Below are 144,179 nucleotides of genomic sequence, written 5' to 3'. Positions count from 1 at the left end.
GGTTTCAGTAGTTCTAAGTTCTAGGGGACTGATGACGTCAGATGTTATGTCCGATAGTGCTCAGAGCCATTTGAACCATTTGAACTGCTTGTGTAAGGGCCAGAGGGGAACCAACGCGTTATTCATTAGCTCAGTTTGTGACGTTTTTTCTTTTGAATACAGCATCTAATTTTCTTGCAAGTGTAATCATTTGTTTGTCTGTATATGAACATCATCGGTAATTCCTTCGTGGCGTGTCGTTTGTTTTGGCTGAGCGTGTATTTAACAAACATAATTTGGCAAAGCGTAGAAGATGTAGCATGCGAAAATAAGGAATATGAATACAGCATGTACAATGTACCGAGTCAGTTGTTATCTAAAAGGACAGAACATCATGCACATCGTAACAGAGACGAAAGTGAATGCGTTAACTTGAATAAAACTATTCAGAAATATTTTAGAAAGGATGAGAGACCATGTAATGGTTGTAATGCCATATGGCGTACACAAAGACATTCGTCTCGTGAAGAAAAAAAAGACACCTGCAAATGATGAAATTTCAACATAAATCGCTAAGAAATGTATACAGTGTACAAAGCGTATATCGTGTAGAACACTAACCTAATACTGCGACAACAGTGTTTTTGCTCTACATTACGAGAAAGGAGACAAACACATATCAGATTTCTATCCATACTATACAAGTTATTCACTAAGACTATGTCCGCCCCCGGTAGGTGAGTGGTCAGCGCGACAGACTGTGAATACTAAGGGACCAGGTTCGATTCCCCGCTGTGTCCGAGATTTTGTTCCGTTTAAGGACTGGGTGTTGTGTTGTCCTAATCATCATCATTTCATCCCCATCGACAGGCAAGTCGCCGAAGTGGCGTCAAATCGAAAGACTTGCACCAGTCGAGCGGTCTACCCGACGGGAGGCCCTAGTTCAAATGGTTCAAATGGCTCTGAGCACTATGGGACTCAACTGCTGAGGTCATTAGTCCCCTAGAACTTAGAACTAGTTAAACTTAACTAACCTAAGGACATCATACACATCCATGCCCGAGGCAGGACTCGAACCTGCGACCGTACCGGTCTCGCGGTTCCAGACTGCAGCGCCAGAACCGCGCGGAGGCCCTAGTCACACGACATTTGCAGTTACTAAGACTGTGATCACTGCTTGGAAAACGAAAACCACTGGGCTTTAAAAAGGCCAAGGAACAAGCTAACTTTAGAACGGGGTGCTAGCAGTAAAAGGCAGCCTGTGTGGCTGACTAGTGGGATAAGGGTATCATGTAGAACAAAGCGGGTATTATATCAGAATGTTAGAAGCAGGCACAATGAAGCTGCAGTAGCCCATTACAGACACACTGTAAGGTGAATACAGATTAGAATTTAACATCCCGTCGACAACGATGTCACTAGAGACAGAACAAAAGCTCGGACTGCGAAGCGATTGGGAAAAGAAGGGTCCGCTTCGAAGAAGCCATCTTGGTATTTGCCAGAAGGCCAGAAGCGGATTGGGAAAATCACAAAAAAACTAAGTCTGCATGGTCAGACGGGGATTTGAACCGAAGTCTTCCTGAATGCGAGTCTCTTAATGTAATCACTGCGCGACTCCGCTTATTATAGAACTCCAAACCTTGCCACTGATCGCTCCTTATAAAAAATAAAGGTGAAACGCGTATGGCACAAAAGGACACAGTTACTTTAAATTTATCCAGGTCCCACATCCGAAAGTTCATATCTTCCAGCATTGTCTGTAGTTTTAATCTACAATTCGTAACCGATAAAATACGGCTACAGACCGCATCTGACCATAGAAATGTTTTGAGATTTGTAATCCGGTTTCCACTTCTATCTCTTATTATTATGTAATCTGTCTGATACCTTCAGGTGCCTCCAGGTCTCTTCAACGTATGCAATGTTCTTTCATGAATCGCAAATGAACTGTTACCGATGATTAAATTGTTCTCAGGGCCAAATTCGACTATGTAGCTTCTACTTTCATTCGTTTTCCGCAGTCCAAATTCTCCTACTATTTTCCCTTGTCTTTCTTTTCATATATTCCATTAAAGTTTCTCTCCACAATTAAGTTTTCATCTGCTTTCAGCCTCTGAATAGTTGCTTTTGTCTCAACGTACATCCCCTCATTCTCTCCATCAAGTGCGTACTAGCAGGTATTTGAAGTTGAACTGCTGCGGTAGACGTTGCTGAAGTCTGCGTACGTTTCGATTCTCTTCTTCGTTATTAGACCTGTTCCAGCATTTCTCTATTAGATTTTCTGTTGGTAACCCTGTACTGCACTGACCAAAAGTCCTGATATTCTTCACCTGCCACTACCTGTAACTTGTAACTACCCATCAGTACTTTATAATGCTAAGGGATCTAACATTCCACACTCTGAAAATTAGAATGTCAGTTTCGTTCTTACTGATGACATGTCCTCTGAGTAGTCTAAGCCCAGAGATCAGGAATGTGGAATTATTTCACCTCTGTAACATTATGTACAAGAGGCTACCACCATCATTTAACCAAATAACAGAGCAGTGATGTATAGCAGCGAAAAATAACGGCTGTAAATTCCAACTGCTTGGTGTTGTTGGCAGTAGTAATATAACAAGGTAAGTCCAATCAATCACCCAGACTGTGCCTCTGTAATCACTGTAATGGCTGCAGTCCATTTCAGACACTACCGGCTTCTCCACATGTACCGTCTCATGGGATTACACATGTGGTATGGTTATTGTAGGGCCTACAAATCACTCCACCTTCATGGTTTTTGTCACCTACAAATTCATGTTGCATACCGTACTGTATATGGACAACAAGTAGTATTTTCTTAAGTGCTATTCTTCCTGGTATTCTGGTTTAATGTATAGCACGATATTTCCATAGTAGAAGTTGTCTGAGGTGTGACACAGGTTTCTGGGTTTAAATGATAATACCTTATGTATATCGTGCACAATTCACATCTATATCATACTCCGCAAGCCACCTAATGGTGTGCGGCGGAGAATACTTTCGGTACCACTATCTGATCCCTCCAACCCAGTCGCGAATAGTGGGTGAGAAGAATGATTGTCACTGAGCCTCTGTCTTGGCTCTAATTTCTAGAATACTCTCCTCGTAGTCAATACGCGAGATGTATATGGGGGGGGGGGGGCAGTAATGTGTTGTCCGACTCCTCTTCAAAGGTGCTGTCCCGAAATTTCAATAGCAAATGTCTCCCTGATGCACAACGCCTCTCTTGTAACGTCTGCCAGTGGAGTTTATCATCTCCGTAACGCTCTCTCGCCAGCTAAACGCCGCCGCTCTTCGTTGGATCTTCTCTACCCCTTCTATCAGTCCTAACTGATAGGGATCCCAGGTAGATGAACAGTACTCAAGAATCGGGGAAACAAGTTCCTTATAAGCCACTTCTTTCGTGGATGAGCTACATTTCCTTAAGATTCTTCCGATGAATCTGAGTTTGGTATCTGCTTTTCCCACTATCTGGTTTATCTGGTCATTCCACTTGTAATATTAGTATCTGTTTCGATAGCTTAAATAAACTTACATTCGATAATCTAACCATGCAGGTTCATAAAAGCTATACAATTTGTGTAAAAATTTCTTAGATCGTCGCTGAGCAGTGACCGCGTGATATTTCAAACAATATCTTACGCGCCAAGACGCAGAATACGAATCGTTCATAAATTGTATCGATAGCGATATTTTGTGTTTCTTATTTTTTGACAGCTGAAGAATTGTAATCCTCTTCTGTTACCACAGTCGTGATATTTTTTAGAGACGCCGGACGCGTATGTGGTGTGGTCCGCAACCACTAATTAGTTATTATAAAATATTACTATTGTTCAGTCTTATGTAAGAATTTATGTGTGCAGCTAAGATGAAATGTCGAAAATGTTAAAGGACTTTATTTAAAGAAACAGCCAGCAAGATGTAAACTCGAAATGTTACGGAGCCTATTGTTAGCAATACTGACTAAGGTAATTAAGCTGGTTATTTTGCTCTCAAATGCTGTAGTGCCTGCTTAGTACTTAAAGTATATCTGTGTATCCATCTCCTATTAATGGCAACAGAAATAACGGTGTTTTTATAGTTTTCATACAGCTACCAGGGACTGAGTGCATGTCGGCGAACGTCGTAGTTAAGGCAGAAGGCGTATTGCCATTTACCTTGTTTGTGATTTAAATCCAATTCCTTTTAACGTGTGGTGTGGTATAGGAAAGAAAATTTCCAGCTCTGTCTGGTCCCTTAGGTGTCTCTGTTCGTAGTTGCTATGTAAGTGACAATGCGAACTGTCTTCTTGATCTTGAGAACGCTACGCCTTCTGCAAACGATGTTAGGTGACATATAAACTATCTATCACATGCAGTACTTAAGTCTCTTTGAAAAGTCTTTACTCTTCCCGCCAAGAAGTGGTGCAAAACTCACAACAGATTTCTGAATCTTCACAAGAGGATAATAATCTAATCAGGATATAAACATTTAAAAAAAAAAAAAAAAACAGCTTACTTGGCGCCGGAACAGGGACTCGACTGAAATCGCGAAAATCAGTCCTCTTGTGTTTGCTGCTAATATAGATGCTTCCAACAATACATTTATTTTTTATGTGCACGATGCACGCTTAAAAAATTGTGGACGAAAATTTCAAAGAGGAAAGATGAGCAGACGGCGGAAAACGGAGCATTTTATATCCAGTTGCCGACTTTCAAGACATCAAACGTAAGTTACAAAAAAATGTTCATACGCAGTTGTGACGTTTCAGTAGTACAGTTGTCTTTCGAGCTACATTACCATTCTTCCTTTTGTTTCCATCTGCACATTTAAAAAATCAGCTTAAATTATTACTTTTTAGGCAAAATTTAGTAGGATCTGCAACATAGTGTCTAAATCCGATCGGTTTATCTTAATTTCAGTGTGTAAATATGGCGTCGTGCTACATGTAAAATGCTAGCGCTGTGTGTAAATTCAGTTGCTTAGTGTGCCAGTCTTCCATCTTCTCTGCTTCAGTTCACAGTCGTTTGTTAGGCGAGTGCAACTCCAATACTTGACAGACAGTACGTGACCTGCCGTCACAAGCAAAGGACAGACGAACTGCGTTGCAGACCACGTGTAGCTGACGTAATACTGTTGACAAACAGACCTCGCGAGATTGCGGAGGTTAAACAGAAATTAATCCCGACAGCAGGTGACAGTGACGATATGAACAGCACTCAATATTCGTTGCGCTCACGTGCAATTAGAATGCGAGTGCAGGCGAAGGCTAATGCCGGTGATATGATTGACAATGACCGAACAATTCAAAAGATTCCCGCGGGTAAGAACTCAACAGTAGACACGAACGCAATGCTCCTTCAAATTCAAAATTCGATGGCAAATAATGATAGGGAAAAGGAACAATTGCGGTTAGAAAAAGAACGAAAAGCAAGAGAGAGAGCTGAACGAGAGGAGGAAAACAAAAAAGAACTAATGCGAGCTTTTACGGATTTAAATAAACAATTTGATGCGCTAAATGAAAAATTTGAAGTGGTAAACGGAAAATTTGACACAGTAAAAACTGAAATAACTACCGACTTCAAAACTGATCTGAATACCCAATTTGGCTAGGTCAAGTCGGAAATAAGTGCGCAAATTGAAGCAGTAAAATCTGAGATCCGTAAACATGTTGAGGCTGAGATCAAGTAGGTATCCAGTAAATTTGATGCAGCACTAGAAGCTGCCAAGGGTGAAATTAATGCCACGGTAAAAGCATACCATAGTGAAACTATTGCATTAAAGGGTAATTGTGATACCACGTCAAAGGGGGTCAGCGCCGTGAAACTGGTTGCCACTAATATGGGAAAGGAGATAGATGATTTGACGAAACAAGTAGAATCACTTAACATAGAGGAGCAGGTAAAAATTATGGTAAAGGCTCACACCGAAGCGTTATCCACCCACTACAGAGAGTGGATAAAAGCCAAAGACCATCTGATAGAAAAAAAGGTAAAGACAGAACTGAAGGAAGTAGTACGGGAAGTTACTTATGATCTTTTGGCGGAACCAGGAAAATCGGGAGATACCGTGTTATCTAAGCTAGAACAGATAAGCCGAATTTTGGCAGAAGACCTTACTCAGTGGAAGCAGCAGGTCATTGAAGAGGTGCATACACTAAAGAACAAAGTGGAAAGTCCCTCACATCCGATGGTTAGCGAATGGAATCACTCCCCATACCGAAATGACAATAGGCAAATTCATTACAGCGCTCCACTTGATCACACGTCATACCACAGTCCGACAGACACAGTGCATAACCTCACTGAAGTGAACAGCCCATCAACACTCATAACGCAAATGCAGGAAGAAAGTGTATTGAAACACAAAACATTTCCAACCTTTCACCCTCAAAAACGTGACATACATCCGATGGTATTTTTGCGAATCTTCTCTGCAGTATTTCTGAAAAGTTGGACAGACAAGCAAAGAGTACAGTTTGTAACTGGGTATATAACATGAGATGCCACCTTATGGGGAACAGAAATGACAGACAAGTGCAGGACGTATAATGAACTCGAGCGGATCTTTCTGAACAAATTTTGGAGTGATGGTGTTCAGCAGCGCTTAAGAAAAGAATTGTTCAATGCCGAAATGTTCAATTCGAAACACGGCAATCTCAGAAGATATTTCGAAAAATATTTAGCAAAAATTAAATTCTGGAACTCGTCAATTACAAATAAAGACGCGATCATGGTTTTGAAAACTAAATTGCCCATCTCTATAAGTGAGAAATCAGTTAATTTTTCCTAGGACGATACCGAAACATTTCTTTCCATATTGGACTGATGGGATCTGATTAGCGAAGACGCGGTAGCAAATGTTGGTAGCGCTCCGAATGAAGTGAGCAGGCGAAACAGTGGAGGTAACGCGGCAAGCCTCTGTGCGAGCTCGAATCTCTTTAATTGTACATTCGTGATCTCCTCGGGGCGTATAAGTAGGGGGAAGCAATATGAAACACTAAAAGTAGCGGATGCGTTTCCATATTTGAGCATAAAATTAATTTTTCATAAGTTGAAGTGCAGCGGATATAACATGTAGAATAGCAATGTGACGAAACGGGTTCCCAAAGAAATTTTTTTCTGGAGTCATTTTTCGTAAACGTTGCCTTGCTGGAAAGTGAGGCCTGGATGACAAGCAGTTTAAACAAGAATACAATAGAAGGTGTGATATATGGTGCAATAGAAGAATGATGAAGGTTACAGAGGTGGTTCGTGTAAATAATGAGGAGATGCTGAACAGAAATGAGGAGAAGAGAAAGTAGTGGTGTGACGTGATTAAGAAAGGGTTCGGTTGATAGGTCACATTCTGAGACATGAAGGAATCATCGATTTATTACTGGAGAGAAGTGTGATGGTAAATATTGCAGAGGGAGGCCAAGAGACGAGTACTGTAAGCAGGTCCAAAGGGTGTGGCTTGCATCAGTTGTTAAAAGAAACTGGTACACCTTTCTAATACTGTGTAGGGCCGTCACGAGCGCACAGAAGTGACGTCGCATGGACTCGATTAATGTCTGAAGTAGTGCTGGATGGAAATGACACCATGAATCCTTCATGACTGTCCATAAATTCGTAAGAGTACGAGAGGGTGGAGATCTCTTATGAAAAGCACATTGCAAGGTATCCAAGATGTGCTCAATGGTGTTGAGGTCTGGGAAGTTTGGTGGCCTGCAGAAGTTTTTAAAACTCAGAAGACTGTTCCTGGGGCCACTCTGTTGCAATTCTGGACATGTGGGGTGTCGTATTGTTCTGCTGGAATTGCCCAAGTTCGTCGGAATACGCAATGGATGTGAATGGGTGCAGGTGATCAGACAGGATGCTTACGTACGTGTCACCTGTCGGAGTCTTACCTAGACGTATCAGGGGTCCCATATCACTCGAACTGCACACGCCCCGCACCATTACAGAGCCTCCACCAGCTTGAACAGTTGAACAGTCCCTACTGCCATGCAGGTCCATGGATTCATGATGTTGTCTCCATACGCGTACACGTCCATCTGCTCTGTACAATTTGAAACTAGAACATGTTTCCAGCCCAGTGTCGAAGTTAACGGACCAAGGCGAGGCGTAAAGCTTTGTGTCATGCAGTCATCAAGGGAACAATTGTGGACCTTTGGCTTCGAGAGGCTATATCGATGCTGTTTCGTTGAATGGTTCGCACGCTGACAAATGTTGATGGCTCAGTACTGGAGTCTGCAGTAATTTGCGGAAGGGTTGCACTTCTGTCACTCTGAACGGTTCTCTTCAGTCGTCGTTGGTCCAGCTCTTTTAGGATCTTTTTCTGGTCGCAGCGACTTCGGAGATTTGATGTTTTACCGGATTCCTGATATTCACGTTACACTCGTGAAGTGGTGGTACGGAAAAATCCCCACTTCATCACTACCTCGGAGATGGTGTGTCCCATCGGTCACCCGCCGGCTATAACCCTACATTCTGACTCACTTAAATCTTGATAACCTGCCATTGTAGTAGCAGTACTCGATCTAACAACTGAACCATACACTTGTTTTAAATAGTCGTTGCCGACAGCAGCGCAGTATTCTGTCTATTTAAATTGTGTATTTGAATACCTACGCCTATGCCAGTTGCTTTGAATATTCCTCATGGCATATGCTGCGTTAGCAATGGTCACTCCGCCGCTTGTAGTACATGGAGCCACTTGAGTTGTAGATTCTTAGCGCGGAATATCAAACCACAATAATAGAATACTTTATGCTTCTCAATGCGAATGTTGCAACGCGCACTATCGATCACAGCCGCGAGATGCGAAGCGCTGCAGCCGCTGTTAAGGCGCCGGCTGGCTTCAGAGGCCGCTGGATGGCGGCCGATGTCTTCTCGATGGAGAGCAACTCCGGACTAGGAATGGTTCTGGTCATGACAAGCAGCCGCGAGCTCTTACGCTGAAGTATTTTTCGTAGATCTTTTTTATTATAGGTGGGTTAGAAAAGAAAGTTGTTGATCTATGTATTTCCATGAGCCTGATTTTCTTTAAGATGCTAAATTTTGTTAAAAAAAAATAAAGCAAATATTGGACTCGAACTCTCGATTAGTTTCTATACAATTAGATAGGTGACAAGTCTGTGTTTCTTAAGTTTTTGTGAATTTCGGTAATCTGGTGGACTGGTCCTTGCACATTACCGTAAAGACCCCTGGTCGTTTCTCACATGAGCTGCAGATTTTAACGTGCACCAAAAGACATCCTTTATTTCTGACAAACGCAGCTGAAGTATGCTTGGCTGGACAGTTTTCCGGAATCCCATTTAATTTTGATGTTCCCTGCTGCCTACTGGTCTGATGTTAGTTTACATTAGACCACGAAAGAGGTGGATGTTACAGCAAATCAAAACTTGTTCACCCGTACCGTAGTTTCTGTGACGCTGATAAACAGAAGAAGTTTTTCTTCTTTCTTCTTTAGGGCCGCCAGCGTAACATATGTCGGATAACGACATTATTGGTAGAGTAGGTCTTCATTTACGACAGTGTGTTTCGGCTTAATCGCCATTTTCAAGTAGTTGCAATTACAATTTTGGTGAGAACAGGCATGGATGCCAATGTGATTCAGATTTAAGTAGCTGTCTTGTACTCACGTCTAGACTGATGTGACGTCCATACTGCGTCGTTAGTGGACTTTTTGTAACTGTCACTGCTTTATCAAGATCGTAAATGATTTCAAGATGTTGAAATTAAATGTTACGACGTGACAGCATTTTGACAACTCCACTCTTACGATGCTATATATGTTTACAAAGATTGTGCAGACGAACATCAATATTACTTTATTAACTAAAATTTGTTACGCTTATCTTTGGTTGTTGCATATGTTACTTCCGATTTATCCATTCTCGTGTTCTAAAAGATCAATAAAGTTTCAGAGATATTTCGTGTGTCTAAATTTTGTCTGTTTGTTTAATATTTTTGTGGGCGGTTTCTCACGTACACGTAAATTTCTAATTCCTCAAGAATGTTCATTGCAAAACCTTTTGGTAATTTGTGCAGAATCTTTAGTGCATTTGAGATCGTATCAGCAGTGTGATTTTGATTTTTCAAATGAAGAAAGAGCCTCGACTAATTATATTCGCTCTCTGTGGTGTGTTCTTTATAACTCGTGTTAAAATTTCTTCCTGTTTGGCCAATGTAAAAGCCATTACAGCTGCCTCATGTAATGTTGTATATGCCTGGGTTATCATAATTCGATGTTCTAGTGGTGGCGGAATGTAATTTTATTGAAAGGTTGTTATTGGTCCTAAAGGCTAGTCAGTTATTTGTGGCTTTAAACAGTGCAGTAATTCTGTTGGAGATTCCACCAACGTCGACTGGTGGTACGTATCTCAATTTCTGTGTCGGTGATGTTTCTCCAGTTAAGCATATCTCGCTATGTATTGTGTTCTGCTTTGGTGTATTAAACTTGTAATACAATTTTGTGATTATATTCTGGTCAAAATCATTTGTATAGGCTATGCAACAAAGTGTGCTAAGTTCTTTTTGAACTGCTGGCTTTTCTAATGGGAGGTTATTTAATCTATTAATCACTGAATGGAAGCATTGTAGCTTATGAGGCATTGGGTGACAGGAAATGGCACTTATAATGCTATTCTTTCTATAGATATCAAATATGTAGCGATTTTATTTTTACAAATTGTGAGATCTAAATAATTAATGATATTGTCTATCTCAGTTTCCATAATGAATTTAATTTTAGGGTGCAGTTGCTTGGGTCTTTTGTGGATTCCTTCGGTATGTGAGTGGCTGCCATCTACCAACATGAGGATATCATCTACATACATAAATAGTAAACAATTTGGTTAATAGCAGGTCAATCTGAGTCAAAGAATTTCTCTTCGATAGATTTTAGGAAAATATTGGCTAATGTGACTGCTACACTATTACCTATGGCTACTCCAGCAGCTTGGATATAAGTTTTATTGTTAAATTCAAAATAAATTTTTGCTAATACTATTTCGAAAAGATTTATAATTTCAAGTGTCCATTCATGGATATTTTCCTGTTTTATAACGCGTTTTAATTTATTATTTGGATTGTTTCCTGTACAGCCACGTTGGTGTACAGTTTAGTGAAATGAAATGAAACAAATTTACCATACGGAGTTATTTGTATGTCTTTTATATCTCTTACCAGAGTACACGAATTTTTCATTCTGTATTTTTTGTTGAACGTATAAAGTTTTGTAATTAGCGTGTTTAGTTCTTTACTTATCAAATACGATGGGCTATGTATGCAATTAGTAACACGCCGTATTGCAACTGTCGGTTTATGACTCTTTGGTTGGGGTCACAATTTTAGTGTAGTTGGATTCACAAATGATTATCAGAATTTTTACTCATGGACATTAATGTATGGGAATTACAGACAAATAGCGAGCTGTCCTTTGCCGTTATCAAATCGGAAACCGTTAAATTCGTTTCTCAGTTACCAACGCTCTCTATCACTATCCACACTAAGCCCACACGCAGTACGTTCAGGTAAACACAGCACTTTAGACGTTGCTTTCTCTCCCGCGCTTTCTAATACGATAAGACGTACGCTGCACTTTTCTTCTCTGGCGGCAAGCGTACTTTATGTACTTCCCGGCAGAGGTCACTGCGAGTCTGCAGCTTGAGAGTAGACAACACACTCTCCATTTGTGTGAACGTAGGTCACCCAACTTCCGATTTGGATTTAGTCCACTTCGTGATTCACTTAATGTGTTTGTGCTGTGTTAGGCACATGGATATTTTTGATGGTTCTTCCGGATCGGAGGAGGAAACCTCTGATGTCGATTCTGGTTACGAACATTCAGACATAATTGGCGAAAGTTCCAATACTACAGGTAACTAAAAGAGATTTGCATTACTGAAAAATTTCGTTACGATATACAAGCTACTGTTGTTGTTGTGTTCTTCAGTCCAGAGACTGGTTTGATGCTGCTCTCCATGCTACTGTATCCTGTGCAAGCTTCTTCATCTCCCAGTACCTACTGCAACCTACATCGTTCTGAATCTAGTGTATTCATCTCTTGGTCGCCCTCTATGATTTTTACCATCCACGCTTCCCTCCAACACTAAATTGGCGATCCTTTGATGCCTCAGAAAATGCCCTACCAACCGATCCCTTCTTCTAGTCAAGTTGTGCCACAAATTTCTCTTCTCTCGAGTTCTATTCAATACCTCCTCATTAGTTATGTGATCTACCCATCTAATCTTCAGCATTCTTCTGTAGCACCGCATTTCGAAAGCTTGTATTCTCTTCTTGTCTAAACTATTTATCGTCCACGTTTCACGTCCATATATGGCTACACTCCATAAAAATACTTTCAGAAACGACTTCCTGACACTTAGATCTACACTCAATGTTAACAAATTTCTCTTCTTCAGAAACGCTTTCCTTGCCATTGCCAGTCTACATTTTATATCCTCTCTACTTCCACCATCCTCAGTTATTTTGCTCCCCAAATAGGCAAAACTCATTTACTACTTTAAGCGACTCATTTCCTAATCTAATTCCCACAGCATAACCCAATTTAATTCGACTACATTCCATTATCCTAGTTTTGATTTTGTTGATGTTCATCTTATATCCTCCTTTCAAGACACTGTCCATTCCGTTCAGCTAAGCTTCCAGGTCTTTTGCTGTCTCTGACAGAATTACAGTGTCAACAGCGGACCTCAAATTTTTTATTTCTTCTCCATGGATTTCAATTCCTACTCTAAAATTTTCTCTCCTTTACTGCTTGCTCAATATACAGATTGAATAACATCGGGGATAGGCTACACCCCTGTCTCATTCTCTTCCCAACCACTGCTTCCCTTTCCTGTCCCTCGACTCCTATAACTGCCATCTGGTTTCTGTACAAATTGTAAATAGCCTTTCACTCCCTGTATTTTACCCCTGCCATCTTCAGAATTTGATAGAGAGTATTCCAGTCAACATTGTCAAAAGCTTTCTCTAAGTCTACAAATGCTAGAAACATAGGTTTGCCTTTCCTTAATCTATTTTGTAAGATAAGTCGTAGGGCGTGTATTGCCTCACATATTCCAACATTTCTACGGAATCCGAACTGATCTTCCCTGTGGTCGGCTTCTACCAGTTTTTCGTATTAATATTTTGCAGCCATGGCTTATTAGACTGATAGTTCGGTAATTTTCACATCTGTCAACATTTGCTTTCTTTGGGATTGGAATTATTATATTCTTCTTGAAGTCTGAAGGTATATCTCCTATCTCATACATCTTGCTCACTAGATGGTAGAGTTTTGTGAGGCCTGGCTCTCCCAAGGCTGTCAGTAATTCTAATGGAATGTTGTCTACTCCCGGGGCGTTGTCTCAACTTAGGTCTTTCGGTGCTCTGTCAAACTCTTCATGCAGTATCATATCTCCTATTTCATCTTCATCTACATTCTCTTCCTTTTCTATAATATTTTCCTCAAGAAAATTGCCCTTGTATAAGACCCTCCATATACTCCTTCTACCTTTCTACTTTCCCTTCTTTGCTTTGAACTGAGTTTCCATCTGAGCTCTTGATATTCATGCCAGTGGTTCTCTTTTCTCCAAAGTTCTCTTCAGTTTTCCTGTAGGAAGTATCTAACTTACCCCTAGTGATATACGCCTCTACATCCTTACATTTGTCCTCTAGCCATCCCTGCTTAGCCATTTTGCACCTCTAGTCCATCTCATTTTTGAGACCATTGTATTCCTTTTTGCCTGCTTCATTTACTGCACTTTTCTATTTCCTCATTTCATCAATTAAATTCAATATCTGTTCTGTTACCCAAGGATTAGTATTAGCCCTCTTTTTTTACCTAGTTTATCCTCTGCTATGTTCCGTATTTCATTCTCAAAGCTACCCATTCTTCTTCCACTGTATTTCTTTCCCCCATTCTTGTCAATCGTTCCCTAATGCACTCACTGAAGCTCTCTACTACCCCTTGATCTTTCTGTTTATCCAGGTCCATCTCCTCAAATTCCCATCTTTTTGTAGTTTCTTCAGTTTTAATCTACAAGTCATAACCAATAGATTGTGGTCAGAGTCCACATCTGCCCCTGGAAATGTCTTACAATTTAAAACTTGGTTCCTGAATCTTTGTCTTACCATTATATAATCTATCTGAGACCTTACAGTACCTCCAGGCTTCTTCCATGTATACAACCTACTTTTATGATTCTTGAACCAAGTGTCAGCTATGATTAAGTTATCCTCTGTGCAAAATTTTACCAGGCAGCTTCCTCTTTCATTCCTTACTCCCATTCCATATTCACCTACTACATTTCGTTCTCTTCCTTTTCCTATTATCGAGTTCCAGTCACCCATGACTATTAAATTGTCGTCTCCCTTCACTATCTGAATAATTTCTTTTATCAAACGTTTCATCAGTCTCTTCGTAATCTGCAGATGTAGTTGGCATATAAACTTGTGCTACTGCGGTAGGCGTGGGCTTCGTATCTATCTTGGCCACAATAATGCGTTCACTTTGCTGTTTGTAGTTGCTTACCCGCATTTCTATTTTTCTATTCATTATTAAAGCTACTCCTGCGTTACCTCTATTTGATTTTGTATTTATAACCTAGTATCAACCTGACCAGAAGTCTTGTTCCTCCTGCCACCGAACTTCACTAATTCCCACTTTATCTAACTTTAACCTATCCATTTCCCTTTTTAAATTTTCTAACCTACCTGCCCAATTAAGGGATCTGACATTCCACGCTCCAATCCATAGAACGCCAGTTTTCTTTCTCCTGATAACAACGTCCTCCTGAGCAGTCCCCGCCCAGAGATCCGAATGGAGGACTATTTTACCTCCGGAATATTTTACCCAAGAGGACGCCATCATCATTTAACCATACAATAGAGCTGCATGCCCCCGGTAAAAATTACGGATGTAGTTTCCCCTTGCTTTCAGCCGTTCGCAGTACCAGCACAGCAAGGCCATTTTGGTTAATGTTACAAGGCCAGATCTGTCAATCATCCAGACTGTTGCCCCTGCAACTACTGAAGAGGCTGCTGCCCCTCTTCAGGAACAACACGTTTGTCTGGCCTCTCAACAGATACCCCTGCGTTGCGGCTATCTGTATCGCACGGAAGCCTCCCCACCAACGGCAAGGTCCATGGTTCATTGCCTGAAAATATTTTATACTGTTTGACGTATCGATTGCAGTCTGCAGGTCGTATCTCTGGTTCGTTTTCCGTGTGGTCGCCGTGCGACGCTCTTGCACCATATCTTCCGGTTTTAAAGCCTTGCGAGGCGCGCGAGGGTGCAACGGGCAGTCACCGGGGGCGAGGAGGAACGAAGTCGTTTGGAGGAGACGTGTGTCGCCATGCGCCGCTGGTCGCTGTTTTGACCGCTTCTGTTCGAGCGAACGATTGCAACGGGAAGGACTTTGTGGTGAGCTGATTTCGGTGTGCTGAGAGAGCACCTGTTTCCTGTTGAGAAGCCGTTTTGTGTGATCTAGCTAGGAGGTGTTAGTGGGCTCTGTCGTTACTGTTACATTGTTACTGTTGTTACGATATGAGACTGTTCCATGAGTGGTGAATTTGTGTTTTCTGTGAGTTTGTATTCACCCTTATACTGCTCTGTATTGCTTATAGAAACTGCTGGAGCCTGCCCATCTGTGTTCGCTGAGCGCCCTGTGTTGCCTTCCTGAAAACTAACTTAGTTCTGATCCCTGGGTGTGACGACAGGGGAAATAGTTTATTACTGTTTGGTTTTAATAGTGTTTCTCCTTGTCTAATGATGCCTACCATTATTACTGCGCCGTCTGAGCAAAGCGGTGGGAATGTGACGGTTGTTGCAGGTGCTACTAGTGATGTCACAAACATTTATGATTAAATAGCCTAATTTGAAACGATCACATAGGTAGTGTTTTCGGTAGAGCAAACCAAGGATTGCGATTGATTGGCATAACGCTTAGAACGTGCAAAGAGACTTCCTGCACCAAGCTTGTCCACATTTTAACTGGAAGAAAAATTAGAGGAACTCTTGATGGCAAAACCAGCAGATGCACAGCGCTCAAGTGCTGACTCCCACAGGGCTGGGTACTGGCCCCCTTATTGTTTAACTTGTACACTGTGAATATCCCAGAAACAACGTCCCGTAAGTTTATATACGCGGACGACTTGCCAATAGCTTATCAAAGCAAATCTTTTGATAAAATAGAGCAGCAATGGAATGATAACCTAAATCTGTTGCGCCTATACTACACCACATGGCATTACAACCGAAACCAGACAAGACAGTAAGTGGAAGCATGCATCTCAGTAACAGAGAAACCAAGAGAAAACTGAACATCTGCGTAAATAACCAGACCATTTAACATGAAGATAATCCTCAGTACCTTGGGGTAAAGCTTGACTGGTCCCTAACATACAGAGACCTCCAGAGGATACAAAACAAAAAATGAAATCTAGAAATGCCATTCTTGCTAAGCTCATCAGAACCACTTGGGAATGTGATGTAGATGCCTTGAGAATTTCAGCCTTGGGACTGATATACAGCTTGGCCGAGTATTGTGAACCTGTATGAGCCAGAAGTGTGTATATATCAAATACTAATAACCAGCTAGGAGAGTCTGGAGCACTTAGACCTCCACCTATATATTGGCTACTCATACTGTCTAACACAGTACCATTTGAAATCAGAAGAAGCTTCTATCAAGAGAATATAGCAAAATACTGGCAAACCCTAACCCTCACACATACCAGGACTTGACACCAAAAAACTGCCTGAGGCTAAGGTCACCTCTATGGCAAACAGGTGAAGAGGTGTCTCCCTTCAATGCAGAAACTGAAAGGAAAAGTTTATGCAGTAGAAGCACAGTAAAGAGCAGAAAACTGGTTACTGACCCAAGCATGCTAATAGAGGGCTGTAAGCTTTCCAGAACAGTGTGGACTACTCTGAACCATGTGAGGACAGGTGTCGGAAAATGCAGGGAGATGATGACAACATAGATACTTGCGCATTGCGAATGTGGACTCAACTATCAATGAACCACTTGATCGAGTGTACTGTGCATGCATTTAATGGTGAACTGGAGGATATGAATAACGTCATGGACAATGCCATTGAACGGCTTAAAAAATTAAGTCATGTTGCATAAAATTTTGTATTTTGTATTATGTAATTAAATAATGCTGAATTTGTCATTTTAATGCAGTAATGTCCTAGTTTAATATTTCGCCTTGTATGCCGATCGGATTAATAAATAATAAATGGACGATGAAAATAATGTAACTATACAAAGACCTTAGTGAAAAAAGCGGCAAAATTGCTGCCAATGAACACAGATACACATGTGACGAAATTTGAAAAAGAATTAAATTCTTAAGAGCGCATATACAAAAAAGTTCTGGATCATTGCTGCAGATCTACTATGACAGTAGCAGGATGGATTTTTTTTCCCGTGTTGCACTCTTTGCGTCCATCGGCCAGACTGCAGTAGTATCACATTTCTGAAATTCATGGATCTCTCGATTTCCCACTGTTACATTCTTAATGGTAAGAAATCAAACAAGTATTACATACCTAATCTGTCATATATGTAGTTTATGCAGTGTTTTAATACATGCAAGTGAATCTTTTGTAGCCAACTGTATTTTAATGTGTGCCATTTTTGTTCCCAAAAATCACTTTGTTCCCCAAGTACTAGGTGATAAATACGTCAGAATGCTAAGGCGATGATTAGGAAACACTTATTTGAAACAGTTAGAGCTCCATGTCAAATTTATATGCAGAATAACTGACTGTATTTCGGCAACGCAAACACAAACATCTCCTGCCGATAATTTTTATTTATCCTACTTAACAAATCCTGCAGGTCATTTTCTAGTAACATTAATAGGATGCTCTAATTTCAGTGAGGATGAATATGAGACATACTAACGAAGTTCTCTGCTGTCTTTGAGGTCTAAAGCATTGCCACCAATAACCATTTAAACTGATGAGCTCAGTCACCAAACAGCATTTCACTTACATACGGCTGTAAAAGTGATCGACAGAATTTCAGTCACTGGTTTACAGGAGATGGTGGCGCTGTGGGTAAGTGCTAGACTAAATCTAAAGGTCTGTATCTGGACCCACAGATTGTTACTTGACATTCCTCTCCCCCACGCCAATAATTTTTCATTGAGAATAAGTCTCTCGGTAAGATACAGACCACAGTTTAGTAACGATGAAGAACAGACTGAAGATTAAGAGAATCGCCCAGGAGAATCAATGTGGAAAGAAGTGGGACAAGAATATACTGAAGAATGACCCCACTTTTAAGTTCTCTAAGATTGTAGATGTGGAATGAACATCTCCAAAATGGGTTATTGTAGAAGTTGGACACACAAATAAAGGTACAAGGAAGGTTGTTATGAAGGAAACAATGACTAGCAAATAAAGTACTTTGGTTGTTCAACAAAATAAAAAAGTACAGTTACGTTAAGAGAAATTGAAGAATACAGAAATATGAGACACTTAGGATTGAAATAAAAAAGAAAGCAATTGTGAAGTGGTTACAGGAAAAATGTGAAGAAATCGTAAATTAAGTAGTCGTCCAGATAACTGATCTAGCTCACAAAACGTCATATGACCTGCAGTGACGCTGAAAGCACCATGAAGAGTGCAGTGTGAATCACAATGTTAAGAACAGAGTATAGCGTGGAAGGAGCACAATGCAGGCCTCTATGAGGGGCAGAACTGTCTCACGGCGTAATCAGCCTGGAGAAATACTATCAGAAATTCAGAATATCATCCACACAATCCCCAAGATAACAAGGGCAAATAAGTACGAGATTGCACGACATGCTTAGTGGCTCATTCAGCGAGGCCTCGGACAAGAATAGTATAGAGAAAAATGGAAAAGAAAATTGTATATCTGTTAGATGTCGATCAGTTTAGCTTCTGGAAAGGTGAGGGCACCAGAGAGGCACTTCTGATGCTGTGACAGAAAATGAAAGCATGAGCTAACAAAAAGATTTGTGGACCTACAAAAAACACTCCACAGTGTACATTGGTTCAAGATGTCCTAAATTCTCAGAAGAATTAGATTCAACTGTAGGGAAAGATAAGTAATATTCAATATGTCAATGAAAGAAGAGGGAGCAATAAATATGGAACACCAAGAACAAACTGCTTGGGTTGAATGTGGTGCAAAATAAGGATACAGTATTTCACCCTGTCTGTTCAGTTTATACTCTTAATGGTCAATCCATAAATTGAGGAAGCAATAATGGAAATAGAAGAAAACTAGAAGAGGGGGATTAAAATTCATAATGAAAGGGTATTAGCGATAAGACATGCTGATTACAGTGCTGTACTCAGAGAAAATTAGGAATAATTACAGGACCCGTTGAATGGAATGAACATTCTAATGCATACGAAATATGGATTGTGTGTAAACCAAATAAAGCCGAAAGTAAACTTAATATCAAAACACTGGACCTTAAAGTAAAAGACATCAATGAATTCTGCAACCTTGAAAGGAAAATAATACCTGATAAAGAAAGGAAGACACATATAGGGAATGAAGGTATTCCTGGCCAAGAGAAGTCTGCTAGTATAAAATACTAGCTTTAATCAGGGGAAGAAATGTTCGAGGTTTTACGTATGGAGCACAACACTGTATGGTAATGGATCATGGACTGTAGAAAAAAATGAAAAGATGGAAATCGAGATGTATGAGATGTAACGCTATACAAAGATGTTCAGAATCAGATTGCCTGATACGATAATGAATTGGAAGGTTCTCTGCAGAACTGGTGAAGAGAGGAACCTATGGGAAGTACTAACAAGAAGATGGGACCGGATCGTAGGTCTTGTATTATGACATGATGGAATAACTTCCTTTGTGGTAGAGGGAGTTGCAGAGGGGAAAAGCAGCAGCGCATGCCAGAGGTTCAAAGAGAACCAACAAATAAATGAGTATGTATGGTGCAACTACTACTCTGAGATGAAGTGGTTGGCGCAAACCAGTCAGAAGATCATGACCAAGAGATAATTAAAATATTTAAGAAAGTTCATCACAAGTATATACCTGATGTATCAATCAAAGTAGGGAACTGTTCCAAGATAAAATTATTGTTTCAGGGAACTGTATTTCATGTATTTTTATTATTTAATTGATCCAGTCTTCCTAATGGGTGATACTTTTCATTCGCAGCATTGAGAAAAATATACATTGTCTTGTGGTTGTAGTTAATAGTCTTCAACTTGAAATGCTAGCAGAGTTCTTACAGTGACTGTAATTTGATGACGATGATGACAACATTAAGAGGATATTAATTGTGTTATTGCATGTGCTGTTCTGATCATACTACTGCACCTTGTCACTCCTTCAGCATCCAGAAGGTTATTCTACATCTTCAGTATATCACAGCTGTAAGATAGGCTGTAGCTTATACCCAGTAGCCATCAACAACACTATGACAGCTGAGACTGCTAAAAGCACTTTTTTCTTACTTAATTCCACTAACTGAGGTGTTTATTTTATGTACAAATAAATTTTTATTTCATTTTACGTGCACCATTGGAATTTTTACCCTGTAGAGCTGTAACCTATGCATGTTTCCACTGATACGCTGAGTTTTTTGGTCAGATCGTCCACACAAATTTGCAACACTCCATTATGAGTTGTAGAGTTCCTGCAAGCCACAGTTCAGCAGACTGCTGGTGGTGGCGATGAGGGCACGGCCACCATTGGTCCATTCAGCCAGGTTCCTTGCACAGTGGACTGAGTGGAGGCCCCTGAAGAGGACCAACTGACATGACGCCAGACTGCACTGAAGAGGCCACAAGGAAGATGTGGAAAAAGGAAAAATTTGCTGCAGCACCTTTTAATGTGAAAGTGAGCACCCATACTACCTGATACATGATAATACATGAGCTATCTGTAGCTGGATGAGTGAGAAACGTGTGACAGTTAATTAAAACTAAATTGATAATAAAATTTTAGGTGATTAGCAGACAGCAGGGTATCAGTTTTGCCACCAAGAATACACTGCTATTAAATGCAGTAGTAGTTGAGTCGTGGCGCCATTGAATTAGTAGGCTGTTCATTCTGGCATCACTGGCTCATGGGTAGTATCGACTATCCCTCTTGTGGCCCCGTTGTCAATATCTATGAGGAAAAGTTGGTGTCTGAGGGTTGCGTCCTTAGAAGCTCTTTGCTTGCCGATATATACACGGGGTTCGCTGGCCCGAGAGGGAGGCGCGAAGTTTCGGGATTGGCAGTAGCGTCGCGAGAAGAGATGGACACGAGGTCAGAGTGGCCGAAGCCACGAGCTGCGCAAGGAGGGCCTGCACAGAGTGAAGATACCGGAGTACTACACCAGCGTCAGCACCGACTACAAGCAGCAGGCTGACATCCTGTCAGTTGGTTGTCAGCATTCATGTCGGACAACCACTCATGGCATGGCTGCCCTCTTCTACCTGGCTCCCGTCAGCACCATGCTGCGACACACCGTGGATCCATGGAACTGCTTGCTGATAAAGGGGAGTAACATTCTGTAATCCTCGAGGTGATTTGATCCTTTCTGTACCTGCTCTCATTATTTTCTGGTTTGTACCCACCTTCATAATTTTACTCGGTCGGCTCTTTGGTCGTAAATATGGCAGTGGTATTGACTAAGACACTAGTTGTCGTTTCAAAATTTGTCCCTCTATCATATTGCCTTTCCTTTCTGGTTTGTACCCAATTATTAATGTTCTAATTAATCAGCTTTTGGTTGTAAATACAGCCGGAATAGTTGTACACAAGTTGCTGTTAGAGAAAAGAGGGAGCTTGTGGCTAGATTTAGCTGTTAACTGGTTCAGTTCATGGATTGTTATTGTATTTCTCAGTCATTAGTTATAATCTTAAAAACCTGTTGTACTAAGCGGTTCAAGTCTATCTTTGAAAGTCTCTGTCATTATTGGTGTATTTTAGCTAGATCTTGTGGTTCCGCAGAGAGAGTTCTCTTACAATTAGTGTTCACAAGTTAGGTTTTAAGACATTCATTCAGAGCAGCCTTAATAACTGACAGTCAGTTTAACCTCGAAGGTACTGGCAACCAACTGTCTCCAGAGCATTAGTCCATTGTCAGAAGGGTTGAGTTGGGGTCTGGTCGCACCTTGGTTGCTGATTGAGATTAAGAGGCTGGTTGCTTTGAAGGAAGCCTTATCATTGTCATATTGTTTGCTATTCTGTTTAATCTTTAAGCACAGGTGCGCATCTTAACCCTAAAACCTTATAATGTACAGCTTCAAATTAAAAGTTAAGTCATTTGTTTTGAATAATTGAATCACTCTTGTCATCAATGGTGTTTATAGTTTTCATATGTTGCAGAAGGGCATGTAATTAAACAGACTGTGTCCAGCGTGTTAGTAAACACCACTATATGACCTGGTAATGGGCGGGCTGCAGGTCCAGCCGTCTTGTAATCACTGTCATGTTGTTTGCTGTTTTGCAATACAGCACTTCAGATTTCTTTTGCCAAAATCAAAAGCTTATTGAAGTTAGGGTTTAAGGTCAAAAGAATTTCCCAAGTTAGTTCATTTTGTTTAAGGGACTTTATGGTTAAATGCTTCGATTATCTGTAAAACAAAGGTTATATATTGTTAACTAAACAGGTAGTGTAAAAAGAAAGTTATATTGGTGGGTCCTTCCTTCCACGTTTTCCTTGATTCCAGTAAGTACCACATTTCAGTAGTGAACCATCTGTACAGCAGATACATGAGGAAATTCCGTCTGAGGTTAGACCTAGTGTTGTGTGCATATTATTTGTAATGTCAGAATTTAACCACTGACGAAACTTTAGTACACTATGTGCAAATGGTCTTACATGTGAACACAAACTTATATGGCAATAATCTAGGTATTGTGAAATTTACAGCAGTTCAAACAGCATGAACGATGCTTCTACCACATACATTGTACTTTGTTATAATCAAATAATGTAAAAGACTGAAGTTTATTAATGACAATGTATTTTTTGATTCTTTTTAGGATTTCATGAAGGAATGTTTTTAGTTATATGTACTGTGTAAATATGTATACAAAGAATGACTGCAGGTTTGCCTTTTTTTATCCTCTTAATTTTAAAAAGAAATTAAAGTCGCTCTTTTCTTCTTTCCCCAGACTTGTTTGTTGGGCTGACAGCTTCTTGAGGGCCTACAAAGTCACCTCATGTTAGCAAGTCTATTATCTGCTGTCTGTTGTTCTCCCTGGCGATGTCCAGCGGGGTTCTCCCTGTGTCGTCCTTGGCTCGCCTGTCGGCTCCTGCACCCAGCAGCGCTCTCACCACCTCTGCGTTGCCATTCCATGCCACTCTGTGCAGCGGCGTCAGACCTTTGTTATCTCTGGCGTTGACGTCAGCAGGAGCGGCCACAAGCACCCGCACCACAGCCGCACGGCCACTCCACGCAGCCATGTGCAGCGGTGTGCTCCCGTCACTCCTCCTGGCGTGGGGGTCCGCAGAGAACGCCACCAGCAACTGCGCTACAGCGGCGTTGCCACTGCTTGCAGCAACATGCAGAGGCGTCTGCTGTGTGATATCCCTGATGTCCACCAACGCCCCATTCCTGAGCAGGCATTTCACTATCTCTACGTTTCCTCTTAATGCCGCAAAGTGCATGGGAGTCCATGTGTTCACGTCCCGAGACCCCACGTCCGCACCAGCGGCGAGTAGCGTCTCCAGCTCGTCCACTGTTCCCTGGTCAGCCACCTCAATCAGCCTCTTCCCCTTCTCCTCTGCAGATAGTTTCCTGTACAACAAACAGAAATTCTTACATTATATCACAAACTCAACTCATGAGGTATACTATCATAGAAGTAAAATTGTGACCAGCTGTAAAACCCCATCTGTCCTGCAAAAAGTTTACAACTCTACAATACTCTCCATTCTTCACTAATTCACTGAGGAGCCAAAGGAACTGGTCTGATATCGTGTTGGTCTCCCACCAGCATGACGTGGCATCAACTCGACTAATGTCTGAAGTAGTACTGGAGGGAATTGATGCCAAGAACCCTCCAGGACTGTTCATAAATCCATAAGACTACAAGGTCGCGGAGGTCTCTTCTGAACAGTACTTTGTAAGGCATCCCTGATATGTTCATGTCTGGGCAGTTAGGTAGCAGGCAGATGTTGTTAAGCAACGGTGTTCCTGGACCATAATGCGGTGTGCATTGTCCCCCTGGAATTGCCCAAGTCCATCGGAATGCACAATGGACATGAATGGATTCAGATGATCAGACAGGATGCTTACATACGTGTCACCCATCAGAGTCGTATCTAGACAAATCAGGGGTCCCATATCACTCTAACGGCACACACTCCACAGTATTACAGAGCCTCCACCAACTTGCTTAGTTTGGATATAAACGACACATTCTCACATGGAAATGTATGGTTCACTGTAGCCATAGTAAGAGGTGGTAGCGGAGTTCCTAGTGTACCTGGTCTTGAAAGTTTTAATGATAGAGATGTTATTGCCTATCGTACCTATCACATGTTTGAAATTGGTAGTAAAGATTTTGGTAAATCAGCTTATTACTCAACATCTCCTCTTGTACTGTATACTCGTAGCAAAAGAAAAATTAGTCAAAATGAGTCTCTATTTATTTGGGTTAAGGGTAAAGGTGTATGTGAATACGTAAAATTTGTATCTGATTGTACTGTATATTTCCATAAATAAAGATCTGTAGCGTTAGCCACTAACCAGACAACCAGGCAACATGTTTCCAGTCATCAACAGTCCAATGTCAGTGTTGAGAGGTTCAGGCGAGGCATAAAGCTTTGTGTCATGCAATCATCAAGGCTATCAGAGAGAGCTTTGGGCTCCAAAAGCCCATATTTCTGATGTTTCGTTGAATGGTTCCATCGCTGACACTTGTTGATGACCCAGCACTGAAATCTGTAGTAATTTGTGGAAGGGTTGCCCTTCAGTCACGGTGAATGGTTCTCTTCAGTCGTTGTTTGTCCGGCTTTTCTAGGATTTTCTTCCGCCGCAGCGCTGTTGGAGATCTGATGTTTTACTGGATTACTCATGAAATGCTCATATGTGAAAATCCCCACTTCATCGCTACTTCAGAGATGCTATGTCCCTTCTCTCATGAGCCGACTATAGCACCACGTTCAAAGTCACTTAAATCTTGATAACCTGCCTTTGTAGCAGCAGTAACCGACCTAACAACTGCGACAGACACTAGTAGACTTACATGGGTGTCGCTGACCACAGCGCCGTGTTCTGCCAGTTGACATATCTCTGTATCAGGATACGCACAGGTACACCAATTTCTTTGGCACTTCACTGTATAATAATTTTTCATCTGATGATAGCTGGCGACAAAAAGAAGCTGATGTCTAAAAATAATTCAACTGTGGTGAGTAGTTTTGAAAGTTGCTACAATAGAAAGGCAATAGTATAGCTGAAATGAAATAAATGCGCTACAAACAAGTTATCGAGTCAGTCCCGATTAAATCAATGAAGATTCCATTAAATGAAATGATATAAGTGCAAAGTGATCGAATAATATTAATCTAGAATGTGTAGTAATGGACATTAGGTGATAGTTTAAAAATTTTGTCAGGCCTGGACTATAATCGAGATTTTCTATTAATGGGAACAGTCACCCCACAATTTTTTTTTGGTATAATATTGCACTTTAAGAGGTAATTAAAATAGTTCTTTACTCCTGACACATGACTGTACTTAGCATTCCTAGTCCTTAAAATATTGACTTAATGTTACTGTGGGTACTACTCATCTGAACAATGTGCTTCAATTGAATGTGCATGTAATTTGCTCTGTCGATAACAGCTTCATTTTCCATCATCCTGCTTCTGCAGATTTCTGTCTATCACACGGTGAGACAAGTAAAAGTGGCCCAAAGAACAGAGTTCCAGTAGTGGAAAGGAAACACAGTACTATACTGTTGCAAATGTTGAAAGTGACCACCATTCATCTCTTGGCATTTTTGGGCACTGGTCCATGTTGCTTAAGGCCGGATGGAGGCTGGGCTGCTGGAATTGCTGCAGTCTCATCCGAAATGATCTGCTGCAGTTCTTGGAGACTGTGAGAGTTGTTGTGATATGCCTTACACTTTAGGGCTCCCCATACAAAGCATTCGTACACCAACAGATTAGGTGACCTGGGTGGCCAGGTAGGGCTGTGAACAAACAGACCTGTGCTAGCAACTCTGTCAGACACGAAGATTTGGTAAATGTTCTGCAAGGTTGGGCCTGTTGTATAGCAAGTTGCTCCATCCTATTAGATGTAACTGTAGGTCTTTTCCCCCTTCGTTAACGCTGCTACAAATAGTATCCACTCGTCCAGGCCACACTTATTAGCTCCACCCTATACATGGCATTACTGGCACTGCCGATGTCAGCTTAATAGAGCTCTGCACAATTTCTGTCTGATAGGAACCACGACACGTTTCATGTCATGTCAGTCCGATTTCATTTGTATGGTAAGCTTGGGTTTATTTACACTGAAGAGCCAAAGAAAATGGTATACCTGCCTAACATCGTCTAGGATCCCCACGAGCACATTGAATTGCCACTGCACAGCATGGCATGGACTCGACTAATGTCTGAAGTAGGGCTGGATGGATCTGACACCATGATTCCTGCAGTACTGTCCATAAATCCGTAAGAGTAAGAGGGGATTGAAATGTCTTGTGAGCAACATGTTGCAAGGCATCACACGTATGCTCAATAATAGTGTGGGACTGGCGAGTTCGGTGGCTAGCGGAGTTGTTTAAGAGCAGAAGAGTGTTCCTGGAGCCACTGTGCAGCAATTCTGGACGTGTGGTGTGTCGCAGTGTCCTGCTAGAATTGCCCAAGACCGTCGGAATGCACAGTGGACTTGTATGGATGCAGGTGATCTGAAAGGATCCCTATGTACTTGTCACCTGTCAGAACCGTATCTAGACTTATCATGGGAACCATATCAGTCCAAATCCACACGCCCACCACACTACAGAGCCTCCACAAGCTTGAACAGTCCCCTGCCGACACGCACGGTCCATGCATTAGTGAGATTGCCTCCACATCGAACATGTTCATCCACTCGATACAATTTGAAACGAGACTCGTCCGACCAGGCAACATGTTTCCAGTCATCAACAGTCGAACGTCGGTGTTGACGGTCCCCGGCGAGGTGTAAAACTTTGAATTGTACAGTCATCAAGGGTACACAAGTGGGCCTTTGGCTCTGAAAGCCCATATGGATGGTGTTTCGTTGAATGGTTCGCACACTGAGACTTGATGGCCCAGCAGTGTCAAGTCACTCATGCGCCGACTATTATACCATGTTCAATCTCACTTAAATCTTGATAACCTGTCATTGTAGTAGTAGTAGCTGACCTAAAATTAGTGCCAGACACTTGTTCTCTTATACAGTCGTTCCCTACCACAGCGCCATATTCTGCCTGTTTACACATCTCTGTATTTGAATACACACGCCTATACCAGTTTCTTTGGTGCTTCGTGGTACACTCCTGGAAACTGAAATAAGAACACCGTGAATTCATTGTCCCAGGAAGCGGAAACTTTATTGACACATTCCTGGGGTCAGATACATCACATGATCACACTGACAGAACCACAGGCACATAGACACAGGCAACAGAGCATGCACAATGTCGGCACTAGTACAGTGTATATCCACCTTTCGCAGCAATGCAGGCTGCTATTCTCCCATGGAGACGATCGTAGAGATGCTGGATGTAGTACTGTGGAACGGCTTGCCATGCCATTTCCACCTGGCGCCTCAGTTGGACCAGCGTTCGCGCTGGACGTGCAGACCGCGTGAGACGACGCTTCATCCAGTCCCAAACATGCTCAATGGGGGACAGATCCGGAGATCTTGCTGGCCAGGGTAGTTGACTTACGCCTTCTAGAGCACGTTGGGTGGCACGGGATACATGCGGACGTGCATTGTCCTGTTGGAACAGCAAGTTCCCTTGCCGGTCTAGGAATGGTAGAACGATGGGTTCGATGACGGTTTGGATGTACCGTGCACTATTCAGTGTCCCCTCGACGATCACCAGTGGTGTACGGACAGTGTAGGAGATCGCTCCCCACACCATGATGCCGGGTGTTGGCCCTGTGTGCCTCGGTCGTATGCAGTCCTGATTGTGGCGCTCACCTGCACGGCGCCAAACACGCATACGACCATCATTGGCACCAAGGCAGAAGCGACTCTCATCGCTGAAGACGACACGTCTCCATTCGTCCCTCCATTCACGCCTGTCGCGACACCACTGGAGGCGGGCTGCACGATGTTGGGGCGTGAGCGGAAGACGGCCTAACGGTGTGCGGGACCGTAGCCCAGCTTCATGGAGACGGTTGCGAATGGTCCTCGCCGATACCCCAGGAGCAACAGTGTCCCTAATTTGCTGGGAAGTGGCGGTGCGGTCAAATGGTTCAAATGGTTCAAATGGCTCTGAGCACTATGGGACTAAACAGCTATGGTCATCAGTCCCCTAGAACTTAGAACTACTTAAACCTAACTAACCTAAGGACAGCACACAACACCCAGCCATCACGAGGCAGAGAAAATCCCTGACCCCGCCGGGAATCGAACCCGGGAACCCGGGCGTGGGAAGCGAGAACGCTACCGCACGACCACGAGATGCGGGCGGCGGTGCGGTCCCCTACGGCACTGTGTAGGATCCTACGGTCTTGGCGTGCATCCGTGCGTCGCTGCGGTCCGGTCCCAGGTCGACGGGCACGTGCACCTTCCGCCGACAACATCGATGTACTGTGGAGACCTCACGCCCCACGTGTTGAGCAATTCGGCGGTACGTCCACCCGGCCTCCCGCATGCCCACTATACGCCCTCGCTCAAAGTCCGTCAACTGCACATACGGTTCACGTCCACGCTGTCGCGGCATGCTACCAGTGTTAAAGACTGCGATGGAGCTCCGTATGCCACGGCAAACTGGCTGACACTGACGGCGGCGGTGCACAAATGCTGCGCAGCTAGCGCCATTCGACGGCCAACACCGCGGTTCCTGGTGTGTCCGCTGTGCCGTGCGTGTGATCATTGCTTGTACAGCCCTCTCGCAGTGTCCGGAGCAAGTATGGTGGGTCTGACACACCGGTGTCAATGTGTTCTTTTTTCCATTTCCAGGAGTGTATATTATTCCTTGCAAATGTTATAGCTTGTCTACATAATACCATCAAATATTATCTAGCTCATGCCTTAGCTGGCCTATGTTGATCGAGTGTCTTTGCTAGAGGCCTCCAGCAGAATGAAACGTCGCGTGGATACAGCATTGTGGTTGTTTTGCAGCGTTCCCCTGTCTGACGTGACATAACACCATTTCTTGAGCTCAGACGTAAATTCCAGAGAAATCTGTGTGCGCTGTAGGCGTACGGTACTAAAGGCAGTCTTGAACACGTAGCAACCACACATAAGCTGGCATACCAGTGCCAGCTTTCTTTTAGCAAACGTGGTGGGTGATGGAAGAACTGCTGTCAAATAATGTACACTCCTGGAAATGAAAAAAAGAACACATTGACACCGGTGTGTCAGACCCACCATACTTGCTCCGGACACTGCGAGAGAGCTGTACAAGCAATGATCACACGCACGGCACAGCGGACACACCAGGAACCGCGGTGTTGGCCGTCGAATGGCGCTAGCTGCGCAGCATTTGTGCACCGCCGCCGTCAGTGTCAGCCAGTTTGCCGTGGCATACGGAGCTCCATCGTAGTCTTTAACACTGGTAGCATGCCGCGACAGCGTGGACGTGAACCGTATGTGCAGTTGACGGACTTTGAGCTAGGGCGTATAGTGGGCATGCGGGAGGCCGGGTGGACGTACCGCCGAATTGCTCAACACGTGGGGCGTGAGGTCTCCACAGTACATCGATGTTGTCGCCAGTGGTCGGCGGAAGGTGCACGTGCCCGTCGACCTGGGACCGGACCGCAGCGACGCACGGATGCACGCAAAGACCGTAGGATCCTACGCAGTGCCGTAGGGGACCGCACCGCCACTTCCCAGCAAATTAGGGACACAGTTGCTCCTGGGGTATCGGCGAGGACCATTCGCAACCGTCTCCATGAAGCTGGGCTACGATCCCGCACACCGTTAGGCCGTCTTCCGCTCACGCCCCAACATCGTGCAGCCCGCCTCCAGTGGTGTCGCGACAGGCGTGAATGGAGGGACGAATGGAGACGTGTCGTCTTCAGCGATAGGAGTCGCTTCTGCCTTGGTGCCAATGATGATCGTATGCGTGTTTGGCGCCGTGCAGGTGAGCGCCACAATCAGGACTGCATACGACCGAGGCACACAGGGCCAACACCCGGCATCATGGTGTGGGGAGCGATCTCCTACACTGTCCGTACACCACTGGTGATCGTCGAGGGGACACTGAATAGTGCACGGTACATCCAAACCGTCATCGACCCCATCGTTCTACCATTCCTAGACCGGCAAGGGAACTTGCTGTTCCAACAGGAAAATGCACGTCCGCATGTATCCCGTGCCACCCAACGTGCTCTAGAAGGTGTAAGTCAACTACCCTGGCCAGCAAGATCTCCGGATCTGTCCCCCATTGAGCATGTTTGGGACTGGATGAAGCGTCGTCTCACGCGGTCCGTACGTCCAGCACGAACGCTGGTCCAACAGAGGCGCCAGGTGGAAATGGCATGGCAAGCCGTTCCACAGGACTACATCCAGCATCTCTACGATCGACTCCATGGGAGAATAGCAGCCTGCATTGCTGCGAAAGGTGGATATACACTGTACTAGTGCCGACATTGTGCATGCTCTCTTGCCTGTGTCTATGTGCCTGTGGTTCTGTCAGTGTGATCATGTGATGTATCTGACCCCAGGAATGTGTCAATAAAGTTTCCGCTTCCTGGGACAATAATTTCACGGTGTTCTTATTTCAATTTCCAGGAGTGTATTTGCTTATTGTATATGAGTCCATGAAGCCTGTCGTTCGGAGCCTATCGGAAACTACCGTGTCATAGTCCTTTATCACTGCCCGCGTTCGCTTCAAGTTTATGCGTCCGTTTAACTCAATCCATATATCCCAGTTTTTAAAAGTACGCAACCCCCAGCCCGTCCTCGGTTACGATACCTGTTCATATTTTGACTAGTTCCATAAGCGCAGTTCTTTCTATAGTTAACATTCGCTCCTGTCGTTTGGACATAAGTTGTTAAAATTTGATTGATGTTTTGCGAATTCTTTTTCTTGTTGCTCAGCAAACTACTTTCGTCAACATATACCTGTCATTTCGCCTTCACATTGGAAATCTGGAGTCATTTCAATGTTACGAGACGTGGTTCCAAGCCAGTTGCGTGGACTGTTGCTGGCAGTAGCCGTACTTGTTGAGCCAGGCATTTATTTTATAAAAGGTGTATTAAGCTGCCCGTTAACACTGAGTCCGTAACAGATCATAATGTTGTAGGTCATATTTGTCGCTCAGTCGTTAAATCCCGTTTTGCTCGAAGCCCTAGTGAAACGCCGGCCGGTGTGGCCGAGCGGCTCTAGGCGATATAGTCTGGTACCGCCCGACCGCTACGGTCGCAGGTTCGAATCCTGCCTCGGGCATGGATGTGTGTGATGTCTTTACGTTAGTTAGGTTTAAGTAGTTCTAAGTTCTAGGTGACATGGTGACATCAGCAGTTAAGTCCCATAGTGCTCAGAACCATTTGAACCATTGAACCCTAGTGAAACAATTTCCTTAACTCAGTTATAAACATTATCAAAAGCCACGATAATTGAGGCTAGTTGTGATTTTGTGATCGAAGATGGATGATAAATATACTTGTATACTCTGCTAGCAGATCTCACATGCACCTAACTACGACTGTATTGGGTTGATATGCAGCGACATTCTTTTTCAGTTGCCTTTCTACTATGTACCAAGCATGTTTAAATTTATAATTAGCAAATATTAGTACTATGAACTACATTCTGTTTTAGTTCTTAATGATGAACACTGCCAGCCTCACAATAAAATCTCGAGAAAATATAATTTTGGCTAAACGTTCATTATCTATACGCACAAACTTTCTCTCAGTTATCTCGAATACCTGCTCAAATCTATTCAAAGGTATTCCATCAATGCTTACTGCTTTGTTGCCGTATATAATCTGTACGCCTCACATTTTGCTTGTTTGGCGAAAATTGTAATCCGCTGTTGTTACCTTCTGTAGGAATTAGCCTGTAACAATAGCTTCCCCATGCTCTGCTTGTATCTGTTCACTCATTGGTTGCTAGGACGCCTAGAGGAGTGTTGTGTAACTGCTTCCTGTATCTGGCATTGTGTTCCGTCCTCGCCCATTCATTGTTCTGTTGGCGCCTGCTTTACCCGTTTGTTCTACCATGAAATGTATAAAGCCGATGTCTCATGTTCCCAGACGTACCCTCCTCGATCGTAAATATTGTGTTAGTTGGCTATAAGAAGCTTTCGATGGTGCTGAGGAGCAATCACGCAATATTCTTTGAAAGAATAAACCGCCTTTTGACTGCACGTTATTTTATTGTTATCTAGATTTAGTCTTTTATGCCCTTTTCGAGTACATTTCTACAAGGTCTCAGACTGTTTCCATGTACTAGATGTAGCGTTTTAAAGTGTCTAAGAATGTTTAGAATTGTACTCGATAACTACATAAAAGGTGAAATATAGATAGTAAAACTAAACTTCGTCCGAACAGGCAATGAAAGCCCAACGGTACCGACCGGTCGCCGTGCCGTCCTCACCTACAGACGTCACTGGAAGCGGATAGGGAGGGGCATCTTGACAGCTTTCAGCTCACCCATTAGTTTTGTCAGTTCACGAGACCAGAGCCGCTACAATCAAATAGCTCTTCGGTTCGCCTCACAAGGGCTGAGTGCACCCTGCTTGCCAATAACGCTCGGCAGACCGGATGGTCACCCATCGAAGTTCTAGCTCAGCCCGACAGCGCCTAATTTCCATAATTTGACGGGAACAGGTGTTACCACTGCGGCGACGCCGTTGGCGAAATATAGATACAACGGAAGATAAATACATTAATATGCAGTGAAATGACGGTTTATTATTTCAAAAAGTATATTATCGTATTTTTTTACGCAACTCTAAAAAAACTGCATTTTGCGTTACTTCGTTGTTGATACGTGCCGTTGAGGTGCGCTGAATAACCTTATGTGGTTTTCCAATGCCATTGTTTTGCCAAAATGTGGTGACTTTGTCCACATTTTCTGACCAATCGTGCAATGCTTCTTTAAAAACGCGCTCGTGTCGGAGCTGTCACATGCTTCTACCATGGCATCATATTCTATTTTTCCTTTCTTTTGAGTCATCATTCTTCTGATTGGTGTGATGCGGCCCACTAAGAATTCCTCTCCTGTGCCAACCTCTTCATCACATAGTGGCACTTGCAACCTACAGCCTCAATTATTTCCTGGATGTACTCCAGTTTCTGTCTTCGTTTACAGTTCCTGCCATCTGCAGCTCGCTCTGGTACCATGGAAGTCATCCCGTGGTGTCTTAATGGATGTCCTGTCATTCTGTCCCTTTTTTGTGTTAGTAGGTAGATTTGAGTCCGACAAGCGCAGTTATATGTATGCACGGATTCACGTAAATTGCGGGCTGGTGGTTTGTGCACCTTGAGGTGTCGTCTGATTACATCGCAGATGTGTTTTATCTGATCTAATTAAGGGAATTTGGTAGCCATCAGTGGCAGTTCGCTGTGATGCTCTTCACAACACTATACAACGATTCTTGCCTTCTCACACAGGCTGTTACCCTGCCGGAAGAAGCCATCGAGCCAACGCGATGCACGTCAAGAAAGAAGAGGTGCAGCTGGTCCACTATAAGGTTCACTTAGTCCACAGGCGTCACGGTGCCACAGACTACTACCACCACACAAAGCGGCAGTTGTCAATCCTGTGTCCGTCGCACAGTGCATGTTTCGAGCAGCCATTTAACTGGATAATGGCAGACCTGGAAACGACCATCGGCTGGTGAGACAAGAAAACTGATTCATCTGACCAGCGACAGGTTTCCATCGATCACGGGTCGAGTGTCAATGATCTGATCAGCACTACAATCATACACTCCTGGAAATTGAAATAAGAACACCGTGAAATCATTGTCCCAGGAAGGGGAAACTTTATTGACACATTCCTGGGGTCAGATAAATCACATGATCACACTGACAGAACCACAGGCACATAGACACAGGCAACAGAGCATGCACAATGTCGGCACTAGTACAGTGTATATCCACCTTTCGCAGCAATGCAGGCTGCTATTCTCCCATGGATCGTAGAGATGCTGGATGTAGTACTGTGGAACGGCTTGCCATGCCATTTCCACCTGGCGCCTCAGTTGGACCAGCGTTCGTGCTGGACGTGCAGACCGCGTGAGACGACGCTTCATCCAGTCCCAAACATGCTCAATGGGGGACAGATCCGGAGATCTTGCTGGCCAGGGTAGTTGACTTACACCTTCTAGAGCACGTTGGGTGGCACGGGATACATGCGGACGTGCATTGTCCTGTTGGAACAGCAAGTTCCCTTGCCGGTCTAGGAATGGTAGAACGATGGGTTCGATGACGGTTTGGATGTACCGTGCACTATTCAGTGTCCCCTCGACGATCACCAGTGGTGTACGGACAGTGTAGGAGATCGCTCCCCACACCATGATGCCGGGTGTTGGCCCTGTGTGCCTCGGTCGTATGCAGTCCTGATTGTGGCGCTCACCTGCACGGCGCCAAACACGCATACGACCATCATTGGCACCAAGGCAGAAGCGACTCTCATCGCTGAAGACGACACGTCTCCATTCGTCCCTCCATTCACGCCTGTCGCGACACCACTGGAGGCGGGCTGCACGATGTTGGGGCGTGAGCGGAAGACGGCCTAACGGTGTGCGGGACCGTAGCCCAGCTTCATGGAGACGGTTGCGAATGGTCCTCGCCGATACCCCAGGAGCAACTGTGTCCCTAATTTGCTGGGAAGTGGCGGTGCGGTCCCCTACGGCACTGCGTAGGATCCTACGGTCTTGGCGTGCATCCGTGAGTCGCTGCGGTCCGGTCCCAGGTCGACGGGCACGTGCACCTTCCGCCGACCACTGGCGACAACATCGATGTACTGTGGAGACCTCACGCCCCACGTGCTGAGCAATTCGGCGGTACGTCCACCCGGCCTTCCGCATGCCCACTATACGCCCTCGCTCAAAGTCCATCAACTGCACATACGGTTCACGTCCACGCTGTCGCGGCATGCTACCAGTGTTAAAGACTGCGATGGAGCTCCGTATGCCACGGCAAACTGGCTGACACTGACGGCGGCGGTGCACAAATGCTGCGCAGCTAGCGCCATTCGACGGCCAACACCGCGGTTCCTGGTGTGTCCGCTGTGCCGTGCGTGTGATCATTGCTTGTACAGCTCTCTCGCAGTGTCCGGAGCAAGTATGGTGGGTCTGACACACCGGTGTCAATGTGTTCTTTTTTTCCATTTCCAGGAGTGTAGTTAATGATAGGAGTGCGTCAGCATGGTACCTCACAAGGGTGACCAACTCTGATCTCCCATGTTCGGTAACGTGTGCTAAACAATGGCCTGCAAACAACTTCTGCCTGCAACAGAGCTATACTCTGTTGTCAGACTTGCCACAGACCGCAGCCTAACCCTCTTTAGAGACTGGGCAAGCCACCAACCTCCACGTTCTTCGACAAGGTGCAGACCTCCAACACTGTATCACCTACTCGTGTTTTCACCATCCTTCAACTAGTTTCTACAGATGCTGACCACAGTAGCATGTCAACTGCTGACCACCTTCGATGTTACCGGAATAATCTTTTTCAGGCGTTGGGTAATCACAAACTGCCCTTTGTCAAAGTCGCTTAATTCAATCGATTTCCCCTTTTGCAGCATGCAGTGTTGCTTGAATAATTCCCCATTCGCCTCAGCTCCACAAACAATTTTTTTATTATATACAGATGAAAGCCACACTTCAATACTACTTTTCTACATAGTTGCCATTTAAATTAAGGCGCTTATCGTAGCGATGGACGAGCTTGGAAATTCCTTCGTCGTAAAATTCGACCGCCTGCGCCATCAACCACGTGGTTACCTCTTCTTGAAGCTGTGCGTCGTCTTCAAAACGCTGCATAGCCAACCACTTCTTCATTGCTGGGAATAAGGGGAAGTCGCTCGGTGCCAGGATGGGACTGCACGGCGGATGAGGAAACAACTCCCACTTAAAAGATTCGAGAACTTCACGAGTGGCATTTGCCGTGTGGGCCCGGGCGTTGTCGTGAATCAGCAAGATCTTTGAGCCCAACTTTCCCCTGCGCTTGTTTTATATTGCTCTTCTGAGGTTGTGCAGAGTTTGGCAATACCTTTGAGAGTGTATTGTAGTGCCTCTTTCCAGGAAATCCACAAAAGTCGTTTTTCTACCGGGTTACTGATTAACAACATGGTTGAAGGCGCAGGCGGCCGAATTTTACGACGAAGGAATTTCCAAGCTCGTCCATCGCTACGATAAGTGCCTTAATTTAAATGGCAACTATGTAGAAAAGTAATATTTAAGTGTGGCTTTCATCTGTATATAATAAAAAAATTCTAATACTTTATTTATTTTTAATTACAGAACGTAATGTACTTTGTGGATAGCCCTCGTACTACAATGGGTTGCTGCATATATACACTGAAGCGCCAAAGAAAATAATGGCGACATGCGTATTCAAATACAGAAATGCCTACTTAAGACAATAAATGTCTGGCGCAGTTGTCATATCGGTTACTGCTGCTACAATAGCAGGTTATCGAGATTTAAGTGACTTTGAACGCGGTGTTATGGTTGGGGCACGAGCGAAGGGACACAGCATCTCCGAGGTAGCGATGAAGTGGGAATTTTCCCTTACGACCATTTCGCGACTGTACCGTGAATATCAGGAATCCGGTAAAACATCTAATGTCCGACATCGGTGCGGCCGGAATAAGATCGTGCAAGAACGTGCCTAACGACGACTGGAGAGAATCGTTCAACGTGACAGAAGTGCAACCATTCCGCAAATATCCGCAGGTTTCAGTGCTGGGCCATCAACAAGGGTCACTGTGCAAACCATTCAATGAAACTTCATCGATACGGGCTTTCTGTGCTGAAGGCCCACTCGTGTACACTTGTACGACACACAACTTTACCATTCCTGTCTGCTCACCTGCACCCATTCATGTCCAATGTTCGCTCCCACGGACCTGGGCAGTTCCAGAGAGACAATTCGACAAGCCACAATTCCTGAATTGCTACAAACTGGCTCCAGGAACACTCTTCTGAGTTTAAACACCTCCGCAGGCCACCAAACTACCAAGACATGAACATTATTGAGCATATTTGGGATGCCTTGCAGCTGATGTTTAGAAGAAATCCAAACCCCCTCGTACTCTTACGGATTTATGGACAGCCCTGCCGGATTCATGGTGTCAATTATCTGCAGCACAATTTCAGAAATCAGTCAAGTCGAGTCCAAGCTGTGCTGTGGTACTTTTGGGTGCTCGGAGGGGCTACACGAGATTAGGCAGGTGTACAAATTTCTTTGGCTCTTCAGTGTATAATGAACTGTAAGAACTATGCATGTGCATCGTTATTCTTACTGGTTCCACAACCACATACTCTCTCCACACACATTCTGCCGTCGTAACTGGTTTTCTTGTTCTCTTTACCAAAACGTTTTTCGTTCCCTTTTCCAAGTTCAATCCATTTTTGGCTATGAGTTTTCTTTTTTTCCCTCACTTTTCCTGCAAGTTTTCTTCACTCTTTACGTTGGTGTTTTTGTGGTGTAACGATCTCCGCTTTCGATGTCTTGTTTCCAGTTTCAGTCTAATTTGTTTCCAAATCGCCTTTCTGTCCTATTATCTAATTACAACCTACAAATTTCGATATTAGTAGCTCCAACAAAATTTAAGTCCTTTCCTGGACACCATGTACACTCTTTCACATTATTGACCGTATTTTGGGGTATTCATGTTGCTATGTCATCTTACATTGAGAGGCTTCTGGCTCTTTTACAAATTATTCCTCCCTGCCTTCTATCTGTTTAACCTCTTCCCCAATACTTCCTTCATGTTGGTTCTTATGTGAAATGATTCACGTTATTTATATGCGCCATATTTAGAAAATATATCTCTGACAATAATCTGTACACATTATAGAAATATATGTGTATACATATGTTTGTATTTATTTTTGTATGTGTGTATGTGCCTTCAATAGCTCCTAATCCATTGTACCGATTTCAACCAAACGTGTTACACCCTTCATCCACTCCCCAGAAAAAAGTCACTATTGAATTAAGAAACACCAGTCTGTCAGCCGGCCGAAGTGGCCGAGCGGTTCTAGGCGCTACAGTCTGGAACCGCGCGACTGCTACGGTCGCAGGTTCGAATTCTGCCTCGGGCATGGATGTGTGTGATGTCCTTAGGTTAGTTAGGTTTAAGTAGTTCTAAGTTCTAGGAGACTGATGACCTCAGAAGTTAAGTCCCATAGTGCTCAGAGCCATTTGAACCATTTTTTAAACTAGTCTGTCAGTGTTGGGAGTTGGGCTGAAAAAAGTGTAACCAACGATGTGCTAATACCCAGACTATACTCACCCTGTATTTGAGAAAGAGAGCACCTAGTGATTTGCTGCGAACTTTACATATAATTTCAAATATTGGTGAAACTTTTCCTCGCTGGTAGCCTTCACAAATTGATGAAATAAAGTTTTTCTCTGTTCATGATGTAAAATTGCTGCATCAGGCATGACGAATTTATTAATTATTTCTCTCCTACAACATGTATTGGGGCCACATTTTGCTGGCAGTATTACACACACCACTGAGTGCACCTGTAAAATTATATTATTCTACAATACATTGTCCAGGACATACGATTCCGTAAATATGGAGCTGCATGAAAACAAAAATTCAGGGCGAAGTTTGGTCCAGGTATTAATGCAATATGTGGACAAATATTGGGAAATATACTAAATGTATATGAAATGTACGTGACATGTGCATACTCTGGCCAAAGCCGTGAGAAGAAACCTCCTCCTAAACCACTGGATCGATTATCAGCCAAATTTGGTACAATCATTAGCTACTGTCTAGACAGAAAAACTGATATGGTTAGAAGCACTAGTCAGTTACGAGGTGGATGTGGGAACTTGGTGCAGGAGAGAGAGGGTGGAGAAGGAGATGGACAGAGAGAGGGGAAGGGTGAAATAGATACACATAGCAGAGAAGAGGAGATGAACAGGAGAATGGGAGGCAGAAAAGGACTGAGAATGTGAAGAGGATGTGATCAGCAGAGACAGGAGAGAGGAGGAGAAGTGGGGAGGTAGAGATGGACAGAGTGAAGGGTGGGGAGCAGTGGGACTGGGAGAAGGGTCTGAGGAGATGGACAGAGAGTGGGTCGAGGAGGATACATACAGTGTGGGTGGAGCAGCTGATGGACGTCCGCGGCTCGTGGTCTTGCGGTAGCATTCTCGCTTCCCGCGGATGGGGTCCCGGGTTCAATTCCCGGCGGGGTCAGAGATTTTCTCTGCCTCGAAATGACTGGGTGTTGTGTGTCTTTCATCATCATTTCATCATCATTCACTCGCAAGTGGCTGTAGTGGCGCTAAAAAACTTGTGGAGTGGCGGCCGAACCGCCCCACGAGGCTGATGGACAGGACGAAGTCAGTAGGTGATAGATCGAGAGTGGGGGAGAATGATGCAGAGAGTGGGTCAAGGAGGATCCATACAGAGTGTGGGTGGAGCAGCTGATGGACGTCCGCGGCTCGTGGTCTTGCGGTAGCATTCTCGCTTCCCGCGGATGGGGTCCCGGGTTCAATTCCCGGCGGGGTCAGAGATTTTCTCTGCCTCGAAATGACTGGGTGTTGTGTGTCTTTCATCATCATTTCATCATCATTCACTCGCAAGTGGCTGTAGTGGCGTTAAAAAACTTGTGGAGTGGCGGCCGAACCGCCCCGCGAGGCTGATGGACAGGACGAAGTCAGTAGGTGATAGATCGAGAGTGGGGGAGAATGATGCAGAGAGTGGGTCAAGGAGGATCCATACAGAGTGTGGGTGGAGCAGCTGATGGACGTCCGCGGCTCGTGGTCTTGCAGTAGCATTCTCGCTTCCCGCGGATGGGGTCCCGGGTTCAATTCCCGGCGGGGTCAGAGATTTTCTCTGCCTCGAAATGACTGCGTGTTGTGTGTCTTTCATCATCATTTCATCGTCATTCACTCGCAAGTGGCTGTAGTGGCGTTAAAAAACTTGTGGAGTGGCGGCCGAACCGCCCCGCGAGGCTGATGGACAGGACGATCGAGAGTGGGGGAAAATGATGCAGAGAGAGTGTGAAGGAGGAGAAAGACTTACGGAACACTGAAACAGATACATATCTGAGCAATGCCGGGTACACAGCTAGTATTTTGGGAAAAAATATTATAAAGTATCACAACATACACGTAGTATATTATTAATATAATTTCAATATGAGTGGTCTGTGTCTTCCATGATTATCACTCATGGTGTATGAGGTTCTGTTGTCTGTCTACACTGCATAAGGCTTTTAAATGTACCTAAGATCAAAAGGCCATGCACATCTGAGCTTTAACATCCTAGGTGATCACATCCCGTAATTCTTGAACCAGTGTCATGAAATATGTTTTCTTGTCTTAAGATTGCTTATACAATTATAAACGTTAAAATACTTGTTCAATTCCAATGTTTCCCCTTGAACAGTTGCAGAGAGTCCTGTATTACGAAACAGCTTCTCTTATTCTGCTCTCTTCAATTTCAGAAGATCTGTTGAACGCTCTCACTGTTGCCAAGTTGTAGCGACTGCGTACTATTCAGGTGACAATTGTATTGCTTTTGACTTTGAAATGAACTGTTTGACTCAGGCATCCTGGCCGGAAGAGTTCGCAAGCCCGCCAGAACGCAAGGACATAGACGACAGGCACTAGATGGCGCACCTAATATTTGCGGGCGCTGCTGTCGCCGCCTCAGCGCTGGGTGTGGCCACGCCACACTCGCCAGCCAATCGGCGCTTCTGGCCGCGTCATAAAGCTTACACGGCAGGGGCCTGCACCTCATTCATTTTCCGGCAGCGCTGTCGTTCGTTCATTATACTGAGCGTTGATTGGTTCTGGACATTGCTACGTCTAAGCCTCCTGATATGGTTCACACTCCATATTTGTCGTTCTGTTGTACAGTCTTGTTGGTCGTCCATCGCTGTTTTTGGTTTTCGTGGTTTACGGCGGGTCATCGTCTGCGGCCTTGGCCAGTCAGCCAGCGTCCCTTGGCCATGGAACTATTCCAGTTAAAATAACTGGAGTCGAGCAAACAGGTTAACAGTGTCTTATGGATGCGAAACTCGTGCAACTGCAAATGCCGTTCCAACAGCAGTTGCAGCAACAAGCCGACTTGCTACCTCAGGAAATTCACCTTTTGTCAACATACTTGAAGGTGTAGGGCTTGAAACCCATTCAAGCTGTGTTCGCCTCCCAGGAAGAGTCTTGACCCCGCCTCCCCCCGCCCCCCCCCCCCTACCCCCCTGTTTCCGCTCTTTAACGACATTAAGAAAGATTGGGACTCGTATTTGCAGTACGTGAAACAGCATTTCGGCGCTTTTCTGATGACGCTCTCCAACGGTCGTTCTTCCTTTCTTGAACATTTTACTTACTAAAGAAATTAGTTCCCCTCCGAAATCCGGTTGACCTCACATTCGAGGAGATGAGTTCATAGCCATCGAACTATTGTTTGCAACGATTTCAGTAGTCCCTTCACACCTTGAGTTTCAGCAGTACAACAAGCAAGCAGGCCAGTCATATTGCTCATGGATGCTGGATTTGCAAGAGCTGAGTGGACATTGTGATTTCACGTGCCCAAACCCGCATTGCAAAACCTCACATGTGTATATTTTGATTCGAGACATGGTGACCCAATTAGTCCCCAACACAGATGTATGCACTGCAGCCCTCAAGCTGAACAATCCTTCCTTGGACGACATTCTCAAAACTGCACACTCTTGAACACTGCCCCTGGTCACAATACGTCGGCATTATGGGATCTCCCATATTTTCCTGGTTATTTCACGATGCACCTATGTTCTGACTGTCCGGATCGCTGGTACCGCTGCACTCATGGTGGAAAGGATGGGCATCTCCTAACTGCCTCCCATCAACCATCAGGACAGTTGAACTCCACTCCACACTTGTGTAAATGCATCGAGCAAATACTCTAGGCCATCATTAACCAGGGCAGTCCTTCTGCCACCGACTTGTTAACTGACCCCATGCTTATACATCACGACATTTGTTTCTGAGTATATATAGGAGCGACAGTTTCTGTAGCGAACTGCTCAACCTACGATCAACTGGGTTATTCGGTATTGGTCCCACACTCCCATGAGTTGGCTGCATATCGTGATGGCTCCATTCCCCATAGAGATCAATTCACAACTATGACATTATAAAAGAAGGATACACAGCTAATAACACTGTTTGCTGTCAATAGTCATTCGTCTGACAACATTTTCATGGTAGATACCTTATTGCTGTTTGGGTTTTCCATCACATATGAAGTTCAGGTCGTCTTGGACATTGTTCTCCTTGAGGAACTTGATGGCCTTTGTGCCTCTCTCACATTCCTCTCCGTACCTCGCCTGGGGTGTGCCACCAATTTCAAGGCACATTGTTCTCTAAGTCCAAACGCAATGCCTCGTTTCTACTGGGCACATCTGCTTTTAATATCGCTACAGATGGCGGTTACGCACGAACTCGATCGCCTTCACGAAGTTGGAGTAATTCTAGTGCTTCTGCCATACCTCTGTTAGCGGTTCAGAAATCAAATGGCTCTCTCTGGGTCTGAGGAGGTACCTGTGGAAACCTATCCAGTACCACGTCCAGAGGACCTCCCCAAGGAGCTTTCCACTGGTGAATAGTTTTCTAGAATGCTTTGCTGATGCTTATTCACAGATCCCACTGGATGAGGAACTCTAATGCATAATGGTCAGTGCGCCCATTGACTTGTAAAAACACATTTGGCCTTTGGGACCTTTTCTAGTCTGGAAACCTTCCACTCATACCTGTAATGATTCACTATGTCCATTCCCTCTTTTACTAATTACCTAGATGACTTAATATTTACAGGTGCTACATGCCAAGACCATCTGTGCAACCTCTGGACCATCTTTTCTATGTTGTGAGTTGCAGGGCTGAAGTCCTGCCTACAAAAGAAGGATACACAGCTAATAACACTGTTTGCTGTCAATAGTCATTCGTCTGACAACATTTTCATGGTAGATACCTTATTGCTGTTTGGGTTTTCCATCACATATGAAGTTCAGGTCGTCTTGGACATTGTTCTCCTTGAGGAACTTGATGACCTTTGTGCCTCTCTCACATTCCTCTCCGTACCTCGCCTGGGGTGTGCCACCAATTTCAAGGCACATGTGGAATACCCTGGACACTTGATCAGTAAAGATGAGACTCTGACCAAGGACCACAATATTTTGGCTGTAGACTCTCTCCCACATCCCCAAAATCTACAGGAGCTGTGTAAGATCTTTGTATAAGATGAATCACTATTCTTAGTTTCTCAGTGATGTAGCTCAAATTATGCACTTACTCACCCGCTTATGAGCACGCTTTCACCCAGCTGAAGCACATGCTGCACTTGGCTCCCTGACTTATGATGTTTTCCTTTTAAGTCCCCTAGTTTTGGTTGCTGACACTTCCCTGTATGGTACTGGTGCACTGCTAGTGCACTGTAACGATGGTTGTACTGAGCAGCCCATCGTATATGCATTGAAGATACTGGTGCCTGCTCAAAGAAACTACTTACAGACCTATAAAGTGACTTCAGCCATTAAAAAATTCGATGTGTACATCCTTAGGACTAAGATTATCCAATAGGGACCTCAAACCGTTGAAAGCACTCTTTAGGCCACACTTTCGGATTCCAGAGTGGACAGCTCAAACACTCCAGTGTTGTGTTGTTTTTAGTCTTATAATTACACCATTACGTACTAGTCTATCATGCAACACGCAAATGCGACTGTACTCTCTCTTTGACCCTCAGGACCACACCCAGCATTTGACGAACAGGACACTTCCTGTTTCCACACTGACATAGAACATGAATGCAACTTGGATAGGTTTCCCATTACTGCTACTCACATTGCCACATGTAAACACTGTGACACTATCGAACAGGGTATCACACACCATGTGCTACATGTGGCCCACTTATTTTGCCAAATTTGCTGATCCAGAACTCTGGGCTTGGGGTCGCCTTTTCCAAAAAAATGTTCAAATGGCTCTGAGAACTATTGGACTTAACTTCTAAGGTCATCAGTCCCCTAGAACTTAGAACTACGTAAACCTAACTAACCTAAGGACATCACACACATCCATGCCCGAGGCAGGATTCGAACCTGCGACCGTAGCGGTCGTGTGGTTCCAGACTGTAGCGCCTAGAACCGCTCAGCCACTCCGGCCGGCGCCTTTTCCAAGTTTTTCTGTTGTCTCTGATGTTCTCCTGCTGGATACAGAAGCAGATATCCATTGTGTTGTCACTGCAGCAACACTCACAATCTTCCTCAGCCCCTATAGGACCTCCACCATCCATGACTGCAGCCCAGCAGAGCTCCTCCATGGGCAACAGCCATATGCTCTAATCCATCTCCTGGCACCACAGGTCTGAGTCTGGACAATTCCCCCGAAGTTCAATGATCTACTTATGTTCCTACGGATCAAAATGGCCTATAGTCTTTGGTAGTGGTTGACAGTCTTCATGGTTTGCAGTGTCAACACTCGAACCAGCTTTGCTCCACCTACTGATTGTGTGGAGTGCCTGCCCTTGGAAACCCCTCAGCCACACAGGTACAATTTTTACTCCAGCACAATGTCGGCATTTCCTGTGGATGGAGGTTTGGAGGCTGGACCTCACTGCAGCATCCATTTGTATACCAGACCGCCATTCCCCAGCGCATTGCCCAACTTCCTTCTCCCTGTAGGCAGGCTCTTCTGGTGGGAAACTGAGACACCAGTTCACCTTCATGGGAGGGGGAGGGGGGGTGGGGATGTTGTACCTGGTATCCTGGTGTGACAGTCTGCAAAATGGATGAACCCAGACGACAGCCGCTAGGGGGCGCTCCTTTTAGCGAGCACAGCTGTCGCTGCCTGTTCACTAGACACAGGACACACCACTTGGTCTGTAAAGCTCGCTGCGTAGGATCTTGGATATAAGTGTTCTGATTGCGCTCTCGTTTATCCATTATACTTCGAGTTATTTGGTTCTTGATATTGCTACATCTCAAGCAGCCGATCTGGTTTATGCCCTGAACTTGTCGTTCTGTTGTGTAGCCTTGTTGTTCGTCCATCGCTGTTGTTGTCTTTTATTGTTTTTGGCGTCTCACCGTTGACGTCCTCTGCTAGTCGACCAATGTCTTTGGCCATGCCACAATTCCGGTTACAATATGGACAATGAATTCAGGCTGTGGCTGTCAATTCATTGCTTCTAGTCACCGATTACAAAAAGAGAATTTAACTTTAGTATTGCTTCATGGTAAATAAAAAAAATCGCTACTCAACGAATTCTTTCACACTAATTTAAGCTGCTGTTCTCCACAATTCCATTCCTCCAGTGCTGTTCTTCCCATACTCCCTGTGGAAGAAGCTCCAAGTATCAAGTTCGGAATAAATGTAGAAATGTAAGTCATGATGGGAACTTCAGTTAGGCCTGGTCGTGTGCTGAGATTGCCTATGTGTTAAGGCGACTGTTTGTGACCAGCATGAAATTCGCGTTCGAGTCCCAGTTGGCACAAGGTTTCAAAAGTCACAACATGTGGAAGACCCCAGAAATGTCTTTGAAGAGAATATACAAAATTTTCATGAAATTTAAACAGACACACACACATAACACACAACATACCATATCCTTATAGTACTATTACATATCATGTCGTTTTTATTTTCCTGCTTACTGTTCCCTTATTTCATTTTTAAGACCACCACAAACTTAAATTGCACTTATTTATTCAATTGAAATGTACACTAAGTGATCAAAAGTATCCGGACATCTGGCTGAAAATGACTTACAAGTTCGTTAGGTTCGTTAGGCCCTCCATTGGTAATGATGGAATTCAATATCGTATTGGCCCACCCTTAAATGACAGCTTCCACTCTCGCAGCCATACATTCAATCAGGTGGTAGAAGATTTCTTGAGGGATGCCAGCCCATTCTTCATGAAGTGCTGCACTGAGGAGAGGTATAGATGTCGCTCGGTGAGGCCTGGCACGAAGTCAGCCCTCCAAACCATCCCAAAGGTGTCCTATACGATTCAGGTCAGGACTCTGCGCAGGCCAGTCCATTACAGGGATTTTACGGTCGTACAACCACTCCGCCATAGGCTGTCCATTATGAACAGATGCCAGATCGTTTTGAAAGATGCAATCGCCATCCCCTAATTGCTCTTCACAGGAGGAAGCAAGAGGGTGGTTACAACATCAATGTAGGCCTGTGTTATGATAGTGCCACACAAAACAACAAGGTGTGCAAGCCCCCTTCATAAAAAGCATGACCACACCATAACACTACCGCCTCCGAATTTTACTGTTGGCACTACACACGAGGCACACGACGTTCACCGGGCATTTGCCATACCCACACCCTGCCACTGGATCATCACATTGTGTACTGTGATTCGTCACTCCACCCAAAGTATTCTCCAGTTGAATCGTCCAATGTTTATGCTTATGAGCACCCTCTCGACCATGAAATCCAAGTTTTCTCACCTCCCACCTGTCATTGAACTTGCAGTGGATCCTGATACAGTTTGGAATTTCTTTGTGATGGCCTATTACATATTACGAATCTCTTCAACTGTTGGCAGTCTTTGTCAGTCAACAGACGGGGTTGGCCTGTATGCTTTTGTGCTGTACGTGTCCCTTAATGTTTCCAATTCACTATCACATCAGAAACAGTGGACATAGGGATGTTTAGGAGTGGGGAAATCTCGCATACATATGTAGGACACAAGTGACGCCCAATCACCCGACCACATTCAAAGTCTGTGAATTCCACAGAGCACGCCATTCTGCTCTCTCACGATGTGTAATGACCACTGAAGTACTTGATATGGAGTACCTAGCAGTAGGTGGCAGCACAAGGCCCCTAATATGAAAAACGTGGACGCTGAGTTGCAGATAGGCACAACAAACAGATTTTCACACTTAAAGCTTTCGGCCAATGGCCTTTGTCAACAACAAACACACATACGCACACACACACTCACGCAAATGCAACTCTCACACACGACTGCAGTCTCAGCATCTCCGCTATATGGTGAGTAGCTAGTTTCCTTCTCATAATATTGTTACATTCTATCCTGGACTTTCCATTGTTTGATTTAATATGACTGTATATACTGTGGACATCACATGCATCAATACTCCTATTTACACACATTTCCCATAGGATTAATTAGCAGGATAGCAAACCATCCCCCTTGAAGCTTCGGGGGTTAGAATTGGCCTGCAGTATTCCTGCCTGTCATAAGAGGCGACTAAAAGGAGTCTCCAACGTTTCAGCCTTTATGTGTTGGCCCCTCTCGGGCTTAACCTCCATTTTTTCCAAATTTCTGTTGCTAGTGCATGCGATTTGGGGAAGGACGCCTTACATGTTGTTTTTAGTTTGTCCATCATGCATGCTACCTATTGTCGTGCAGCGGGCTTTGCACCCAACGTCTTCTGGGTTGCCTCCTCCTTTCCTCCTGTGCAGTCCCATCTTTAGCACCCACGACAATTCTGCACCATTTTGACACCAAAAACCCAGTACGGTAGCCAGTCTATTGTGGTGGGGTCATCATGTACCCTCTTGGTGGTAGCCCCCTGACAACGCAGGGATCGCAAGCTGAGACCTCTGCATGTATGCAAATGAGTAGGTGCCCTTCCTTCTGGGGCACCAGGACTCCCGGCAATGGACATCCCGCCAGGTGGCCCTTGCTGAGGCTGGATCACACCTGCGGGGAGAGCCCCTTGTCGAAGTGGGTAGCATCAGGGCGGATGACCCGCAATAAAATGGGTTAAATCGAATAACGCTGGTGGTCGCTCGGCCCCAGCAGTCTCAAAGTGTGTCAATAATGATTTCGATGCTGCGACCTATGATTCTCGCTTGTTCTCCTCCCTGGCTACACCCTGGGAGGACTGTAGGGCGACCAGGTCTCGAGAGCCATATTCACCTCGGTACTTGGTTTGCAGCAGGACTGATGGAGAGACCTTCCAGGCAACGAAGGCCCAGTTTTTTGTAGACAACCTTGAAGACAGGTTTGGGCAAGTGGTGGCTTTGTCAGCTTCTCATTGCCATCTTTTTTGACATGCAGAAGGCGTACGATACGACTTGGCGACATCACATCAATCTTCATGGGTGGGGTCTTAGGGGCCCACTCCCAATTTTTATTCAAAATTTTCTGTCGCTTCGATCTTTCTGCGTGCAAGTTACGGCCTCCCATAGTTCCTCCTCAGGCCAGAAGAATGGGGTGCAGCAGGGATCTGTCTTCAGTGTCTCCCTCTTTTTAATTGAAATCAATGGGCTCGCTGCAGAGGTGGGCACGTCTGTATCAGTTTCCTTGTATGCTGACGACTTCTGCCTATACTATAGCTCCACTGGCATTGCATTTGCTGAACGGCAGCTGCAGGGTGCTATCTGCAAGGTGCAGTCATGGGCTGTAGCACACGGCTTCCAGTTTTCGGCTGCCAAAACCTGCGTTACGCATTTCTGATGACGTCACAGTGTTGACCCTGACCTGATAGCTTTATCTTTACGGCGAACCTCTTGCTGTGGCGGAGACGCATGGTTTTTGGGATTGCTTTTTGGTACCCAGTTGACTCAGCTCCCTCATGTTCAGCAGCTTCAACAAACCTGCTGAAGGCATCTTAAAGCTCTTCGTTGCTTGAGTCACACAAGGTGGGATGCCGATCAGTCTACCCTTCTATGACTGTATCAGGCGTTGATTCAGTCCCGTCTAGATTATGGGAGCCTGGCTTATGGTTCGGCATCGCCTTCGGCATTGCAGTTGCTTGACCCCAGCCTTCACTGCGGGATCCGATTCTCAACTGGAGCTTATTGCACAAGTCCTGTGAACAGTATACTTGTAGAGATTGGTGTCCCTCCATTTCGGGTCTGGCATCTATGACTTCTCTTATGCTGCACATGTTTGTAGCTTGCCTGGGCATCGCAATTACCATCTCCTGTTCCCCAACTCAGTCGTTCATCTTCCAGAACGGTGACCCCGATCAGGGTGTACGATCGCAGTTCTCATCTGGGCTCTTCTCTCTGGGCATGAGTTTTTCCCACCTGTTTTCTGGGCTGATATACGTCTACTCCCGTGGGATGTGCCCCACCCATGCCTTTCGCTCAATTTGGCACAGGTCCCGAAGGACTCAGTCCCTCCTGAGGCTCTCCGCCGCCGCTTTCATTCCATCCTTGCCTCGTTTCAAGGCTCTGACGTAGTCTATATCGACGGTTCGGTGGTTGCTGGTCGTGTTGGCTTTACTCTAGGAGATCATTCTGAACAACGCTCATTCCCAGCTGTATATCCACTCCTGCTCAGGTGAGTTCTTCATTATCTGTAGTGACTCCCTGAGTGTTTTCCTCGATCTCGTTTGGTGATGGCTATCCAGAAGCAACTCCATACTCTTGCCCATTGCAGCTGCTCCATGATCTTTCTGTGGACCCCGGGTCATGTTGGCATCCCGGGAAATGAATGTGTGGACACACTGACCAAACAGGCTGTCAGAGCACCGCCCCTGGAGATCAGCCTTTTGGAATGTGATCTCCAGTCAGTTTTGTGGAAGAAGGTACTTGGTACCTGAGGTGATACATGGCACACACTGCCTTCACCCAACAAACTTCGGGTCGTCAAGGAGACTACCAGTGTGTGGCGCTCCTCCTTGCGGGCCTCGAAAGGACTCCATTGTTCTCTGCCGGGTACGCATTGGCGACACCTGGCTGATGCACGGATATTTATTGCGCCATGAGGACCCACCTCTCCCATATTGTTGGACTGTTCGCTTTTAACTCCGCTCATGCAGACGTTTGCGCTGCCTGATACGCTCCCTGCACTTTTATCGATGCTGCAATGGCAGGCTTAGTTTTGAATTTTATTCGTGCAGAGGGCTTTTATCGCTCGATCTAAGGGTTTGTCTCTTTTTTGTGTTGGGTGTGGTCTTTGGATTGGGGTTTTTAGTGTGTTTCTTGGTAGTTGGCTTTTCCTTTTTTGTTTTCATGGTTGGCCAACAACTGTCCCACTCTGTGTGCTTTTAATTCCTTTTGACTGGTCTTTGTCTTTCTTGTTCTGTGTCGTACCTTGTCATCTCTGTTGCTTGCTTTTTATTCTTTGTCGGTTTTTTATGGTTGTGGAACAAGGGACCAATGGCCTTTGTAGTCCGCTCCCTTCAACCTCCACAAACCAGCCAACCAACAAAGCATCATTGACACCAGGAATAGTATTCAAAACACCAGGAAGTTTACAATCTTTGTAAAAGAATTTTATTTTATATCGCCTTTCCCATATAACTGCAATACTTCAGTTCCGAACCGAATACAGTTCTCACTGCGAACCTAAAGAAGGTTGTAGAGAATCGCTTTGTTTCATTCCCAGTCAAATGTCATAATACGAGGGTGAGTGAAACGAAAACCTTAAATTTGTAATAACAAATCGAAATTTCGTGCCGTTATCCTGTAAGTTGGTAAGCATGCTACAAACAGCGTGTAGAATGGTCTGTAGGTGGCAGTATAGTGTAGATGCACGCATAGTCGCAGTATCAGAATAAAGATGGGCGCTGCACTTGCGACTTACACCAGGAAAGAACTGGGTTCTGTTATTCGGTTTTTGTGTAGTGAAGGTGTGAAACCTATTGAGATTCATCGATGAATGAAGGCTCAGTACGGTGATGTATGTTTGTCACAGCAGCAAGTCTACGAATGGAGTAGGACGTTCGCAAATGGTGTGACTTCAGTGGAAGATGCTCCTCGTCCAGATCAGGCAAAACGAGTTGTGACTAGACAGAATATTGCAGCAGTTGAAGCCATGGTGAAGGAAAACCGCCGAAAGACACTGAATGACATTGCAGCATGTTTACAGATTAGTCATGGGTCAGCACACCACATTGTGCATGACGTGCTCCAGTTTCTGAAAGTGTCTGCAAGATGGGTGCCACGGCAGCTGACTCCTGAAATGAGAGAACGACGTGTTGATGTTTGTGAAGAACTTCTTCGGCGCTTTCAACGATAAGGTGATGGCTTCCTTGCAAGAATCGTTACTGGGGACGAAACCTCGGTTCACTTCCACCAACCGGAAACGAAGAGAGCGAGCAAGGAATGGTGCCATTTCTCATCAGCAAGTGATTTCCATATGTTTGGACCACTCAAAGACGCATTGGGAGGAAAGAAGTTCCGTTCTGATGAAGAGGTACGCCACGTGGTGCATGAGTGGTTGCGCGGACTAACAAAAGACTTATTTTCCAAGGGAATTTATGCACTCTGTAAGCGCTGGATGACTTGCATTGAGCGTGGGGGAGATTATGTTGAAGAGTGAAACAGCTTTATACCACTTCTGCACAATATATAATATTTTAAAAAATATTTGAGGTTTTCGTTTGACTCACCCTCGCATATAAATGGTATAGCTTTTCGTAACAAACTTACTCTCTGATGCATGGGAAAATACAACAAAGCAATGACACTCGGTGAAGAGCCCTATAAATTCATAAAAATGTGCTGATCGTGCGACAGGACTCACCGAAGGAGAGAGACGGCGGTCACGTTAAGTGGACGACCGCTGCAGGTAGCCGAGGACGTTGCAGTCGAGACAGGGGAGCGGCTGCGGCGGCTGTGCGGTTGTGCGGAAGGGCTGGCCCCGCTGTCTGTAGCGGCTGGCGACCTGCACAGAGAGGCGCTGCGTGGACAGGTGTATGTGTGCATACAGGCGAGGGCACAGCTCACTACATCTACATCTACATCTACATCTACATCTATACTCCGCGAGCCACCTTACGGTGTGTGGCGGAGGGTACTTATTGTACCGCTATCTGATCCCCCCTTCCCTGTTCAATTCACGAATTGTGCGTGGGAAGAACGACTGCTTGTAAGTCTCCGTATTTGCTCTAATTTATCGGATCTTTTCGTTGTGATCATTACGCGAGATATATGTGGGCGGTAGTAATATGTTGCCCATCTCTTCCCGGAATGTGCTCTCTCGTAATTTCGATAATAAACCTCTCCGTATTACGTAACGCCTTTCTTGAAGTGTCCGCCACTGGAGCTTGTTCAGCATCTCCGTAACGCTCTCGCGCTGACTAAATGTCCCCATGACGAATCGCGCTGCTTTTCGCTGGATCATGTCTATCTCTTCTATTAATCCAACCTGGTAAGGGTCCCATACTGATGAGCAATACTCAAGAATCGGACGAACAAGCGTTTTGTAAGCTACTTCTTTCGTCGATGAGTCACATTTTCTTAGAATTCTTCCTATGAATCTCAACCTGGCGCCTGCTCTTCCCACTATTTGTTTTATTTGATCATTCCACTTCAGATCGCTCCGGATAGTAACTCCTAAGTATTTTACGGTCGTTACCGCTTCCAATGATTTACCACCTATGGCATAATCGTACTGGAATGGATTTCTGCCCCTATGTATGCGCATTATATTACATTTATCTACGTTTAGGGAAAGCTGCCAGCTGTCGCACCATGCATTAATCCTCTGCAGGTCTTCCTGGAGTACGTACGAGTCTTCTGATGTTGCTACTTTCTTGTAGACAACCGTGTCATCTGCAAATAGCCTCACGGAGCTACCGATGTTGTCAACTAAGTCATTTATGTATATTGTAAACAATAAAGGTCCTATCACGCTTCCTTGCGGTACTCCCGAAATTACCTCTACATCTGCAGATTTTGAACCGTTAAGAATGACATGTTGTGTTCTTTCTTCTAGGAAATCCTGAATCCAATCACAAACCTGGTCCGATATTCCGTAAGCTCGTATTTTTTTCACTAAACGTAAGTGCGGAACCGTATCAAATGCCTTCCTGAAGTCGAGGAATACGGCATCAATCTGCTCGCCAGTGTCTACGGCACTGTGAATTTCTTGGGCAAATAGGGCGAGCTGAGTTTCACATGATCTCTGTTTGCGGAATCCATGTGGTTATGATGAAGGAGATTTGTATTATCTAAGAACGTCATAATACGAGAACACAAAACATGTTCCATTATTCTACAACAGATTGACGTAAGCGAAATAGGCCTATAATTATTCGCATCTGATTTATGACCCTTCTTGAAAATGGGAACGACCTGCGCTTTCTTCCAGTCGCTAGGTACTTTACGTTCTTCCAGCGATCTACGATAAATTGCTGATAGAAAGGGGGCAAGTTCTTTAGCATAATCACTGTAGAATCTTAAGGGTATCTCGTCTGGTCCGGATGCTTTTCCGCTACTAAGTGATAGCAGTTGTTTTTTAATTCCGATATCGTTTATTTCAATATTTTCCATTTTGGCGTCCGTGCGACGGCTGAAGTCAGGGACCGTGTTTACGATTTTCCGCAGTGAAACAGTTTCGGAACACTGAATTCAGTATTTCTGCCTTTCTTCGGTCGTCCTCTGTTTCGGTGCCATCGTGGTCAACGAGTGACTGAATAGGGGATTTAGATCCGCTTACCGATTTTACATATGACCAAAACTTTTAGGGTTCTTGTTTAGACTGTTTGCCAATGTTTTATGTTCGAATTCGTTTGAATGCTTCTCTCATTGCTCTCTTTACGCTCTTTTTCGCTTCGTTCAGCTTTTCCTTATCAGCTATGATTCGACTACTCTTAAACCTACTGATGAAGCTTTCTTTGTTTCCGTAGTACCTTTCGTACATGATTGTTATACCACGGTGGATCTTTCCCCTCGCTTTGGACCTTAGTCGGTACGAACTTATCTAAGGCGTACTGGACGATGTTTCTGAATTTTTTCCATTTTTGTTCCACATCCTCTTCCTCAGAAATGAACGTTTGATGGTGGTCACTCAGATATTCTGCGATTTGTGCCTATCACTCTTGTAAGCAAATATATTTTCCTTCCTTTCTTGGCATTTCTTATTACACTTGTAGTCATTGATGCAACCACTGACTTATGATCACTGATACCCTCTTCTACATTCACGGAGTCGAAAAGTTCCGGTCTATTTGTTGCTATGAGGTCTTAAAACGTTAGCTTCACGAGTTGGTTCTCTAACTATCTGCTCGAAGTAATTCTCGGACAAGGCAGTCAGGATAATGTCACAAGAGTCTCTGTCCCCTGGCTCCAGTTCTGATTGTGTGACTATCCCATTCTATACCTGGTAGATTGAAGTCTCCCCCTATTATAATAGTATGATCACGAAACTTCTTCACGACGTTCTGCAGGTTCTCTCTGAGGCGCTCAACTACTACGGTTGCTGATGCAGGTGGTCTATAGATGCATCGACTATCATATCTGACCCACCTTTGATACTTAACTTAACCAGATTATTTCACATTCGCATTCGCTAATAACTTCACTGGATATTATTGAATTCTTTACTGCTATAAATACTCCTCCACCATTGGCGTTTATCCTATCCTTGCGGTATATATTCCATTCTGTGTCTAGGATTTCGTTACTGTTCACTTCCCGGTTTTAACCAACTTTCCGTTCCTAATACTAGTATGCGCACTAATTTCCTTCAATAAGAGATACTAATTCAGGAACCTTGCCCTGGATACTCCTGCAGTTTACCAATATTACGTTGACTTTTCCTGTTTTTGGTCTCTGAGGACGGACGTTCTTTGTCAACGATGATAATGTCCTCTCTGGTAAGCCGGTCAGGTATTTTATCGTTTCGCCCAAGGGGGGGTCCCTCTAACCTAAAAAAACCCCGTGTGCACGCCACACGTACTCTGCTACCCTAGTAGGCTGCTTCCGGTGTATAGTGCACGCCTGACCTGTCTAGGGGGGCCCTACAGTTCTCCACCCAATAACGGAGGTCGATGAATTTGCAACCATTATAGTCCGCAGAGTCGTCTGAGCCTCTGGTTTAGACCCTCCACACGGCTCCAAACCAGAGGACCGCGATCGACTCTGGGCACTATGCGGCAGATATTAAGCTCAGCTTGCACTCCGCGTGCGATGCTGGTTGTCTTCACCAAATCAGCCAGCCGCCGGAAGGAACCAAGGATGGCCTCAGAACCCAAGCGGCAGGCGTCATTCGTTCCGACATGTGCTACTATCTGCAGCCGGTCACACCCAGTGCGTTCAATAGCTGCCGGAAGGGCCTCCTCCACATTACGGACGAGACCCCCCGGCAAGCACACCGAGTGCACACTGGCATTCTTCCCCGACCTACCCGCTATTTTCCTAAGGGCCTCCACAACCCGCCTAACGTTGGAGCTCCCTATAACTAATAGGCCCGCCCTCTGTGACTGTCGGGACCTTGCCGGAGAATCGGCCACTAGCCCAACAGGCGAGGCATCCTGTGGTGGCTCGGAAACGATGTCATCACCACTAGGAAGCACCCCGTACCTGTTGGAAAGGGGTAAGGCAGCTGCCACGCGGCCAGATCCCACCTTCGCCTTTCGGCCAGGCACGCGCGAGCCCACCACTGTCCGCCATTCACCCTGGAGTGATGGCTGACCGGTAAGATGCTCACTGCCGGAAGACGCAGCGACATCAGGGGTTCCATGTGATTCCAAGGCCACCGAAGTAGGCATAGGTCTCACCACAGTTGCCCCAACGCCACTACGAGCCGACGCCTGCGCCTCGAGCTCGATGAGCCTAACAGACAAAGCCTCCACCTGCCCCCGAAGAGTGGCCAATTCTCCTTGCGTCCGCTCACAACAACCACAGTCCCTACACATGACTATGTTTACCCTACAAGCGAACGGTGTACTCGCCTTATTAGCAGCAGGAAATCGAAGTGCTCTCTCACTGACGGTCTAACCGACACTGAGCTGTTCTAACCAAACAAACAAAAGCCTGTACGATACGAGGGTCGATAGCAACGGCGATACTGTACACTACACTGTTATTAAAAATAAACGGTTGTGTCTAGTAGGCACTCAAACACGCAAGAAATTACAAAAATAAAATAGTAACTACCCAGATAACTGAAAATAAGTTGTACCTGTTTGAAGCTCGTAAAATGTGTAACAAGCGAACGGTGTACTCGCCTTATTAGCAGCAGGAAATCGAAGTGCTCTCTCACTGACGGTCTAACCGACACTGAGCTGTTCTAACCAAACAAACAAAAGCCTGTACGATACGAGGGTCAGTAGCAACGGCGATACTGTACACTACACTGTTATTAAAATAAAAGGTTGTGTCTAGTAGGCACTCAAACACGCAAGAAATTACAAAAATAAAATAGTAACTACCCAGATAACTGAAAATAAGTTGTACCTGTTTGAAGCTCGTAAAAATGTGTAACAAGCGAACGGTGTACTCGCCTTATTAGCAGCAGGAAATCGAAGTGCTCTCTCACTGACGGTCTACAGACAGTGCTGCCAACACGTTGTCCACACAGAAGTAGCAGAGGCACAATTGCAAAGACTGTTGTTAAGAAAGATGAATTACCACTGAGCTAATCAATGTACCCAGTGCTTCTGTCAAGTTTCCTGCATAGCGTAGCATAGCATAGCATAGCAGTTTGTACAAAATGAGGCACAAACTAAAGGTACGAGGGTGGTTTGAAAAGTTCTCGCAATCACCACGAGAGGTCAGCGCTAGAACTACGATCTGTTCACGTGATATCCATTGCACTGTTGCCTCTAACCACGTGACACGTGAGTGCTCTTGGAAGAGAGGTGTGCCGGTGATGTGACTCTTTTATTGTTCCTGCGTAGCGATTTTCGAAGGTGGAAAAAATCTAGATTATAGAAGTGATTAAGTGCTTCTTAAAGAAAGGTATGAAAGCAATTTCCAGAATAAACTATGGGATTCTGCCCCTTCATATTCAACTGTTGCCAAGTCGACGAACGATTTTAAATTTTGTCGGGAGAGCTTAGATGAAGATCCGCGCTGTGGTCGGCCAAGATGTGTCACTACTCCAGAAATCATTACAAAAGCGCACAAAATCGTCATGGAGGATCGCTGACTGATAATGCGTGAAACTGTTCACTCTTGCCAGATTTCGTCTGGAAAGGTATTTCACATTTTAACTGAAGAATTAGAAATGAAAAAAATATCTGTAAGATGGATGCCGCGACTCTTGACGCTGGATCCAAAACGCATGGACATATCAGAACAATGTTTGGCCTGTTTTAGGAGAAACGCGAACTAGATATTTTGCGACGGTTTGTGGCCACAGATGAAACTTGGGTGCACTACTACAGTTAAAGGAGTGGAAACATATTGATTTCCTGCCACCAAAAAAAGCAAAGACAATTCCTTCGGCGGGTAAGGTCATGGCATAAGTGTTCTGAGATGCGGAGGGGATTCTATTTCTAGATTATCTCCACACTGGGCAAACAGTTACTGGAGAATACTATGCTAAACCCATGGACAAACTGCAACAGAAGATATTCGATAAAAGGGCACGGTTAGCAAGGAAGAAAGTCATCTTCCATCAAGACAATGCGCGCCGGCAAACATGTGCCGTCGCCATGGGAAAATTACACGAACTAAGGTACGAATAGTCGCCACACACGTCTTCTACATCTACATCTACGTCCATACTCCGCAAGCCACCTGACGGTGTGTGGCGGAGGGTACCTTCAGTACCTCTATCGGTTCTCCCTTCTATTCCAGTCTCGTATTGTTCGTGGAAAGAAGGACTGTCGGTATGCCTCTGTGTGGGCTCTAATCTCTCTGGTTTTATCCTCATGGTCTCTTCGCGAGATATACGTAGGAGGGAGCAATATACTGCTTGACTCTTCGGTGAAGGTATGTTCTCGAAACTTCAATAAAAGCCCGTACCGAGCTTATTCACCTGATGTGGCTCCGTCAGACTTCCATCTCTTCTCAAACCTGAAAACGTTTCTTGGTGACCGAAGATTCGATTCACATGGAGAATTGATAGTCGGAAGTGACAACTATTTTGCAGGCCTGGAGGAAACTCATTTTCGAGATAGTATCAATGCACTGGTACACCGCTGGACCAAGTGCATTAATCTACAGGGACACAACATTGAAAAACAAAAAAGTTTCAGTGATGAAACTACTTTTTTTCCATTCCATTTCGAGAACTTTTCGAACCACCATGGTACATGCAAAGGCTAACAGTTACGCTGATCCAGCAGAAGAACTATTGCATAGGACTGTTGGACTACACAACAACCACACATATTACAACGGTAACAACTTTTAAATATATGTAATGTGGTACTGTGATCGTGAGACGATTTTTATAGCTCGTCTGTTAGCCAACATCTGTTCGAGGCAACGATGGTAAACATGGGGAGAGCAGAATGAAATCATTCTGCAGTGGAATATGCTGCGATATTTCTTGGCTGAGTTAAACCGTGCGAGTTGTAGTCTGAGTCTGGCGAACTGCTTTACCCCGCCATTAAGTTTCACAGGGAGAGCAACTTTGAAACTGAGCAGGTAGGAAATTCAAACAAGGACAGACCACGCAATATGTGTAAAATATATATATATATATATATATATATATATATATATATATATATATATATATATATATGGTGGTCAATTGATAGTGACCGGGCCAAATATCTCACGAAATGAACATCAAACGAAAAAACCACAAAGCACGAAACTCGTCTAGCTTGAAGGGGCACACCAGATCGCGCTATGGTTAGCCTGTAAGATGGCGCTGCCAAACGTCAAACGAATATCAACGGCGGTTTTTTTTTTTTTAAATGGGAACCCCCATTTTTTATTACGTATTCGTGAAGTACGTAAAGAAATATGAATATTTTAGTTGGACCTCGTTTTTCGCTTTGTGATAGATGTAATAGTCACAAACCTATAAGTGCGTGGTGTCACCTAACATTCCGCCAGTGCGGACGGTATTTGCTTCTTGATATATTACCCGTCTTAAAATGCACCGTTTACCAATTGCGGAAACGGTCGATATCGTGTTGATGTATGGCTATTGTGATCAAAATGCCCAACGGGCGTGTGATATGTATGCTGCTCGGTATGCTGGACGACATCATCCAAGTGTCCGGACCGTTCGCCGGATAGTTACGTTACTTAAGGAAACAGGAAGTGTTCGGCCACATGTGAAACGTCAACCACGACCTTCAACAAATCATGATGCCCAAGTATGTGTTTTAGCTGCTGTCGCGACTAATCCGCACGTCAGTAGCAGACAAATTGCGCGAGAATCGGGTATCTCAAAAACGTCGGTGTTGAGAATGCTACATCAATATCAGTTGCACCCATACCATATTTCTACGCACCAGGAATTGCATGACGACGACTTTGAATATCGTGTACAGTTCAGCCACTGGGCATGAGAAACTACGGGACGATGACACATTTTTTGCGCGCGTTCTATTTAGCCACGAAGCGTCATTCACCAACAGCGGTAACGTAAACCGGCATAATACGCACTACTGGGCAACGGAAAATCCACGATGGCTGCAACAAGTTGAACATCAGCGACCTTGGCTGATGCCCCATTTTATCTATGGCAATCTAAATGGTGGAATGTATGCTGATTTCCTACTGATGTTACTACAAGATGGATGTCCGGCACATAGGTCGCGTGTAGTTGAAGCGGTATTCAAATCAAATGGTTCAAAATGGCTCTGAGCACTATGCGACTTAACTTCTGAGGTCATCAGTCGCCTAGAACTTAGAACTAATTAAACCTACCTAACCTAAGGACATCACACACATCCATGTCCGAGGCAGGATTCGAACTGAAGCGGTATTGAATAGCATATTTCATGACAGTTGGATTGGTCGTCAAACCACCGTACCATGGCCCACAGGTTCACCGGATCTGACTTCCCCGGATTTCTTTCTGTGGGGAATGTTGAAAGATATTTGCTATCGTGATCAACCAAGAACGCCTGACAACATGCGTCAGCGCATTGTCAATGCATGTGCGAACATTAGGGAAGGCGAACCATTCGCTGTTGAGAGGAATTTCGTAACACGTATTGCCAAATGCATTGAGGTTTACGGACTTCGTTTTGAGCATTTATTGCATTAATGTGGTATTTACAGGTAATCACGCTGTAACGGCATGCGTTCTCAGAAATGATAAGTTCAAATAGGTACATGTATCACATTGGAACAACCGAAATAAAACGTTCAAACGTACATGCGTTCTGTATTTTAATTTACAAAACCTACCTGTTACCACTGTTCGTCTAAAATTGTGAGCCATATGTTTGTGACTATTACAGCGCCATCTATCACAAAGCGAAAGAAGTGGTCCAACTTAAACATTCATATTTGTTTACATACTACACGAATATGTAATAAAAATGGGGGTTCCTACTTAAAAAGACGCAGTTGATATCCGTTTGACCAATGGCAGCGCCTTCTAGCGGGCCAACCATAGCGCCATCGGGTTTCCCCCTTCAAGATAGACAAGTTTCGTTATTTGTACTTTTCTCGTTAGACGCTTATTTCGTGAGATATTTGACCCAGTGACGATCAATGGACCACCCTGTATTACTTGCGAAGTATATATATATAAACTTTCAGGAAACATTCCTCACACACAAATAAAGAAAAGATGTTATGTGGAGCCGGCCGGAGTGGCCGAGCAGTTAAAGGCGCTACAGTCTGGAACCGCACGACCGCTACGGTCGCAGGTTCGAATCCTGCCTCGGGCATGGATGCGTGTGATGTCCTTAGGTTAGTTAGGTTTAAGTAGTTCTAAGTTCTAGGGGACTTATGACCACAGCAGTTGAGTCCCATAGTGCTCAGAGCCATTTTGTTATGTTGACATGTGTCCGGAAACGCTTAATTTCTATGTTGGAGCTCATTTTAGTTTCGTCAGTATGTACTGTACTCATCATGATTTCATACGGAATACTCTACCTGTGCTGCTAGAACATGTGCCTTTACAAGTACGACACAACATGTGGTTCATGCACGATGGAGCTCCTGCACATTTCAGTCGAAGTGTTCGTTCGCTTCTCAACAACAGATTCGGTGATCGATGGATTGGTAGAGGCGGACCAATTCCATGGCCTCCACGCTCTCCTGACCTCAACCCTCTTGACTTTCATTTATGGGGGCATTTGAAAGCTCTTGTCTACGCAACCCCGGTACCAAATGTAAAGACTCTTCGTGCTCATATTGTGGACGGCTGTGATACAATACGCCATTCTCCAGGGCTGCATCAGCTCATCAGGGATTCCATGCGAAGGAGGGTGGATGCATGTATCCTCGCTAACGGAGGACATTTTCAACATTTCCTGTAACAAAGTGTTTGACGTCACGCTGGTACGTTCTGTAACTGTGTGTTTCCATTCCATGATTAAGGTGATTTGAAGAGAAGTAATAAAATGAGTTCTAACATGGAAAGTAAGCGTTTCCGGACACATGCCCACATAACAAATTTTCTTTCTCTGTGTGTGAGGAAAGTTTCCTGAAAGTTTGGCCGTACCTTTTTGTAACACCCTGTATATATATATATATATATATATATATATATATATATATATATATATATATATATGTATATATATATATATATATATAGGGTGAGTCACCTAACATTACCGCTGGATATATTTCGTAAACCACATCAAATACTGACGAATCGATTCCACAGACCGAACGTGAGGAGAGGGGCTAGTGTAATTGGTTAATACAAACCATACAAAAATGCACGGAAGTATGTTTTTTAACACAAACCTATGTTTCTTTAAATGGAACCCCGTTAGTTTTGTTAGCACATCTGAACATACAAACAAATACGTAATCAGTGCCGTTTGTTGCATTGTACAATGTTAATTACATCCGGAGATATTGTAACCAAACGTTGATGCTTGAGTACCACTCCTCCGCTGTTCGATCGTGTGTATCGGAGAGCACCGAATTACGTAGGGATCCAAAGGGAACGGTGCTGGACCTTAGGTACGGAAGAGACTCGAACAGCACATTACGTCCACATGCTAAGACCTTTTTATTGGTCTTTTTCACAGACGCACATGTACATTACCATGAGGGGTGAGGTATACGTACACACGTGGTTTCCGTTTTCAATTACGGAGTGGAATAGAGTGTGTCCCGACATGTCAGGCCATTAGATGTTCAATGTGGTGGCCATCATTTGCTGCACACAATTGCAATCTCTGGCGTAATGAATGTCGTACACGCCGCAGTACATCTGGTGTAATGTCGCCGCAGGCTGCCACAATACGTTGTTTCATATCCTCTGGGGTTGTAGGCACATCACGGTACACATTCTCCTTTAACGCACCCCACAGAAAGAAGTCCAGAGGTGTAAGATCAGGAGAACGGGCTGGCTAATTTATGCGTCCTCCACGTCCTATGAAACGCCCGTCGAACATCCCGTCAAGGGTCAACCTAGTGTTAATTGCGAAATGTGCAAGTGCACCATCATGCTGATACCACATACGTCGAAGCGTTTCCAGTGGGACATTTTCGAGCAACGTTGGCAGATCATTCTGTAGAAACGCGATGTATGTTGCAGCTGTTTGGGCCCCTGCAATGAAGTGAGGACCAATGATTCCGCACCATACATTTACAGTCCACGGTCGCTGTCGCTCTACCTGTCTGAGCCAGCGAGGATTGTCCACGGACCAGTAATGCATGTTCCGTAGATTCACTGCCCCGTGGTTTGTGAAACCCGCTTCATCGGTAAACAGGTAGAACTGCCACGCATTCTCTGTTAATGCCCATTGACAGAATTGTACTCGATGATTAAAGTCATCACCACGTAATTGCTGATGTAGCGACACATGAAACGGGTGAAAGCGGTGACGATGCAGTATGCGCATGACACTACTTTGACTCAGTCCACCGGCTCTCGCAATGTCCCGTGTACTCATGTGTGGGTTCATGGCAACAGCAGCTAACACACCAACTGCACCCGCTTCTCCTGTAATGGGCCTGTTAGGGACCCGTTTGCGTGCTACGACCATACCTGTTGCATACAGTTGGCGGTAGATGTTTTGCAATGTGCGGCACGTTGGATGCTCTCTGTCCTGGTACCGTTCTGCATACACCCTGCAGCCTTCTGCTGCATTTCGTCGACACTCGCCATAGATGAGTATCATCTCCGCCTTTTCAGAGTTCGAATACACCATGGTCACAGTTCCTACAACACTACACTATCACAGACGTCTGGTAACACGGTGTACTACAGTTGGTCTGCGTGCGGAGACGAATGCAGAATAACAATAGCAGCAAGCGCTACATGCGGACACTGCGACAGCTAGACCAAACCACAACAGTGCATTACAGCCACACTCGTAAACACGGTCGTCATCGTAAACATGTCCCTGCAGATGCTGCTCGCCGACCGTGGCCCGTGTTTGTTACAACATGCAACTGAACGTCGGAGGTTTCAAGCGTCAGCTTTAGGTTACAATATCTCCGAACGTAATTAACATTTTACAATGCAACAAACGGTACTGATTACGTATTTGTTTATATGTTCAGATGTGTAAACAGAACTAACGTGGTTCCATTTAAAAAAATGTAGGTTTGTGTCAAAAAACATACTTCCGTGCATTTTTGTATGGTTTGTATTAAACAATTACACTAGCCCCTCTCCTCACGGTCGGTCTGTGGAATCGGTTCGTCAGTATTTGATGTGGTTTACGAAATATATCCAGCGGTAACGTTAGGTGAATCACCCTATACATATATATATAATTTCATTAAAATTCATAGGATATTACTTTAATGAAATCAGAAATTTTGTTTCATTATTTTATTCAATGTAAGCATATCGTCTGTGTACCTCTTTAGCTGAGTGGTCAGCACAGGATACTGCCATAAAAAGGAACCATGTTCGATTCCCGCTAGTAAGAGGGATTTTTGCCTGGTGGGGGGGAGACTGTAACAGGGTGCACTTAGCCTCAGGATACTAACTGAGAAACTACTCGATCGAGTAGTAGCGGACAACCGCCAGGAGAGCAGTGAGTAACCCGACGTCCTCCCCTGCGTCCGGTACTGTATGCAACGAGGCCCTTCCCATACTGTATGCAATGACGCCATTGACAGAGGATGGCACAGCTGTTTGCCACTACTGATAGGCCTACCAGCGCCTGTCGACACAGTTCGTATACCCATATTTTTCAGACTGTGATTACAAGATTTTCTGGAGAATGAGTGAGTCTGAAAATAATCAGAAAGACTTTACAAGAGGCAATGCTCAAAGTACATTTCTGTAAAAATTCATGAAATCATGTTTGCTCATTGAAAGTGGTCAGAGTCAGCTGTGACTTTTAAGAGTGTAATGAAGACACAAGATAATGTAGGGAAAGTCAAAGAAAATGACTGAAGGGTGCATCTGTTTTGTGTGTGTGTGTGTGTGTGTGTGTGTGTGTGTGTGTGTGTGTGTGTGTGTGTGTGTGAGTGAGAGAGAGAGAGAAAGAGTGAGAGAGAGAGAGATATAGAGAGAGAGAGAGAGAGAGAGAGAGAGAGAGAGAGAGAGAGAGAGAGAGAGAGAGAGGTAAACGATAACATTGGTTACTGGTTTAAAACTGCTTGTATGTTATTTCATAACAAATTACGAATTATAGGGCCGTCATATATTTTCTCAGTGGAGTACACAAGTACAGCAGGAGTATTTAGACATGGCAGCTATAATAAGTAAGCCACTTGACAGAAGTTGGTATGTAACATGTTGGCAAGTGGAAACAACTGTGGTGGGAGTCTGCATTAGACATGGAATTCACAGTGGAGATAATAATCAAGGAAATGTGGGCATGGAGAAAAAAAACTAACATTTTAACATTTAAAAATACAATGTTACGTCAGTAACCATTTGAGATGCTCATGTATCAAATGATTCATACCTCTGATATTCCAGATGCTTTGTTGTTAAGAAGAACAGTGCAACGCTCCTTCTGACATACATGCATGTCTGAAGGAGCAGGCACTGCGGCGACTAAAGTAGTTATGAAGTACATTAAATGTAATCACAGTTGCGAATGCAAGCAACCATCAGCTGGGTAAGGGAGTGATGACTGTGAAATCTGGGCCGGACCAGGACTCGAACCTGGATTTTCCACTTGATGTGAGAGTCACCTTAATCCCGTTGGCTATCCGTACATGGTTCACAGCCGGACCCAAACATCCACATGTCATTGTGCCTGCGTCACAATCTGTACTGGCACACACACGTCATGTAATTCTCGTACAGTGGGGGACACTTTAACTGAAATTCACTGCCTCACATCGGTAGATAAATATGATATTGCAGCGCCTGTGTTTTAACAAGAACAATGCAGTGTTCCTTGCGCACATGTGTGAAGGACCATTGTATTGTTATTCTTATCAACTGTTGAGTGGTACTTAAGTAAATAAATTAGTGAAATCAAAGTTAACTAGAAATTAGAGTATAAATGGAAAACTTGGTTTAGTTTAGAGAGTTACATACTCGCATTCAGTGGGCAGAACACCAGAACAGAAGCGACAATGACCGTGAAGTCAGCAAGTTCCACATAAGCCGTCAGGGCATCGCCCGACCGGCTCACGTGTTTCTCAGTAGTCACATGCGATCAGAGGCCCCCGCCTACATTCCAAGAGCCAATGACCGACGCTAAGAAGATTCTTCGAGAAGCTTTTCAACGTGACAGAAGAGGCAATGGCCGTGAAGTCGTTCACCTCCAGTGAACTGAAGTGAATAAATACGCGAGACGCGGTGGGCCCGACAGATGAAGACAGATGAAGACGGGGACGAAGACGAAGACGGAGACGGGGACGGAGACGAAGACGAGAGACGAAGGAAGAAAAGAAGAGTAGCAGTAGTTTTCAGTCAGTTTCGGTGCTGAAGACCGTCATGCAAGAAGAGACTGCATCATGCACAGACGCACCAAGTCCGCCGCTGTAATGGAATAGCAAGCAGCAGCCGCGGCGCCAGAAGACAGAAGTTAAAAGGTATTGGAAGTCTGGTTTTTACATACCCGGGAGACTCGTGAGGACGGGAAGGAGACGGCCTCACATCAGTAGTCACCTGTGTGCTGGGATGAAGAGCTGACAGCCGAAGACTGGCACGCGGGAGTCCGTTGTTCGAGTCCGCCACACTGGCCTTCTCCCGCCGCACCGCTCCGCTGGCCGACGCAGAACACACGCGGCCGCTTAGAGAAGAGAAACACTGGGACGCCGCACCCAAGGTATCATCCGATGCACGATTTCGCTCGCAATAATTAAACGGGCCACCTCGCGCTGCGCGTCTCCGGTCAGCTGGGCGAGACGGCGACACGAGATACACACCGCTACGCGTAATCAGACGCCGCCGCCGCCGCTGCCACAGCAGAAGACTTCACAAACGACACAGCTGCCGCTCTCCGAACCAGAACATCCCGTAAGATACAGTTGTACAAATCTTCAATAAAAGTTATCTTGTGTAAAAATGATGTTTCATTCGACCTCATACCCGAGCCAAGGAAGAACCCACCCTGCCCACATGTTGTTAAGAGAGAAAAGTTAATTTATTTAATATTTTCACCCTGACAGAATGCTTTAGAATGCTCATCCTGACAATTGACAGCATCCAAAGAGAAAACCCAGTTACATTGAGTGACAGAAGTGTCACATTTAGTAACACAACTGTTACATTTGTGTCAGAAGCCGTTTTAGTTGTTACACAACACAGGCACTGCAATATCTTATTTATCTGCCGATTCTAGGCAGTGACTTTCAATTAAAATGTCCTCCTCTCTATTGGAATTACATGATGTGTGTATGGGTACTGGTTAAGATGTGTGAATGATGACATATGGAAGTTTGGGTGTGGCCACGAGCCATGCATGGATAGCTAGACTGATTAAGGCGACTGCTCATGTAAAGTGAGAAATTCGGGTTCGAGTCTCGGCGAAACACAAATTTTCATTGTCGTCATTTCTTTATGCGAGTGACAGCTGTGTGGATTTCCAGTTGTGAATAAATTTCATGATTGGTAGCTTATTGACTCTTGGACGCACAGGGGATGGTAATGGGAACTAGTATGGAAAATTGATGCTTTGAGGAGCAGATGGAAAATACCATGCAATAGTGTGTGAAATCTGAAGCAATAAAGAGGATGGTAAGGAGTTACATCATTTAAGATATTTAAGATATCAAAAGACTTCCTGAAATATGCATCTGAACGCCACAAATAGAGTTATAATACATTTAAAGGTAATGTATTAGTAACACGGTTTCTGCAAAAGACAGCTGTGGCCTTGTGTTTTATTTCTAACATTAGTTTTCGTGTTGCATTACAACGAGCAGCAGAGACTTGGGTTGACTAGTTTACAAGATAATGTACAACTAAAGGAGAACCAAGTCAAGCAGAGTGGGCTATCTACTCTCGAAGATAATAATTTCAATTTGTCAAGCTGCTCTTTAAGTGTTGCATGAATATTTAAACATGCAGGAAAATACAGGAAATTATGAGAACTACTAACCACAAGACTGGTAGGGAGTACTTGTACTGAGAGGTGAAGTAGAAACAAAGAATAATTAGATATTAAGGTCTCATCAAAATTGAATTTGCTTGCGATGGATCAGTAACGGCAACAGACGCAGTGGGAAAGGTCCTATCGGAAGGAAATAGTACAGAGTTCGATGGACAGTCTCTATTATCACCCCACAGAACTTCGAGCAAGACTGGGAGGCAGAGACTGAGCTGTACAATCCCCTCCCTGTGTTTGTTACAGAGGGTAGAGCACCAAAGTTCGTCATATACCTCGAGGAACATCTTAACAGAAAGTTCCAGGGACTGTGAAGGAAAGGTATAGTATTGTTAGGAACTGCCTGTAGCTGCCATGTGGCAGTGAAGACTGGTTTGTTGTGTTGTGAGGTAACTACATGGCGTATGGGGAATAAGCAAGAAGACTCTCCAGAAACATGTGCTTACATCTTCCCATGTAATACATGTATTCCATACAGGTACGGATGTTTGGGATACGTAGCAGTTAAGACTGAAGGAAGGCATCAAAGAAGTTCAGAGTCGGGCTGCTGGATTTGTTACCAGTGAGTTCTAACAACACGTAAGGGTTACAGAGATTCTTCAGGAACTCACACGGGAATCCCTGGAGAGAACGCGACGTTCTTTCCGAGAAGTATTGAGAAAACTCAGAGAATCAGGATTTAAAGCTTACTCCCGAACGATTCTATTGCTGCCAACGTACATTGCGCGTAACGACCACGAAGACAAGATACGATAAATTCAGCCTCGTATGAGGCATATAGATAGTCGTTTTCCGTCGCTCTATTTGCGAGTGGAACAGGAAAGGAAATGATTGGTAGTTGTACAGTGTACCCTCCACCACGCACAGTACGGTGGGTTGTGGAGTATCTATGTAGATATACATGTAGATGTAGATACTCTGAGTGGGAACCAAATGCTGTTACTTAGAATCTGGTGTACTTCGCACAAGTTGTATATAATTCCGCTGGTAAGGGTAAATGATCTTTTTCTATGGAAATTGTAGCTTTATTGCAGAAATGTACATGGAAAGTGAAAGAGAAATAAGAGAGTCGCCAAATTGTAATACCGATGTAGGGAATAGTGATTACTCTGATGGTTTGCTACACTACACGTAAGTTATCTGCAGGTGAGGCTTTACTGCACAACAACAAAACAAATAGGATATTTCAGGTCTAGTACTGTCCTGCTTGACCACGCTGCAGCATACTGAAGAGTTCCTTGTGCTGGTATTGGGCGATGCACTTCCTCCTCATCTTCATCTTCCCTCTGCGCAGCATGACGCCATTTGCAAGTAACTATCAGCAGTATCAGACACAACAACCAACAATAATGCCTACATTGCATCAACAGGTTTACAATGACAACTACAACACAGAGAACAAGGCCTGCACACTTGAGTGCCCTGGCTGCAAACTGTACAAGTCATTTTCTCTGGCTTGTTTCTGTTCTGAACAGCATTCATCGCTAGAATGGCTCCTGGTGTGCCCACAGCTAATGTACCTTTCCCTAAGAGGCTTGATGTCAAAACCAAAAAACTAGTTTCATGCTCATATGCAACTGAACGTAACTAATGACAGCAAATGGGGTCAAAACAACTGATCAAGCTACGAAAAACTTGGCTATTTCATAATCTTTTTTGCTAACTAACTAGCTATAAACACAGTTCAATTTAGAGATTCGATAAACCTGATCTGACAAGTCAATGAGAACGTTCTGAGTTCTCAGAAAATGGCCATTAGTCTTGGAGTATTTTATGCCACAAACAGATCGACAGAAACTCAGTTGTACACATTGTAGGTTTAGAAGTACATACATGCTTAAAACTGGGCAATACAGATCAGTGGCTTGTCTTATGCTTACCTGATTTTTGATGGTGGCTCCAAGTCAACAGCTGCTGTGTCCTTATTCTCCTGAGCTGGTACTATTGGGGATGATCCTGAAAGATGGCGTCATTGAGTCCTTTTTCCGTACATAGTACCCTCTACACTTGTATGAACAACAACCTGTAGCATAAATTTATTGCTACTGGTTCAATTTCTTAAGAAAATGTAGTCTGACCTACAAATTTATCCTGCTATCGCAAATTTTACTTCTTGCTCACTTATTTTCACATAAAAAATATTTATTTACAAAAGTTGCTGAAACTAGTAGCTGGAGGTATTGTGAATATAAAAAATTTAATTAAAAAAATAGCCAAAACTTAGTTGAGAGTATAGCAAAGTTGTTCAACTTTTTTCCATAGAATAATATAAATATTAACAACAAAAGTAAAGAATTACACTAGAAATTCTAGATCATTAAATTCTTTCTTCTTTATTATTTATTTAAAAGTTCTTAATTAATATTCTGTGTTGTGCATCAAATGTTAGATTTTTCTTGCTATACATGACTATAATGCTAAAGTGTCTACAGGAATTTTCAATTAAAGTTGTACATAATTTCATCATAGTCTTTTGAGTGGTAAAAATATTCCTTCTGCAAGTTAAGTTAATTGCATAGATAAGTAGTTTGTTACGAGATTTAATGTACTAATATTAACATCGCCCTTCAAGTGTGCAAATCATTTAAAATCAAGAAATGTGTCACAAGCTTTGGGAAATTATTTGGCGGGCCTAAATTCCACAGATCCTCAGGCAAATCTTAATTCCTTCCATTTTTCAAGTATAATGCATGTAGCTTAACTTGGTCAAACAATGATGAATCAGTCACTTTGTGATTTTTACAATTGGGGTGAAACATGACAAATACGCAGTTTGGGATATCAAACTCTGTTAAATCCCTGAAAATTTTTGTTGTTAATTAATCCAGCTACTTCTAAGATTTGTAAGTCATTAACAGATATCAGAATTTTTAGATTTTTCACTCTATTTTGTTGTTGCTCTGGCTCATAATTTGGTTCATATTTAGTAACAGGCAAATACTCACGAAAATATTTGGACCCAAGATTCAAGATGGTACCTGGATGCGCAAACACTCTGAAGATCTGTACTCAATGACTGAACGTTTCACATGAGTTGCATGGCAAAGGCGATTCAAATTCTATGGACATATAGCAAGAATGGACGCCTCTAGAACAGCCAAGAAAATATTCCTTATCGTCAAAGGAATTCGCCAAACCAGGACACGCTGGCTAACAGAAACCCAACATGACCTCACAGAACTCAGTATAAGCCCATTAGAAACCACACCATTGTGTACAGACAAAAAATCAACTGTCATACGTTCACAACTACAAACCTGATGGAAAAGAATCTGGAATTGAAAAACAGATGGACAAGAAAAGAAGACAAGTACATAGCGAAAGGATGAAGCAGTTTTGGGAAGAAAAGAAGAACAATAAATCTAAGAATACCAGTGCTAACTAATGGTTCTATTTGCTCCTTAAATGGGGAAACGAATAAATAATAATAATAGGTACACAAATATCCAAGTGTTCTTCTTATGGAAGAGTTTCTTATTTCACTTACAGCCATCTAAGAATAATAGCTCCAAGCCACCTTCCCATGTAATTTCTTTATAATATTTAAATAATCAACCAGGCATATAGTGGATAAAGCACCTCATTTTTCTTACTCTTTAGTTTGCCATTATTAAGTATATTTCCATCCATAATTATGGACAACAAAACTGATGATGTAATAAGAGAATGCTCTTATCTAGACATTACTTATTTCCATTCTTAATGGTTATGAAATCAATTACTATCAATTAACTTATTATTAAATTTTCATCATATGTTTAGTAATCTGATCCATCAGTTGTAACAATTCTAAAGCTCATGTAAATTGAATGTGCATAGGATGAAGTCATTAATCTCATATTTATTTTCAGTGTCCTTATTAGAAACAACTTGGTTATATTTTCTTTCTGTATTCACAGAAAATGAGTAAAACTGGAAGCTCTCGATCTTGTTCATTTTAGAAGGATAAAATTTTATAAGCCATTTCTAAATTAATTGTTAGAGCACCATGTTTGAAGTCAATCAAATTATCTTTTCCATCACTTATAGTTTTTTCTAAATTCCATATGGTGTCAAAAAATGGAATATGTGTGGGATAATGTGCTTCTGAATTAGTGGTCCACCAATATCAGCATTAAGCTTGAATAAAGCAACAATATTAGTTTTTTGATGAAAAGAATGAGTATGCTTAATAAACATCCCACCACCTATATTAACATCTATATCTATTAATTCGAATGGAATAATTTTTGGGGCATCGTTAGCAACATTCTTTATTAGCTTCAGTAATTTGGTTACAAAATCCTAGCACATATCCAATACTATATTTTATGTCCATATGTAATATAACATCACTCTCAGTAGTAACTGTACTTAAAATTTCGTCTATTTTAATGTTTATATTATGCTTGTTTGAATGACTAAATTTTTCCAAGCCAACTGTATTTACCAATAGGAATTTCTATTGTTCCTCCAACACAGTAAAGTTTATTATCTTTTCATGTAATATTTGGACTTATAAATGTTGTATGAAAATCAACTAGTGCAACATCTCTCTAGAGTGAATCTTTTATGAGAACAGATGACTCACCACTCAAATACAATAAGCAATACAGTTAATATTGACAAAAACGTTATCAAATAAATGAAAACTGATGGGGACCACAGATAAGATTTCCAGAAAAAAAATCGGAAATTAATAAGGTGAGCTTCTACACAATTCTATTTGATTTGCAATAATAGGACCAAGTGGTTGTGGCAAATCTACATTAATGATTGACAATTATATTCTACCTCCAGAATGGTTAAACTGGACGAAAACAAATCACTTGTATGTGTAGATCAACCGAAATATCAAGAATTTCTAAAAATAGGTAAAAAATTTGAAGAAAAAATTAATGATAAGAATACTACTTTTAATGAGGACTATGATGAAATTACACCACTGGATCAATGTCAAAACAATTCACTTGAAGTATATGATGATTTCGGTCTTCAGGGTCAATATGTTGTTAGAGAATATTTTACTAGGGGTAAACACAGAGAAATAGATTGTTTTTATTTAGCTCACACATATTCTAAAATAATTAAACCATTAGTCAGAGATAATCTAAAGCTTTTAAATATTTTTAGACAGGCTGACATAAATGTAAATTATATTTACCAAGAGTCTGTTGGCAATGATTTAAGTTCTGGTGATTTTAAAGAGTATTAAAGTAAATGTTGGAATGAGGGTCAGTTTTGGTTTCTTACATTATATATGACTAGCAAGAGAAATATCATATATTTTTGGTAACACATTAAACATGTTAAACAAGAATGTAAGACATTAAAAATATTTAATTCGTATTTTTATCTTTAGTAAATGTTTCCAAAATATGACCCACAACTTGTTAGAAAAACTAAAAGAAACAGAAAGAAGTTGAAGAATTGAAGGAAGAGCTCCAGCTTCGAAAAAAAACTACCTAGAATAGAATATAAGATGTATAAAAATAGAAGATAAACACTTTATTGATGCAACTGAGGAGATAAAACAAGGAATTGAAAGATTAGCTGATGATAGCCTGAAAGTATTTGAAGAAAATAGAGATGATGAAAAACAAATGGGTTCATATCATAGAAAATTACCTTTATACCAAAATACGCATTATGAATGGTCTGTTGATAACCCTGCTTTGCATTGCTGTAAATTAACTGAAATAAAAACTACAAGCTGAATTGAATAAATATGAAGCAGAGATTAAAACTAGAGAGAAGTTAATAGAGCAAGCTCAGGGTGATGTTGAAAAATAAATATAAGACAAAGAATGTTAAAGTATATTAATCATACTGATAAAGTTTTTGCATTAAAAGCTGTAGGTACATTTGAATTTGTTCTTTCTTTGTCCCTTGAAATCAATGGAGATAAAGTAACTACTGGTGAAAAGAATATCAAGGTACAGATGGATTAACGAATATGTCAACTAAAATAGGTAGTTATATAGATGACATGAATGATAAACTTGATATTTTTGATTTATCAAATTATGCTGGTATGTTGTACCATTTAGAAGCATTATATTTATATGTTGTACCATTCAGGAGCATTATATTCTGATAACAATCCAAATGAAATAAAATCAAGTAAAGGTTAAAAGTACAAAGGTGTGAAAAGAGTAACAGCTGGTGTCGATTTCCCAAAATTAAAAGCAGATTTAGAGTCAATTTTTGGTGGAGTCTTAATGAGGAAATATACACATAAAAAACATCTGAATGTGTTTAGATGAATGATGTGCAAGAATTAATCGATGGACTGGCAGTATTTCATAGACAAAACATAGTTGGAAATAAGAATTATCGTAATGAAAAAGTTGGCAAAACACAGATGTTAACAAAGAAATTTAGTGACCTCATCAAGAAACTAAAAGGAAGTCTATATCTGATTAGATTTATCAGTACTCTTCCTCACACTTTTTGGAAGAGCAAAAGTCAACATTCATTAATGAATCTCCAAAGCAGATGAACCATTAGCTAGATGAGATCAGAAGTAAATCCATTAGATGAAGTATGGACAACAGGAAACAGTGTAATAAGTGTATGGAAATCAAAAATGTTGAAGAACATCATACACTTTCAACTACTTAGTTTCAGCTACTGTTTTTAAAAAAAAAAAAAAATTTTTATGATAACTTCGCTATACTTTCAGCTAAATAATATACAGCTACTTTTTTAAACAATTATTAGAAAATAAGTGAGCCAAATATAAAATTTGGGACAGTAGGATAAATTTGTAGGTTCAGACTAAACTGAATTTCTTCCCTTAAAATATTGAGCCTGAACCTAAAAATTTATCCTACAACAGGCAGATCTCTATCAAACTACTCCTGGTAAATGTTAGCCATCACAGGTTAATTACAACAATATGATGTTTTTCCTATGTAAAGCTCATACCACACATGATCAGCTGCAAATCATTAATAATACCAACTATGGAATTTCCAATTTGTTTCAGTACTTTTCCTTTGTACAACAAGCACCAAACAGAATGAACAAATATTTTCTTCAGTAACTTTCTACAGTTATAAAGTTCAAAAACTTAATTGTAATTGCAATTAAGATCTAGCAGATTGGGCTATAACCAGTAATTCACACAACAAATACAATAACTACTGCAAGTGCTGCTAATATCTCACTTCTCTGAGTAAGCAATTACCAATCTTCAAGTATGGAAACATATTCAAATCAGTGAATAGTCCTTTTAAATACTCGTAGATCGATAGGCCATGAATATTCTGTAAGAATTTCCTGGATCCCAACAGTGGTCGTTACACCTTGTTTCCTTGCAGCAGTGGTTGAAAAATGTTTATTCTCCGTTTTACCTGCAGGATTATTGACTTCAATCAGTCCTACAAAGCAGACACCGCATTTAGGATATTAAAAGGTACCTTTGGAGACAGAAACATCTGTATGAAAATAAAGAGCTTAGACAGGACGTCAGTACCAAGCATAGGAACCATGGGTTGAAAACGTGGAAGATATATATATGTATATTACAGGGTGCCCATTTATCTTGAGCACCCTAAATAACTGTTTGTCCAGATGCAAATTACAAAATGTTTCAAGTAAATGTTCTTTAGCCGTGAGGGGGACATCAATCATCATGATTGCCTTCGTTGAAGCTTTGTCTTTTAGAAAGATATGAGCAGTGGTATGACCTTTTTAAATGGCATCCTGTGTTTTTTATTCGGTAATTCATTTCCTCTCCTAAAGACCTACTCAAAAATATGTCACAGTGTATCATTCCCTGATACACAATGTTATTAATTACATAACACAATATTGACGTTGACGCTCCCAGCGCTTAGTGGAGGTACTCGTGCTGACGTTGACAGAGGACAAATGTTACCATAAGTAGAATGCAGACCCGTCATTCCGTCAATCATTGTCAGTTGAAGAGTTGTGTGAGTAGAGTGTACACCAACGATGAGAAGGTAGAAATACTACTCATCCACAGGGAATGTAAGTTACCAGAATACTGTACTGCAGTACTGTATTCTTATGTACGGGTACATTTAGTACAGTAGTTTCCTCTTTCTAAATACTGTTATGTAGAATAGGGATACAGGAAAGGCTGTCCTTCCTACAAACTGCATCGACATAATGTTTCTTTTATTGTTGTTGTTGAAGGTAGGCGAAATGCTGCACAGGCAGCGGAACTGTACAGAGAGTGATATTCTGACAAGAATTCACCTTACTGACGGATGTTTTGCCCTCTTGTTGCGACGCTTCAGGAAACGGGAAGTTTCAACCCACGACAACGCAGTCGTCGTAGCACTCGCAAAGACGAAGCTGCCGAAGTTACTGTTCTCGCTTCTGTTGCTATGAATCCACATGTAAGCATACGACAGCTTGAACACGATATTGGCAATTCTAAAAGCAGTGTACACCGTGTTCTTATACATCACCGGTTCTATCCTTACCATCAAGAATTGCATGGGAATGATTTGCAGAATCGTGCACAGTTCTGTCAGTTGCAACAGCAATGCGAACTTCTTCTCCAATGTTCTATTTACCGATGAATGTTCCTTCTCAAACAAAGGACAGGTAAATACATGGAACATGCATTATTGTTCCAGGGACAATCCACAATAGCTTAGACAGGTGGAACATCAGCACCGATGGAGAGTTAACGTCTGGCGTGGGATACTTTGTACTACAGTTATTGGCCCTTATTTCATCAATGGTGGTCTAAACGGCACAGCCAACTTCCTCTGATGAATTCTTCCTCCTCTTCTGGATGAAGTGCCGCTAAGAAAGAGAATGGTTATGTGGTATCAACAAGATGGGTGTCCAGCACATAATGCCTTCCATGCATGTCATGTTCTGAACCGAAGGTATCCTGCCAGATGGATTGGTCGAGGAGGAACAGTTACTTGGCCTGATAGGTATCCTGATTTAATCCTCTGCACTTTTTTCCTCTGGGATGCATTAAAGACGTTGTCCATCGTGATACTCCAACAACTGAAGAGGACATGGAGGAATGTGTTGTGCTTGCTTGTAATTCTGGAAGCAGCACATAATTCTTTCGTTCAACGAGTGCACCAGTGTATCGGTGTCACCACTTTGAGCACCATTGAATGTTTTACTCCTGGTCAAAGTCAAGTTTGTGTTATGTTTTTACTTGGTTTTCGTTTGTTTTCTGACAACTCCAGCAAGCGGACGAGTTTGTGAGCCCGGGCTCAAAGTCAGTGTTCTGTTATGTAATTAATAACGTTGTGTTTCAGTGAATGGTACTCCGTGATACATTTTTGAATAGGTCTTTTGGAGAGGAAATGAATTACCGTTAAAAAATACAGGGCGCCATTTAAAAGTCATACCACTGTTCATATCTGTGTAAAAAAACAAAGCTACAACGAAGGCAATCGTGCTGATTGATTTCCCCCTGATGGCTAAAGATCATTTGCTTGAAACATTTTGTAATTTGCATCTGGACAAACAGTTATTTAGGTGAGCAAGATAAATGGGACACCATATTTATATATGAGCTTTTTAAAGGAAACAGCTGGAACACCGAGTCATGGAAACAGAAAAAAAGTAACTGATGCTCAAAAGCATTTGACTGAACACTGAAAGAGCCAACATGGTTGAAGAATTGTAAAAATATCTGGGAGAACCAATCAGGACAGCACTGTTGCATCTGTTTTCCTTTGATGTATTACGTACTCCAAGAACAATATAATAGATGCAAAATGCCAGTGTCTAAAGGTGCAATGTCTACCGAAACACCAGTTTAATAAGTCATGGTTACAAAGTACTAACTCGAGTGTGGGTTCTAGAGAGACATAGGACCCTATCAGGATATACTGATTTATGATTTGTATGAATTAAAGAATGACATGATTAATGTTACAGCATTTGTGGATTTTCAAAAAGCTTTCGAGACTGTGGAATAAAATACATTACTAAAATTCTGAAGGCAATAGGGGCAAAACAAAGTAGCTAGAAGATCAGCTACAGATCTTACCAAAACCAAAGAGCTGTTGTATACGTCTAAACTCACGAAATGGAGACAGTGGGGAGAGTTCTAATCCATCGCCCACATTATTCAGCCTCTACACAAAGCAGGCAGTAAAGGAAACGAAGGGGAGACTGGGAAAAGTAAACTGTAATTCTAGCAGAGATGGTAAAGAAATAGATAGACTAAGAGGAAAGAGTGCTACAGATATCATACGCGAACTGAGGCAGCAGGCATTACAACAAAGGCATTTTTCGTTATAGCAGGATCAACACACGAAATTTCAGTAACCAGCTTTGTCCTTCCAAATCTCTTCTGCGAACCTTGCAGAACTAGTACTCTTGGAAGAATGTATACTGCAGAGATATGGCTTAGCCACAGCCGGGAGGATGTTTCCAGAGTGAGATTTTCACTCTGTAGCAGAGTGAGCGCTGATATGAAACTTCCCGGCCGATTAAAACTGTGAAGTATGGAAGGTAGGAGATGAGGTACTCTCAGAATTGAAGTTGTGAGGACGGGCCGTGAGTCGTGCTTGGGTAGCTCAGCTGGTAGGGCACTTGCCCGTGGAACTCAACTCTCGGTCTGGCATACACTTTTAATCTGCCAGGAAGTGTCACGTCAACGCACACTCCGCTGCAGTGGAAAATCTCATTCTGGAAGTGTATTAATATCAAACATGAAGAAGAAATTTCTTATAAGCACCGTCAGGAGCATTAAATTGAATTAAAAGTCATCATAGACTTTGGGAAAAGATAAGATGAGAAAATATATAAATATAGTACTGTAAAAGGATATCGAAAATTAGATGGACTGATACAATGAGAAGTGTGATGGTTCTCCACAGAAATAACGAGGAAAGTAATGTGTGGAAAATTACACCAAGAAGGGACTAAATAATAGGGGATGTGTTAAGACATCAGGGAATAACTTTTGTGGTACTATAGGAAGTATATAATATAAAAGCTTTAGGGAATGACAATATCGAAAAGTATCTAAGAAATAATTGAGTATGTGTTACTCCAAGTTAAAGATGTTGGCATAGCTGTGGAAGTCGTGCTGAGTGCTATTAAATCAGACAAAAGGCAAATGGCCCACAAAAATAAGGCATGTGAGACTTTCCGACTGCCACTGGTATCAGATCTTGCAGTATGTATTCTCCATCTCCTCATTCTCAACCTTTATCATGATCTCAATCGCCTCTAACAGTGAGCCAACTCAGTAAGACAGTCATGCCTTTGTGATGTAACCATCGCATGGAACAGGAATAAATGAAGTAATGAACTGAAAATCTACTCTAGAGAAATAAACTGTGTCACATCTCTAATAGAGCAATTCACTGCGGTGTTTCTCCATTATAACTGAATACACCTCTTCTAAAAAATGTACCCCGCACAAAATCCCTGAGAAAGTAACTGGATGACGCAAAGTTGGACACCTACCTACTCTTTTAACGTCTTCCCAGATTTTGAAAAGATTTTGAATAATTAATTCATAGAATGATAATCAAATATGTTGAATGTTTTACAATTAATAACAAAAACTAACTCGGCATTAAGAAAAATGTTCCCAATTTTATATATGTGAATTATACCTTAGAGTGTGCAAATATAAAGTACTTTACAGCAGGTAGAATCTGATCTGACTCAAGGCGAAAGGTTGTTCACAGTCTCTTATTAGCAAACGCTCAGCACTACAGCTTCGTGGCTCATTAACTAACCACCATAATCCTGTACCACTTAATAGAAGTGAATCTGGCATCATATTAAGGAGCTGCAAATTTTCTATTCCGTCCTGTAGCGCTTTTTGTGGTAACAACAAGCTCACAGCGGCATTAGCTATGTGTAGATCAAACTATTGCTTTCAGATTACACCTACAGGATGACTAAAAATTTACCAGCTACAGAAACCAGCAACTTCCTTCCCCCTTCGCCATCTTTTTTTACCATAAACTCCCTTGCAAGCAATCTAACTGAAATCCACTATACCCAGTTTCATTGTAGCGATAGAAATGGAGGAGAACTTACACAGTATTATGAACTGTAAGAAACAGGTAGAGATCGTAAATAGCACAGAATACCTGGGTATTCACTCAAATCATAAAATAAACAGGAATTAAGACCGTGTTGACAATTAAAGGAGCCAACACTATGGGTTTTTGTTTTTATTTATTTCCTATCGTTATCGACCAGCTAGGCCTTAAGCTGCATGTTATGGCTGTGTAACTCCAGTTAGAGTATATTTTAGTTAAAATTTAGTTTCCTACCACATTAGCTTTTCTCTGTCTCGAATAATTTTTAATGTCGAGATCAGAGTGAATAGAATATTAGCAAAATTATTTTGGCATTGGGAATACTTACCAATGCGACATAATTCATAGCTATTTACATGAGGATTGTTCCAAGACACCTTACGGTATGTGAAATCAAATGTACGCTACAGGTACAATAATGGCATCGACCACAGACTGAAAAAGCCTGTCATTGACGAAAGGAGATCTTAAACATAAATGTGCTGTTTATCTGAAACAATTCCCCACTGAACCTAAATGTTTGTCAAAAAACTACTGAGCATTTAAGTAACCTATTATGTTTGTCACGAAGCTACTGAGCATGTAAGGAACCTATTATGTAGTCACTGTATAGATTACGAACGTACTACTGTCATGCTGACAGAGTTTTCAAATTAATGTACAGCAGCGCTGTGTTCGTAATACAGCGGCCTGTTCAACTGTACAAGTCTATCTTTTAGAAAATGGTGCCGATACATTCTACAGCCATGCTACGATGTCACTGCCGTGATCTGTGGTACATCTCCGCAACAGACGAATTAAGAGTATTCCACCCGGTATACTCTCTGATATCAAAGGCACCGATGTACTGATACGCAACTTTGTTGCAGAGTTCGTTCATAATAATTATACGATTAAACTGCGAACCAGAGCAGTTATTAAATCTCGAAATAAGCCTACGACGGCGAGACACGACAGCACCTATATATCTAGGAGTAATGGAAAGAAATAGTTATCTGAATTGTCACTTCTTAAATGAGGGACCGCGACTTCAGTATCGGAACCCTAAAAGAAAATTCGTATAAAACTCAAAAATAAAATTAAACATGTATTTCGTTAATAACAATAAAATTGTTACTTATTATCATATTCAGACCTACGTCAAGTGAAAAAAATATTTGTATATTTACCTTTAATAGAATGTGGATCACTGTATGCAGCAGCCATGACCATAGTCACAAAAATGCAGATGAACCAAGTAATCCTTCTGCAGAACATCATTCAAGTATAAAGGTGTCAGGCCAGATTTATAACTTTTCCCTTAAAGTACCTTCTGCAAACTTGCAGACCGATGAGCAACCTGTAATTTTGTCAATAAATTTAGTTAAAAAAATTCATTTTCTTTCAAGAAGATGTACAGAAAATTAATGTTTGAGTCCGACTTGTGTTGCATTAGTTTACAAATTAAAATCACTTTCTTTTTCCAGTATGCTATTTACTGACTGATTAATTTAAAATATGTACGTCAAATACTTCTGAAACCTTTTAAGACACATTCATTGCTTTGAAATTTGATTCTTTGACAGTACTATATAAACGACTTGCAATCTTTCGTCATGTCTATGTATTTATTGCAGAGATAACAGTGTAAACTTCGCGTTTTTCAAATTAACTGCATATATGGCACTAAGAGCTTTCATTTTGCGGAATGAGAGAGTAGGATGAGGTTTGTCTTGACCGCAGCACTGGTATTAGAATGTTAAACGGGTCTAAGTCATCTAAGGACAGGCTAGCAAGTACTTCCCAGAGCGAGAGAGGAGGTGGGGAGGGAAAGGATTACGGTCCAAAAAGGTGATGACAGCTACTGGGTGCTGACTATTATAATCTCCTAAATATGCTACAAGGAAACCAACAGCACTACAGACATCGTGCCGGTGAGACAAGCAGAAATTACACTCCTGGAAATGGAAAAAAGAACACATTGACACCGGTGTGTCAGACCCACCATACTTGCTCCGGACACTGCGAGAGGGCTGTACAAGCAATGATCACACGCACGGCACAGCGGACACACCAGGAACCGCGGTGTTCACCGTCGAATGGCGCTAGCTGCGCAGCATTTGTGCACCGCCGCCGTCAGTGTCATACAGTTTGCCGTGGCATACGGAGCTCCATCGCAGTCTTTAACACTGGTAGCATGCCGCGACAGCGTGGACGTGAACCGTATGTGCAGTTGACGGACTTTGAGCGAGGGCATATAGTGGGCATGCGGGAGGCCGGGTGGACGTACCGCCGAATTGCTCAACACGTGGGGCGTGAGGTCTCCACAGTACATCGATGTTGTCGCCAGTGGTCGGCGGAAGGTGCACGTGCCCGTCGACCTGGGACCGGACCGCAGCGACGCACGGATGCACGCCAAAACCGTAGGATCCTACGCAGTGCCGTAGGGGACCGCACCGCCACTTCCCAGCAAATTAGGGTCACTGTTGCTCCTGGGGTATCGGCGAGGACCATTCGCAACCGTCTCCATGAAGCTGGGCTACGGTCCCGCACACCGTTAGGCCGTCTTCCGCTCACGCCCCAACATCGTGCAGCCCGCCTCCAGTGGTGTCGCGACAGGCGTGAATGGAGGGACGAATGGAGACGTGTCGTCTTCAGCGACGAGAGTCGCTTCTACCTTGGTGCCAATGATGGTCGTATGCGTGTTTGGCGCCGTGCAGGTGAGCGCCACAATCAGGACTGCATACGACCGAGGCACACAGGGCCAACACCCGGCATCATGGTGGTGGGAGCGATCTCCTACACTGGCCGTACACCACTGGTGATCGACGAGGGGACACTGAATAGTGCACGGTACATCCAAACCGTCATCGAACCCATCGTTCTACCATTCCTAGACCGGCAAGGGAACTTGCTGTTCCAACAGGACAATGCACGTCCGCATGTATCCCGTGCCACCCAACGTGCTCTAGAAGGTGTAAGTCAACTACCCTGGCCAGCAAGATCTCCGGATCTGTCCCCCATTGAGCATGTTTGGGACTGGATGAAGCGTCGTCTCACGCGGTCTGCACGTCCAGCACGAACGCTGGTCCAACTGAGGCGCCAGGTGGAAATGGCATGGCAAGCCGTTCCACAGGACTACATCCAGCATCTCTACGATCGTCTCCATGGGAGAGTAGCAGCCTGCATTGCTGCGAAAGGTGGATATACACTGTACTAGTGCCGACATTGTGCATGCTCTGTTGCCTGTGTCTATGTGGCTGTGGTTCTGTCAGTGTGATCATGTGATGTATCTGACCCCAGGAATGTGTCAATAAAGTTTCCCCTTCCTGGGACAATGAATTCACGGTGTTCTTATTTCAATTTCCAGGAGTGTATTAGCATTTGAACCATACTGGGCCAGGGGTACCAGGTGATCATCGATACCGCGGGGCAACTTCACCTAGTGATAAAATGTGCCTTTCGTTGTCGCTACAAATCGAAGGTAATGGACCAGTCTGAGTTGAACAGACATGCGGGACGCCTCGCAGACGTATGCGTGGTCAGTGAATTTGAAAGAGGGCACAATATTGGCATGAGAGAAGATGATGCATCCATCCTGGAAACTGCTGCTCGTGTGGGAGGAAGTATTTCTGCGGTGCAGCGGTTGTGTGCAGGAAGACCATAAAACACCACGAGATGGGTCATGTCGCACCAGCCAGACCACCGCCCGAGAACATCGACATCCGAATGGCACTGCAGGACAGATCGGCGTCCTTCTCGGCCCTCGCGCAACAGTGGAACAGTGTAACACATCGTACATCTACGTGGATACTCTGCAAATCACATTTAAGTGCCTGGCAGAGGGTTCATAGAACCACCTTCACAATTCCCTATTATTCCAATCTCCTATAGCGCGCGGAATGAATGAACACCTCCTTCCGTACGAGCTCTGATTTCCGTTATTTTATCGTGGTAATCGTTCCGCCCTATGTAGGTCGGTGTCAACAAAATATTTTCGGATTCGGAGGAGAAAGTCGGTGATTGCAATTTCGTGAGAAGATTCCGTCGCAACGAAAAACGCCTTTCTTTTAACGATTTCCAGCCCAAATCCTGTATCATTTCTGTGACACTTTCTCCCACATTTCGCGGTAATACAAAACGTGCTGCCTTTCTTTGAACTTTTTCGATGTACTCCGCAGCCCTACCTGGTAAGAATCCCACACCGAGCAGCAGTATTCTAATAGAGGACGGACAAGCATAGTGTAGTCTCCTTAGTAGGTCTGTTACATTTTCTAAGTGTCCTGCCAATAAAACGCAGTCTTTGGTTAGCTTTCCCCACAACAATTTCTACATGTTCTTTCCAATTTAAGTTGATCGTAATTGTAATACCTTGGTATTAAGTTGAATTTACGGCTTTTAGATTAGACTGATTTATCGTGTAACTGAACTTTCAGGAGTTCCTTTTAGTACTCATGTGGATGACCTCACACTTTTCGCTATTTAGGGTCAACTGCCACCTTTCGCACCATTCAGATATTTTTTCTAAATCGTTTTGCAGTTTGTTTTGATCTTCTGATGACTTTATTAGTCGATAAATGACAGCATCATCCGCAAACAACCGAAGACGGCTGCTCAGATTGTCTCCCAAATCGTTTATATAGATAAGGAACAGCAAAGGGCCTGTAACACTACCTACATCTACTACATCTACATCTACATTTATACTCCGCAAACCACCCAACGGTGTGTGGCGGAGGGCACTTTACGTGCCACTGTCATTACCTCCCTTTCCTGTTCCAGTCGCGTATGGTTCGCGGGAAGAACGACTGTCTGAAAGCCTCCGTGCGCGCTCTAATCTCTCTAATTTTACATTCGTGATCTCCTCGGGAGGTATAAGTAGGGGGAAGCAATATATTCGATACCTCATCCAGAAACGCACCCTCTCGAAACCTGGCGAGCAAGTTACACCGCGATGCAGAGCGCCTCTCTTGCAGAGTCTGCCACTTGAGTTTATTAAACATCTCCGTAACGCTATCACGGTTACCAAATAACCCTGTGACGAAACGCGCCGCTCTTCTTTGGATTTTGTCTATCTCCTCCGTCAAACCGATCTGGTACGGATCCCACACTGATGAGCAATACTCAAGTATAGGTCGAACGAGTGTTTTGTAAGCCACCTCCTTTGTTGATGGACTACATTTTCTAAGCACTCTCCCAATGAATCTCAACCTGGTACCCGCCTTACCAACAATTAATTTTATATGATCATTCCACTTCAAATCGTTCCGCATGCATACTCCCAGATATTTTACAGAAGTAACTGCTACCAGTGTTTGTTCCGCTATCATATAATCATACAATAAAGGATCCTTCTTTCTATGTATTCGCAATACATTACATTTGTCTATGTTAGGGGTCAGTTGCCACTCCCTGCACCAAGTGCCTAGCCGCTGCAGATCTTCCTGCATTTCGCTACAATTTTCTAATGCTGCAACTTCTCTGTATACTACAGCATCATCCGCGAAAAGCCGCATGGAACTTCCGACACTATCTACTACACTTGGGGAACGCCTGAAATCACTTCTGTTTTACTCGATGACTTTCCGTCAATTACTACGAACTGTGACCGCTCTGAGCGGAAATCGCAAATCCAGTCACATAACTGACACGATGTTCCATACGCACGCAATTTTACTACGAGCCGCTTGTGTGGTACAGTGTCAAAAGCCTTCCGGAAATCCAGGAATACGGAATCGACCTGAAATCCCTTGTCAATAGCACTGAGCACGTCATGTGAAAAAAGAGCTAGTTGTGTTTCACAGGAATGATGTTTTCTAAACCCATGTTTACTGTGTGTCAATAGACCGTTTCCTTGGAGGTAATTCATAATGTTCGAACACAATATGTGTTCTAAAATCCTGCTGCACATCGATGTTAACGATATGGGCCTGTAATTTAGTGGGTTACTCCTACTACCTTTCTTGAATATTGGTGTGACCTGTGCAACTTTGCAGTCTTTGGGTACGGATCTTTCTTCGAGTGAACGGCTGAATATGATAGTTAAGTATGGAGCTAATGCGTCAGCATTCTCCGAAAGGAACCTAATTGGTATACAGTCTGGACCAGAAGATTTGCTTTTATTAAGTGATTTGAGTTGCTTCTCTACTCCAATAATATTTACTTCTACGATACTCATGTTGGCAGCTGTTCTCGATTCGAATTCTGGAATATTTACTTCCTCTTCTTTTGTGAAGGCATTTCGGAAGGCTGTATTTAATAAATCTGCTTTGGCAGCACTGTCATTGATGGTATCTCCATTGTTATCGCGCAGAGAAGGCATTGACTGTTTCTTGCCGCTAACATACTTCACATACGACCAGAATCTCTTTGAATTTTCTGCCAGGTTTCAAGACAAAGTTTTGTCGTGGAAACATAGGCGTATCGCTTTGAACTCCACGCTAAGTTTCGAGCTTCTGTAAAGGATAGCCAATCTTGGGGATTTTGCGTCTGTTTAGATTTGGCATGTTTGTTTCGTTGTTTCTGCAACAGTGTTCTAACCCGTTTTGTGTACCATACACAACAGGGGTGACAGTCCGTCGACATTTACTATGGCGTGGGGTACGTGCGCGTCGTCCATTTCTCTCTCTGGCCAATGTACAGACACATGCTAGACGGCATTGGTGTATGGAACGACGTCACTGGGATAAGGAGTGGCATCAGACAGTGTTTTCGGCCGAATCCAGGTTATTTTTGAAAATTATGATCGCATTTTGGTTCGCCGCAGACAGGGGTAGCTGTATCACAGCGCTTGCATTCGCACAAGTCATACAGCGTCAACTCAAGGCTCTATGGTGTGGTGTGCTACTGGGTACAACAGCAAATAGGAGCTGGTGTGTGTCTGGGACACTGATCGTTGTGACCTACATGAATGGCATCCTGCGACCCATAGCCATACCCTTTCTACACAACACCCCAGAGGCCAGTTTTCAGCAAGACCATGCACGGCCACATATGGCTACATGACCACGTGCATTCTGGGTGTCGCAGAATAGCCTTTTACCCTGGCTCACCAGATCACCATACTTCTCGCTGATTCAAAATGTGTGAAATATGGTGAAACAGTGGGTGCAACACTGTGATCCAATGCCAGTCACCACAGATGAATTTTGGAACCATATGAACGCAGCGTGGATGGCGATACCACAGGACGCCATTCGCGCCTTATTCGCGTCGATCCCGTCACGTATGGAACAAATTATCACTGTCCATGACTGGTCCTGTGCCGACTAGACAACAGGACGTATGCTGAACGCAGGTGACTGAAATACTAAACATTTCTGCAAAACATTTTCCGCCATCTGTAGTCGTTCAAGGAGTTCTGTTTATTATAAGCAACACTCTAACTTTGTCTTCCAGTGCTCTTTAGTTACAGTAGGGGAATGGTGGCAACTGTGGCAAACTGTCGCTGTCTGCATGCTGAATAAAATGATAAGCGTTACAGGAACGATGAAATTAGGGTCAGTGTGTGTATAACAATATTGAACACATAAGTAGCAAGCGTAAGAGTGTTTGTCGAGACTGGAATGGGGAAAAGGTAATGTTATTGTTAGAAGATTATGAAAATAGTCTGTGTGCAGTTGATCAGCAGCAGTATGTGTCTGTGTTTACTTGTGTGTTTCTGAACAAGATTCAGCATAATAAATAGTATTGCTTGATCTAAACCCTTGGGGTTTGAAGAGTAATTTATCTTTCGGACAATCGACATCGAGTGAATCTGTACTTGACCATTCGGTACTGGCTTCTCCCTCGTTCTGATGTAACCTTACAAGTGAAGAATGAGACCGTAAACTCTTTGTTGAGGAAGTAGGTGGGGGTAGACAAACTGAGATGACTGTATTAAGACTGGAGTGATGACCACGAAGGAAACTGCAGCACAAGCTGACAATAGGCGGGTAGTGTAGAGGACTACGGCGCGCTTAAAATTAGTTGCGGCTTTTGAAAGTTCAGTGCTGAACGAGTGGAGGGAAGTGCAGTTGCCAGCGTGAGCTGGGAGCGTCAGCAGCTGACTGCGTGAACAGTAAGTTGCGCAAGGTAGCGGATCTGAAATTTTTCTCAAACAAGTGTGAGCAAACTATCAGCTATAAACATCTGATTCTCGCACATCTCATAGGTTAATTCTTCGGCTTCATGACAAACTGCTTAGCATTTCGTTAATGCTCGCAGTTATTATGATATTTTGATATTAGCTAACTACTGTATGAAATTGTTGAAGTTTGCCGTGAAAAATAAGGGCCTCTATGAATTTGCGTTTCGTGCGTGTCTCGTCATGTGTTGCTTCGTATGGAATGTAGAAAACATACCTGAATTATTCTTTAAACAAGAACGGATCTGTCTGCAGTCTCGCGAATGCTGTGGATTTGCTGACAATATAAATGAAGACGTTACGCATTTGTTTTATTCAGAGAATGGGCTGTTTCATAAACTGTTGACCTGACTTGCCCTCAGATACTAGTTTCATAACACACTATTTCATGATTCTGTTGCAATTTCAACTGCATTAGAATGTTAGTGAGGTGCATATTTGTACGGAGAGGCTTCGTGCCGCCGTAGCCCTCAGTGGTTCACAACCCCGCAACAGGTCACAGCAGTCCACCCACCCCACCTCCGCCCCACACCGAACCCTGGGTTGTTGTGCGGTTCGGCCCCAGTGGACCCTCTCCTCCCACCCCCTCAGCAACGTCTCATACCGGACGATTTCAGCCCCCAATGTTTGCATAGCAGAGTACTTATAGTGTATGCGTATATGCAGAGAGTGTTTGCACAGCAATCGCCGACATAGTGAAACTGAGGTGGAATAAGGAAAACCTGCCCGCATTTGCCGAGGCAGATGGACAGACGCCTTAAAAACCATCCACAGGCTGGCCGGCTCACCGGACCTCGACACTAATCCGACGGGCGGATTTGTGCCGGGGGCCGGCACGCCTTCCTGCTCAGGAAGCAGCGCCTTAGACCGTGCAGCCAGCTCGGTGGGTATAAACTCGTCATAGTCCTTTGTGACTCCGTCTCTCCCCAACTATATTCTTGGCATGGCTGACTACTCGAGTCCTGTCCCGTGCTGTAACATTTCCAAACGCTTCTTCTTTCAGCATTTCATCTTCACTGAGCGTATTCTCAGTCGGATTTAAATTAGCAGGATACTGAAATAGGCTGATTAAACTATGTCCTTTAGCCCTCTCCCAAGGTGGCTTCCGACAGCTCCCCCTCCCTAATGATGCCCTCCTCCCCTCCCTCTACCCCTCCTACCAACTTTGATCCTCCCTCCCTCTTCCTGTGTTTGTTCCTTTGGGCACCCTCTCTCCCTCCTCTCCCCCTTCCCTCCCTCCTCCCTTTCTCCCCACTCCTCCCCAGGCTTCCCCTATCCCCATCCCTCTACTCCTCCTCCCATCTCCTCCGCCATTGGCATCCTTGCTCTCCCTTCTCCCCCCCCCTCCCCCTCTTCCCCTTCTTGGTAGGTCCCCAGACTCGCACACGTTACTTGGACACTCGCGCGCCGGAGATCTTCGCCATCCGTTTCTCGTGTGTGCCGTCGTGTTTTGTGTTCAGTGTTCACCGTCACGCTCCATCGTTCATGTGTACCATCGAAATCATCAGTGCTTGTGCATCGTGTCAACAGTTTGTAGTGTGGATTTGTCATCGAGTGTGAACGGCTTCACGTTTTTTAGGTTACTGTGTCTACTGTTTTTTACCCGCCGATTGTTCGAACTCATGTGTCTTCTATGTTTTATCATTGTTCACTCTTGGGCTCAAGAGCGGCGTAATGTACTGCTGCCGGCCTACCTGTTGTTGTACAGGTATTAAAATCCCAATAAAGAAAAAAAAATGTCCATTAGCGTCAGCTAGTTTGTTGATGTGGTACCGTGGGGTTTTTGGCTTGGACAGCACTTCAGTTTCCATTAACTTCCCCTTATACATCCTACCCTCAACTGTTTCCAGTGGAACATTTCTTTGTACCGCCTTCATCCACTGCACAGTTGCAGCCTTATCCATCACAGCAGAGTGGTATGGCGCAATGTCTAGTACTGTCGAATTCGGAGTAATATTTTGCCACAGAACATCATTTTCACAGCCAGTGAATGTGTTCCTGGACGTCCACTTTTATTGTGAATCTTGTGTTTTCAGACATACTGCACTGTCTTAATGTAGCGCCAACACGAAACACTTGTTCACAATTCCTGACGACTGTAGAACACTTCAACGCCAGAAAATATCACATTACGACGAGAGCTAATGAACATAGGTACCCCCGATGCGCGGCACCACATCGTAGTGTTTGCCCATGGCGTGGCAACAGGGGGCTCTTTACCAAACGAACTGCTGGTGGCGTGGTAGGGAAAGCCGGCTCGCCATTGGTGTTACCTGTGCAATGGCGTCAAGTCCCCGCCGCTGAGCCAAACGTCAAAAGTCGCAACTAATTTTAAATGCGCTATACGTGACCACAGCTGAGTGGGTTTCTCGAATGGTGAATTGGATAAATCGAATATATTCGCTGAAGGGAGGCTATGGGCGAAACTGCAAGAACGCCGGTGATCATCCTTCAACGTTGTAGAGCAGTCAACAACAGCAGTTCAAGACAACAAAACACGATCGCCCATCCTTATTGGGGCCTTAGGCCCAACTTCATTACTATGAATGACAGTGTTCGACAGCATCGAGCAGCGCAGGTGGAGGAGATGGAGGCGCTCTGGGAGCGAGAGGATGTTTGGTGAAAGGGTCGTCCTGCCCCTTCTCCCTCAAATCCCATCGAACACTGAGGGATGTGTTAGGGAGACGCATTTCAGCACGCCCACATGCACCAGCGACAATCCACAAGCTGTCAACAGCAATATGGGAGGAATGGAACGCTCCCCCACAGGAACTCCTTAGCAAATTTTGAGCTGCATGGAAGCACTTTGCAGTCAGTGCACTGCTATTCACGCTTAACAAGCGGGTACGAGGGTCATTCAATAAATAAAGAGACAAATAGGTCTGGGGAAAAAACTGTTAGTAGGGCAAGTTTCGAACTTTTATGGCTTTCAGTTAGCATCACTAAGTTGGGCCCTGATCAGCTGATGCATCGGCATTGTTTTGTTTATAGCCTCAAAAATACATTTCAAGATGGCGAGTCCGTTTGAAACGCCCACATTAGTCGAACAATGTTCTGTTATTCGGTTTTCACTTGCTGAAGGCGAGAAACCAATAAATATATACTGTAGAACATCTAAAGTCTGTGGTGAAGGTTGTATGAATCGACCAAATTCTTACAAGTGGGTAGAGCAGTTGAAAAATGATCACGACTCAGTGACTGAAGAACGCCGTTCTGGACGACATGTTAGTTTCAGATCCCTCACTTGAAAGCCGAATTGATGACATTATTCGCACCAACCGCCGTGTAAATGTGGAAATGATAGTTGATAAGGGTCACGTTAGTACTGGTACAGTACATAACATTATTTCTTACAAGCTGAAGTACCACAAAACAAGTGCAAGATGAGTCCCAAAAGAGTTGACGCAGCTACAGAAGGAAACAAGGTTGAGAGTGTGCTCAGAGCTAATGGAAGATTGTAAAAGAGAAGGTGAGCACTTATTCAACAAAATTTGATTAAACTTGGGTTCACTGTTACAAGTCAGAGTAAAAAAAAAAAAAAAAAAGCTGAAGGTCCAGTTTTTTTGTGATTATCTAGAAGAGAAGAATACATTGAACGGAAAATACTATTCGGATTTGCTTTTAAAGAAGATGAAACCAGACATGAGAGAGAGACATCGTGGATCTCAGAGGAGAGGTGTGATTTTCCAGCAAGACAATGCACGTCCTCATATTGCTCAATTAACACCTGAAACCATCGACAAAATGGGCTGGGAAGAACTGCCTAATCCCCTTACAGTCGTGATTTAGCACCTAGTGATTTCCATTTGTTTGGTGCACTGAAGGAAAAACTACGTGAGAAAAGGTTCCAGGGCAACGAAGACATGAAAAAGTTTATGGGAAAATGGTTCAAACATCAAGATAAAGAGTTCTTTGCAGCCAGAATAACCAATTTTGGAGCAAGGTCATAAATGTTCAAGGGAATTACGTTGAAAATGGAAAAAGTTTTGCTTTGTGAAAATAAACGCATTTTTACTCTAGACCAATTTGTCTCTTTAATTATTGAATCTCCCTCTTAGTAATTTTGCCACTCCATCGATCGCCAACGTCATTTCACTTTGTTATAGCTTATTAGTAACGCCCAGAGTTTCGTGGTATGTCATCTTTTTTCTTGCATGAGCCAAGCATTGTTCACAACAACACTGATCTGCAAAACTGAGGACAAAACTATCTCTTGCATGATATCTCATTGCCAAGTAACACAGCGCGATGAAACTCGGACCATAAATAGAAATACCTGTTACAACAACCTGTATTCGTGAGTTGTCTTACCTAATGGAGGAATGAAAGCCGGAAATGAAAGTGAGGGAATCAAAAAATATACTACCTGCTATGAAATATGACAAGAAAAGGGCAAGTAAAACTCAGTTAACTCTATTACAAATCCCAATAACTGTAGTGATGGAGAAAGTAAACATTGCGCGTATGTAGGGAAAAGAAATCCAGCTGGAGACAACGTCTGCCGTAAAATATCTAGGTGAAACTATCCAGAGCGATCTTAAGTGGAATGACCATGTAAAACAGATAGTGGGAAAGCAGACACCAGACTCAGATTCATCGGAAGAAAAGGAAATCTAACTCATCCACGAAAAAATCGCTTATACCGCGCTTGTTCGCCCGATTGTTGAGTATTGTTTATCTATCTGGGATCCCTATCAGATAGGACTGACAGAAGAGATAGAGAAGATCCAACGAAGAGCGATGCCTTTTAGTGCGGGATCATTTAGCTGGCGAGAGAGCGTTATGGAGATGCTAAACAAACTCCACTGGCAGACATTACAAGAGAGGCATGTGCATCACAGAGAGATTTACTATTGAAATTTCGGGACAGCACTTTTCAGGAGGAGTCAGACAACATATTACTTCCCCTCCATATATATCTCGCATATTGACGATGAGGAGAAAATTCGAGAAATTAGAGCCAGTACAGAGGCTTACCGACAATCAATCTTGCCACGCACTATTCGCTAGTGGAACAGGATGGAGGAATCAAATAGTGGTACTGAATGTACGCCCCACCACAAACCATTGGGTAGCTTGCGGAGTATGATGAAGATGTAGACTACTGTGACGAAGAGCATAGTAGTCTCTTAGTCACTATTTCCCATTGTCGGATATTATGTTGGAAAAGAAAGGAGACTGACGATTCCTCAAATTACCACACTTTACTGAATCTGTGGCAACCTGACAAGAAATTTAATTTCAAGAATGACAGGTGAAATATAAAACTTTTAGATTTGATTGTTTCTCATTAGATGAGATGTTGGTTTATTCTAAAAATGTTACATGTGTGACTTGTGAGTCGTCTGTGTTTAGGACGAGTAAGAGGGCCAAAGGTCCAAGCTACACAAGCAGCCACTTGGGCGCCAAGCTGGGATGGGTGTCACAGGTGCCCAAGTGCAGAGTGACATGCATACTGGATGTCACATCTTTAGTAGCAAAAACTGACAAAGACGAAAGTATACGATGGTATCTCTACTTTCATGACAACATTTTTTTTTAACATTTAACAACTGACTTGCTATTTTTCTTCATATATAACACAGTTAGTACTTTATGTTTATACATACATATCAAATTAAGTGATTTTTTGGTATATCTGTCCTGTATCTTTTGATGGGTATTAAAATAATTTGTGAATGTAGACTTTAAAATTTCCTTTAATAAAGTAAAATAATAACAAAATTTTTTTGTCTTTATTCATCACATTCAGCGCATTTTATTGAACCTAGAACAATACAACAAAACTACTTCATTCTGATTCCACTATGAGCCTTTAGAGATTTCGGGAACCACATTTAATGAAAATGAATTCTTTCTTATATCAGTATTTAGGACACAAAACAAAAAAGAAAAATTTATATCTGTTAAAATGGTTACTTTTTGCTTCCACGAAATAGATCTCAGGAATTACCCTTAATGGCAATGAAATATATCTTCTGTGAATATTTAACACAGGAATAAAACTGAAAATACATATCTCTCTTTCACAGGTATGCTCATATACTACTTATTCGGAAAGAAAAAGAACACACACTAGCAATAGCTAGCCATAAATTTTTAATGATCTTACCAAGAGCCTACTGAAAGGCGCCTAATATCTGGCGGAGAGACCGAAAGCACGCAACGATGGTGGATGGCAGAGTGAAGGAGAGAGGGGGCGAGGAGGGAAAGCAAAATGATGCGTTATTCACTAAGAGTAATGTTATCTAAACGAGTCTGTGTCGTTTTCCAACCCACGTACGGCGCGTGGGATTCATCATGGCGCCCTCGTAAGTCGTCCATTCTCCAACTTCAAAACGTTTTACAAATAAAATTGTATGAATTCTCAATTCCATAAAGATGCAGATGAATAAGTCAGGTAATTTTGTTAGTGTTATGAGAAACAAATACAGGGTGTTTCCGTAAAAGGCAGGATATAGAGGATGCTCCACTGAACAGTTCGAGGCAGGAAACCTCGGGGCAGAGACGCAAGCTTAAGGAGATGATACGAATGAAATCAGTTTACTGGGTACTTTTTTATTTACATTTGAACCGAGAATTTAGTTTCAAAACCTTTTTTTTTAGAATTTGCTTTTTTTTACTAGCGATTCATCAAGAACATTAACACATTTAATCACACTATGTGGAAGTAGTTGCCAGTGGGTAACTGATGAAAACAAATCAAATTTCTTTCAACAAACGGAAATTTTATTCCTAAAAGCCCTTTTTCTTTTTTGAAGCTGAGGTTGTCAGTTAGTCATCATTTATTCCAGGGAAAAGCTGCACGGTCATCAGCAGTAACTGTTCTTTCGAGAACAAGTTACTGTCTTCAAATATATAGTTAAAGGCTACCCAGCCATTGACCTTCGTCTGTGCGAATGCACACAGGTTGGCCAAACTCTTACGGGAATCGCCAAAGCGTGCGCGAGTAATGAGTGGGTGGGCAAATGTCTATAAGGTACAATACATATGTAGAATTGTGGACAGTTGTGAATGTGAGTCTCACGGGAAGCGTGCAAGGGATAATTCCCTGCAGTCGCGCTATTCATCTGTGTCCTCGGTGGCTCAGATGGATAGAGCGTCTGCCATGTAAGCAGGAGATCCCGGGTTCGAGTCCCGGTCGGGGCACACATTTTCCGCTGTCCACATCGAGGTATAACAACAACACCTGTCGGCAGCTGAGGTTGTCAGTTAGTCATCACATAATCAGAAAGGACCCTCTAAATATCTAGTTACAATTTATTCAGAGGCAGAAAGAACAAATTTTTGACTGTATGAGCTTCCGGGCTGAGAACCTTGCCGCTCCCTTTTGACACGGCCGTAGTCACGACCGGTAACAGCAACCTCTGAAAGACTACACTGGTGCAAATCTGCAACACACTAGATTACTTTAAAATAAAAATTTTAACAACTCACACAAGCACATAAACTATGCACCCCATAGAAGCGATGGATATGATACGAAACACTAACATTAAAAGATTAACTTGCCACCGAAGGTGTAACTCGATTTTTTAAAAAAAACTCTTACGGTGGAAGGGTGGCAACTTTATATACTAAAATGACCCTTTAAATAAAAACCCATGAAATGGAGTGTTACATAAAATACGCAAGGTTGGCCAAAGATGCTCTACATTACACATATACCGCCTCTCAAGATGATAGGCAAGATAAAAACATATTTCAGGAATTCGGCCGTTACACTTCAAGCAATAAATTCGTTAACACCGAATCGGACAAACATGACAGGGGCAGCTTTTAACGTACGGCAAACCAACAGACAGACAGACAAACACTAACTGGATAACAAATGCGGACGGGAGACAGACGACCATGCTGGGGACGAGAGACTGACCAAGAAAACAAGTAGAATTTAACAAGTAAATGAAACAACATATCACGAATCACTTAACTTCCAATAAACTGCGATGTCTGGCGAAGACCTGTCGCAGCACCCCAAAAACGCTCTCCCGAACCGTCCGCTGCCAGCCGCTTCAACGGACGGAGGAAGGCGCGCCGATCTCCCGTCTCACGGCGTCGCAGCTCGCGCCGGCCAGACCGACGTCGTGGGTTGACTCCTGTTGCTCTCGTGTCGGCCGCGAAGCCACTACCCCTCGCTATACGGCCCGGCCCACTGGACTCATGTGGCGACCTCACATGCTCCGACGCTCAAGACGACAAGGCATCTTGTGTCTCAGAGCGCGACCGACCAACCGATCGATCCAACCGGCCGTAAGGGTCGATCCGAACGACAGACATACTGGCACTCCAGACGACAGACAGACACTGACTGCCCCACAAATTCGGACAAGAGACAGACCAGCAACTGGTGATGAGTGACTGACCCAGACTCACTCCGACTGTCCAACTGCTCGACTCGCGAGCTCACAGCGCCCCTTAACTGCACGTGAACAGCCAACCTTTCCCATTTCCCACCAGAGGGAGACACCAAAGCTGCGATTTCCACAGCGGCGTCACCGCCAGAAACGGAGGGCGACTGCTTTACGCTACACGCTGCGGCGCGCTCTTCAAACAGCAAATTTTACCACGGCTCAACATTAGTTAACACAAATACCATCAATGCAAGCAAGTCTACGGTGAACGAGATTCTGACGCAACGTGACAAATATCCCTGTTGTGTTTCGAGTCACATCACAGGCAGCTACAATTCTCGCAACTAATCTCATCTCCCTATCCACTGGGGACCCAAACACAAGCGACTTTAGGAATTCCCACACAAAATAATCAAGGGGATTCAGGTCACGTGATCTCGCAGGCCACGGAATGGGATTTCGAATCCAGGTACCAGGAAATACAGCACTGAGGTGGTTGTGGACATCCATACTGAAGCGGGGCGGCGGACCGTCATGTTGTATGCACGTCCTCTCACCAACAGCCAAGGGCACGTTCTCCAACAACTCAGGTAGAACTCTTTGCACGAACCTCCAGTACAGGTAGCCATTCAGATGGCCAGGTAGAAGATGGCTCAAATAAGACAGCCGCCTATAATCCCAGCCCAGATGCCAACAACGAAACGTAATTGACAGTGTGACTGTACTACAGAACGAGGGTTTTCCTCTTCCTGCTCGAGACAGCATCACGATCAAATGAGGCCTCGCCTGTAGACGGCACGTTTTGGAGGAAATCTGGTCGATCAGTCCACTGTCAGAGCAACCACTGACACAATGCGACCCTTGCTGCAAAGTCAGCCAAATGTTCAAATGTGCATGAAATCTTATGGGACTTAACTGCTAAGGTCATCAGTCCCTAAGCTTGCACACTACTTAACCTAAATTATACTAAGGACAAACACACACACCCAAGCCCGAGGGAGGACTCGAACCTCTGCCAGGACCAGCCGCACAGTCCATGACTGCAGCGTCTTAGACCGCTCAGGGTCAGCCAATAGTATTGCATGGACTCAATATGAGTGATACTGATGCACTTGTTGTTCGTGTAGTACTCGCCACACGCCGGTATGTGCAGTGGCCATCTCATGAGTACTCGTGGTGGGAGTCCGCTGCAACGTGCTCCAGCACCTCCTCTTCAGAGTAGGGTTTGTTCAAATGGTTCAGGTGGCTCTGAGCACTATGGGACTTAACAGCTCGGGTCATCAGTCCCCTAGAACGTAGAACTACTAAAAAACCTAAGGACATCACACACATCCATGTCCGAGGCAGGATTCGAACCTGCGGCCGTAGCAGGCGCGCAGTTCCGCACTGAAGCGCCTAGATGGTTGGTTGGTTGGTTGGTTGGGGAAGGAGACCAGACAACGTGGTCATCGGTCTCATCGGACTAGGGAAGGATGGGAAAGGAAGTCGGCCGTGCCCTTTCAGAGGAACCATCCCGGCATTTGCCTGGAGTGATTAAGGGAAATCAGGGAAAACCTAAATCAGGATGGCCAGACGCGGGATTGAACCGTCGTCCTTCCGAATGCGAGTCCAGTGTCTGGCCACTGCGCCACCTCGCTCGGTGAAGCGCCTAGAACCGCTGAGCCACCGCGGCCGGCCAGTGGGGCGTGTGAGCGACCCTCACGTTGCCAGGTCCGTCGTTCCTTCAATCCAGTGAGCCAGTCTCCTGCATTCGTAGATCGTCAGAAATAAACACTCGTCGTGACGGATGATGCCTGCTAGGAAATCGTTCCCTGTACAGCCTTTGAACAACGACAGCATTGCGACGTACTTCGCCATACACAAGGCGCATGTCATTCAGTTCTGCGAAACTGTACCAGTACTGCTCCACCGTGTTGTACTGTACAGCTCTGGATAGCACTGAGTAACGAATGGGTCTGTGGTTGATTCACAGCATGTTCTGTCGTGGAACAATGTAAATACGAGGGCTGTCCAGCAAGTAAGTTACGATCGGTCGCGAAATGGAAACCACAGTGAAAACCAGAAACTTTTTATTTGCAACAGTTAGGCACACCTTCCTCCTAATTCTCTTCATATTCGCCGCTCCAACTTCGAAGTTTGTCTTATAGTGTTGTATCAACTTTCCAATATCCTCGTCATAGAAAGCAGCCGCCTGTGCTGTCGGCCAGTTATCTGCACCGGTCTGCAGTTCGTTGTCTGTGGAAATATTGTGTCTTCATAGCCAGCGGTTCTTGTGAGCAGAGATGAGATTCAGAGGTAGCCAATTAGGTACTGTATTGTGGGTGATCAAACACTTCTCATTGGAAACGGCGCAGGAGCGTCTTCATTGCCCCTGCAGTGTGCGGCCGAGAATCGACATGAAGAAGGACCTGCTCGACAGTTGTGTTAAGTGGGCTGCATGACACAGGCGAAATCTCTGCCCAGGCCCTCGTACTTGGCGGGAGACGCTATTCCCTACACATCTTCACGTGCTCACTGTTCACTCAAAACAGAAAAGAGCGACGCGACACGATCGACGGGCATACTAGAGACACTGCCCAACACATCTGTGCAAAGCTTTACCGGATTTTCCCAGTGGTTTACATTTCGCAACCGATCGTAACTTACCTTCTGGACAGCCCTCGTACAATGCAACAGAGCACTTTAGGGGAAATTAAAGTAACGAAAGTCTACACTAGTAAACAGGTTCGTCCTCCTTGTTTCCTTGCAGGAAATAAAGAATGTCCATGTAAATAAACAACACAGTATGTATAAACTTGTATGTATGTAAGTTGTAAATAAGCTGGAAAACAGTAAAGCTAGACAAGGTGACAGACAAGTTTATTTCCATATCTCTTTAAGCTGGCTTCTCCAAGTTCCCTACCTCAAATTATTCAGTGGAGCATTCTCTATGCCCTGTTATATTTTTGCACGCCCTTACGGAAACACCCTACATAACGGCTTAGAAAAGCTTGTCAGTGTGGATCTCCCGAAACTAGTACAAACTAATAATGCGAAACCGAAATTAATCGTTTTTACGTATTGTTTTGTGCATTACACGATTTGCTTTAAAGAGAGAAAACAAATGTAGATGCTGTTTTTGACGATTTGTTGGTGTTTAAAGTACAGTCAGTTGATGATATATTGCAGAATCATTTTCAAGTGTCCCAGAGAAAGTCACCCGTACATGTCATAGAGCTCAAAACAATTTAAATTCAAAGTTAGCTTACCGTGGTGTAGTGGCAAGCGTTGATGCCTCTGCATCACAGTCTGCATCTCTGTCTGCAAACTGGGTATTTGTGTTGTCATCATGTCATCATCGTCATTGTGATTCGTAACATTGCCTAGATTGGACCGTGTAAAAATTGGTACTTTTTATGGGAGCACAGTTGAACGCTCCCAGCCGGTCGTTGTGGCCGAGCGGTTCTAGGCGCTTCAGTCCGGAACCGCGCTGCTGCTGCGGTCGCAGGTTCGAAGAATCCTGCCTCGGGCACGGATGTGTGTGATGTCGTTAGGTTAGTTAGATTTGAGTAGTTCTAGGCGACTGATGACCTCAGAAGTTAAGTCCCATAGTGCTCAGAGCCATTTGAACCATTTTTCACTGCGCCGGAAGACGTGTATTATAAACATGTACTCGACCGTGTTGAAAGATGCAAACGGCATCCCCGAATTGCTCTTCCACAGTGGGAAGTTAGAAGGTGCTTAAAACATCAATGTAGGCCCGTGCTGTGATAGTCCCACGGAAAACAACAAGGAGTTCAAGCCCCCTCCATCAAAAACACGACCACACCGTAACACCACCGCCTCTGAATTTTATTTTTGGCACTACACACGCTGGCAGATGACGGTCTGGGCATTCGTCTTACCCACAGCCTGCCGTCAGATCGCCACATTGTGTACCGTGATTCGTCACTCCACACAACGCTTTTCCACTGTTCAATCATCCAACACGTTCCTTACACCAAACTGAAGTCGTCTAGCATATCGTCGTCTGGCATTTACTGGCATGATGTGTGGCTTATGAGTATCCGCCCGACCATGAAACCAGAGTTTTCTGCCGCCCCGCCTAACTCTCAAAGAACTTACAGGATCCTGATGCAGTTTCGAATTTCTGTGTGACGGTCTGAATAGATGTCTGCCCATTACACATTACGACCCTCTTCAACTGACGGCAGCGTCCGTCAGTCAACAGACGACGTCGTCCTGTAGGCTTTTGTGCTGTACGTGTCCCTTCACGTTTCCACTTCACTATCACATCGGAAACAGCGGACCTAGGGATGTTGGAGGAGTACAGACGTATGACAGAAGTGACACCCAGTCACCGGACCACGTTCGAAGTCCGTGAGTTCCACGGAGCGCCCCATTCTGCTCTCTGACGATGTCAAATGACCACTGAGGTCGCTGATATGGAGTACCTGGCAGTACGTAGCAGCACAACTCACCTAATATGGAGAACGTATATGTTTGGGGTGTCCAGATACTTTTGATCACATAGAGTGTTACGTATAAGAGAATCTCCGGTAGAATATTCGTTAAAGGTCAGGCAGCGAAACGTCGCGGATTCTGTTATGTCGTCCCACAATAGGAGTTGTAATTAATGAAATAGTCCCACAAAACGCCTAGTGCCTTCCGCATTCTTATAAGTGTTGAATTCCCAGTCTACGTGCACTAATCCTTTCTATTTGCGGATATCGTAGGAGGTATGGATCAACTTCACAATGAAGCGTGTATGTGCTTGCGTGTGTTCAATAGTTTGCGTCGACTTGTGCAAGTAAGTGTGAAGGAAACAGAGTATAGCACTCTTATTCATTATGAAAAAGTGTCGGCAGTGGCAAATCTTGAAGTTTCAAATTACTGCGTGTGTTAACTTTTACTTCTTAGTTTTGCTAGATCATTTCTTGTGCAGCTTAGCTATGTCACCGACTGCGAAGAAGAAAGGTTCTAAAATTCATGGAAGAGATGAAAAAGTAATTCCCTACCAAAAAGGAAACTCGTCTAGCTTGAAGGGGGAAACCAGATGGCGCCATGGTTGGCCCGCTAGATGGCGCTGCCTTAGGTCAAACGGATATCAACTGCGTTTTTTTTTGTTTTTGTTTTAAATAGTTACACCCATTTTTTATTACATATTCGTGTAGTACGTAAAGAAATATGAATGTTTCAGTTACACTACTTTTTTCGCTTTGTGATAGATGGCATTGTCACAAACAAATGGTTCAAATGGCTCTGAGCACTCTGGGACTTAACTTCTGAGGTCATCAGTCCCCTACAACTGAGAACTACTTAAACCTAACTAACCTAAGGACATCACACAACACCCAGTCATCACGCGGCAGAGAAAATCCCTGACCCCGCCGGGAATCGAACCCGGGAACCCGGGCGCGGGAAGCGAGAACGCTACCGCACGACCACGAGCTGCGGACAGGTCACAAACACATCCCTGACAATTTTAGACGAACAGTTGGTAACAGGTAGGATTTTTGAATTAAAATATAGAACGTAGGTACGTTTGAACATTTTATTTCGGTTGTTCCAATGTGATACATGTACCTTTGTGAACTTATCATTTCTGAGAACGCATGCGGTTACAGCGTGATTACATGTAAATACCACATTAATGCAATAAACACTCAAAATAATGTCCGTCAACCTCATAGCACTTGGCAATGCGTGTAACGACATTCCTCTCAACAGCGAGTAGTTCGCCTTCCGTAATGTTCGCACATGCATTGACAATGAGCTGAGACACGTTGTCAGGTGTTGTCGGTGGATCACGATAGCAAACATCCTTCAACTTTCCTCACAGAAAGAAATCCGGGGACGTCAGATCCGGTGAACGTGCGGGCCACGGTATGGTGCTTCGACGACCAATCCACCGGTCATGAAATATGTTATTCAATACCGCTTCAACCACACGCGAGCTATGTGCCGGACATACATCATGTTGTAAGTACATCGCCATCCTGTCATGCAGTGAAACATCTTGTAGTAACATCGGTAGAACATTACGCAGGAAATCAGCATTCTGTCATGCAGTGAAACATCTTGTAGTAACATCGGTAGAACATTACGTAGGAAATCAGCATACATTGCACCATTTAGATTGCCATCGGTAGAATGGGGGCCAATTATCCCTCCTCCCAGAATGCCGTACCATACATTAACCCGTCAAGGTCGATGATGTTCCACTTGTCGCAGCCATCGTGGATTTTCCGTTGCCCAATAGTGCATATTATGCCGGTTTACGTTAACGCTGTTCGGGAATGACGCTTCGTCGCTAAATAGAACTCGTGCAAAAAAATCTGCCATCGTCCCGTAATTTCTCTTGTGCCCAGTGGCAGAACTGTACACGACGTTCAGAGTCGTCGCCATGCAATTCCTGGTGCATAGAATTATGGTACAGGTGCAATCGATGTTGATGTATCATTCTTTACACCAACATTTTTGAGATTCACGATTTTTTCCCAATTTGTCTGCTACCGATGTGCGGATTAACCGCGACAGCAGCTAAAACACCTACTTGGGCATCATCATTTGTTGCAGGTCGTGGTTGACGTTACACATGTGGCTGAACACTTCCTGTTTCCTTAAATAACGTAACTATCCGGCGAACGGTCCGGACACTTGGATGATGTCGTCCAGGATACCGAGCACCATACATAGCACACGCCCGTTGAGCATTTTGATCACAATAGCCATACATCAACACGAAATCGACCTTTTCGCAATTGGTAAACGGTCCATTTTAACACGGGTAATGTATCACGAAGCAAATACCGTCCGCACTGGCGGAATGTTACGTGATGCCACGTACTTACACGTTTAGGCTATTATAGCGCCATCTATCACGAAGCGAAAAAAGTGGTCCAACTAAAACATTCATATTTCTCTACGTACTACACGAATATGTAATAAAAATGGGGGTACCTATTATTAAAAAAACGCAGTTGATATCCGTTTGACCTATGGCAGCGCCATCTAGCGGGCCAACCATAGCGCCATCTGGTTGCCCCCTTCATGCTACACGAGTTTCGTTCTTTGTAGTTTTTTCGTTTGATGCTTATTTCGTGAGATATTAGGCCCAGTCAGTATCAATGGATGACCCTGTAATTGCTGGGATGAATTGCTCAGCACTTAACTGCTCACAAAGCTATTCAAACATCGGTAGGCACGTTAACCAGTGGACGTCTAACATAGTTACGAATGTTTATACGTAGTTTCATATACTTACAAAGTGCGCCTGTAATCTCTTAAATACACTGTTGGGAAAAAAATATCGGAACACCAGGAAAGAATTGTGCGACACAGACGAAAGTTGGTAGGCCTGTTCCTACATCTGAAAGATGACGTCTGCTCACATTTCACGCCAGTCGCCTGCGACTGTCGCTAGTGGCGTCACTATGAGGACGCAAATCAGGTTTGCTTCAAATACACGTTGAAACGATCGCGAGCGATTACCTTGAGATAGGACGTGGTGAGGTGATGTTAATCAAGAATGCGTTTAACACCGCACTGAGTTTGAACGAGAACATGTAATAGGGTTACGAGAAGTTGGTTACTGCAGAGAGACTTGGTTCAACTGCGTCTAAGCACTATGGAACATCTGAGGTCATCAGTCACCTTGACTTAAAACTACTTAAACCTAACTAACCTATGGACATCACACACATCCATACCCGAGGCACGATTCGAACCTGCGACCGTAGCAGCAGCGCGGTTCCGGACTGAAGCGCCTAGAACCGCTCGGCCACAGCGGCCGGCGAGAGCCTTGGTAGAATGTGGCCACTATGCATGATTGCCGGCTGTGTTCACGATAATGTACGTTCGCAAGAAGACCGGCACTGCCGAGAGGGAAGGCCATCGTGTTCGGCGTACGTCTCTGGCACTTCTAACTGCACCTGCAGCAGCAATCTGAACAGCAGTTGACACCACAGTGACAGAAAGAACTATCACAAATCAGTTAGTTCAAGGACAGCTCCGAGACAGACGGGTGTAGAATGCGTTCCGGTGACCCCAAACTACCGCCATTTGTGACTTTAATGGTGTCAAGCGAGAGCTCATTGGTGGGCAGGGTTGGGGGGGATCTGTTGTGTTTTATGATGAAAGCTGGTTCTGCCTCGGTGCCAGTGATGGCCGTGTGTCGGTCACTTCAGAGCCTGCAGCAAACTGTCTGTGTGCTGGACAGACTGGAGCTACAAATGGAGTTATGGTCTGAGGTAGGATTTCGTACGACAGCAGGATCACTCTCTTGGCTGTCCCACGCTCCCTGACTGCTGTCTGGTACGTCAGTCTGGTGATTCGACTTGCTGGGCTGCCATTCGTGAACGGCATTCCGAGGGCTGTTTTCCAACAGGGTAACGCTCACTCATGCACCGCTGTTGTAACTCAACGTGAACGTAAGTGTCGACATGTTCCACTGGCCAGCTCGACCACTGGACCTGTCTCCAATCAAACAGATACGGGACATCATCGGCCGACAACTGCAGCGTCATCCACAAACAGCATTAGCCGTCCCTGTACTGACCGACCAAGGGCAACACGCACGGAACTCCATCCCTCAAATTGACATCCGGCACCTGTGCAGCACAATGCGTGCACTGTTGCACTCTTGCATTGAACGTTCTGGCAGTTACACGTATTGTTAATACACCAGCATTTGATTTCTGAAATGACTTATTTAGCGTGTAGATTAACCTGTGATCTCACAATTTCAATAACTTAAACATGTTGCCTAGATAAGTGTGGTGTGCGTACTGTAAGACCTTCGGTACACACACCATCAGATTATTTGACTTGTCGCTCTAACGAAGTAGGCGAGTGTCAGCAATATGTCTCGTGGTCTTATCGTGGCGTGTTTATCTTCTGCCGTTAGGTCAGACGATAGAAATGCCACTTGCACGCTTAGAGTAGCAGATTGACGGTGACCAACTTTAAACAGAACTTGATTAATTTTCACACACATTTATTAAAATAATAAAAAGCATAAAAATAAATTAACTTGGTTCTGGATGCTATTTACAATTCACATTCTGAAGTTCCTTTGGTCTTGGTACGTTAATCTTATTCTCACATATCTCTGATACTTGACAAAGTGTCTATTCATTTATCTTCATGGCTATGTACAGGAATATGATAATCTTATTAGGCGCAGACTGAAACTTGACTACAGACTAATGCAGACTAACGCAGACTAATGCAGACTGACTGATCGGAGGTCTGTACACTCGTTATAATACCTCGCGCGTTCAGGTATCACTGCGCGAGTGTGATCCGCAAGGAGAAAAGGTTCTACATTTGCAGCAATCTCATTGGCTGCGTTACATATTAATACGCGGATCGGCGGAAGCAGAATTTGGTCCGTCTCTAAGGCAGCGCCATCTCGTAGTGCGGAGACGGACGAGCGCTGCGCCTGCGCTGTTGTGCTTAGCGGGGCGCCCTCTAGTGGGAAAGTTGTGTACGCGCTGACTACGCGGAACTATGTACACAACAATAAGAATGTCCCGTGCTGACTTTTGATCATCGCCAAAGATACTTTGTGGCAGAGAATGTAAGTAAACCAAAGACTTCTTTTGCCCAACAAAAAGTATGAAACGAAACTGTGCCGGATGTAGCAACAATATAAAGACAACTGAAGTGTAAGAAATCTCAAGTAGTGCTACTACGAAACAAACTGACAAAAGGCAATGTGGTGATCAGTCTACAGCGGAAGCAGATAGAAGCATTATAACAGGCCAATCAGATCTCTTTGATTACTGCAAACGCAACAGGAAAAGAAAAATCTTAGTTGATCCAATGTTAAAGACATTCGTACTGCTAAATAACACAGAAGTGCGGTTTGATACGGAGTCACTTTCGGACAGTTTGATCTGAAAACTGATGTCGCCGAAAGGATGTAGACATGTTTAAAGTATAAATTGTTGGTGCATGTCACCGAAAACACATTTTCGAAATGCAGTATACTGTCTCAAAATCCTATACAAATTAATACAGATACTGCAGAAACAATTGAGAACTGTAATTGGCATGAAAATCAAAGCTACGCCTCGGTACACCAAGTTGACAAGAAGCCGTAATTTCAAAAAAAAATCAACAAAACATGACCGAGTGAGGCGGCGCAGTGCTTAGCACACTGGACTCGGATTCTGGAGGATGACGATTCAAACCCGCGTCCAGCCATCCTGATCTGGGTCTTCCGTGATGTCACGAAATCGCTTCAGGAAAATGCCGGGTGGTTCCTTTGAAAGGGCACGGCCGACTTCCTCCCCATCCTTCCCTAATTTGATCGGACCGATGACTACTCTTTGGTTCCGTCCCCCAAATCAATCAACAACGCAATAAAACTTGTGTAAAAGATAATGGATTCGCTGATGTATGGGAATAGACTCCAAACGATCATCAGAATAAAGAGGCGAATCGTGCTTTATGTTTGTTGGTCTGTTGCATTACTGAAGTCACTCTATCGCAATGAATGCGGGTCTCGACGCAACTATTGGTTACGTCGTGACGTAGGAGATTATCCAGTTACTGCAAGCCCGAACAATATCACCTGAATTCCCTTCGGATGGCAGTCAACTGAATAAAAAGATGTGGTAATGCATAGGAATTTGACGGACAGAAAATACACTACTGGCCATTGAAATTGCTACACCAAGAAGGAATGCAGATGATAAACGCGTGTTCATTGGACAAACATATTATACTAGAACTGACATGTGATTACATTTTCACGCAATTTGGGTGCATAGATACCGAGAAATCAGTACCCAGAACAACCACCTCTGGCCATAATAACGGCCTTGATACGCCTGGGCATTGAGTCAAACAGAGCTTGGATGGCGTGTACAGGTACAGCTGCCCATGCAGCTTCAACACGATACCACAGTTCATCAAGAGTAGTGACTGGTGTATTGTGACGAGCCAGTTACTTGGACACCATTGACCATCCGTTTACGGTTTTTGAGAGATCTGGAGAATGTGCTGGCGAGGGCAGCAGTCGAACATTTTCTGTATCCAGAAAGGCCCGTACAGCACCTGCTACATGCGGACGAGCATTATCCTGCTGAAATGTAGGGTTTCGCAGGGATCGAATGAAGGGTAGGGCCACGGGTCGTAACACATCTGAAATGTAACGTCCACTGTTCAAAGTGCCGTCAATGCGAACTAGAGGTCACCGAGACGTGTAACCAGCGGCACCCCATACCATCACGCCAGTGATGACAAATACGCGCTTCCAATGTGCGTTCACCGCGATAATGCCAAACACGGATGGACCATCATGATGCTGTAAACAGAACCTGGATACATCCGAAAAAATAACGTTTTGCCATTCGTGCACCCAGGTTCGTCGTTGAGTACACCATCGCAGGCGCTCCTGTCTGTGATGCAGCGTCAAGGGTAACCGCAGGCACGGTCTCCGAGCTGATAGTCCGTGCTGCTGCAAACGTCGAGGAACTGTTCGTGCAGATGGTTGTTGTCTTGCAAACGTCCCCATCTGTTGACTCAGGGATCGAGACGTGGTTGCAGGATCCGTTACAGCCGTGCGGATAAGATGCCTGTCATCTCGACTGCTAGTGATACGAGGCCGTTGGGATCCTGCACGGCGTTCCCTATTACCCTCCTGAACCCACCGATTCCATATTCTGCTAACAGTCATTGGATCTCGACCAACGCGAGCAGCAGTGTCGCGATACGATAAACCGCAATCGCGATAGGCTACAATCCGACCTTTATCAAAGTCGGAAACGTGATGGTACGCATTTCTCCTCCTTACACGTGGCATCACAACAACGTTTCACCAGGCAACGCCGGTCACCTGCTGTTTGTGTATGAGAAATCGGTTGGAAACTTTCCTCGTGTCAGCACGTTGTAGGTGTCGCCACCGGCGTCAACCTTGTGTGAATGCTCTGAAAAGCTAATCATTTGCATATCACAGCATCTTCTTCCTGTCGGTTAAATTTCGCGTCTATAGCACGTCATCTTCGTGGTGTAGCAATTTTAATGGCCAGTAGTGTAAAATTACTTGCTCCACAGTAGATCTAACTGGCAAAGGCCAGAGGAATATGGGTTTTTTCGAACCCCATTCATCCAACAAACTGAATTAGAAAGGATTATTACTAAAAAAATGGTGTTCTTCTCGATGATAAGGTGATCAACCATAATTTTTATTCATTAACTTAGCAACAGGATGACTACCCAGAATCCGCTAGACAGAAAGATTTGCCGGAAGTTAATTCACTCTCGACCCGATCCAGCGTCATTTTAGCCAATGAACCATAGGTTTATTCTGCATTTCTTCACCAACGCAGCAGAGAATGGCCCGAAATCCTTCGGGAAAATGAAAACTGTTCAATTCGGAAATTGCGACTTGACAGAATCATTCACAAGGGGTGTGGACAGCTGAGTGGACCCACTGAATTGTTCATTTCCTAGCGCAGCTTTGTATGAAAACACAAACTCACAAAATGTTAATGAAATTTAGAGAGATTCTCGCCGATAAACATCACTCCATTGCTACATGCGAGCTCTCCTTGAGAGTAAATATTCAATGGTCGTGAAGAATATCTCAATACTTGTGTAAAAGAAGACTCAGCTTTCCCGATAGTGAAATTTAATCAACGTCTATTTGCTCTTCATTTCTGCGTCGAAAGATCTCTGAGTTGCAGTGATTGTACACCAAGAACAGGCTTCCTCTGTTTGCACACGTACCTGTTATCAGTCATTAGCTTCCAGTCGAAATGATAATATAAATGTGAATGTTCGCTGATATCATGTGTAAGTTACAGGCTGACAATTATTAAACTACATGAAAAAAAAACGTAAATTAGTTACAAAAATGGTTCAAATGACTCTGAGCGCTATGCGACTTAACTTCTGAGTTCATCAGTCGCCTAGAACTTAGAACTAATTAAACCTAACTAACCTAAGGACATCACACACATCCATGCCCGAGACAGGATTCGAACCAGCGACCGTAACGGTAGCTCGGCTCCAGACTCTAGCGCCCAGAACCGCACGGCCACCCCGGCCGGCGTAAATTAGTTACAAACTACGGGGTGCACACACTTTATTCAGCACGTAAAAGTCACTAAAGATTTTCGAATTAGGGTTATGGCATGTTCGATATGCCTGCCATCATAGGCGATGATGTGGCGCAGACGAATAGCGAAATTCTGCATGACTCGCTGAAGTGTCGGAACATCGATGCTGTCGATGGCGCCCTGAATGGCTGTTTTCAGCTCAGCAACGCTTTCGGGGCTATTGCTGTACATCTTGTTTTTTATATAGCCCCACAAAAAGTTGCACGTTTTTGGATCCGGAGAATATGGCGGCCAGTCGAGGCCCATGCCAGTGGCGCCTGGGTACCCCGGAGCCAGAATGCGGTCCCCAAAGTGCTCATCCTGGACATCAAACACTCTCCTACTTCGATGGGGTCGAGCTCCGTCTTGTATGAACCACATCTTGCCGAAATCAGGAACAGGGACACTTTGCATAATGGGGATGACATCGTCTTCCAAAACCTTGACATACCTTTCGCTAGTCACCGTGCCGTCAAAGAACATCGCACCGATTATTCCGTGACTGGACACTGCACACCACACAGTCACCCGTGGTCGGTGAACAAACTTCTCGATCGCGAAATGTGGATCCCCGTTCCCCAAATGCGCCAGTTTTGCTTACTGACGAACCCATCCAAATGAAAGTGGGCTTCGTCGCTAAACCAAACCATACATGCGCATACTAATTCCGATCATGCCCCGTGGCCAACTGGGCAATTTGGTCGGCCTAATGGAAACCGTTCAGAAGTTAAGACGATTTTAGTTCATATAGTTCAACAATTCTCTCCGTGTATGTGATTACTCTGGCGAGGTATTTGGAACAAAATAACATTAAAAGAGTTTTGGAACTGAAGAAAGTTAATTAATAAAATGCTATAAGATTCACATATGTTCATCGAAGCACAATACAATTCACAACAAACACGTAGTGGCACTCCAGTTAGGCTGGATTCGATAAAACTTCCAGGAATCAGAAATCAGAAATAAAGCAGTGCAACTGCACCAGAGAAAGTGACACCTTAACTTGGAATGGAAAAAAGTGCAAATAGGAATTTATGTGAATCACTTAGCAGACAAGATCGTCAGCTCCTGAAAGCGCAACAGAAAGATACGATTCCGGCGCCTGTGGTGTAATTGCACTTTAAGATGCTCCGCAGCAGAAAATGTGAAGGAGAATGGTCCGAACGATAAAAAGAATGATCACAGTACAATTTTTTTCTGTCTGTTCAAAATCTTCATTCGGTAAAGTTGCCATTGCCGTGTAATCTAAGAACTACGTTAACCGGCCGCCACTGCTAATCACACACGTTACAGAAGGTGAGCTGACAGCAGGTGGCCGTTTATGGATGTCACAGCCAGTAACGTGAGAGACGCGCTAAGGAAGTGAATAACAGGAGAAGAATGCAGCTCAGTAGTCAATAGTAGACAATGACTTTAAATTGAACTATACCAGAGCGAAAAATTACGCGCTGTGTTATGTCAAAGTTAGACCAACATATAAACAAAAAGCCGGCCGGTGTGGCCGAGCGGTTCTAGGCACTTCAGTCTGGAACCGAACGACCACTACGGTCGCAGGTTCGAATCCTGCCTCGGGCATGGATGTGTGTGATATCCTTAGGTTAGTTAGGTTTAAGTAGTTCTAAGTTCTAGGGGACTGATGATCTCAGATAAGTCCTATACTGCTCAGAGCCATTTTGAACCATTTTTTATAAACAAAAACAACTATATTAGCGCCCATTGCTTCGCTCACGTAGACTGTTTGTTCTGCACTTATTTTTTAGTTATTTTTTTTCTTTAATCGAATTTTCATGTTTTCACAACCTCCAACACATTCTAAACTTTTGAAGCCAATTAAGGCCATAGAAGGATGGTCTCTTCCCAATGTACCTCTAACCAAAACTGGTAACTGGAGTCCAATGTTTTCGTTCATCATGTCTTTTCTCTTCTTGTGTGATATTGCCACAGAAACTTTCATCCCTTAACACTACATCTTTACATCCAAAGAAGTAAACTACCATTTTCGATAGATTTAGATTCAATAATTTTTTTATATAAGGAAATATTTTCTTACAACTGTTCGTCCCCTGTTTCACTCGCTTATGACGTTTAATTTCCACAAACAATGAAACGGGTACATTTTCTGTTTGCAACCGGGAAGCCAAATATCAATTTATATGATGTAGCATCAAAAATACTTTAGTGTTTCCTTAATCATATATTTAAAAAAATATTCACGCACAATTTCACGACATATACGTTAAATTTCAAAAAATTCTGAACACGTATTTCATCATTTCCGACCGAGAGAAAAAAAAAGAAACAATTTTCGTAGGTCTATCTTCAAAATTGACATAATAGCGACATATTTACGAAAAGCCTTTTTTCATTGTCATGTCAGTCACGACATTGGCTTTTACATATACTGATTATATACATTCAAGTACAAAGAAACTGGTATAAGTATGTGTATTTAGACACAAAGATACGTAAACAGACAGAATACGACGCTGCGGTCTCCCCGGCCTATTTGAGATTAGTGCCTGGCGCATTTGTTAGGTCGGTTACTGCTGCTGCAATGGCTGGTTATCAAGATTTAAACGAGTTTGAACGTAGTGTTATAGTCGGCGCACGAGCGATGGGACACAGCATATCCGAGGTAGCGACGAAGCGCGGATGTTCCCGTGAAATCAAGAATCTGCTAAAACATCAAATCTCCGACATTACTGCGGCCGGAAAAAGATCCTGCAAAAACGGGACCGACGACGATTGGAGAGAACCATTCAATGTGACAGAAGTGCAACTATTCCGCAAATTGCTGCAGATTTCAATGCTGGACCATCAACAAGTGTCGGCGTGCGAACCATTCAACGAAATGTCATCCATACGGGCTTTCGGAGCCCAAGGACACCACTTGTACACCCTCGATGTCTACACGACACAGAGGTTTACGCCTGGCCGGGGCCCGTCAACACCAATGTTGGACTGCTGTTAACCGGAAACATGTTGCCTAGTCGGACGAGTCTCGTTTCAAATTCTGTCGAGCAGATGACGCGTACAGGTATAGCGACAACCACATAAACCCATGGACAGTGCATGTCGGCAGGGGCTGCTCAGGTGGGTGGAGGCTCTGTAATGGTATGGTGCGTGCGTAGTGGAACTGATATGGGACCCCTGATACGTCTACATACGGCTCTAACAAGTGACATGTAAGCATCCTGTCTGATTAGCTGCATCCATTCATGTCCATTGTGCATTCAGACGGACATGGCCAGTTCCAGCAGGACAATGCGACAGCCCGTCCACAATTGCTACAGAGTCGCTCCAAAACTCTTCCGCTGGCCACCAAACTCCCCAGACATGAAGATTATGCAACATATGCGGGATGCCTTGCAACGTGTTGTTTAGAAGAGATCTCCACTCCCTCGCACTCTTAGTGATTTACTGGCAACCCTGCAGGATTCGTGGTGCCAGCACTACCTCAGACGTTAGTCGGGTCCACGCCACGTCGTGTTGCGGCACTTCTGCGTGCTCGCAGGGGCTTTCACTCTATTAGGCAGGTGTACCAGTTCCATTAGCTCTTGAGTGTATAGAGTACTACAAAAAATTAATACTGTGATGAAGGGAGTTCCAAAAATAAATAAATAAAATTAATGTCACAAGCAGACCGCAGTGCGGTGTGTGACGCAGAGTACTTGGGGCACCTTGCCCAACCGGGTGTCTTTACCGTTGCGTCAAACTCGCGACCTCGGACAGCCGGTTTCGGCCGGTGTGGCCGCATTTCGCCAGCTCCATCGGGAAGTGCCGGCGGCTGCAGACCGCGACCTGGCGAAACGCTGCTGCTTCCACTGGTGGTTGACCGCTTCCTGCAGACAAACCGCGGTGTTTCGCAGTGCGAACATCTTTCCTCACAGCTGCCAGACTTGCGGCGAGAGTATTTACTGCAGTGTCTATCACAAGAACCTAACCGACATGTATGTCTACACTACTGGCCATTAAAATTGCTACACCAAGAAGAAATGCAGATGATAAACGGGTATTCATTGGACAAATATATTACACTAGAACTGACATGTGATTACATTTTCATGCACTTTGGGTGCATAGATCCTGAGAAATCAGAACCCAGAACAACCACCTCCGGCCGTAATAACGGCCTTGATACGCCTGGGCATTGAGTCAAACAGAGCTCGGATGGCGTGTACAGGTACAGCTGCCCGTGCAGCTTCAACACGATACCACAGTTCATCAAGAGTAGTGACTGGCGTATTGTGACGAGCCAGTTGCTCGGCCACCATTGACCAGACGTTTTCAATTCGTGAGAGATCTGGAGAATGTGCTGGCCAGGACAGCAGTCGAACATTCTCTGTATGCAGAAAGGCCCGTACAGGACCTGCAACACGCGGCCGTGCATTATCCTGCTGAAATGTAGGGTTTCACAGGGATCAAAAGAAGGTTAGAGCCACGGGTCGTAACACATCTGAAATGTCCACTGCTCAAAGTGCCGTCAATACGAACAAGAGGTGATCGAGACGTGTAACCAATGGCAACCCATGCCATGACGCCGGGTGAAACGCCAGTATGGCGATGACGAATACACGCTTCCAATTTGCGTTCACCACGATGTCGCCAAACACGGATGCGACCAGCATGAATTCATCCGAAAAAATGACCTTTTGCCATTCGTGCACCCAGGTTCGTCGTTGATTACACCATCAAAGGCACACCTTTCTGTGATGCAGCGTCAAGGGTAACCGCAGGCACGGTCTCCGAACTGATAGTCCATGCTGCTGCAAACGTCGTCGAACTGTTCGGGCAGATGGTTGTTTTCTTGTAAACGTCCCCATCTGTTGACTCATGGGTCGAGACGTGGCTGCACGATCCGTTACAGTCATGGGGATAAGATGCCTGTCATCTCGACTCCTGCTGATACGAGGCCGTTGGCATCCAGTACGGCGTTCCATATTACACTCCTGAACCCACCGATTCCATATTCTGCTAACAGTCATTGTATCTCGACCAACGGGAGCAGCAATGTCGCTATACGATAAATCGCAACCGCGATAGGCTACAATCCGACCTTTATCAAAGTCGGAAACGTGATGGTACTCATTTCTCCTTCATACACGAGGAATCACAACAACGTTTCACCAGGCAGCGCCGGTCAACTGCTGTTTGTGCATGAGAAATCGGTTGGAAACTTTCCTCACGTCAGCACGTTGTAGGTGTTGCCACCGGCGGCAACTTTGTGTGAATGCTCTGAAAAGCTAATCATTTGCATATCACAGCATCTTCTTCCTGTCGGTTAAATTGCACGTCTATAGCACGTCATCTTCGTGGCGTAGCAATTTTAATGGCCAGTAGTGTACATCTGTACTCCGCAATTATGCTGGCGGAGGGTACTTAGTGTAACCTCCTCATTTTTCTTTTCCAGTCGTAGTTCGCGGGAAGATCAGTTACTGGTAGTCCTCCGTGTGGGCTCGTATTTGTTATTTTATCTTCAGGGCCTTTTCATGAAATATACGTAAGAGGAAGCTATGCAGTCGTCGACCCCTCGAGATACGTACGCTCTCGGCACTTCTAACAGTAATCCACCCCGTGTGGCAAAACGCCTCTCCCCGACGCCTTCGCGCTCATAAGTCCGTCTGGATCTCCTCTCTTTCCTACGTTAGTCCATTCTGGTACAGATCCCAGACTGCCGAGCGGTACTGAAGTATTGGATGACCGAGTGTTTTGTAATCTATCTGCTTTCGTGATGGTGTTCACTCCTCAGAATTCTTGCACCGAATCTCAGTCTGGAGTGTATCTTTTCCACAATTAACGTTTTATGCTAGTCGCACATCAATCAATCCACATCAAATTAATCCATACGCGAACTCCTTAACAGAAGACCAAAACTTCCTAGGTTTTTCTGTCAAGTCGGTAATGGAATCTTAATTTTATAAGTTCGCTGAACACGTATAGCTCTCCTTGCGCTAATTTTGGGTTTGTTTCGTTTTTGTTTGCCCGTGAGGATTCGTCTACGTCCAAATATGGAGTGAAGCTCTGTTTGCTTTCGTACCAACTTCGCAACACGGTTAAAACTTCCCTCGGCTTACACCTGTCGTAAGCGTATTGCAAAACGTTCTCGGACTCTGTACATTGATGCTGAACATTGTCATTGGCGCAGGTGAAATACCTGTATCTGATATCTGTATCTGATATCTGTATCTGATATCTGTATCTTGTCTCTCTCCAAACACTTACTGGCACATCAGATGACGCCGTACCGAACGACGTTTCAGCGTGGCTCCTTGGTTCTTACCTGATTAGTTATTCGCCCACACCCTACGACGCAGCTTAACCCATAAAATACTTAGAGATCTAGTGTTGATGTAACGTATGCTAAACATATTAAAAGCGTCACAGAATTTTACTGCGGCATGGGAGGAATTCAGTACTCAAATCAGCCACAGTAATGGCATACCTAAAAAGTTTATGAAACTTCTTGGCAGATTAAAACTGTGTATCGGACCGAGACTCTAACTCGGGACATTTGCCTTTCGCGGGATAATACTCTACTGACTGAGCTACTCAAGCACGACTCACGACCCGTCCTCACGGCTCTATATCCGCCTGTACCTCGCCTCCTACCTTCCTAGATTCACACAATTTCTGCTGCGAAAAAGCTTACGTTGGAACTTTCTCCGATATATAAATTTATACGTACATGAGAAATTTAGAAGCATACCCAAAGTAAAAACGTTATGTTCATGTTTCAGGTTCACCCACATGTGAAAAGATTTTATATTTATTTCGGAATTCTAAAGTCAATCTAGAATCTAGTTACACGATCGGGGAGTTGAATTACTGATTTGAATTACTGATCCTGAATTATCGCGACTAAGAAGAGAGGTTCCTAACGGTGCTATCGACTTTTTGAAACTATCTATACGGTAATGTGGGTATGCATCGCAGCACATTACCCTAATGAGGTCCTCGTTCACGAGTAATTGACGAAAAAAAATTTCGAAATTTTGTACGATACTTAATAGCGTTAAAAAATCGCATAATGCAGTCTGCTTGCGTGGTATAATGGATAGGTTAACAGATTCACGCAGAGGAGGTTGTGGGTTCGAATCATGTCAGGTGTGGTAAGCTTTTTTTACTTTTTAGATCTTTCTCGAAACGGCTGATCATCATTTTTACTCAATTAATTGATTCAAATATAATTTTTTAATTGCATTCCTCTATCATTTTAATAACCGTATGAACTTACTCATTTGTTTCATTTTTTCTTTTTCCAGTCGGAGGTTTTGTGAATATGAATACGATTATATCTGCCTATTGTGATATTGAGTTATCTGAAGATCTCCTACCTATCAGGCATAAAACAAAAGACCAAATAATCTTTATATTTGGCAGTGGAGTGAAAAATGTATTTTTACTATCAGATGTAGCCTTGTTTTGAACGGTAGTCGGCATCCAAATATTTGAAACATAACCTAAATACCTACTGCACTATGCATGAAAAGATGCAGATCGAAATTTAAATGAAAGATGAGTTTTAAGTAGAACGATATTCAAGCAAAATCGAAAATAAATATAGAGAATGCAATAATGTGGACGAAAACAATGAGGTGATAAAACAAAAGAAATTAAGTCGAAGTTAACATATAAAATTAATTAAAACACATGAATAAAGATTTCAGGTGGAGAAAGAATGATAGGAAAAATGGGAGCAAACGTAGAAATTGATATTATGATTAAAATTATGTAACAAAGAAATGGAACTTAAAAAATTACGCTTAAATCAAATGATGGAATAACAATGAGGGCCAAAGTCATTTCGTTAAAGATTTAAAATAGATTGTGCGCTTGACAAGATGCGAACCTACCATATCCTCTATTTAAGCTGTTATCCTGTTCACGACACCAGCAAACCGGACTGTATAACGTCGCTTTTTAATGCCATTGAGAGTCACACAAAATTCCGAAAATTACTAGCAAATGAAGGCGACGCAGGGTCAATGTCTGCAGCGTGTGACACCTGTGATCTTAACACCGATCACCATATACACTATGTGATCAAAAGTATCCGGACACCCCCAAATACGTGTCAGGTGCATTGAGCTGCCACCTACAGCCAGGTACTCCATATCAGCGACCTCAGTAGTCATTAGACATCGTGACAGAACAGAATGGGGCACTCTGTGGAACTCACGGACTTCGAAGCTGGTCAGGTGATTGGGTGTCACTTGTGTCATACGTCTGTACGCAAGATTTCCACACTCCTAAACATCCCTAGGTCCACTGTTTCCGATATGATAGTGAAGTGGAAACGTCAAGGGACACCTAGAGCACAGGAGCGTACACCTTGTGTGAATGCTCTGAAAAGCTAATCATTTACATATCACAGCATCTTCTTCCTGTCGGTTAAATTTCGCGTCCGTAGCACGTCATCTTCGTGGTGTAGCAATTTTAATGGTCAGTAGTATAATTACGAAATTTCAGCGATACTTCTCCTATGTGTGAGGTGTACCAGGAGTAATGCAGTCAGCGATTCATTCTTGAAACCTGTGGCAACATGTTAGGTACGGAGGATTACTTGAACTACCAGCAGCATCCAAAATTACGACCAATAACGGCAAAGATAACTCAGTAATTAAAACTTCCGGGCTAAGAGGCCGTGGTCCAATAGTAGAAATACTTCTCCCTGACGTTTCGTTGCCAGCTGCGGGCAACATCATCTGAGGTGAGTCTACGACTGGCTGCTAGGCCGTGGAGGTCCTGTTTATATAGAGCGCGTAGTTCCTCTTGCAAATAAGCTGGCTCACAGATTTTATTAGCCCTGTCCACCAATGTCTTGATAATACTAAACCACTTGCGAACTGCTTTCCAGAAAAATGGGTACGCTGGCAAGGAGATAGATAGAGCACTCCATCCCAGAAGAAAAATGTCCGAAAACGTGCAACAACAACAACCATCGGTGGGGAAAGTTTTTCTTCCATTCATCCACAATATTACGGACCGTATCGGGAAAGTGCTGGCCAAGTTCAGAGTTGAAACAATCTTCAGACCCACCAAGAAGATTAGTGAATGCTTAAGATCGGCGAAAGATGCACGACACCCTCTAGCTACTCCTGGTGTCTATAAGATTCCGTGTAGTTGTGGGAAGGTTTACATTGGAACCACAAAAAGAAGTATCAATACTCGCCTAACTGAACATAAAAGGAATTGTCGACTGGGACACACGGACAAATCGGCTGTAGCAGAACATGTTTTTGAAACGGGTGACCATGAAATAAAATTTAGTGAGACGAGCGTGCTAGCTAAGACATCGCATTATTATGCACGTATGTATAGAGAGGCTGTAGAGATTTTTAAACACCACAATAATTTTAACAGGAAAGAAGAAGGCTTGAAGCTAGATAAGATATGGCGATCGACTCTGTACCAAAGATGTGACAATCGATTACCTTCGATCGAGAGTAATGACGCCAGCCAGAGATAGTTTTACTGTTGACAACACGTGACGAGTGGTGGCGCCCTCTATATAAACAGGACCTCCACGGCCTAGCAGCCAGTCGTAGACTCACCTCAGATGATGTTGCCCGCAGCTGGCAACGAAACGTCAGGGGGAAGTATTTCTATTATTGGACCACGGCCTCTTAGCCCGGAAGTTTTAATTACTGAAGACGCCGGCCGTGAAAGCCTACACGGCAAAGATAACTGTTTCGTTGTCAACTAGCCAGACAATAAGACAGGAAATTATCTTTTTTTTTTTTTTTACAGAATGTCGAAGTAAAAAACGCTCGAGCGTTTGTTAGTGCCATTGCGAACGTTGTGGACGCGCAAAGTGTCGAAGGCGGCCAGTGGCGACCGCCTGACGAAGCTCGGTTTCTCCAGTGCAGGCTTGTCTTCACCTCTGTGTGCTACAGCTCTTCTGCGACGCGGGAAAGTAGTTTACACGTTGGCTGGAGTAATGGCGTGACAGTAGCTAAGTAAACGGCACCGATAAACACACTTGTTTCGGCGCGAGGCTTCGACGACTTTCTTGTTCGCCATCGTCTGCCTACACGGACACATTTCTCGGCCTATTTCTCTCGAAAAATTCGGAAAAGGCTGCGTTCACATAACGAAGTGGCAGTTGTTTAGCAGCGCAAAAGTTCTCTGCCTCTCCGTCGCTATGCGGAATCGTCACCTCAGTACCTACAGGTCGACCTACTTCGCGGCCGCGTCTGCGAGTACGTCCGCAGCAGTTCTCGGTTTCAAAGGACGCCAACAACAGACACGCCCTGTTGTTTAACTTCTGCGAGTGTGACTCACTTCGTGACAACGCAGCCACGACGTAACAACGCGAGATCGGAGGGTGACAAAGCGGGGAGCGAGCATCTAGACAGCCTCCCACACCAGGAGACACTGGACAGGGGCGCACAGTACTCGCTACCTGTTGCCGCTTTCATATCTTTAACTTAATAATTTCGCGTCTTACAAAACTGGAAGCTGCTGTCGGGTTTCGCAGACCCAGGGCTATGCCGGTGAGTAGTTGCCGCTACATTTGAAGCACTATACCGATGCCGTATTTCGTGTAGCTTCTTATCTTTCACTGCTGTTAAATGTGATTGGTGAATGCGGGTTCAAGTCCAATGTCTGGGAGTAAATTTTACGTGTCTGGGGGTCTGCCAGAAGCACCGCACAGTGCGGTCAAATTCCAAAAAGCTGGCAAAAGTCGAAAAAATTAAGTTCACCTTACGGTAATTTCTAGTCGCGGGTTGGTTGGGTAAGGGTCCGAAGGTCGAATTCCGATCGCCACAGCCCCATAGCCTCTCCCTATACCTGCTGCTGTAGAACAGTTGGAGGGGAGCAAATATTTCAACGTTGCATTCAAATAGGCGCCAAATCTCTAAAAATCAATAGATTTCCATTCAGGATGAAATCAATTGCGAAAGTAAATAGAAAATCATTGCAATACAATATTAGTAATAATAGTCAACGCGATAGCAATAAATGAATCATTTATGTCCAAATGAACGGAAAATTACAACGTAAAATTTTAAACACGTGGAGAAAAGTTTATAAGCTCTGCAAAGTTCAACGATCTGACCGATCGTATGCTGTAGATAGAACTATTCTTGAATGGAAAAAGTTAAAACTTACTGCATCTAGCTGCAACTGCGTCATTGGCACTAACTCTTGCAACGTACAACATAGTTTGCTGAATTTCGTACATCAACGAAGCGGAATGTTGCTCTTTTCCTTGAATTTATCTGCAGTATTCATTGTATTTCGAGTTCTGTAATACGTAATTCACTTTTATGAATATACTCTTCCCCTTTTCAAATAATATTTTGGAATGAATAATAGTAACGAGGTTAAATATCGAACTAACCACCTATATAGATATATATTTTCCAAAACAATGGAATACTTCTTTTACGCCGCGCGGGATTAGCCGAGCGGTCTATGGCGCGGCAGTCATGGACTGTGCGGCTGGTCCCGGCGGAGGTTCGAGTCCTCCCTCGGGCATGGGTGTGTGTGTTTGTCCTTAGGATAATTTAGGTTGAGCAGTGTGTAAGCTTAGGGACTGATGACCTTAGCAGTTAAGTCCCGTAAGATTTCACACACATTTGAACATTTTTTGAACTTCTTTTACGCTCATTATTAATATCCGATCCATTTATTTGAAGTTTGCAAGAATTTCCTCGAGAAAACTGGATCTCGTTGCCAGAAGCAGTTTCATTGTTAGTTGCGCCACGTATACCAGCAAGTACAGTACGTTCCAGCGATTTAAAATTCAATCAACTGATTGTGAATCAATTTATCCTTCGGATGAAGACCTATGAACTTTGAATCAATCGGTTGTATGTTTTATTGTGTTACACAACATATGGATATATGTTGTATTTTCTCTATAAAATTGATTAATTCTAAATCCGCCATTCTGATTTTATTTCAAAATTTGACTTCGGACCCCGAAAACCCCCGAGTACTGACATTCACCCGAATTTATAACGTTTTCGACTTTTGGCCATCTTTTTGCGATTTGACCCCACTGTGCGCCGGTAGCAAGGAGGCAATTTTTGGTAAGTTTTGTTTGGGTCTGCAGGACCCACAGTAACGCGATACCTCTTTTTCTAACACAAATATAATTTTATCTCATATTCATTGCGCTCAACCACACCGTTTCTTTCAGACGACAGCTAAAATGGATGAGAGGGAAGATCCACATGTGTAACTATACATTGGTAAATGAAATGGCTAGAGGAGAACGAGGTGAAGACGGCTTAGACAGAGACACTAAATTGTGCAGTGAACACAGTCAAGAAAGTGGGAATGACAGTGATACAAATCAGAATAATAGTAAAAATATTTTTTGGTGCACAGAATGGATGAAGAATATTCCTAATCCTCGTATAAGGGCTTCATATAATATTTTTATCTCATCTCTTAGGTGTGAGGGGAACTGCGAAGGATAAAACGACAGAAATGGAGTTGTGGCGGTTGTTTTTCACTGACGAAATACTGGGTGAAGTAGTGACATGTATTGACCTATGCATCATGTCTGATAATTTTAGAGACGGACAGAGTTGAAATTGAAGCCTTTATTGGTGTGATGTATTTTGGTGGGCCGGCTGGTGACCGAGAGGTTCAAGGCGCTTCAGTCTGGAACCGCCCGACCGCTACGGTCGCAGGTTCGAATCTTGCCTTGGGCATGGATGTGTGTGATGTCCTTAGTTTAGTTAGGTTTAAGTAGTTCTTAGGGAACTAATGACCTCACATGTTAAGTCCCATAGTGCTCAGAGCCATTTCAACCATTTTTTTATTTTGGTGTAAGGTACAAGGCTGCTTAGGGTAAATTTACAGGAATACTTGGACAGAGGAGGCACAGGTTTATAAATATTCTGTTCTGCAACAACTCTACAGGAGGTTCAGGTTGCTGTCAAAGACTTGATAATAAGTCAACTATGTCCGACAGAGGAATATCGGATAAATTGACTCCTGTACGAAATATCTTTGACCTGTTCACAAAAAACTGCATGGTGCTGTACTCTCTTGATGAATATGTGACTGTATATGAAACGCTTGTAAAATGTGGGAGGGCTATGAGTCCTTCGAAACATGGAATATATGTAATGAATGTTTCCAGTCCTGCTGGCGGAAGAACAGCTTACACCTGAAATTCAGAAGTTTATTGAAGACAGCAACCAAATGGAGACGCCAAAAGCTGAGTACCCGTGCAGCTGACACCATGAAAAGTTTGTGTAATCATATTTTCAAACATAAAGAAATGTAACTAATGATAATTGGTTTACAAGGAATGAATGAACTTGCCGTGTGAATTCTGAAAGACCATCAACCAAGTAGTAGAACAAACAATACATATATGTGAATGGGATGTGTTTTATTAGATTCACCAGACCAATAATAACAAAATAAATGGAAATCGTGCTTTACTTTAACCTTGTATAGTATTACGATGGCTTGATATTAGTGAAGTTGCTAAATTTCAGGCAAAACCTTTTATTAGCCGCAAATCCGTAAATAAACATTTGTGGACCAATGTTTATATGAACTTTTTTCTTTAGTTTTACTTGTAGAATAACATATTAAAATATTTGCATGTCACCCTAAACCAAAGTCAAGCCTTTTTTTACAGCGAATCATTGAAAAAAAAAAATAGAGAAATGTAGCATACTGGGTGTAAGAGACCGATGATAGTAGACGTGATACGCCCCTACCTGCTGTACGCACACGCACACACTCACACGGCTGGGCCGGGGTCGAGATGAGAAACGTCCCGCAGCTGCCACGGCTCGTCAGCAACTGTTCCAGCAGCAGGTGGCTGGCGGCAGGCAACTCTGCCGTCACGTGACCCGTTCTGCGAATACTGCCGGAAAAGATGGAACGCGCCAAGCGTTACCTTCGCTTCGTAGAGCTCTCTTCCGGGAAGGGAAATGAACCCCGACTCGACAAGTCCTACGGCAGAACGTTGCATTGCGAGCGAGTCGTTCTTTCCTCGGCCTTCCTCAGAAAAGACACGTCTGACTTACGGTATTGCACACAACAGGTACAAAAGTATTATTTTTCTAATTTAGCTCAGGCCAATAATATCTCGGCTGCTTTTCTGAAGACATTCATACAATTTTATGCACAGTCCACTATGTGATTAAAAGTATCAATACACTTGGCTGAAAATGACTTACAAGTTCGTGGCGCCCTCCATCGTAATGCTGGAACTGAATATGGTGTAGGTCCACCCTTAGCCTTGACGACAGCTTCCACGTCCAATCAGGTGCTGGGGAATGGCAGCTCATTCTTTACGGAGTGAAGTGGTCGGTCAGGTCTGGCACGATGTTGGCGTTAAAAAATATCCCAAAGGTGTTGTATAGGATTCAGGTCAGGACTCAGTGCAGGCCAGACCATTACAGGGATTGTATTGTCGTGTAAACACTCCGCCACAGGCTACGCATTATGAACAGGTGCTCGATCGTGTTGAAAGATGTAATCGCCATCTCCGAATTGCTCTTCAGCAGTGGCAAGCAAGAAGGTGCTTAAAACATCAATGTAGGCCTGTGCTGTGGTAGTGCCACGAAAAATAACAAGGAGTGCAAGCCCCTCCCATGGAAAACGCGACCACACCACAACACCACAGCCTCCGAATTTTACTGTTCGCACTGCACACGCTGCCAGATGACGTTCACCGGGCATTAGCCATACCCACACCCTGCCATCGGATCGCCACATTGTGTACCGTGTTTCGTCACTCCACACAACGTTTGTTCCATGTTCAATCGTCCAATGTTTACTCTCGTTACACAAAGCGAGACGTCGTTTCTCATTTACCAGCGTCATGTGTGGCTTATGAGCAGCCACTCGACCATGAATTCAAAGTTTTCTCTTCTCCCCCCTAACGCTCATAGTACTTCCAGTGGATCCTGATGCAGTTTAGAATTTTTGTGTGATGGTCTGGATAGATGTATCACTTTTCAACACATTACGACCCGCTTCAACTGTCGGTGGTCTCTGTCAGTCAACAGACGAGGTCGGCCTGTACGCTTTTGTGCTGTACGTGTCCCTTCACGTTCCCACTTCACTATCACATCGGAAACAGTGGATCTAGGGATGTTTAGGAGTGTCTAAATCACGCGCACAGACGCATGACACCAAATCACCTGACCACGCTCGAAGTCCGAGAGTTCCGCGGAGCGCTCCATTCCGCTCTCTCACGGTGTCTAACGACTACTGAGTAGAGTTGTGGCGATTCGTGAATGAGTCGTTCATTTGAACGACTCTGAATAAAGAATCGTAAGAATCGAATCGTGATACGGACGAATCGTCGTTCAAAAGAATCGTAAGAACGATTGCGTGTTTCCGAGTCGTGACGATTCCAAGTTCCAACGATTCATCGATTCTTAGTAAGGTATGCTTCGAAGGCAACTTCCGAATCATGCCGAATGATTACGACCGCCAGATGGCAGTCAAGTGGAGGATACGTGTGAACAAAGGAAGCTAGGAACGAACAAACGAAGTAATACCGCCTTTAAACAAAAGCTTTTTAATTAATAATTTCAAGTTAAGTTTTCGAATGTTATCGTGTTCAGATTCACATTAAATTTTAGTGAAGTAATGTTGCTGTATACGATTGAATCCTACTGTTTAAAGTACGTCTTCTCACGTAAATAGTAGTGACAGCGGCAAGTTCTCAGACAAATTAAAAGCAAAATACCTATGCTTTGTATTTAGAAGAAATGAAAGTTAAGCTAAATTTGCTGTGTGGGAGGGCTGTCACCTGCGTTACGAATTGCAAGGGTGATGTGGACTTGGAAAGACATCTTAGCACAGAAAAACATAGGGTGATATGAGCCAAACCACGTCTGCCTCACTGCTAGATTTTGTTACTATAAAACAGACGTCTTTAGTTAGATACGTTCAAGCCACACAAGCAAACTGGCGTACCACGTAATTTTGCACCACCTTTCGCACAAATCGACTCCTCTGTCCTGGCATACTGAAATAAAACAATAGATGCAATCAAAACAAACGTGACCTTTCATAAATTAACGCATTACACGTATAAATCGAGAATCACACTTGTAACATCATATGCATGTTGACTCATAAATAAACTATTTCTGGCATATCATTACACAGTTCGATTCTAACCCCATTGACAATTTCAGACATGTCCTGCCATCTGTGAGTAAGATGTAGAACTTTTTGCGTTCCGTAAGAATTGTGCCATCGCAGACTAGAATGAATCGTGAACGAATCGTAGGAATCGATTTGCAATGTGAGATTGAATCGTAGGAGTCGAGTCGGGAAAAAGAATCGTGTCGCCCAACTCTACTACTGAGGTCAGTGATGTAGCGTACCTGGCAGTAGGTGGCAGCACAATGCTCCTAAGTGGGTGAGTCAAATGGAAATCTGAAATATTTTCTTAAATATTATTTACTGTGCAGAAGTGGTACAAAGCTGTATCACTTTTCAACATAATCTCCCCCACGCTCAATGCAAGTCCTTCAGCGCTTTCAAAGTGCATAAATTCCTTTAGAAAAAATTTCTTTCCGTAGTCCGCGCAACCACTCATGCACCGCGTGGCGTATCTCTTCATCAGAACGGAACTTCTTTCCTCCCATTGCGTCTTTGAGTGATCCAGACATACGGAAATCACTTGGGGCAAGGTCTGGTGAGTATGGTGGATGAGGAAGACACTCAGGATGCAGGTCTGTGATTGTTGCAACTGTTGTACGGGCAGTGTGGGGCCTTGCATTATCATGTTGGAAAACGACACCTGCTGACAGCAGTCCACGTCGCTTTGATTTGACTGCAGTCAGCAGATGATTTTTTAGGAGATCTGTGTATGGTGCACTGGTGACAGTGGTCCCTCTAGGCATTTAATGCTCCAAAATGACGCCTTTCTCGTCCCAAAAGAGAGTCAGCATAACCTTCCCCGCTGATGGTTCTGTTCGAAACTTCTTCGGTTTCGGTGATGAGGACTGGCGCCATTCCTTGCTCGCTCTCTTCGTTTCCGGTTGGTGGAAGTGAACCCAGGTTTCGCCCCAGTAACAATTCTTGCAAGGAAGCCGTCACCTTCTCGTTCAAAGCAGTGAAGAAGTTCTTCACGAGCATCAACACGTCGTTCTCTCATTTGATCAGTCAGCTGCCGTGGCACCCATCTTGCAGACACTTTCTGAAACGGGAGCACATCATGCACAATGTGGTGTGCTGATCCATGACTAATCTGTAAACATGCTGCAATCTCATTCAGTGTCACTCGGCGGTTTTCCCGCACTATGGCTTCAACTGCTACAATGTTCTGTGGAGTCGCAACTCGTTGTGCCTGACCTGGACGAGGAGCATCTTCCACTGAAGTCACACCATTTGCGAACTTCCTACTCCATTCGTAGACTTGCTGCTGTGACAAACATGCATCACCGTACCGAACCTTCATTCGTCGATGAATTTCAATAGGTTTCACACCTTCACTACGCAAAAACCGAATAACAGAACGCTGTTCTTCCCTGGTGCAAGTCGCAAGTGGGGAGGCCATCTTTACACTGACACTGCGGCGGTATGTGTGAATCTGCACTATGCTGCCACCTACAGGCCATTCTGCACGATGTTTGTAGCACGCTTACCAACTTACACGATAACGGCGCGAAATTTCGATTTGTTATTACAAATTTAAGGCTTTCATTTGGCTAACCCTCGTAATATGAAAAACGTATACACAGTGTATGTTATATTTCAAGTTAAAATTTATGGAAAGGGATTACTTTATTTTGGATGGTATGATCGATAAGTTCCAGTCCCGAATGTACAGGTAAAATTATGCGTTTAGAAACATTTGAAATTACCAATTATTTGGCACACTAAAGATTTCAGTTGTTAATTACACCTCCTAGTACTGATTATTATGTTTATTTCTGGATTCATTTATGAAATAATAACTGAAACCAATAGAAATTCATTTGTCAAGAAATGTTGTAAACCCTTTAGAATGTGAGAGTGGTAAACGTGTCTCCGATGCGATTCGACGTATTTCTGTATTTTGTGCGAACAATGTAATTTCGGCGTCGTTAATGTGAAAAATCAAGACTGTATGATATACTAAATTGTGACAAAATATATTAAAGTAACAACTAAAATTCTGCAGCAACAATCTTAAAGTTAATTCATCGGGTTTCTGCTGGTTATTCGCGTCTTTCCTGCACGATATTGCATCTGCTTCAAGTGCTGTCTGGTACAGCTGTCAGTTGAAATACATAGTGCAGGAACGACGCGAATAACCGGCAGAAACACGATTAATAAACATGACAACGCCTCGCCGTGAAAGCAATGTCAAAGTTTACTTACAATTAGATCAGTCTTAACGTTAGGAACGAGGCCCCGGGAGTAGACAACATTCCATTAGAACTACTGATGGCCTCGGGAGAGCCAGTCATGATAAAACTCTACCATCTGGTGAGCACGATGTATGAGACAGGCGAAATACCCTCAGACTTCAAGAAGAATATAATAATTCCAATCCCAAAGAAAGCAGGTGTTGACAGATGTGAAAATTACCGAACTATCAGTTTAATAAGTCACAGCCGCAAAATAATAACGCGAATTCTTTACAGACGAATGGAAAAACTGGTAGAAGCCGACCTCGGGGAAGATCAGTTTGGATTCCGTAGAAATGTTGGAACACGTGAGGCAATACTGACCTTACGACTTATCTTAGAAGAAAGATTAAGAAAAGGCAAACCTACGTTTCTAGCATTTGTAGACTTAGAGAAAGCTTTTGACAATGTTAACTTGAATACTCTCTTTCAAATTCTGAAGGTGGCAGGGATAAAATACAGGGAGCGAAAGGCTATTTACAACTTGTACAGAAACCAGATGGCAGTTATAAGAGTCGAGGGGCATGAAAGGGAAGCAGTGGTTGGGAAAGGAGTGAGACAGGGTTGTAGCCTCTCCCTGATGTTATTCAATCTGTATATTGAGCAAGTAGTAAAGGAAACAAAAGAAAAATTCGGAGTAGGTATTAAAATTCATGGAGAAGAAGTAAAAACTTTGAGGTTCGCCGATGACATTGTAATTCTGTCAGAGACAGCAAAGGACTTGGAAGAGTAGTTGAACGGAATGGACAGTGTCTTGAAAGGAGGATATAAGATGAACATCAACAAAAGCAAAACGAGATACTGGAATGTAGTCAAATTAAGTCGGGTGATGCTGAGGGAATTAGATTAGGAAATGAGACACTTAGAGTAGTAAAGGAGTTTTGCTATTTAGGGAGTAAAATAACCGATGATGGTCGAAGCAGAGAGGATATAAAATGTAGACTGGCAATGGCAAGGAAAGCGTTTCTCAAGAAGAGAAACTTGTTAACATCGAGTATAGATTTAAGTGTCAGGAAGTCGTTTCTGAAAGTATTTGTATGGAGTGTAGCCTTGTATGGAAGTGAAACATGGACGATAACTAGTTTGGACAAGAAGAGAATAGAAGCTTTCGAAATGTGGTGTAACAGAAGAATGCTGAAGATAAGGTGGGTAGATCACGTAACTAATGAGGAGGTATTGAGTAGGATTGGGGAGAAGAGGAGTTTGTGGCACAACTTGACTAGAAGAAGGGATCGGTTGGTAGGACATGTTTTGAGGCATCGAGGAATCACAAATTTAGCATTGGAGGGCACCGTGGAGGGTAAAAATCGTAGAGGGAGACCAAGAGATGAATACACTAAGCAGATTCAGCAGGATGTAGGTTGCAGTAGGTACTGGGAGATGAAGAAGCTTGCACAGGGTAGAGTAGCATGGAGAGCTGCATCAAACCAGTCTCATGACTGAAGACCACAACAACAACAACAACGTTAGGATGTACAATGTGACATTTTCAGCTTCAACAATCAGAGCCCTAAACACGAAGGACTGGAGCCAATTCTACGTGAAAAGCTAAGTAAACCAGAAAGTTTATTGTAATCTTCGCTCCTCTCAAATCTTCATAAAAGACTGGTGTGCACAATAGTTGCAAGAAGGAAGGAGGGGGTAGATTACAAGCTCTTTGTCTCTTGCCAACCTAAATACGACCACACGGGGTGTATTCAGGGATATCTGATTAGCTCGATTAATATTTTATCGAGAGAATAGAGAATGTCATACTGAACGGTGAAAGTTCTATGGAAACGAAAGTGATACTGCATCCATATGAAAGCCTATATGGGTGCTAGTGTTCTCAATATGCGAAGTTTATTTATCAGATACGGCCATGAATACTATTAAGATTGCACGCTAACGGTGTTCTTGTGTGCACGGAAGAATCGTCACTGGACGATGGTAACGAGATCCAGAAAGAACGGGAAAATAAATGTTTCACTTGGTGTAATAAACTGCAGCTCTTCTTGAATGTGGATCGGTGTAAAGTAATCCACCTGAGAAAGAGGGTGACCGCGTTAGTACCCGATTGCAAATCACCATTAACAGGTACCAGTTCGTAAGTAATCGTGGGTAACAGGAAAAAGCGGTATGAAATGGACCAGTCCTGTGAAATCAGTAATAGGCAAGGGTAATGGAAAACTTGGATTTCTTGGGAAGGTTCTGTGAAAGTATGGACCATCAATAAAGACTGTTGCTAAACCTAAACTTCACAGGAACAGGCCATGAAGGCGCAACGATACCGACCGGCCGCTGGGTCATCCTTAGCCCACAGGCGTCAATGGATGCGGCCATTTTTGTCGCCTCACGATACTGGAGCCCTAAGGGCTCACAAGGGCTGAGTGCACCCCGCTTCCCTACAGGGCTCGGCTGACCGGATGGTCACCCACCCAACTGCTAGGCCAGCGGTTAACGTCGGTGATCTGATGGAAACCGGTGTTACCACTGCGGGTGGCCGTAAGGACTGTTACTCAAAAATGGTTCAAATGGCTCCCAGCACTATGGGGACTTAACGTCTAAGGTCATCAGTCCCCTAGAACTTAGAACTACTTAAACCTAACTAACCTAAGTACAACACACACATCCACGCCCGAGGCAGGATTCGAGCCTGCGACCGCAGCGGTCGCGTGGTTCCAGGCTGTAGCGCCTAGAACCGCTCCGCCACCCCGGCCGGCGACTGTTACTAGTCGGACTTATCTATTCTCCATGCGTTTGAAGTCTTTATCGCGCAGAGACGTCAGGAATGTGCCGCTACAATTTCAATCTCGTCAGCACATCGCTCAATAAGGAGTAATAGACATGTGATGTTTAAAGCTTTCCCGGCGTACTGATTGTTCCATAAAAACACGGGAGAACTGCCGGATATCAGTAACGTCCTGCCACGATATTTCGGCGCAGAGTCTTCTGGCCATCTTGAGGTGAGTGTCACTGTAGCAGTACTGGCGAGTACGCGCTGAGCTCCGCTATTTAAAGCCGTACTGGGGTGACAATGCGCATGCGCTGCTCAGCGTGCGCGTTCATGTAATAAACATTGTCGAGGAACGTAAGTCGGAGTCCCTGGAACAAAGACGACTCACTGGAGTAATTTCGGAGAACCGGTGCTCCACAGGGACTGCGCACCCATCCCGGTGCTACCAACTTCTGTCTAGTGATAGGCTCCCGAGAGTGAGGTGAGGGACATTGGGGTGAGTACACAGTCACGAGGACAGCCGCTTTTGCCGGCCGAAGTAGCCGAGCGGTTCTAGGCGCTTGAGTCTGGAATCGAGCGACCGCTACGGTCGCAGGTTCGAATCCTGCCTCGGGCATGGATGTGTGTGATGCCCTTAGGTTAGTTAGGTTTAAGTAGGTCTAAGTTCTAGGGGACTGTTAAGTCCCATAGTGCTCAGAGCCATTTCAACAGCTGCTTTTGCCTCTCACAGCAAGCGAATGGAATAAGAAAGAAACGCGATAATGCTGGGACGATGCAGTCGCATGCGGATTGTGTAAGTAACGGGTGTCCGGGTAGAATTTTAATTTTACGTCATTTTGTCGTATGACGGTTGGCAGCCGTGTCTTTTTCATATTTGTTATCTGCTCTCCTTCCCACTAGTAGCCTGGTACCTTTTGTGCGGTGATGGTTCAAATGGCTCTGAGTACTATGGGACTTAACTGCTGAGGTCATCAGTCCCCTAGAACTTAGAACTAATTAAACCTAACTAACCTAAGGACATTACACACATCCATGCCCGAGGCAGGATTCGAACCTGCGACCGTAGCGGTCGCGCGGTTCCAGACTGTAGCGCCTAGAACCGCTCGGCCACTCCGGCCGGCTTTTGTGCGGTGAGCATTGTTTTTTGATGTTTATTTTCGTCACGGAGCAGATCACAACTGAGCAACGTATCTGAGTGATAAAAAGTTATTACGAAAACAGCGGAAGTCCCACTGCAAGCAAGCGTTCGTGAATTGCGTGACACTCGGACGTAGTTCTGTTCCAACCGATTCATCAGTTCGGAAGTTGATCTGGAAGTGTGAGACCATGGGTTCTATGTAAAAAAAAAAAAAAAAAAAAAAAAAGGACGACCGCGTTCTGTTGAAACACAGGAATACATAGCTGTCGTGCGTGACAATGTACCCGTAAGCCCCAGAAAATCGGTTCGCCGACGAGCTCAAGAATTGAATTTACCACGAACTTCACTGCACGAAATCCTTTCAAAAGATCTGAAAATGCATGTGTACGAGATTCAACTTACACAAGAGCTGAAGCGTGCAGAGCGTCCAAAGAGACATCGATTTGCTCGGTGGGTCTTGGTTCGACAAGCGGAGAACGAGAAATTCACAAAAAGAATTATTTTCTCAGAAGAGGCGCACTTCCACCTCAGTGGTAATGTCAATAAGAATTGCAGAATTGGGGGCAACGAAAATCCGAGAGCGACTGTGAAAGATAAGACGCGTCCACAACACACGACTGTATGGTGCAGTGTGGGTTCTGGACAGGGGGAGCGGTCGGCCCGTACTTTTCTGACAAGGGAACCTCCCCATCGCACCCCCCTCAGATTTAGTTATAAGTTGGCACAGTGGATAGGCCTTGATAAACTGAACACAATCAATTGAGAAAACAGGAAGAAGTTGTGTGGAACTGTGAAAAAATAAGCAAAATATACAAACTGAGTAGTCCACGGGTCGCATAGGCAACATCAAGGACTAAATGAGCTGAAGAGCGTCGTGGTCCCGTGGTAGCGTGAGCAGCTGCTAAATGGGAGGTCCGTGGTTCAAGTCTTCTCCCGGGTGAAAATTTTATTTTCTTTATTTTAGCATAGTTATTATCTGTCCGTTCGTTCATTGACGTCTCTGTTCACTGTAATAAGTTTAGTGTCTGTGTTTTGCGACCGCACCACAAAACTGTGTGATTAGTAGACGAAAGGACGTGCCTCTCCAATGGGAACCGAAAACATTTGATCGCAAGGTCATAGGTCAACCGATTCCTCCACAGGAAAACACATCTGATATATTCTATACGACACTGGTGACGGCATGTGCGTCACATGACAGGAATATGTTGTCGACCCACCTAACTTGTACACTTGGCGAAGGGGTAAAAAGATTCTTCTACGTTGCCCGATTTAGGTTTTCTTGTGGATGTGATAATCACTCCCAAAAAAGTGATGAAATCATAAGAGTTTGTCACATAACTGAAAATAAAAAATTAAAATTTTTACTCGATGAGGGAATTGAACCAAGGACCTTTCGTTCCGCAGCTGCTCACGTTACCACGAGAACACGGCGCTCCGGCGTTCACGAAGTCCTTGACTTTGCTTATCTTGCAACAAACTACTCAGTTTGTATATTTTGCTTATTTTTTCACAGTTCCACACAACTTCTTCCTGTTTTCTCAATTGATCTGTTTTCAGTTTTTCAAGGCCTATCCACTGTGCTAACTTATAACTAAATCTGAGGGGGGTGCGATGGGGAGGCTGCCGTCGCTGTGAGCGCCAACCGTTACTGATACACGCTGTCGCATTAGTTTTTCCCTCTTACTGATGAAAATGACGATTTTTGGTTTCAACAAGATACTCCGACACGTCACACATCCCATGAAACAATTGCTCTGCTGAATGTAAAGTTTCAACAAAAAGTTATCTCTTTGCGTGACAACCACGAATCACCTGCCTGATAATGCGATCTTTTTTTGTGGGGACTGGTGAAATCAAAAGTGTAGGTGAACAAACCAAAAACAACACTCCAAATGAAGGATGAAATTAAAAGGGTTATTAACGGCATCCCAACCCATGTCTGTGAATGCAGTGAACCCATTGCTCGTTGGCGCGCGGCCTCGGGTGGTCGTACGGAGGACACAATTTTTGATAAATGAGAGAAGCTGCTCAAACTGTTTCTAAAAGAAATATCACATGTTCAATAAATTTTTGTTTGTTCTATAGCACCATAGTGTCTTCAGTTGCGTTGTAGTTTACGGCAAACGACGCCTTGTCGTGAAATATAGCTCTCGATTACGGTCATTTCACTATCTCAGTTGCATGACACACGTGGAAGGAAGAGTTTTGTTTCATTTTAAATAACATTTGGATTTACAACGTAGTGTTCGAGATTCACAAGCACCTTTGACAAAATATAAATTCTCCCTTGTATTTCGTGAAACTAGTTTCAGTAAAGAACCTTACACAGAAGCGATATGTCACACGTAGCTTACAAATCAAGTTCATAGCAGCTGCCAATACAAGACATTGCGATGGCTCAGTCGCTGTTTGTTTCTCAAGATACCCACTTAAGAAAATAAATTTTTCTTTCCTTACACTACAGCAAGGACGACAGTTTCCGACCATGTCGTGATGGGTGGAATCATTATTTTGTGGCACCTGTTACTACAGTAATCATTATTTATGCAAGTTATTATCTTTGGATGATAAGTTGATGTAGAACAGATCCATCACACGCGCCGGCCGGAGTGGCCGAGCGGTTCTAGGCGCTACAGTCAGGAATCGCGCGACCGCTACGGTCGCAGGTTCGAATCCTGCCTCGGACATGGGTGTCCTTAAGTTAGTTAGGTTTAAGTAGTTCTAAGTTCTAGGGGACTGATGACCTCAGCAGTTAAGTCCCATAGTGCTCAGAGCCGTTTGAACCATCACACACTGTCGTTGGTTTTACAGTACCAGATGTTTGCTGGCATGTTTATCGGGTTTAGTGTTGTAACTTCTGTGTAAAGGCATCAGTAAGTCTCAGTGGCCTGCACGATTTTTAAAGTATAACTGTGCAAACTGCGATGGCAGTATATGAAAATGTTAACTCTCCATTAACCACTTAATTCAGGTAAAGTTGGAAATTTAACTTGTGCAGCTTCTAACTAACTGGAGTACGTTCACCATTGTGGATCACCACACAAGACAGTCAATTGAAACGACGTCGTTGTAGAGTCATTGTCTCCTGGCGGGACATTGCGTTTCGGAAAAGCTATGGATACAGTAACAAAGATTTGAATGGAGTTATAAAAAATGCACGATTCATCGGTTACCGGCTAAGTATAAGAATAAACACTGTGGTACGTACTACAATTTTTGAAGACGTGCAAACTACTTTTTGCACGTGCTGAGACAGTATTTGACTGTAGTGTCTTTGTTCAGACTTAGTATTAAGAAAACAGTTTTGATCGCTCTTTTTTTCTTTTTTTTTTTTTTTTTTTTTTTTTTTTTTTTTTTTTTTTTTTTAACTTATTTAATGCCGACTGGTTTCAGCCCATCGCAGGGGCCATCTTCAGGGCGAATATACTATGAAATTACAATATATATCTTAGACAAAACTAATAACACCATCTTATAAGAGTGGATTACGTAAATATAATATTTTACCCGCTGCTCGACTGCTGACGGCGTCATGTCTACCAAGGTGATGCAGGAGACTGTAGAGAATTTACCTCATGCCTGGGCTTGCTACGAGCACATGAGCGTAAATAACGCCTGCACCGGTGACCAATGGTAGACGTCTAGGCTTAAAAATTGAAGTAGAAATACAATTTGTGTTGAGAAACTTCCTGGCAGATTAAAACTGTGTACCGGACCGAGACTCGAACTCGGGACCTTCGAGTCTCGGTCCGGTACACAGTTTTAATCTGCCAGGAAGTTTCATATCAGCGCACAGTCCGCTGCAGAGTGAAAATTTCATTCTGGAATTTGTGTTAAGTTTACAATTTAAATAAACTATGTTCATTTTAAAAAACACTGTCATATAAATAAACATAAAAAGTATGTGAAAAAGATTTTCAACGTCAAACTTATAAAAGAACGTTACTAAGTTATCTTCATTTGTAAAATACTATGGGGGAAGGAAACAATTTTCTGGCTGTATTCTATTTACTTCGCGCTTATTTTTATCCTATTTCTTTCATTTAATGACGTAACAAGTTTAAGTGTGCCTAACTGTAATCGTATACACAGAGCCGTCTAGTCCAGGCACTATGGACGCCGTTGCCATGGTAGCGGCCCAACATGGCTGTCCTCTCTGCTACGATGTCATCTGTTGCCTAGACCAGGCCCTATGGCAGGGCCGGCCAAACGCTGCACAGTGTGCAGACGTGCGGAAGTGCTGCACATGTGCGCACGTGTGCGACAGCGACTGACAGCGACATCTGTTATTAGGCTTGTGTCCTAAATGAACGGCGGCGGCTCCACTTCCCTGTGGTACAAGCAAAAGCGCGACATATCCAGTCTCGTTTACCCCTGGTGACCGTAACCCTAACACAGAAGTACTGAGAAAAGGCAAGTACTGTGAAAAAGCAAAGGACGGGAGATCTATGTTCTCAGTCGTTTGAAAATGACTGGGAACTGCAATTCTTTTTTGTAGCCGTTGGTGAAAACTCACTGTGTTTGCTGTGCCGCCGAATAATAGGCGGCCAGCGTAAGTTTTCAATTGAAAGACACTACAGTACATATCACAAAGGCGAGTGTAGTGTACTCAACAGTGAAGAACGGCAAGCAAAATTAAATGTCCTTCAGAAAATGGATGAGACACATCAGCTCAATTTTACTGTACGTCAGAGTAACTGATACTTCTTGAACTCTTAGTTTCTGGTGTTACATTTATGTCTGTTTTACTGTACGCTGTACAATGTACTGTTTTCAGTTTTCCAGAATGACAACCACACTAAATCTTCACTGCGAGCAAGTTTTAAAATCGCATTAAGAATTGCACAATCTGGGAAACCCTTTTACGAAGGGGAGTTTGTGAAAGGTTGTCTCATCGATGCTGCAGAACTTGCGTGTCCCACGAACGTTAGCAGGTTTCAAGAAATCAGTCTATCCAAACAAACAGTGACAAGACGTATCAGTGCTATGGCCGGCGATCTGCACAGGCAGCTAATAAATAAGGCCAAATACTTTGTAGCTTTCTCTGTTGCGCTCGATGAAGCAACAGATCTTACAGTTACAGCCCAGGCTGTGATATACACACGAGGTGTCGATAACGCACTTTGCGTAACAGAGGAGCGACATCTGTGCGTAGAAACATGCACTACGTGAACACTGACGGCTGCGGCGTGCACGCTGTGACCCGGAAGTTGCACATGTGCAGGAGCACCGCACGCGTGCACAATTTCTGGCCGGCCCTGCCCTATGGACAGTGTGTCGTCATGGCAGCGTCGCAATATGGCTGCCCCCTTTGCCACGATGTTGTCCGTCGCCTACACTGTGTGTAGAGGCGTCCGCCCGAAAGTACGAGCATTTTGCCCTTATGGCATGGATATCATCATTAGGGCTACCTGCCACATATGATTGTGATAAAGCTATAAACCTATTTAAAACTTAAATGTCTTAAGGTCATAGTTAGATGTCATGTAACAAGAAAACTTATGGACGACAGTTACAAAGGAATACACAATGGTAATTGTCGTATATATATATATATATATATATATATATATATAATATATATATATATATATATATATATATATATATATATATATAATGTGGCATGTAGCCGGCCGCGGTGGTCTCGCGGTTCTAGGCGCTCAGTCCGGAACCGCGCGACTACTACGGTCGCGGGTTCGAATCCTGCCTCGGGCGTGGATGGGTATGATGTCCTTACGTTAGTTAGGTTTTAGTAGTTCTAACTTCTAGGGGACTGATGACCACAGATGTTAAGTCCCATAGTGCTCAGAGCCATTTTTGGCATGTAGCGCGACGGACGTTACATTTCAGATGTTCAAAAATGGCTCTGAGCACTATAGGACTTAACAGCTATGGTCATCAGCCCCCTAGAACTTAGAACTATTTAAACCTAACCAACCTAAGGTCATCACACACATCCATGCCCGAGGCAGAGAAAATCCCTGACCCCGACGGGAATCGAACCAGGGAACCCGGGCGCGGGAAGCGAGAACGCTACCGCACGACCACGAGCTGCGGACGCATTTCAAATGTGTTCCGACCCGTGGCTCTACCCTTCATTCGATCCCTGCGAAACCCTACATTTCAGCAGGATAATGCACGAATGCATGTTGCAGATCCTGTACGGGCCTTTCTGGATACAGAAAATGTTCGACTGCTGCTCTGGCCAACGCATTCTCTAGATCTCTCACTAATTGAAAACGTCTGGTCAATGGTGGCCGAGCAACTGGCTCGTCACAATACGCCAGTCACTACTCGTAATGAAATGTGGTATCGTGTTGGAGCTGCATGGACAGCTGTACTTGTACACGCCATCCGAGCTCTGTTTGACTCAATGCCCAGGCGTATCAAGGTCGTTATTACGGCCAGAGGTGGTTGTTCTGGGTACTGATTTCTCAAGGTCTATGCTCCCAAATTGCGTGAAAATGTCAGTTCCCGTATAATACATTTGTCCAATGAATACCCGTTTATCATTTGCATTTCTTCTTGGTGTAGCAATTTTAATGGGCAGTAGTGTAGATAGCGCCTTCACACTTCTTAAATGTATCTGACTAAACTCATTCTGTTACCAGATGTATGCTTGTGTTCGTCATCTCAAACTTCATAACCACCTACTACCTGCTGAAGTAAGCAGGCTATTCTGTCATCAGGTGCTGTATGCACTAATACTATGGAGTGTAGTATGTACCGCAACTATTACTTTGGAAAAGATGAGCAAAGATTACCTGATCCATAGTCGAATAATATTCCTTGTCGGGATATCACTGTCAGTGACTTTCTATTTAGTCTGCCTTGGGCTGGTGGGATACATGTACAGTCGTGGACAAAACGAGCTAGACCCCTCGCCTTTTCGTTATGCTGATCCGCACGGCATTAAAGTCTGCTACACAGCATAATAGGCAAGGCGACGAAGTGCTACCAACATACTATGCACAGGCGTGAAATTGACAAACTATCTGAGCTTTTTTAGGCTGTTTTCAGTAATTTGTGAGACTATATTAATGCTGATTAGTGTGTTAAATACAACACGTAAATATAAGACAGAACTGAAAGAAGAAACGCTAATTGGTATGAACTGTACCAAAAAAATGAATTTCAACTTATCGAGATAACATAACTCTTTTAATAAGACAAAGAACCGCAGATCGTTATGAATTAGCAAAATATTATCGGCATTCGACCGCGAAACGGTCTGTGTCAACGTTCAGACCAGTCATATTGGATTACCGTTGCTGACCTACCATGAAAGTGTGCAAATTGAGCAATGCGTGAAGTTTCACAACGATATTCACTTAAAAATCATTCAGTGCCACGCTTAAGTCAATTCCATTATTGACAGAAACGGAAAAAGTAGGCAGTAACATATATGAAATTCTACAAGAGTGTCATATTAACATCCACAGGGCGCCAGTACAGAATAAAGGTAGCGATAAAACGTATTGGGGGCGCGAGAATTTCTTAAAATTGCTTTACTGATATTCTACCTGCCTCCATCGAGATTAGAACCCAAAACAAACCAGACCTTCCTCTCACTACACTAGCAGACAACTCAGGCAGACAGCCCCCTATTATTACCTCAGACATGAATAAGCCGCCCACTTCGCAATGAAAATGGCAAAATGATCTGCAGTTTCTTCAGTAGCTGTCGTAGGTGTTTTCGTTGTTAGGATTTCGTCACCTAAACCGGAAAAAAGGGAACCCTACTAGTTTCACTTTCTTGACCGTCTATCGGTCTACCCAACCCTTAAAACCCGTTTACCTCGAGTACGGGTAGACATAATAGGCGGAAATGTTTCGTACTTCCTGCGGTATACGGTCCCTTGGTGGTGAAAAAAGTGAGCTTCAATGTCAACGCAATCTAAAGATACGGCCATTTACGTGAAGAAAATTTACGCAAAAGGTCACAAAATGAATCTAAGAACTATGCGACCAAAATGCTTAGGTTATCAGTCCCCCTAGATCTAGAACTACTTAAACCTAGCTAGCCTAAGGACATCACAGACATCTATGCCCGAGGTAGGATTCCAACCTGCGACTGAAGCAGCCGTGCGGTTCGTGACTGAAGCGCTTGGAAACTCTCGGCCACCACACCCGGCGAAACCCTATTCACCTCACGTACAATGATAATATATACTGTCTAGTGAGGATAGACTGTATTCGCCAGCAGCTCAGATCGTTTGATCACTGAACTTTTACGAAGCTACATTCAAACTTTGTTCCAAGTCGTCTGCAATATCCATTTATAAACACCCTAGGAACGTCGTATGCGATATCCACTTCTGAAGACGCTGGCAGATACTGCTGTACCATAACAAGTAGGTAAGAATTTATTGTTATTGGTCCATGCATGACACATTATTTCAATATCAATTTAACGCGCCTAGGTGTTCGTATATGGCTGAAACTAATGAACAAAAAGTAAATAAACAGCAAACAACTTCGATGTTCAAATCAAATGAAAGTCACATGTCGCAATTACAACATAATTTCGTTGTTACATCTACATGACTACATCAACAGGATTTCTTTGCAATCCAGTCTTAACGTACCTGGCAGAAGGTTCGGACTGTTTCTGTACCGTCCCACTCATTAACAGTGTGCGGGAAAAAGGACCACTTAAATATTTCCTTGCGAGCCTTGAATTACATTATTAGTATGGTTTCTTCCTGTGTAAGTTCCCGAGGAAATAATGTTTTGGCATTCAGAACAGATGTTGGTGATTGAAATTTCGTAAAAAGATCTCGCGGCAACGAAAAACGCTTATGTTTTCATGAATGTAGCCCCAACTCTACTATCAAATCTGGGACCCTCTCTCCCCTATTTCGTGACATTGCAAATCGTGCTACCGTTCCTTGGACGTTTTTGCGAGCACAGTCAATCACGTCTGTCAGGGATATTATAGCAGTGGACGGACAAACGTCCTTACGATAATTTAGGTTAAGTAGTGTGTAAGCTTAGGTACTGATGACCTTAGCAGTTAAGTCACATCAGATTTCACACACATTCGAACATTTTTTTATACTTTTAGTAACCAACCCACCCACGATCATTACGTAAGATTTCTCGAAGGCGTAGGCGAATTGATTTCATTAAGTCGTCGACAGTGTAGCGTGATAGTTTACTTCCCAGCATATGTTTTCTATATTTGTTTAAAGGTCGCTTGCTTTTGTAGATCCACGTGGCAATGGCCTTGTTACCTCTGCCCACATATTCTCTATTTGGTTGATGTTTGGTGATCGTGGAACAAACGGCAACAGCTTTATCCTCTCTTGGCCCTGAAAGCAATCTCGCACTGCTCTGCTATGATGGATGGGGCTCTGCTCCTGTAAATAAACTGTTATCTCGTTGGTTCATATATTTATATTTAAATAACGTATTTGTAATAAGCACATTGGATTATTATTTTCCACAGTGTTTAAGAATTCAGGCCCCGTCATAGATAAGTGATCTATATTCAAGAGTCCGATTAAGAATGTGGTTTACCCAGTCTATCATATGATGAGAGTCGTAGTCGGATATCCACATTAAGACTGTCTGGCTGAATCCGATTAAAACTATCTGGTATCGAAATGAAATTACAGAAATCGGATAATTTGAACGTTGTATTGCAACAATGTTGCGCACATAAATTCCTATGATGGAGTAACAGGTAGCAACTGTCTAAGAAAAAGTGAGAAATATGTCTACTAGCAGCAATGTAACGTAATTATAACCCACATTTATGTGATGGAAATACTGAATCGAACAATACACATCTATTTCAGTGGTGGGATGATGCACCATAACGGATTTGCTGATGACATAATGACAATAATAATAATTACTACTAAAAACAGTCTTGATCACGATTTATTTAACAAGGTGACCAGTTTCGACCACTACTGTGGTCATCTTCAGACCATTGAGTAGGAACCTCTTTCTGTTGGAGAATCACTGATTCTCCTACAGAAAGAGGTTCCTGATGACGTTCAATAATAGTCACTCCGTTGATTTTTGTTGTTTCGAATTAGAGCACGCAGTACTCCTACACCAGACTTCTGAACATTGCCTGTTGAATTCAAATGGCGCATGATGGTAAAATGGTAATCTATCACATATATCAGTAGTCGACACTTCCTTAATGAGGAAAATCATTCATGCCAGAACGATCTTTGTTGAAACACGAATATCTTTTTCTGGCGTATTTTTCCCAAAAGCACTCGCTCGAAACACAGTGCAAATCTTTCTAGCTGCCTCCTCTGCATTCACCCCTCTGTTATACCAAAAGTAAAAGTTGTGTGGCAGATGTCACACGTTTTTCCACTGGCGACTCAATTTTACAATGCTTAACGGTAGTTCATGATTTTTAAGTGTGCAAAATCCAATGCTTAACTGCAAGATGATAACTAGAACTTCAAATTCGAAAATGCCAGTTAATACACACATTGACAGCGTCGCGCCGCGTTCACATGGGCGGCGCCGGATTTGAGGCGGCGGGTGGCGTCTGGCCGGTGGCCGGTAGCCGCTGCAGCGCGAGGAAACGCCCGAGCGGAGGCTGTTATGATCGCGACGCAGGCACGAGCTGTCCTGCGGAATTGTTTCTGGAACACTTGTTATTGCGGGTGAGTAGAATGTTAAGTGAATTATCTTCGATGCTCAATCAGCCTCATAACTTTAGACCGAAATGTGGTTAAAAAAAGAAAAACAGTTGGACGCGAACAGGCGACTTTAAGTTTAGACTACACAAAGATTACCACTATACCACGAGCTCACACAATCCGAGAACATCTCGGAAGTAGACAACACTTCCGCATTTAACAGTGTTGCCAGATTGTGCAGATGGCCGGACTTGAGTTGTCAGGAGCGGTCAGTTTTATTGGCCATGTTAAGTGAACGACTCGGACCTATTCTCTCTGTGGCGGCCGGCCGGTCAGTTTTTATGTCTAAGACTGTACACTTGAGATATTTCGTTTCCCATGAAATGGTGGCAGACGATGCTGTGGCGTCTTCGAAGCTCGAGCTTCGTCAGTGCAAGATATCTCAGCTGAGCGAACGTTTTCTTCCTGCTGCTAGTCTAATGGACAATGGCAATACTGTAGAATACTTTTGACAACTATGTGATCATCGATTTATGTTCGTGAATGGTTCATAATTATGTTAGTAAATTCACTCGATATTTTTATGTCCTTTAAATTACATTTGCTACATGGTTCGCATTGAAGACGTAGGAAATGTATGTTATTTGGTCCAGGAAGCACGTTCCAACAGAAATTGATGCTTACATTGACATTTATGTTGCGAATTAGTCGTCTTCTCCATCACATGGATAACGAGGATGCACCGTTTTGCTACAGTTGTTTCATAGCTAACAAGGGAACCTCGCCATCGCACCCTCCTCAGATTTAGTTATACGTTGCCACAGTGGGAAGCCTTGAAAAACTGAACACAGATCAATCGAGAAAACAGGAAGAAGTTGTGTGGAACTATGAAAATATAAGCAAAATTGAGTAGTCCATGCGCAAAATGAGCAACATCAAGGATAGTGTGAGTTCAGGTGCGCCGTGGACGCGTGGTTAGCGTGAGCAGCTGTGGAACGAGAGGTCCTTGGTCCCAGACTTCCCTCTAGGGACTAGCTTAATTTTTTATTTTCAGACAATCATCACCGCACGTAATGTTTATTAACAAATGTAGGAAATAATCTAACAATTGTTCGACAATCGTTCCATCCATTAAGGAACTCTTCAAATGGTTCAAATGGCTCTGAGCACTATGGGACTTAACAGCTGTGGTCATCAGTCCCCTAGAACTTAGAACTACTTAAACCTAACTAACCTAAGGACATCACACATATCCATGCCCGAGGCAGGATTCGAACCTGCGACCGTAGCAGTCGCGCGGTTCCGGACTGCGCGCCTAGAACCGCGAGACCACCGCGGCCGGCCATTAAGGAACTTTCGGATGCTTTACAGTTCAGAAAATATTCATTGACATTGTTATTGAAGTCGCGAGGTATATTTGCTGGATTCATATTGCCCACGGAATACATCTCACGTATTTAATGCACTCTCGTCCAAAGTAGCGAACAATCAACTGCCAGCCAGGGAGCCTCGTTAGCAAGAATACTCTCTCTTCCGTGCGCTGTAGTCGACTGACGTCATGTGTTTCGATGTTTGTTTAGGTGTAGCGTCCCCATACTACGGCGCAGTTACCTCGCATCGGACGGACGGATAATAATTGTCTGAAAATAAAAAATTGAACTTTTCACTCGAGGGAAGACTTGAACCAAGGACCTCTCGTTCCGCAGCTGCTCACGCTAACCACGGGATCACGGCGCTGCTGAGCTCACCCTCTCCTTGATTTTGCCTATCTTGCGTATGGACTACTCAATTTGTATATTTTGCTTATTTTTTCATAGTTCCACACAACTTCTTCCTGTTTTCTCGATTGATCTGTGTTCAGTTTTTCAAGGCCTATCCACTGTGCCAGCTTATAACTAAATCTGAGGAGGGTGCGATGGGGATGTTTCCTTGTTAGTGGTATTGTGTGTTGGTGGCGTTGCCAGTTTACATACTGTTGCATGTAACACACAATAAATGCGTCGGACGCCTCCTGTGATCAGTTTACTTTAAAAACTTTTGTTGTCATCGTAATTCATGTAACTGCCTCTCCGACTTCCAATTTGACAATTCGTCGAAAAATTGTTTACCTTTCTAGTCCTAGTTTCAAACACTGTCTGACAGAAAACGTAGGCATGAAGGAGTCAGTAAAAGCAATTATTCGCTATTTTAGCAAACTTTTGAATCCACTGGACACTTGAATTCTCTATATTGATTCTGAGAGTTTTGTTATTTCTCTTGTTATTTACTG

General features: G+C 43.7%; 1 protein-coding gene and 1 non-coding gene across 2 annotated transcripts; one reads left to right on the top strand and one right to left on the bottom strand.

Annotated features, from left to right (window-relative positions):
* Positions 1-23,150: 23,150 nt before the first annotated feature.
* LOC124741112 (ankyrin repeat and protein kinase domain-containing protein 1-like) lies at positions 23,151-122,913 on the bottom strand. The gene is made up of 5 exons (XM_047248647.1): positions 122,788-122,913; positions 80,711-80,880; positions 69,420-69,495; positions 51,756-51,896; positions 23,151-23,730 (listed from the first exon to the last, which is right to left on the bottom strand). The coding sequence occupies exons 2-5, from the start codon at positions 80,799-80,801 to the stop codon at positions 23,151-23,153; spliced, it is 888 nt and encodes a 295-aa protein (XP_047104603.1). The 5' UTR covers positions 80,802-80,880; positions 122,788-122,913.
* On the top strand, positions 94,721-94,794 carry Trnat-ugu. The gene has a single exon. It is a non-coding gene; the product is annotated as a tRNA-Thr (tRNA).
* Positions 122,914-144,179: the final 21,266 nt, after the last annotated feature.

The sequence above is a fragment of the Schistocerca piceifrons genome, unplaced genomic scaffold (genome assembly GCF_021461385.2).
Source record: "Schistocerca piceifrons isolate TAMUIC-IGC-003096 unplaced genomic scaffold, iqSchPice1.1 HiC_scaffold_1870, whole genome shotgun sequence".
Lineage (NCBI taxonomy): Eukaryota > Metazoa > Arthropoda > Insecta > Orthoptera > Acrididae > Schistocerca > Schistocerca piceifrons.
This window is presented reverse-complemented; position numbering and strand designations above follow the sequence as displayed.

Bases quoted from the DNA above. Each gene is read 5' to 3' on its own strand.
- LOC124741112 (XM_047248647.1), bottom strand. From the start codon at position 80,801: ATGATGTTCTGCAGAAGGATTACTTGGTTCATCTGCATTTTTGTGACT. The intron at 69,496-80,710 runs GTAAATATACAA...GCCATCTTTCAG, and splicing joins TGATCCACATTCTATTAAAG to GATCATCCCCAATAGTACCA. The intron at 51,897-69,419 runs GTAAGCATAAGA...CTCTCTGTGCAG, and splicing joins GAGCCACCATCAAAAATCAG to GTCGCCAGCCGCTACAGACA.